Genomic DNA, 103807 nt, shown 5'->3' with positions numbered 1-103807 from the left:
AACACTTCAATTTCACGTCCAAATAATGTACACTGACATGCATTGTGCAAGATTTTTGGGAAAACTGCTATTGTCAAAAATATGGCATGTATTGAAAACAAAATTGTCACTGCTCTTTGACTAATGCAAAGCTCTAATTAGGCAATAAGAAATATTCACCCATAAATGTTTCCTAATGCATATACAGTTTAGTTACCGTAGTGTTCTTTATAGTCATATGTACTATCTTAGGAAGCAGGCGGCAGAATAAAAATAAAATAAGAAATATATGTGTATGGATAGGTCTGATGCCAGTTAACATTTGGAGAGGTTGGAAGTTAAAAAAAAAAATTAAAACTAAACCTGACATGATCCAAACCGTAATTAAGGACCAAACCGGAAATGAAGACGCAAGGAACAAAGTAACAATCGAAAATGTGGACACCAAATAACTATCAAAATGTCTCACCAAGAAACCAGAACCAAACATAAAAACAAAATCAGGTGACAATGGTAGTGGAAACGAAAATGACTTAACAATGTGTCTTCCCAAAACGTTCTTGAAAAGGTGATGATAATTAGAGACAAGTGCGTGGTAATTGGAAACACCAGTGCGCAGTTTCAAATCCGGTTGGCGCCCTCTGGTGGAAAAATGCGTAGCAGATCCTAACAACAAAAATCAGAACTTAAATAATAAGACTATTAATGAAATAAATGATAACCATATAACCCTCTCTGGATTCTCCACAATGCAAAAGTCAAAAAACAAATAATACAACTATTCACAAGATAAATTATAACCTTATAACACTCTTCTCGTGCATGAAACATAAACTTTCTGTTGTCAGCTTAGTTGTTAAGAGTACTGGACCACGAGTGGTAAAGAAGACTTGTGAAAAAGCAGTCGATTTTACCTCATTATCACATTATTTTGGCCACTGTACCAAAGTCTGACATGTTACAATCACAATAAGTTCTATACTATTCAATATGCATTGTTTTTTAGGCAAGCATGACGTCTGCTTTGTGTGTGTGCTGGGCAGTGGGGGTCATTGTGACATTCCTTTTCTTGCCTTGAGCCCTCAGATGTTTATGAACGCCTTTGGTGAACAATTTATAACCAGAGGAAAATATATTAGTGGGATAAAACTTGTTTCCCCCCCAGCTGGAGCCATTTGAAAAAGGGCGCTTTATCAATAGTCTTAAAGTAAAGGACCGAACGTAAACAGGGAGTCTCCCCGGCTCTACTTCGCCTTGCGTCTCCATTCTGTTTCTTTCCTTTTCGACTGCACCTCACACGCCGGTGTGACATTTTCCGAGCGCCTTAAAAGAGTCGAGAAGCAAGCGCAAAGACATGACTGACTCCAATGTACCGGACTCGCCTGCCCCGGTAGCCGCCCACGACTCGGCACCGCTAGCAGCCAACAAGCCCACCCGGGAAAACGGTCCATGCCAGCAGGTGGACCCTCGCAAGCAGCCAAGAGAAGAGGCAGAGTTGAGCGAAATGGACCAGGAGATGAGGATTACCGAAAGCATCCAGGACGGAGGTAACGTTGACATGGGGCGGTCACACACTTACGTGTGTCAACTTTTGACACTTCAAATTCAAGCGAGAAACGTAGCGAGATAAATGACTTCTCATTTCACTCGGGGGCCATACGGTAGAAATTGTATCTTTACGTTGGGCAGAAGAGTAAATTATTGGCATAATAAGTGTGTCTCGACCAATGTTCCCTCCAATCTTCCACGGGTCTGAGCGTTAACACAAAGTTGATGAGCAACGCTTGAAACAACAGTGAGCAACAGCAATCCCAAGTGTGGCAACTAAGTCGATATCAAACATGTTCAAAACTTGACATCAAGTTACATTTTGCAGAGTTTCTGGCAATGCAAAAACATTTTTCACTTTGGAATGAATTGACTAATGGAGTATTGCAAAGGTTGTACGGCCTACAAATGTCATTTTTTTTCCTGGTATCTTTTGTCACATAATACTAACATTTTTGGGGGCTTATTTAGTCGGTTGCACGATACGGAACTGTATTTAATCACATTTTTTAGTGGAAGTACAATGTTGGCAACAAGATTCACTTGATATAATAGGAAATGATTTGAATGCTACACAAACTTTTTCTTCTTTTCCCTGTTTTTTCTATTTTTTTTAATTCCTTTAAAAAAATCTTGTGTTTATTTTTTCCTCACTGTTACTTTTTTTTCTTGTTTTTTTTGTTCTCTATTACCCGTTTTCCTTTATTTGTTTCTTTTTCTTTTTTTCTGAAAATTTCTTGCTCTTTTTTTCTTTTTCTCTCCTTTTTGTTTCTTTTTTTCTCAGCTTTTCACTACTTTTTCATTTTGGTATTTTTTTATTCTTTGCTCTATTTTCCCCCCTTCTTTTAAGTAATTTTGTGCATAATTTCACATAGTATTTGGTCACGTTGGGATTAAAGAAGCAAAAACAACCTGAAGAGCCGTTTTGGACCCGGAAGAGACGGTTCTTTTTAGTGAGCCGAGTTGAAGAAGCCGGTTCTAGAAAAAACTCTACAGACTTTACTCAACTTCGTTCTACTTCGACATTGACTTCAAAATACTGCATTTAGAACATAGCGTCAGGGTAACCCGTGTTTATTTTTACCTTCATGAACTTCAACTTTGACTTAATTCACTTCTTTATTAGCAAGTTCGAGTCCTGCTTTTTGTGAGCTGACTAGATTTTCTTGTGCGCAGAAAAGCTCTGGGTAGTGCGCAATTGCGCACACACGCAGCTTAGAGGGAACATTGGTCTCGACTGGAGGGCTGGGTTGTCTTTTCAGAGGCTCACATTTAATTTTTGATTCAGCGATGTACCATTTCAATATTTTTTCTTTAATCTAATTTTCTTTCAGTAAGATTTAATCCCTTGTAGTGTTTATCAACTGTGCAGTTGTTCCACTATTCATTTGAAGGTAGGGTGTGTTGTTTGAAGCGTTATAAAAAAGCTGAAAGTAAAAAAATTTCTCTACTATGTGTTGAAAATGCCCAATTGAGTTCAAAGAGCCCCTTGCAATTTTTTCTTCTGGCAATTTCTGCTTTTATCTTTTAGCCTAGCTGATGGGGCCACGGAAGGAGGAAAATGTGCGGGTTGTGGGAGGATTGTTCAGTGTCCTAATGCTGGTCGCCACAGTTATTTGTTCGTGTAGCATGAAAATGGTGCAAGTAAGAAAAGGCCTGTTTCAAATACAGTTCAAACGCCAACCCGATGAGAAAAGAAGAGTTTATTTGAGCGAGTCTAAGAAATGCAAATACTTGCACGTGCCTCATGAACGTGCTGACATGGGCTGCAGTGATGACACAAGCCATAGGATGGCGTCATAGAGTATAAAAGTTGAAAAAAATCGTACAGTTTCTTTACAATTGCATTTACTCAAGAGTGGTGCGATAAAACTTTGTAACCCTTCCCCCTCTACCCCCATCTCCTGACTTAAAGTCATGATAATTGCCTCAGTCAGCTCATTCCTCAAGGACGTGCATATTAGAGGTACATTGATTTAATTATCTAGCAGATACTGGGTGAATGTGGGTTGGTAATTTTTTTCACATGTGCACATCAAAGGTCGCAGTGCCAACTCTCCCAGTTTGGAAGAAGCCAGCGAGCTGACAACGGGTATAGTCAAACAAGCAGCATAGGACTAAATCCTGGCCCACACTTAACCAAAAAGGTTCTGACCCAGGCCCAACTTAACAAGCAACCAGAGAACCTTGCTGAACTTGCGCCCAAGCCTGATCGAGCCAACGATCTAAAAAAAAGAAGGCCTTCAGCCACCCACAGCCAACAACGGCTTCAACACACCTTAAGGGTTTTTCACCACTCATCTCATGGTGCTAGGTGTGACGTTAAAGGGGAATTCTATTAAAATACAGTAACGTCAACGTTGTTTCCTATCTAAATGGTGCCAGTTAAGATTGCAGCTTCGATCTTTCTTTATTTTATTTTATTTTATTATTTTTATTTTCCTCATGCTGAGGTTTTTGAGTTTTCCCTTGTCCTCATGTAAGTTTTAGATCAGGGGATGGTGTAATAATAGTCTGTAGTTTGCAATAGTCTGTGATCTGTGCAGCCCTTTAAGACTTCTTGTGATTTAAGGCAATACAAATAAACATGACTTGACTTGACTTATTTTTGTTTTGTTTTCTATTCAACTTTCTTCTTTAGATGATTAGTAAAAGAAAGCTACATACATCTGATTGTCTGTGTCTTGATTAAAGTTTTTTTTAAACTATCAAAAACAGTAAAAAAATAATTCATTTTAAAGTTGCATGGAGCCACCCATCAGAATAACTAAGAAAGGTTTTTCATGCGTTTTCCTGATATAGCGATGTAAAAATGTATTTGGTGTTCCAAAAAAGGCAAGACGAGTTTGAAAATAAACTTGCCTTGTTTATTTAATTGGTTGATAAAGTATTGGTTAAGATAACTTATTCACCACCCAAATTTTGCTTCAACACTAAGCAAAGTAATCTCATCTCATTAGCTGCACTGCTCATCCTCAGTAGGGTCGCGGGGGTGCCGGAGCCCATCCCAGCAAGCAGTGGGCAGGGGACACCCTGAACTGGCTGCCAGCCAATCGCAGGGCGCAAAGTAATCATTACTGGAAAATACACTGTGTTTCAGGAACGTGCTCCTCCGTAATGTATAAGTCCTAACACTGTCCCAATGTGTGAATTAGTCGTGTGTGAATAGTTGTCCGTCTTTGATGGCTGGCAACCAGTCCAGGGTGTCCCCTGTCAACTGCCTGAAATCAGTTGGGATGGGCTCCAGTACCCCTGTGATCCTTGCAAGGATGAGCAATTGGGAACTAGATGAATCTGGAAAGTTGATTTGGTTCCTTGAGACATAAAGTGAAATTTACGAGCATTATATGCCGCTGTATTGTGTTGTGCTACGAAGCACTTGAAGATTATAAACTACCGAGACTTAGAGTAACCAAACCGTTTTTCTTATGGTTTTGCCCAGCCTTTCATAAGGTTTTTGTTTTTTGGAGGTTACCCTAGCAGGAGAATTGCGGACAATCATGTCAGCTCCCTTTTGGTGCGCCTCTTGCTATGGTAAATAATTACAAATTTCTTGACCTATTTTAAACAAATGTACGCTTATATTATATAGTGGCAGGTTTTAATTTAGACCGTATTAGGAAATTTTCCTGGAGATATGAGCATTTCTAGATACGAGTACGGTCCGGGAACAAATCAATGTCATAGGTAGAGCTATAACTGTATAACAAAATCTTCTTGGAAAGTTTTAATTTCAGTTATTTCTCAATTGCACTCATCGATACGGATATCTGGCGTGTAGTGGCGCTGAGCCACCACTTGGCAGATATCGCAGCTGACAGGCATTGTGAGAAACCCCTTTATTTTCGGACATTCGGACACTCGGACATTTTAATCTCTCGCCGCCCCCATAAAGTGATGTGGCAGGCCACATTTGGCCCACAGGCCAAATTATCAACAGTGTTAATGTCAACTTTGCAATATTTAAAACAACATAAGCATCTGCTTCTGGCTACCCGTTTTAGAACATGTTATGTGACATTATTTTGTTGTTGACTCATTGTTTTTGTCCTGTTTTATTTTAATGTTTGAAATAAAGTTTTCATTCATTCACATTTGAAGGTTAAAAACTAGTTCGGCCCTAAAGTATGTCCCTGCCTCATTCTTGTGCCTGCAGGTCTTTTGGAAAGCAGCACACGCCTGAAACCGCACGAAGCCCAAAGCTACCGCAAAAAGGCCTTATGGGTATCGTGGGCCTCCATCTGCGCCACCATCATTCTTGCCATCGCTGCCTTCAGTGAGTTCAAATGTCTTTAGAAAACTTAAAAACAGTGAGATTGTTTAATTAATTACACCATTATTCAACAGCGATAAAAAAATATGCAGATCACAGCATACAAACAAATGAATAGCCACAAACCGAAGCAAAGCTTTTATAGGCCTGGCCACTACTTATTGTTATTCCCTCTTTTTTTTCTTCTTCTTGCTTTGTTGTTTTCTGAATATGGAACTTCCACTCAAATATCTCCAGCATATATACATTCTAAACGTGACAAAAGAAAAAAGACTGAATAAAACATATCCGAACAAAACAAAGAAAAACAAATAAATGACAAATCACAACAAGGTCAACGGAAATCCATGCTAACCAAGTATAATAGTTCGTTAAATGCAGTTTATTATTAGCGATGGTCCAACATGTGTTTTCAGACAAGTGCTTTAAAAGTGGAAAATTAGAAAAAAAAAAAAATATAAATTCTATTTGCCTAATTCCAATTTTTAATACCAACAACAGAAAAACATCTGAGTTTAGTTCCTTTAGCAGCTTTCTGTACCTTAACCGTGGAAACTCATAAACCCTTTTCTTCTTTGGAAAATGATGAGCCGTGGGTTCTTCAGGGTTAAACGGACGGTGTGTATTATTTGACCAATATAATGTATGTCGCATTGTATTATAAAATACGAACCACAGAGACTAAAAGTAACCACAACGCACTATTTTACTTCTCATTTTTTTGCCAAGCCTTTTCGAAATGTTTGGGTACCCATTGTAGCAAGATGGCGGACAATTACGCCAGTTACCGTTAGGTGACCCCCCTTCATGATATAAAAAAGCAAATTAACATTTTTTTGACCGACTAGTATTTAAGAAATGTACGTTTTTATGATAGTTCATGTATTTTCGTTAATTGTTTTAATAAATCTTGTATTTTTTTTACTTTTTCACTTAAAGGATGAGTGCTACTGCTTGATTAGGGCACTGACAAAATGTTATTAAAATCCAGTTGTATAAGATGCCATGTTGGTTGTTCTGTGACAAGTTTTCATCCTCCATGAATTGGTAAATTCATGACACACCTGTCATTGTTGTTTCTTTTTCTCTGTGGACAGTCCGCACGGTTCATTCAGTGTCTTGCACCCTAAGCGCATACGGAGTTGGACAAAATCACCCTTCCTCCTAAAATCGGTGTTTGCTTCGGGTTTGGTCCCGGTTATATTGACAAACGTGAGTGATGCAGGTGTTTTAGTAAGTCTGAGGACACTGCTAAATTTTATAGTTCTAAATTATAAACGTTAGTGAGAATATCTCCATGAGGAGAAATTAATTGTTCTTGCACTCTTCTTGACATGGCGCCACCATAACTGTGTTCTATTGTACTTTATAGGTTTATACAAACATGTCCACCCTTTTTTATTAGTGCTGGCAGAGTGAGGGTAGTATTGTACATTGTGACTAATGGAGGAGTTGGCAATAAGAGGGCGCTTTAATTCATGATCTGCTTTTAATAAGCAGTTGGGTAACGACCGTTGAGTAATAATATCGCGTTACAGTACTCATTACTGAGAAAAGTAATTGCGTTCCAGGAATGCGTTCCCTTGTACCGTGTTCGTCTCAGCTCTGGTTATTTGACATTTCTGTGTGGTTTCTCCTTGCAGTTTGTGGTTCAGAATGGAAGTGAATTGAGGTCATGTTGTTGAAAAAGAAAATACACCGTTTGCTTCCTGACTTGATACGGTTGCTGAAGTAGCAAGCTTGTCGGTCACAGTTGGCCTCTGTGTCATGTGAATATTAAATGTAGCTGTAGCACAGCTTACTCTAAACATCAACAAATGTGTTGTTGTCTTCAAGGAAAAGTTGGAACCATTCCGCAGCTGCCGTTTTTCCTTGACCCGTCCATTTTTTTTGGTCAATATTAGCATAGCTCTGCTGGCGTGTGTGAAACCTAACATGTGTGGCAGAGTCGTGTTATGAGAGGCCGTTCAAGGCCGTGTAAATCATACTTGTTTTTACATACAGTGGTACCTCTACCTACGAATTTAATAAGTTCTGGGAGAAGCTTCGTCACTGGAAACATTTGTAAGTAGAGACGCCTTTTGAATGTAAATGTGCTAATCCGTTCCATATATATATATATATATATATATATATATATATATATATATATACTGTATATATATCCATCCATCATCTGCACCGCTTATCCTCAGTAGTGTCGTGGGGGTGCTAAAGCCCATCCCAGTTATCTTTGGGCAGTCGGCAGGGGACACAATGAACTGGTTGCCAGCTAGTTGTAGGGCACACAGAGACAAACAACGCTCTCGCTCATTCATACCTAGGGACAATTTGGACCGTCCAGTTCACCTGACATGCATGTTTTTGGAATGTGGGAAGATTCCGGGGTGCCCGGAGGAAACTCACCCAAGCACGGGGAGAACATGAAAACTTCACACAGGAAGATTCGACCTCTTGACCTCAGAAATGTGCCGCACACGCGCTAACCACTGCGCCGCCATATTGCCCCATATATATATATAAATATATATTTATAAATATATAGCTCAGTAGCCTAGATGGTAAGGCGCCCGCTTTGAGACTGGGAGGTCGGTGGTTCGCGCCCCGGCCGAGTCATTCCTAAGACTTAAAAAGTGGTCGGCGGCGCCCTCTGTTGGCTGCGGCTGCATCGGCTCGCTACAACGGGTCAGGTGCAATCGACATTTCGTTCTGTGTACATTGTTACACAGAATGACAATACAAGGAAATTATTATTATTATTATTATTATTATATAAATATATATCTCATCTCATCTCATTAGCTACACCGCTTATCCTCAGTAGGGTCGCGGGGGTGCTGGAGCCCATCCCAGCAATCATCGGGCAGTGGGCAGGGGACACCCTGAACTGGTTGCCGGCCAATCGCAGGGCACACGGGGACAGACAACTCACTCGCTCAATCACACCTAGGGACAATTTGGACCGGCCAATTCACCTGACATGCATGTTTTTGGAATGTGGGAGGAAACCGGAGTGCCCGGAGGAAACCCACGCAAGCACGGGGAGAACATACAAACTCCGCACAGGAAGTCTGGAGCTGGATTTGAACCCATGACAGGTTCCCATGACATGAACTGTGCCGCACAAGCGCTAACCACTGCGCCGCCGTGCTGCCTAAAAATATATATATATATATATATATATATATATATTTTTACATAAATCATAAAGAACACCAGAACATGAAACAAATACAAATTAAGATGTCACGGTTGCCATGGCAACCAAATGGCCCCTGCCTTGTGGCGCCAGCTTCTGTCACGGTTGCCAGGGTGCCCAATTGGCCCCGCCCATGGACACCAGCTGAAACTCGTTGACAGATTGCTCCCTGTCACTACTTAAACGCTGTCCTGTGAGTCCCCTTTCATCGGAGCGTCTGCGAAACTCTGTTTTGACACGTCAAGCCCTGAGAATCTCAGTTTTTCCTTTGTTTTTGCTCCTGTTTTGCTCTCGCCATGATCTGCTTAATTGTGACCACTTCAGCGTTCCGAGAAATCTACTTCCCTCACTCACTTCTACTCTATAGCATACGAATAACCTAAACTTCTTATATGTAATAACTTGTGAAGCCCTTTGAGACTATTTGTGATTAAGGGCTATACAAATAAAAATGACTTGACTTGACTTGACTTCCCGCGACCAACGATCTCCGGATCGAGTGTGCGCTCCTTTCTCTTCTCCCCAATAAACTAGTAACGTTACGTGAGTGGGTTCTGCTTCCTGTTTTCTGTGCTGGTACCTGACATAAGATTAGATTACCACTCAATAAACATAAAAGGAGAGGCACTTAATAAAATTAAAAAACAACAAAGAATAAAGGAAATTATAAAAAATATTAATTTATCATTTAAGTAGCCTACTTGTGTACTGGTCCTCACCACTGTTTTTTGCCCCGTGTTTCTGGAAAAATGATCCAATGACATCTGCTTTTTTTCCCAGCTTTTGACAATCCTTTGGAAATGTGCGAGGCAGACATCATCATAATGAGTGATAGTTCGACCTGACAACACATTTTCTGGGTGGTTCCTTTCCACAAATTTTGGGACTTCATGGAATTTTGCCAAAAAGTCTTTAATTTAGGCTGATGGAACGATAGCTGCCTCCTCATCATTGTCACCTCTAAACTCCTCCTGCACAGCAGTGTGTTTTCATACTTTTCTATTATCTCTTGTTTCATTTCGATGGCCAGAAAAAGTCTCTTCCTCTTCTTTTCTTCTTGTCCCCTTTTTTGCTTGTCTTTTGTGGCGTTCATTGTGAATAATAACTCTTTGTAGCGGTACCATACAGTAGACTGTTCACAGAGCAGTAAGGGGACACAAAAAGCATGCTGGGTTCATGCATACGCACTGGGTTGCCAGGTAAAACTCTGGGAACAGCAAATGGCAGCGCGTACTGTACTGTATTTTTTACTTTGTATCCTAAAACACCTTTATAACAAGAGGCAATATTTTTCCCATTCAGGCACTTTGTAACCTGAAACTTTTGTATGTAGAGACATTTGAAGGTAGAGGTGCCACTATATAACTTCTCTCTACTCTCACACATGCACAACTATAATCTCATACCCCAACACTTTCTCACAAAAACTGTTAAACTCTCATACACACACACACACTACTATACTCTTTCACACAAACTACTATACTCCGACACATACACTACTATAGACTCTCACACACAGTATTAAACTCTCCCAAACACACTACTATACTGTAGTCCCATACACACCACGATAGACTCACACACACACACACACACACACACTAGTATACTATCACACACATACTATTATAGTATCTCACATATGCTACTATACTCTCACAAAAGCTACTATACTCTCTCACATATACCACAATACTTTCACAAATACTACTATACTGTCATACACACACTACTATACTTTCTAATAAAACTGTTTAACTCTCATACACACACTAGTTTAGTCTCACACACACCACTATACTCACACACACCACCAGGGACTCTCACACATGCACAACTATCACTCATAAGACAAAGTCATACCCTTGCGCAAATACAACTATACTCTCTTACACAACTATTTAACTCTCATACACACTACTATGCTCTCTCACACATTCTACTATATTCCCTCACACACACACAACTATATATATCCTCTGACAAACACTTTTATACTCTCTCACACACACTGCTATGCTTTCTCACTTACACCATTGCATTGCTATTACTATAGGTTTTTTTTACACCTAGTGTGATGATCACCTCGGTGTTATTTTATTTTGGGTGCGCTTGGTCACCATATGTGTATATGCTGTACAGTTTTCTTTGGTATCTGGATGAGATAGTATAGTTGTGTGTGTGTGAGAGAGTATAGCAATCTGTGTGAGAGAGTATAGTGTTGTGTTTATGAAAGTGTAGTGGAATTCCTGAGAGAGTATAGTAGTGCTTATGAGAGTAAAGTAGTCTATGTATGAGAGTATAATACCATGCATGAGAATGTATAGTAGTGTTTTTGCATGGGCATGACTTTGTATGAGAGTGTAGTTGTGAATAATGGAGAAAATGGGCTGTGGGCTTGTCAGATGTGACAACTGAAGCATGGAGTTAAAGGAAGCTGAGTTTGTATAGATTTTCTTGGAGCTTGACCTTCTTTCAGAGCCTATCAACATGTCTGAATTTGATCCGCCACTAATAACATTTCAGGCCATTGAATTTAATATCAAATGCTTCAGTCATGTGGAGGCTTGAGTCTTGTGGGGATCACATTGGATTTTTCTTGTCCTTCTTATCATCATATTGCAAATTTAGTTAAGAAAAAAAAAATCACTTGTATTGATATTATTTAGAAAATAGTTACTGGCACTAGTTTTGTGTATTTTAATCTAAAAAAATGTTCAAATCTTAAATTATATGATAAATGATATCAATTAACAGTACGTTTTTCTTATCATGCAGGGTTACTTCAGGTCATACTGGTTATTATTATGATCAACCGTTTTTCTGTAATTCGGGATTTTTACTATATTTTAACCTGTTTTGCCATACTTTTTCTATAATTTCTAAAAAAAAAAAAACAATCAAAATAATAATTAAACTGAGTAAAAATATCTGGAAGTGGATTTCTTTTTACCATAGTCTCCATATAATAATAATGATAGTAATAATATCCATTCATCCATCCATTATCTGCACTGCTTAGTAGGGTCGCGGGGGTGCTGGAGCCCATCGCAGCTATCTTCAGGCAGTGGGCAGGGGACACCCTGAACTGGTTGCCAACCAATCGCAGGGTACACAGGGACAGACAATTTGCTTGCTCATTCACACCTTGGGACAATTTGGACCGGCCAATTAATCTGACATGCATGTTTTTGGAATGTGGAAGGAAACCGGAGTGCCCGGAGAGAACCCACGAAAGCACGGGGAGAACATGCAAACTCCACACAGGAGGTTCGATCTCATGACCTCAGAACTGTGCCGTACACGCGCTAGCCACTGCGCCGCCGTGCTGCCCATATATATATTAAATATATCATATAATATATATATATATATATATAATATATATATATATATATATATATATATCATATAATAATAATAATTATTATTGAATATGATGATTGAGTAGATATGTGTTTTATAAATAGAACGAGCCAACAATCTTTCTAAATAAAGATATCTTATTCTGTTGTTGAATAGTTTTCATAATTTTACATATTACTTTTCTCATTTGACTTTTTTTCAAAACACATAGAAAATTGTTGACTAGAATTTCAGGAAAAATATAGGAAAATCCACCACTTAAAATGTTTAAAAATTAACTCCTGGCACTACTTCCATGTTTTATAATTTAATTTCTCAACACATTGCAAATAGTTTGTTAAAAGTTCTTTAAAAATATAGGGAAATAGTGAAAGTAAGCATATTAGCAAGAAGATTGTTTTCAGGTTATTTTTCAAAGGTATTTTTCTCTTTTTATCTTAGTTCATTTTTATCGCCTTTGCTTACATCTATACCTCCTTTTTGTCATCCTTCCTTCCTTCCATCCATCTATCCCCTTAAGCGGAAATGTAACCATAGACTGGAATAAGAAAAAAAAAGAAATATCTTAAAACAAGAATAACACTACTCATAGCAAAATCATCTGCCACCTTTTTTTGCAATGAATTTAGAATTTACTCTACACAATTTGTGAAGTATTATTAAGAGCTTAAAATAAAATGACCATTTATTCAACCACTTATGTTCACAAAGGTTGCCAGCCAACCACAGGGCTCATTTTAATCAACTCATTTTGATGGTAAATCAACAGAAGCTCAAGAGATTAATTCAACAAACACTACACTACTGTTTTTCTGCTGGTTTGAATTTAGATAATGGGTGGCCAACAGTTTGTAATTTGCTAGCCTGCTCCCTCTTCAGCCAATGTTCATAGTGTCCCTTACATGCAAAAGCCTCATGAGCGTGAGACATTCTACCCGTTTGAGTCTAATAAGTGTGGCCAGATCGATCTAAATATTGATATTATCGATACTGAGCAAGTACTGGGATCAGTTCGATACTGTCTTGGGATTGATACTACGCTTCTTCCACCAATGTCTTCAAAGCGCTGATTTTCTCCACAAAATTGTATTATTTACACTATTTGCACTTACTGATTTTATTTTTAAAATATTGCGCAGTGGAAGGGATTGTTCTCATATTTGTATTTTTGTTATATTGCTGATTTTTGTTTTTGTCTTGACTTGTTTGTTCTGAAGCAGTTGTGCATTTTAGCCATCGTGGCATGCATTTTTTTGTGACACAATGCATGACAGTCTACATAATTTGGATGTGAACTTATGGTGTGAAAATATTTTTTGACTTTCAATCACACAAAATGTTCAGGGGCATCAGACCTATCCAAACTAATATAATTTTTTTTTATTTAGCATTATTTAAAACTATAATTACATGCGTTCAGTGACATTTAGGAAATATTATTGATATTATTTTTTGTGTATTTTGCAGTTAACTGGTGTTCAAAATCAATAAACAATTACTCTATTGTTATAATGTGATAATTTTTACTTAGCTTAATAAATCTGAACATGGGTAAGAGGTTTGGTATCTCCACTTCAAACGAGTAAACTTGAACTTGGACACAAGAAATCCCAGAATTGGTTGGAAATTTAGAAGGCGAACACTTTGTGTATTTAAAACAATATTGGGTTGTTAATATCCTCTTAATGTAAACTAAAACAGAGAACATCTTGTCTGTCATGTGAAAGAGAAAGTTTTTTTATACAAAATGGTTAAAATGTAAGCACTATTTTGTAGGACTGCAAGCAACTACTTGACCTCTGTTTCCTCCAAATCTTTTCAAGGTAACATTCCTTATTTATCTTAAACAAACGTTAGTAATTTTATTGATTTTATGTTTATTTTGTTTTTTATAGCATTATGGAATTGGAGTAATGAAAAGTGATCAAGTTACATTACTGCAATATTGAGGTATTTGGATTACGTTGCTGATTACATTTTTCAACAAGTAATTAGTAACTGTATCGGATTACATTTTTAAAGTAACCCTCCAAGCCCTGGAAACAGCTTACAACTCGGGCCTGGCCACTCAGACAACACGCACATTGATTGCTAACATTTAAATAACTTTATTTTCACAGTCACAACAAGGAAGGAGTGTCCAGTAAAGTCTGGGGATAGAAAATTAATCCAGAACAAGATTTTCAGCAAAAAGATAAATGTACACAAAGGTGCTCTAGGTGTGATACAAATGTGACCCCACTGCGGCCATATAACGTGAAAGATGACTTGAAGGAGAAGGAAATGGATGATTTTGTTGTAGAACACAGACAGCATGGAAGGGAAGCAAACTCTTTGTGTGCACTGCTGAGGAAGGGGCTTGTAAACCCCCCGAAGGATTTCTTGCTAAAAATAAACCAGGGAGGAGAGGAACCCTCCCCACTTGGTATTTTCTGCTATTGGTATATGTATCTTTCTCTTCCCTCTTGCTAGGTGTGGAAGATGACATATTCCGTGTGGCCTCGTCCTCAACCTTTAATGAGCGAAGGCACACTTTGTCCGTTGAAAGAATATTGTGGTACATTGCTTGCAGAAAATGTAAAAAAATGAAATCCTCAGCTTCAGTTTTTTTCAATATGTAAAGGGACAGTGTGTATTATTCGACCACACGATGTTGCTATATGGTGTATAACTAATGTTAACAAATGCCATGAAGCTGACTAGTACGGGGTCATTGGTCGTTTCCTACAGGCTGCACAAAAAAACTTATTTTTGTATTGTACTGTATTAAGTAATGTACACACACATTTTTTTCCTACCATTAAAAACAACTAAGTTTTGGTGCACATTATGAGGTTTTGCAAAGTATATTACCGTAATTGTGCAATGATGGCTAAGTCAGCAAATACTGCGCACCCCATTTGCTCAGTATTGAATGAAACTGGAGTGGAACCCGGATTGCGGCGGTGAGAGCACCAAATCCCGACCATTAGGCTACTGGGATCGCAGATGACAAAGAAAAAGTCATTTTATCTTATCTCATCATCATCACACTTTTTACTCACTGTCACATGTTGTATAACGTTGTCGTGGACCATTGTGGGAAAGAGTTCAGCCAAACCAACTCGGTACAAAGTGTTACCACTTATTTTATTCTATTCTATGCATGTAATGTCATTCATCAAGATGCGTCTTTACTAAGAACGTTTGGAATTAAGCCCGTGGGCTTCTGATTTGTGACTTATTCGAATCCCCGCTTTAGCTCTATTGTATGATACAGCCACCGCTAACAGTGAATTATAACACTGTCTCTTTCACTTTTTTTAGTTTTCCTTTATTTTTAACTTATGTTTCTTTTTTTAAATAAAGAAATATCAAAGAACTGCTTTTGTTGCAGTGAAACATCAAATGTCATCTTCATACTGTATAAAAATAGTAACAAAGAGAATTTAGCTCCACAACCCTATGAGCAGATACAATTTAATTTTCATCCACCTATTGATACAAAACTTTACCACAGAAACTCTGCTCATCCCCGGAAGACAACACCGATAAGTCACAACAACACGCTTTGCTTTTTGTGAATAATGATCCACTTGTTGTGACAAATTATACAAAATTGGACTATTTCTTTCGGCATGCCAGACAAGGTCTCATCGCACATGAGTCTGTCTGATTGAGAAACACTGGCCTAGTCAACGTGTAGACTAAAAAAAATAATACTTTAAAGGCATCCCCACACGAAAAACTGTACTTCACATCCCGACCGACATCTTTTGCGCGTTTGAGTGAGTTTGCAGGTTGCATGCACCCGATCAGGCTCTTTAATCTGGTCTGCCAAGTGGAAATGCTATGGAATTTGAGGCTCACCTAAAAGGAGCTGACATGATTGTCTTTTGTAGAAAAACATCTGTTGAATATTTGTTGGGAGTTGATGCTTACTTGCTTTAATTACTACTTACAAATTTAAGTTTAATGATATCTTTAATTCTTAACATTTTTGATTTTAAAAACGGCTTGTAAGTTCTGTATGTTCAGCTACTTATTCTGTAGTCAAATAAGTCAAATCATTATTATTTGTTAAAGCCTTAATCTCAAGAAGTCTCGAAGGGTTGTACAGACTACAGACTATGTTTACACAATCTTCTAATCTAAATGAGAACAATATGCATAACAGATGAACTATCACACAATTTTGGTATTGATCGATACTGATCCATTTTGATTGGAAATGTCATGATCATTGAATAATTAACTCCTCCCCCCTTGAGTTAGGTTGTAATTATTATAAACACAGTACAAAAGATTTTCATGGCTCACGGATCCCGCCTGTGTCGTCGGTGCACAAAAAAAGTTTTCTTTTTGTTTTTGTGTTTATTTATTAAATAACTACAATTCCAGCTTTACCAGTATAGGATATGAATAGAAATATTTATACGACAACAGTTTCAAAATGAAAGCCAAAAGAGTCAAAGAAAAAAAGCAGCAATGTAACAACCCCAAGGCCACCGAACTGGTGTAACAAAAATAGAAATACTGTATAACAATGTCAACTAGAAAACAAAAATGCTTTCCATGAGCAATATCTTGAAAATAAAGTTGATTAAGCAAATTGAGTGTCAAATGTCTTTATTGGCTCCGATGGCAAAGTGACAACGGATTTACAGGTTTTTGTTTAGGAACAGTAACATGTTTACATTTTTGGTTGCAGCTTATTGTTCTCTTTAGAGGGCTTTTCATGATTTAAATATCTGGTGTTGCAACAGTAGCCAGCCTCTTTACCACACAAATTACACTTGGAATTGTCCTTTTCTCTAGTTGGAAAGCAAAAGTCCATATTGTGTTGTGCCTCCTGGTTGCCTCTGTCATTTTTAGTTTTTAATAGGGGTGTCTGCACAAATTTGGCCATCCTACTCTTCAGAGATTAGCTGGATCTTGGCATTGACGGGCAGTGGTATATGTGTGACAAGGGATCCGTAAACCGTGAACATTTTTGTTTGTTTATAAAATGTATGTCTGTATGGACTCATCACTGCAATATTCTTGACTAGTTTGGATTGTTTACTCTTTACATGAGCTATCCAACTATGGCTAAGAATCACTTCGAGAAACGTATTCTCTTTAAAGCTGGGATGCGTAGTTTGAGTGTGTCCCTAAAAAGGTCAAATATTTTCCCTACTAAGTATGTGTTAACATTGCCCAACATAGTTTAAATAGCCTTTACATGTATTTTCCCACTGCGCTTGTCTCCTGTTATCTTGGTTTTGTCAGACCTGTTTGTGGGGAAACACATCAGGTTTAAGGACAGGGGACTGGGGAGAGTGCTGGAGAGAGACGTAGTGCTCGTTCCTGCAGGTTTTAAAAATATGTATATATATATATATATATATATTATATATTTGTCCGTGGAGCATAAAAATGATAAAAGTAAGAAAAATACTGCCTCTATAAAGTCCAAACGCTTTCCCAAACCCCCAAAAAGATGTTAAAAGAAGAGTTTATTCGAGTGTGTCTAAGAAATTATGTACAGTACTTGAACACAAGCAAACAATCCGCTTAAGGCTGCAATTGTGATTTAAAGCCAGGGTATCGTGGCATAGAGTGACAGACTTTTCCAATCCCACACCCCACCTTTAACATTACCTGTCTTTATTTGTATTTAACTGTCTTTTTTTTTTTAATACCCTCGCACTTTTGTTGTGCTGTTCTTCAGCTGTCTCCATCATGCGACACAGCGCTTCTGCATTTGGATTTGCTGTAAGTAGAATTGGCACGGTTGAATGAGTCTGGAATGCTCACAGACGTTGCTCACTCTAATTTGTTCATCATCAGTTTGATGCTACGCTCGACGTCTTGTCCTCCGTCATTGTGTTATGGCGCTACAGCAATGCCGCAGCCGTCCACTCGGCTCATCGGGAATACATGTGAGTTCACGCCAGTAAACTTTTTCTTGCTATGGCTCCTGTTATTTTACACAACTCCGTTTAGTTGTACATGTCGTTATATACAGTGCAGTGAAAGGGTATTTGCCCTCTTCTTGAGTTGTTTTTTTTTTTTTTTTTTTTTGCGAAAATATCACTCATTAAGGTTTCAGATCATTAAACCAATTTTAATGTTACACAGAGACAACCCAAGGAAATACAAAATGTAGTTTTGAAATGTTGATTCCATTTGTTAAGGCACACAAAAATAATCAAAACTTATTTGGCCCTATGTGAAAAAGTAATTACCCCCTGAATTTAATTGTCAATTATAATAAAATCCCTATACTTTATTTCTTTCAACTTACAGTTATGTGCTGAAGCATAAAATGATAAAAATGTTTTTTAAAAAAACATAAATCGCGAAAAGTATATACTAGAAAAACTAAAAAACAATAACTGCTTTCTTGAAATTATCATTATTATAGTGTGGAGCTGTAAAAAATGAGGAGAAAACCTAGTACAAAAACTAATAAAATGAATAAAAAAGAACCATAGCAAAAGACAAAAATACTTTTTATTTGCCAACTGTTCCAAAAATGTTTTTGTTGGAAAGTTTCACTTTTGATTTATATAATATAGAATTTTTTCTAGCATATTTTTTTCAGAATGTTTTAACAAGGTTTTGCATAGGTTTTAGATAAGGGGATGGTGTAATAATGGTCTGTAATAATAGTCTGTGGTTTGCAATCACCTGTGCAGCCCTTTGAGACTCTTTGTGATTAAGGGCTATACAAATAAACATGACTTGACTTGCATTGTGGAGCTATACGATTTGACGGGAAACATGTAAAATAAGCAGAATGGAAAAAGTAGAGTTGCGGTTAACAATACTATTATTGGTGCAAAGAACAAGAATATTTGTCCTTATTAATATTGATAAATGTATAGTTTAGTAGACAAAATAAGAAGACATCAATAGATTTTGAACTTCCAAAGAGAACAGAGGAGCCCGAACCTCAGATAAGCAATTCTAACCTGTTCTTAAAGCCCTCTCCTGAATCCTTTGTTGTCATTAAATCTCCTAGGTTACAAAAGCAGATCCACCCTTAAGGGCGTGGAACAAGACTTACCAAAAGTAAACAGTTCAAAATAGTCAAAATAACCAACAAGAGTTTGCAATAATAGTCAAAATAATGAACTGGCATCCTATGCGATACCTTTTGCAGGCGTCCAATATTCAAAACAGAATAAACTTATAAAATATATATCAATAAAAAAAAACAAAGTGCTATTAAGATTTCTTTTGGGAGTATTTAAATAAGGAGTTTCACAAATTGTGGTAAATAAAATTACCACTGCAGTCTGTTCTTCCATGTGCAAGTGTGTCCCTGCTGCCTGAGACCACCGGGACTAATTATAGACGAGCAACTTGGATCTTATCATGCTACCGTTTGTTTACTCGAGAGTGCACGTGTGAAAGTGAGTAAAGTGCTTTCCACCAAATTAGAAGCAGGTGTCTTTGGAACAACAATTTTACTTTTGGGAGCAGGTGTGGGCAAACTTCGGCTTGCGGGCTGTACTAGGCTTTTTAAGCCGGCCCACCGAACAAAAAGTTTAAAAAAGTACTACTATTTGTTCTAGCGCTCCCTCCTTCTCTCTCCCTCTCTCTGTCTTTCTCTCTCTTTCTCTAGCTCTCAGTTGGTAAGTCGTCAACGTCGCTCAAAAAAAAAGAGAAAAAAATAAGTGTGACACTACGTCACGGATTTTCACTTTTCAAGGGTGGTTCTGGTCCCTATTAACTGCGAAAACCGAGGGATCTCTGAATTGTCTTTAACATGAAACCACACTGGACGTCAGCTATTTTACACCTTTACTGCCTTCTAGTGGCAGGAAAGAGCATTTGGTTTGTACTGTATTTGTTGAAATAAATCATAACTTTTGAGATAAATAAGCTAGATCCTTTTTTTACACATACTCAGAAATTTACGGTGGGCTGAATTAAGTCATGTTTGACATGCCTGATATATTCATTTTATTTATCCAGATATTCATCAAATGTCATACAAAAACACTTACGCATTTTGAGATTTTCAATACACATGAGTAAATTTAGTGCTTAACAAAAGGTGCCTAAATATTGCTTTGCTTTCATTCTAAGTGCTTCGAAGCTGTTTTGATTAAATGATCCGTTAATGAATAAAAATGAAAAATATAACTTCCCCATTTAAATGTTTGCATGTGTATTCGTTCATAAATGCATTTACAGGAAAAATTGGATGTTTTTTTTTCTCATGCATTTCAGAGGTATCCGATTAATACTCTGTATGAGTAGATAAAGAAATAAAGAAAAGCAACCTTTATTTTTTTCTTCTGCAAAACATTTGAACCCAATACGGCCGACGACTCGAAAACTTTGCCCAGCCCTGTTTTAGAGTAACTACGCACAAACCTGACGGAAGAAAAACTTGCAGGTCAATATACGCTTGTGAATTTCCATATGTGGTGTATTTTGTCTTTGGTCCGGTGATGTCACATGTCAATAGCTGCTTGAATGACTCATTTCAACATTTTAGTTTACTGAACTAAATCAAATGTGTTAATTTTTTGAAAATCATTATTGTCTAAAAACTCGTGGCTCTGGGGCCACTATTTACCCCAGAGATGAAAATTTTAGGCCCCTGCCTTAATATGAAAGGTTCACGTTAGCCCATGCAAATTATGTTTTTTTTTTTTGTGACTGGGTGATTTATTTTCACATAACTCTTAATATTTTATTATTCAACTTTGTATTGAATGAAAATATTTATTTAAGAACATTGTAAATATCTTATTAGAGCTTTTTTTTGTAGAAAATCTGATTTGGCCCAACTCTGGGAATCCTTGATTTAGTGCCTCCCAGTGCTAAAATAAATTTAATCCATTAAAAAAAAACCATTGATTTGAATAATAAGCAAAAATACTTTATAATGAAGTGCATGTTTTTAAATACTCATAGGGCGAGAAATATGTATTTTCTTTACATAACTTCAGACTCTCCTAGAAGGAGCTGACATGGTTGTGTATTATCTACAGGTACCCCCAAAACCCTTGTGAAAGGCTGGTCACAAGAAATGAGAAGAACATGGTTCAGTTTGGTCAGTTTGAGTGTCTGTAGTTTGTGTTCTTCCTTGTGCTTTGTAGCACTTGTTTTCGGTAGCACTAGATCAGTGGTTTGCCAAACTTTTTGGAGCTACTTTTTTATTGTTTGGCGCGAATGGCTACCAGTTTGACAATCCGTTCTTAAAAACATATTATTACTATTTTATTACTGTTACTACAAGGTTGAAGTTAAAGGTTAATTTAGGCTTAGTCAACCACTCAACATCACGCCAGTTAAGGATCAAACTTCCTAGAAAATCACAATATTAAAACATTTTCAGAACCAGCTCGTGGGTTACCCTAGTGGTGTTAGTGGGCAGGTGGCCGCGGGCACCACGTTGCAGACCCATGTACTAGTCAATAGAATGACATCCAGGTTCCTAGCTTTGATGAATGTAGCAGAAATGAACTTTAAGAAGGTATGATTTAGCAAATAATACGTTTTCAATTGAAGGTACAATTCTGCTGCAAATAATGTGCATCTTTTGTGCCCTAGAGCCTGCGTAATCCTGGGTGTGATTTTCATCTTGTCTTCCTTGTGCATTATGGGCAAAGCCGTTCATGACTTGGCCACCAAGCTGCTGCCTGAAGTGGTAAGAAAATGTTATAACACCAGTGTTGGGCACGTTACTTTAAAAAAGTACGTTTTAGTTACTTTCTGGAAGAAGTAGTGAGTAACTGAGTTAGTACCTGAGTTACTCTATAGTAAAACTAACTAGTTACCAGGAAAAATAACTACTCCCGTTACTTTGAAAATAATAGGGCGAGAATTTTTAGATAGCATTTTTAGCATTTTAGATACATAGAATCAATGTTATTTGTAGAATTGAGATAGCGACTAGAAAAACGATTTGCTGTGAGACTGAGGTAAAAATTAAGAGAAGAAACAGGTAGCTGTGTCATAAAATCTGGTAATATTTATTGCACCTCACTAGCAAAAGATTTATCCTACACTTGAAGTGCAGCAAATACAAACAGTAAACAATATAATAAAATAACAATAAGCAGAAAACAATATAAAGTGAATTTAATAAATCAAATCCAACTCTAATGATCCGTTGTAAAGATGGGAATTCTGACTCTTTTTAGAGAACTGAACCGCTAAAATGAGCCCTGCTTTTTGTAATCCCAATTGGCTCTTCAGGTTGTTTTTGTTGTTTAATCCATATATGACCATTTATTATGCATTATTATGAATACTTTAAAGGGGTGGGGGGGTTAACAAAGCAAAATTAACACTTAAACGTTAACACAGAAAAATATAGAAAACATAAATTCAAGTATTTATAAATCTACCAAAAAAGCGATACTATAGAAAACAAAAGCTCAGCATCCCTGAAAAAAGGCATTTTGGCCAATCACAAGAAAAATAGCATCTTGAAAGGAACCTGGTCTCGATTGGTGGGTAGCCGGCTCCCACTACCAAAAGACATTTCGCTCGCAAACGACATGAGCCGGTTGCCGCACCGGCCGTCATTTGCCTTTTCTTTCGGTAAATTAGTAAATACTAAATTTGGAATTGCTATCTTACTATATAGAAGACTCCATTTTAAATGATGACATGATCGTTACGCAACAAACTCGGAAGAAAGCGTAACTGATTTTTTTCAAAGTAACAAACCGCTTTTGATCTTTTGTAACGATAACGGCGTTGTAACGGTGGAAAAAGTAATGAGTTAGATTACCCCGTTACTGAAAAAATAATTACCGTATTTTCCTCACTATAAGGTGCATCTAAAAGCCTTTATTTTTTTCAAAAACTGACCATGCGCCTTATAATACAGTGCGCCTTATATATGGATCAATATTAAGTCGCAAGGTCTCGCAACAAAGGCAAGCAGCCGCCGACTAGATTTTTCCTCGTAGCAGCGGTGTATGCTGGGATACATATGCCGGCGTTTCATTTCCCAGCCAATGTGTCAATCATCATTTGAATCGATCACTATTGGCTAAGGTCATTTGGAGGTAAAGGGGGCGGATCCTTTTTATCATTTACAGGCTCGCATAGGCTAAAGGGGCAAAACAAAGCCTGCAATTGGCCGAAAAAGATGAATGTGAATAGCAAGTTTGGTTGTCTACGGCATAGAGGAAACATGTTTTACCATTCTGTATTTGTAAATATTTTACTCTCCTGGATTTACTACACTCACGGATATAAGAGGACCATGGTTGCACATTATTATTGAACGCAACGACTCTAGTGAGCTACTCCGGCTATATATTTTCCCAGTATCTTATTTCTCGATGTTTCTGTGATGGGTCTTTTTTTAAATTAAACTCAATTCCAGGTGTTTATTGTCATATGCACAGTAAAGTTGCGAGCGAAAAAGAAAATAGAAACTAAAGAATGGTTGGCATTTCTTGAATCCCAAGACTTTCTTCCTTGACTGCACGTGAACGCACCGCACCGCGATTGACGCTAGCGTAGCCGCTAATGTGCTATGGCCACTTGAATGCCACGATTTTTGCGTCTGTGGGTTTTCGAAAAGAAAATAAAGCACAGATTCGACGTTGTCGTTGACTCGGCGGATTTCTTTCAAAAACCAGTGCAGGAAGGAGGCCGATTCGCCTGCTTTCCGAGATCGGCCATTGTTGACGCTGGAAAACATGGCGGCGCTGCTTTGTAAAGCGACCAAAAGCCGGAGAAACTACCGTATTTTCCGCACTATAAGGCGCACCGGGTTATAGGGCGCACCCCGAAAAAATAGTTTTTGGTCCTATTTTTGACATACATAAGACGCACCGGATTATAAGGCGCTACAATGGGAACGTCGACAAAACAGTCAGATTGTTCAGTCAAACTTATTACCCCCTTAACATTCCCAAAGCTTGCAAAGACGCAAATACGTGTCGAGAACACGTGCGGATGCGGTGTCCGTACTATGTCACTCAAATGCATCGTTCCATCATTCGGAAGGTTAAAGTCTTGGGATTCAAGAAATTCCAACCATTCCTTAGTTTCTATTTTCTTTTTCGCTCGCAACTTTACTGTGCATATGACAATAAACCAGACATGGGACCAAGTCACACATGTGCAAGTCTCAAGTAAGTCTCAAGTCTTCACCTTCAAGTCCCAAGTAAGTCCCAAGTATTTTTTTCTTGGGCAAGTCATGTCACAAGTCAAGTCCCGAGTCTTAGATTGCCAAGTCCAAGTCAAGTCACAAGTCATAAAAACAGCGACTCGAGTCGACTCGAGTCCAAGTCACTAAGTCTCAAGTCCCCATGTCTGCAATAAACACTTGGAATTGAGTTTAATTTAAAAAAAGACACTCCATTCCATCCATTATCTGCACCGCTTATCACAGAAACATCGAGTTCAGTCTGAAACAAGATACAGGGACAATATAAAACCCGGAGTAGCTCACCGAAGTCGTTGTGTTCATAATAATGTGCAGCCAATGACCTCTTATATCCGTGAGGGTAGTAAATCCAGGAGAATAAAATATTTACAAATACAGAATAGAAAAAAATGCTTTCTCTATGCCGTCAGCCACGTGTTATACACATTAATCTTTTTCGGCCAATTGCAGGCTTTGTTTTGCCGTTTAAGCCAATGCCAGCCTGTAAATGATAAAAAGGATCCGCCCCCTGACCTCCAAATAACTTTAGCCAATAGTGATTGATTCAACTGATGATTGACACATCTTTTTCGGCCAATTGCAGGCTTTGTTTTGCCGTTTAAGCCAATGCCAGCCTGTAAATGATAAAAAGGATCCGCCCCTTGACCTCCGAATAACTTAAGCCATTAGTGATCGATTCAAATGATGATTGACACATTGGTTAGCCAATGAAACGCCGGTAAATAAGTCCCAGCATACACCACGTACTACTTGGCGTTCGGGGGAAAATCTAGTCGGCGGGTGCAAGTTAGTTGGAAAACATTGCGATTTAATATTGATCCATAAATAAGGCGCACTGTATTATAAGGCGCAAGGTCAGCTTTTGAAAAAAATAAAGGCTTTTAGGTGCACCTTATAGTGCGGAAAATACGGTAAGTCCGGCGAAATAAAAACTTGAGAATCAGAGGGCGATCGGGTGAGGCGATCAGCGGACGGTGCAGTAAGAGAAGCGTGAAGTTTTCAAGATGCCGAGCAGAGATAAAGAACTCGAGGAAATTAAAAAGTCACTCGGCTTTTTAATGGACAAAATGGATATAGTCTCTAAACAACAAGACCCAATCTTTAATAGTTTAATGGCTGAAATCAAAGACCTAAAAAACGAAAACATGGAGAAAGACAAGAGGATTATTGCGCTAGAAGGATGCGTAGCAGATCTGGAACAGTACACCAGGATAAATGACATTATTATCACCGGTCCGGACATTAAACTTCGGACCTATGCCAAGGCTGTGGCAAATAAAAATATTGCAACGGATGCTGATGAAGATTCTGCTGAGCAACAGGTCATTGCTTTTATGAGCAAAAAAGGCATATCCATCAATGCTGAGGACATAGAAGCATGCCATCAATTAACAAGAGGTGAGAACCGACGTAAGGCGACCATCGTGAGATTTGTCAACAGAAAACGGAAACATGAAATCCTTAAGCAAGGAAAAAAACTAAGAGGGACAAATGTTTATTTAAATGAACACTTAAGCAAAAAAACCTCTGACATTGCAAGACAGGCTCGATTTTTGAGGAAAACGAACAAGATACAAGGAACTTGGACTTCAAACTGTAGAGTATACATAAAGTTAAACGGCACTCCAGAAGAAGCAAAAATACTTTGGGTCCGAGAAATGCAGGAGCTGGACAGATTTGCCTGAAGTGTAACAATGGCATCCTGGACTGACAATATGGACACCTTTATTACAGATCACAATAAAAAAATCCATCATAATATATTACGCCATGATCTACCGGAACTGAGCATTGTTGATCACACTGACTCCAAAAATTCAAAATTAGATGACTTCGATCCTGACCACAAATTCCTATCAGCCAGCTCAGAGAATTGCAAATATTATACTGGAAATGAATATAATACTTTTGTTAAATCTGAAGGGAAATTCTTAATAATACACTTTAACAGTAGAAGCATGTACACAAATTTTGATGACATCACTGAATACTTTTCAGTATTTGCTTCTTTACAAGCTTTCGGAATGTTAAGGGGGTAATAAGTTTGACTGAACTATCTGACTGTTTTGTCGACGTTCCCATTGTAGCACCTTATAATCCGGTGCGCCTTATGTATGGAAGATATAGGACCAAAAACTATTTTTTGGGGGTGCGCCCTATAACCCGGTGCGCCCTATAGTGCGGAAAATACGGTACAAAAAAATTCCCAATACTGTGTAACAACACAAGCAGCACTTTCAAATTTGGCAGCAGGGTAAATATTTAATCCCACTTTCAGAAATGTTAGCCAATTAAACCATCCAAAAGATACTGCTCCGGCTGACTCCACAGCTCAATATTTAAATGCTTGAATCACATCGAGGACACTTAAATAGAGGCCGCTCATTCCTCGCATCTGGCACAGAAGCGCTAAATCTCGGAAACAAGTACTGCTCGTCTTTGTTCGACATTTCTAGAGCGGGTCCCAAGAAGAAGACTTCTGTTAATTCACGGGAGTTACCTCTGTGTCATGAAAAAAACTAACTGTGGACCTTTGGCTTTTTAAATGTGTGTGTTCGTGGTACCAGCAGTTTTTTAAAAGAAACCGTGCTGAAAAACGGTAATTCGTTACACTTACTAGTTACTTCACTTAAAAAGTAATTCAGTTAACCCTCCGATTATTGACACCAAAAAGTAATGCTTCGCGATGAACGTAATTATCAAGTTACAACTTACCATATGTACTTGCATAGAAGCCTGCCGCCTAAAACCCCTTAAAATAGCCACATACTAAGAGAAATATGAGAAATCGTGTACACCAACTTGTGGCTTGTGCAATCTTGAGAGCTTGCACACGAACACTTTGCCGAGACACTCTTTATCTATTTTGTCTTTAGCCTTCGAACTACTCATTGGCCTCCTTTTTCATTTCTGGGTACTGTTCAATATGTTTTCTTATTTCAACTGAGCATAATGTATTGCTAAAATAATTTTACAAATAAAAAGACTAAATTTCAGCACACTTTTAACAGAATTTCTGTGCTCACGTTTGTCCCATTGATTGCCTGTTGGTGTGTTGTCCATGTATATGAAACACCCCTTCCCTAAACGCTGCCTACCTTTCACTACTCGTTACACACAACCAAATATGTCAAGTCAAGTCAAGTCATATTTATTTGTATAGCCCTTAATCACAAGGAGTCTCAAAGGGCTGCACAGAAAAGAGATTATTGCAAACCACAGAATATTATTACACCATCCCCTGATCTAAAACCTACAAGACGACAAGGAAAAACTCCAAAACCTCAACATTAGGAAAATGAAAAAGCCTTGAAAAGACCGCACATCAGGTAATCCCTCTTCCAGGATGGCCAGGCTGCAATGATGTTGCAATAACAAATAATACACAGATATCGTCAACAGGAAATATAGGTCAATTATAAGCTATAGAATGCAAGTGTGTTTTAAGCCTGGCTTTAAATAGTTTCACTGAGGTTACAGATCGAATCTCTGGGGGCAGAGCATTCTACGAGATCGGGGCCCGAATGGAGAACGCTCTTGAACCTGCGGTTCTCTTCTTGGCTCTTGGGATCACTAGTAGACCAACTTTTTCAGAGTGAAGGCTCCAGACCGGAACATAGCGCAAAATTAAATCTGAAAGATATGAGGGAGCAAGTCCATGCATGATTTTGTACACTACCAACAGAGCCTTAAAGTCACATCTTAAGGTAACAGGGGGCCAATGCAGGTTAGCTAAAGTCGGGGTAATGTGATCAAAATGTCTTGTCTTAGTAAAAAGCCTCGCTGCAGCATTTTGTACAAACTGCAGGCTCCTGATTTTGGACTTCGGGAGACCGGAGAGTAGTGCATTACATTAATCGAGACGGGAGGTAACAAACGCATGAATTATAATCTCAGCATCAGACTGGAACAGCATAGGGTGAATTTTAGCAATGTTGCAAAGATGGAAAAAAGCTGTTCTAGTAATATTCTTACCAAGTGTTTGGAAGGACAGGTTGGGGTCAAATGTGACACCTAAATTTTTGACTGAGTCACTCTTGGTGATCTTACATTCGTCAATGTGCCAATATAAGCAGAAACCCTGACTTCAGTATTTTATTTTATAGTTTATAGTAATTTTGGCGTATATGCGGGTATCTACGGAGGGGATAATATCGCTGTGAGGAGAAATTCTTACTATAATGCAACAGTCCCACCATTGGTTAACACTAAATAATAATAATTCCGGGTGGGAAGACCGATAGCTTACAAAAAAAAGAGAAATTTGGATGGATTTCATGTGGAACGCCGGTATTTTGGATCACGGGGTGCCAAAATCTTCAGCTAAATTCGATTCCCACTTCGAAACGCTTCTTGGATTTTGCTTTTCCAATTCCATCAAATGGCTTTTAGGTGTCATGCGTAAATGTCAAAGCATGATTATATTATATATAGATATTATATTTATTGCGCGTTTTCTATATCCCACTGTCAGTTTTTCCTTTTTTCTTTGAGTGAGTATTCTTCTGCCTCCCTTGGGCCAAGTGCCAACGCTAGCCAATGTTGAGTCAGTGTGTTAAATTCGAATGAGCTATTGGTCAAGCTTTGTTTGCCTACATGTTCCAACTGCGAACAGAAAGAAGATATCTGGGTACAGTTAGCGGGTTTGGGTTTGTACACCAGCGACTTGGGTAAGGTCGGGCTGAATTCTTTAGGCCGGATCTTACTTCTCCTGCGTCATACAAATGTCGCTCTTGTTTTGCAAATAACTTTAACAGCAACTCCTTTTAAGAACAACGTTACAAATTTGTCTGCAAGGCTATCAAAAGTAACAAATTTACACATGACAGGTATGATCAACCACAGGATAAAAATCAGACACAAATTCTGGACTACAGAGTGCACCTGATTGAAAGATGCATGATTAAAATCTAAGAACGAAATTCATTTTGTCTTTGTACAAGTTGCACTGGATTTCAAGCCGCAGGGTAAAGCTTAGCACCAACCATCTGTGAAATTTAGCGTTGACACCTTTGGCTGCAGAGCACCAAGAGCGCTGTGCCCCCCACTGCAAATTTTTACTCGCATGTTTTCAGATAGGGTGACTGTTCAAGATCAAGACTACTGGAGGGATCACTAAAACAAGTACAAATTAACTACTAAGCCAAAAAAAATTCAAATGAGGGCTCTGTTGGGTAAAATGTAAGCCCTGTATATCTAGATGACACCGCCAGGGCAACCATACTGTGGTAACTAGTACCAGATTGCAACACATACAAAGTTTTGATGCTGTTGTCATAGGTCATTTCCGCAGTGACTGACCAAACTGCGTTCACTTTTCATTATTCCTAAAGGATTAAAGGAAACTCCAACAACCTGACTATGCTTCTGATGATACAGAAGGAGAACAGAAGCATATTTAAAAGATAATTTCCACTGCTGTTCGAATGTATATATTGAGGGCTTGATTTGTGGTTGAAAAGTTAAAGAATCGTGACTATGTGGTCAATATTGAATAAGGTACCGTCAAACCCCGTTTTGCTTCTGTTAGGTATTATATGACTAATAGTTCTTCCTGCTTGCACCTTCACCGTCTCAACATTCATCGTTGTCAATTTTATGGGCTGCAACATATGCTTTTTTCCTAGTATTTTCTATGTTGGAGGGAGAGTACTAAGCGACTGATATACAATAATGGAGGTGATTAACCATACAATTTAATTGGACCTCTTTGAACAACCCATTCATTTAATTGGTCTACTGTCTGGGCAGGGGGCAGCACGGCGGCTGAGTGGTTAGGGAATCCACGGCACAGTTCTGAGGTCATGGGATCAAATCCAGCTACCAGCCTTCCTGTGCGGAATTTGCATGTTCTCCCCGTGCTTGAGTGGGTTTCCTCTGGGCATTCCGGTTTCCTCCCACATTCCAAAACACATACATGTTAGGTTAATTGGCCTGTCCAAATTGTCCCTATGCGTGAATGAGCGAGTAAATTATCCGTCTCTGTGTGCCCTGCAACTCACTGGCAACCAGTTCAGGGTGTCCCATGCCCTCTGCCCAAAGATAGCTGGGATGGGCTCCTGCACCCTTGCGACCCCACTGAGGATACGCAGTGCAAATAATGGATGGATGGATGGATGTTTCTAGGCAAAAAAAAAAATCCCGGCTCGAAAAAAAAAGAAGAATAAGCTGCACTGTAAGTCAAGGGACAGTGTTTAATACTTAGTGGAATCCCTACCTAGAAGTCGTCGCCATGTTTGTCCAGCACCTTGTTGCTACGCTGTGCTCTTGGCACTGGTTTTCGTTCGTATTAGACAATACTGCGCAAATAAGTGATCAAATACTAAACACCGGGGCTTTAAGGCTGTTGCTTTTAAAATTTAACACAAAAATTGTGGCTCGTAGTCCAGAATTTACGTTTTGTCAATGAACCTTTGATAAGAGGAAAGTTAAGAGATAAGAACCATAAAGGTTGCCATTGCCATCATAACATTTTTCCTTTGTAACTAGGACGACTTCCTCTTCAGCGTCTCGGTAGTCAGCGGCGTTGTCTGCATCTTCCTGGCTGTCATCAAGTTCATGTTGGGAAAGGTTCTCACCAGTCGGGCCCTCATCACGGACGGTACGACATTCACTCAAAGGGGCCTGAAGGGTTCATTGCGCAGGAAAATTAAACAAGAGTCTTGCTCCTTTTCACAGGCTTTAACTCTCTGGTGGGGGGCATCATGGGCTTCTCCATCCTAATCAGTGCCGAGGTGTTTAAACATGAGCCCATGGTGTGGTACCTCGATGGGACAATAGGTGTCCTTATTGGCCTTATAATCTTTGCCTATGGAGTCAAGTGAGTCGATGGTCTTGCACGGTTTGTTTGTGGCTTTTTACTTAGCACAAAAAAACAACATCAAATATTAGCGCTGTGGTCGGCAACCGGACCGCAAATGGTGAAAGAACAAAAAGAAAAGAAAAACACAAATATGAGATGAGATGCAAAAAGCCCAATATAAACCAAAAACGGATTAAATAAAAGTTAGTCATTCAATATTATTTGCTATTTTTAAAGCATCGGATAACGTTCAAGCCCCACTCTGTAATATTTGAAGACTGGATGGCACTGTTGTCTAATGCAAACAAAAAACAGTGCCACAGCAAGCAACAACACGGGAGATATACATGGCGGCGAATTAAGTATGGATTCCACTCTGTAAAAGAAATACAAATTTCTCGACCTATGATTTTTTTTTAAATGATATTTCACATTGGTATGTCAGTTCATGTATTATTGCCTAGTATTCAAATCAAAGTAGTTTTTTTTTTACTAAATGAAATATTTTTTGTACCACTAGGAGGCACTAAATATTACAATGTCCGTTTAGAATGTTTGTTACATTACAGAAAACCAAACACAACCATAACATATATATATATATATATATATATATATATATATATATATATATATATACGCACACATAAAGATATATAAAGAGGCACACGTGGCACTAGGTGCCGCGGGCTGCCGACCAACAGGTTAGCTGTAGGGGTGGGCGGGTCTCTGTACACAGTGCAGTCCCCGAGATAGATTTATATCCATCTCATTTGCATAAATGTGACATTTCTACAAAATAACTCCTTGCATCTTGTTTTGGAAGCATTATTTATGATCAAAACGAGCCTCAATGATGTTAAGTAACTGCAGGAGAGACATATTTTAGTGGTATATTTGTTGATATGGGACCCAGGCTCTGGCATTATTATTATTTCATAGTTTTTATAAAATCATCAAATGTCACAGAGTGAACAAAGAACAAACTTTTGTCTGGAGAGAGGGTTTGGCGCTTTTGTTGAATTTTGACTTAAAATATATGGTGTACCCAAAGAAACTCATGATATATTAATTTTCTTTAGTATAATTATCTAAAATACGTATAGTTACGGTACTGTATACGATTTTTGTCTTGCATGGTTCCTGTCTAGCTTTTTAAAAACATTCTGACATTGTTGATTTACCTACAGGCTGCTGCTGGACATGATCCCACGAGTGAGACAAACCAGGAACTACGAGCGCTTCGAGTAAAGTTATGCCGTCTGTATAGGCAATGTGAAGGAGTGACAGGCTGCAAAAAGGAAGGGATTGTGTTGAAATTGACAACAACTCTTTCAAGCCACCCTCCCGACATAGACTCTCTGGTATCTGTTTACAGATACCAAAATCCTCTTCACTCCATTTTTTGAACAGGAATAGAATGATCTAGAATGTAGTGTTTATCAAGTACCTTGGCGTGGTTCATCAAAAGGCCCTCTTACTTGATAATGGGACTTTCCCCGAAATGCTTGGATGACTATACACAAGCTGCTCTGCCAAATTGCCACATATCAATCTCCCCTCAGAGTTCTGCCTTGTAGGTGGCAGAATAGCAGGCCGTGGAGTCGGCACTGAGTGGGAATTAGACCACACCAGATGAGAACCGTAAACAGAATTGGCCTATGGGAGGCCGTTTGAAAAGTCAATCATATTTGCTCTCACATATAACATTATACTCTCACACAGACACAGTCATACCCATGCACAACGACTACCATATTCCCTCACACATATTATTCTTATACACTATTATATACTCTCTCACACATACGACTATACTCTCAGACACACACTACTATGCTTATGTACACATACTACTTTAATTCCCACTCCCACAATCGCCTAAAACTGTAGACTCACTAACACGATTAGTCTTTTTCTCACACACAATTAAAATTACGATTACTATGGTTTTTTTCCACACCTAGTCTAATGATCACCTCACCTCTCAGTGTTGTTTTAATTTGGGTACCTTAGGTAAATTTGGCGACACATACTTAACTGTGTACACATGTTGTACAGTTTGATGTCAAACTAGAGTTGCTCCCAGTATAGTGGTATGTGAGAGAGTATGGTAGTATGTGTGAGACAACATAGTGTGTGTATGAAAGTATGGTAAAAATGTGGAAAAATAGTGGTATATGTGAGAAAGTATAGCAGTGTGTGTATGAGTATAGAGGAAGGTAGTAGAGTATAGTATATGTGAGGGTATAATAGAATGAATGAGAGTGTAATAGTATGTGCAAGAGTCTAGTAGTATACACAAGTATAGCAATATAGTATGAGAGTAGTGTTTGTGCATCGTGTATAACTGTAGTTGTGCATAGTGTGAGAGTATTTGAGCTCAAGTATAATATACTTCTCAAATGGCCTATCATAATAGCCTGCTGCTTTCAAATACTTATATTCCTCTGGTGGTATCAGTGACGGCATCTGATTGTTAATCTCATTTTATCAGCTTTAAGAACTTTTATCAAATGTGTGCAAATGTGTATTTTGGTTTCAAAATATATCAATAAGAAAAGTTGTGTGTCCAGTATGTCATGTTCTTCTGTGACTATGTTAGTAGAGTGGATTCAAGTTACTTTGGTATGACAACCTGTCAAATGATTAATCAGTCAGAGCCCCTTTCACAAGAAAAACAGTTTATTGAAAAATAAAATTATATCCCTCTTGAAAATTATGAATACACGAAATGTTTTATCTGGTCAGCCAATGGAAAGCACTGCCACCCGAAATGAAACATGACACCGTCCGAAAAACAAACGAAACATTGAGCATACCAATACACACTTCACCTCTTTGCAACATTCAAATTTGTATTTGCTGCTCCCTCAATGAAAGTACATCGCCGTTCTTTTAGAATGGAAAGGCCAATGCAAAAGTCATCCTAAAACAGTGACATGAAATGAACATATGCTGCCTTTAATCTATTGTATATTTAAGCCACAATGGTAAATGTAGAATGACATATATACATGAGTTTGTTGATAGGTATGGCCAAAAGTATAAGGCAAACAGTAACATCAGTCTAGAGCGCATTGCGGTGTATACAACCAATAAACTCAGATGAGACCCTAAAATGAGCAAAGATATGCAATGAGCAGGCTGTTCCACTAGTACTAGAAAAGTGTAAAGGTTGATGTCATCCTGTGCTGCTGCACCAACAAATCTATTCTAGTCAATACAAGCAAACCAATGCAATCAAATTTACTTTTAACAGGGTTCGTGCACTTTTTTCATGGCCACATTTTAGCACTTTTCAAGCCCAATTACCAATTTCTCCAGTACCATTAAAATAGGAAATTTGATGTAAATTATGTATTTTGCAGAGACACAAATATATCTGTGATTTGCATATGTGATTTTTAATCTTGCACGTGCATTTATTAAGACTTATGATCTTGAGTATCGTAAAATTCGGACTATAAGCCACTTTCCCCCCAAGCTTTCAACCCTGCGGCTTATGCAATGATGCGACCGATTTATGCATTTTTTTTCCTAATGGGCGCCAGAGAGACACGTGCAATATATGTGCATGAATAAAACTAGCATGAACAGACCCTTATGAAAAGGTATCAATTGAAAGGGAAGTGCTAACTACCAAATTGGGAATAATTTTACAGGTGTTTATTTGTAAACTGAAATAATGAGGGGAAACAAACGGATTTTGGAGTAAATATTTTACACGTTTGGAGTTGATGGATTGTCCTTGATGTAACAAAGCCATCTTCGCGGACATTCAGAAAAGTTGAAGACGGCCCAGGGGACTTGCTGGTGAGTTTTGTTGGCTTTATAGTTTTCAAGTGTCTTGTGTCAGACTGGTCATGTTTCTTTGATGAGTATATTTTGAAAGAGTTTATGCTTTCCAATGATATGTTGCATGACACATTTCAGTGACTGGTGACACTGTACCCAACGGTGGGCCGTCGGAACGTTAAGGTAATGTATATAATTAAAACTCTTTTTACAGTCTTTGTGAATATCTCATGTCACATTGTGGGTACAAGCAGCTTATAGTCAGATGCGGTTTACGTATGCACATAATGGTTTTTCCTTTAAAATGTACTGGGTCAGAATTTTACGGTAAAACGCAAATACATTTTTGGATCTGAACAACAGTTGTATATTTTTGAGACAAATCTCTTCCAAAATGGGTGTTGGGTAAAAATGAACAGTAATATGTAGCTTACATTTTAAGGTGCAGGAAGTGCTTCCTGTTAAAATTTACCAATGGGAAACGCTACCTTAATTTTTGGCATGGACCATAATTGATATGTAATTCTTGCACTAATACAAACATTATAGTTGTTCTGCTTGGGTGTAGGTACCTGTCCTCTTGGGCATGACCCTTAGGGGTTGATATTTACTCTTGTTAGCTGCTGTTAATACCTACAAAAGAATAAAAAAATAACGGCAAAGTGAAGCCACCAGAGATCAAAGTCGGTGTCATTTTGAAGCAGACTTGTTAAGAAACATGCCAACAATTTCAAGCATTTACAATTCTCGAAAACACATTTAAATCCAAGCACTTTCAAGGATTACAATCCCCCATACAAACCCTGTTTAAGTAATTAACCTTACTTTTGGAAAAACGTGGTGATTGTTGTCATAACATGAAATTCATTTAGTTGGTTGGTGCAGATCACTGGAGCTCACTTGGAGCAAATTAAGATTTCACAAATCTTCCAAAACACAAGAAAGTTAACTATACACCAATTATATTTCAGATTTAAAAAAACTTTAAAAATAATATCAACAATAGGATATCAGAACACAAGATTCTGACTGATGCGTGCAGAGAATGTTTGGACTTTTCGGGGGCCAGGTGACAAAGCCTAGCACAGTATCCTAAAGGCACATCATTCTCTTTGAAACACTGACTTAATACATGCTATTTGAGATCTTGTCTATGCTAGCTGTATAATGTATCATGAGGCACATTTGCTGTTCCCAGAGCTGGGAGGAATGAAAGTTTTTCATCTGCCTCTATCGTCAAAGAAGACTGATCGCAAATGTAGAGTGAGTTTTTACTTTCCTAGAATCTATGAACTTAGCCTGTTATTACTGTTCAGGCCAAAAAAAAAGAAAAACTCCCACTGCATCTTTATATTTTTCTATAAATTAATGACACCACTCTCATAAATAAAAAAACAAAGCTCAAGCGCAAAGACACAGATGAAAGTCAGTTTGCAAAATAAATAAAAACTCAAAACCCATAAAAAAATGTACAGTGTTCCTTAGAGTTAGTTACAATTATGCATAAACGTAGTGCACTTTAATAAAAAATGCTTTGGCATTTTACCTGTTCTTTGAAACCACGTTTATGAGCGATTTTGTATGTTTTGTTGCCAAAGTTAAGTCTCCGTTTTGTTCTGATTTGAGGTGGACCCAAACATAGGGAAGCAGGAACCATGGCAAGGCGCTCAGAAAAAGATTGTATTTAATAACAAAATTATCAATAAAAGTAACAAATAGTCAACAAACAACCTATATAAACAGGAAAACACAAACCAAACCTCACTAACCAGCAAGAAACTGAAAAACAGTGATGGCAGTATGGATGGGGATAATTGATGATAAGCCAATCATCAAAGGACCTAAAGGGAAACTTCCTTGGGAAAAAAGCCTCAGATCACCTCTGCTCCCTGCCCTGGGCTGCGAGGAGAAAAATATGTTTACCTTTATAATCTGTCTGGCATCCAGGCCTTGAGTGGGAGGTTATGTCATGATCCAGCACGCCACTGTGTGCCAGAGGGTAACAACGGACGATGGGACTGTATAATCCCCACACCTGACTCTCTCATTAATAAGGGGCCCGTGTAAAAGTACTGCACTGACAGCTTCCTTTGTAGGGTCATCGTTAATTATTGCCATCTTTATCACCATCATACTGTTCTCAGGGTCATCCTGGTTTTCTGCTTCATACAATTTTGTTAATTTTTCATTGTCCATTTGTTTTGTTACTTTGTTGATTGTTTAATCATTAAATACCATCCTTTTGAGCACCTTGCCATGGTTCCGGTTTCTCTGTGTTTGGGTCCACCAGAAATCATAACACGTTTCATGTCTCTCAGTGTGACATTATTCATTTTGTTTCTCTCGTAAGCCTTCCCAGGAAGGCATCATCTCGCTAATCTATTAGTTATGTGTCATCATGATGAGGTACAAATCCGCCCATGGCATACCATGTCCTAAATCCTTCAAGATAAATTCTAGCTTCCGTGTGAACCAGAACAGGATAAGCGGCAAGAAGGGAAAACATATAAAAATGACAATAATCATAATCCTGCCACATGGATACACCATAGCAGTTTTAGCTAGCGACCTTGGTGTTCCTCTGACTAAATACAATGTGCAAGACAATTCCTCTACAGTCAGCCTATTCAGCATACACCTTTACTCAGCTTGACAATTTTACATAGTATAAATTAAAGTGTGCAATTTATAAAAGGAAAACAATTTCCATGGCAAAATAACTGCAAAAGACATTTTAAAAAATGATTTTACCTCCAGGATAAAAATGTAGATCTCTATACTATCGTTCACTTTTGAAGTGTGTGACAGTGTAAAACTAGCAATCTGTTTTGTTTGTGTGTTTAGGGAGCATATTCAGTCCAGTGTAAACCTACTTAAAGAAACAAGAAATTCAGATCAGAGGTAAGATCTCAAGCTCGAGTCAAAGCATGACCGTGATTTTGGGGTGGGCCGGGTCTAAAATGTCAATTTTTATGTTGGCGTTGGGCTGGCCTTCATTTTCGCTGACGTATTAAAAAAAAAAAAAAAAGGTTTATAAAAACAAAAAAACTAATTCCTTGAAAAATATCAAAAAAGGAAAATTTGTCTTATCCACCTGTCATTGTTCTTCTTAGTCTACCTGTCTCTCTCAGATTGCCTCGCTAGATTCTTCAGGACGTACTGCTACTGTGGTCTATGGCCACATTTTGAACCTGTCTAAGTGACGTAGGCGCTTAAAATGTTCCTGTCAATGGAAAGTTGTCGGTTAATGTAACCCTTGCAGACACAGAAAAATAAAAGATGTGACTGTTCATACAGTCTTGTTTGACTTAAATGTTTTTACAAAAGACAGGCTTTTATTTATCATTAATCACCTTCTCCTTCCGAGTCTTCAAAAATAAAATTTGAAATGATATGTTTACTTTGGGCTTAGTCCAGCAAGTCAAGTTAATTGGTCAGGTTCGGCTTTGATACCCGTCGGCTCGGGCTGGATTTTTTTAGCCTGATCTTACCTCGGATAAGGAAGGGAAAGGGGAAGAAGGTGGCAAGAACGGGTTAAGTCAGCTCACTTGCATTTCTGCTGAATTTGAAGAAAGATAGGACGCCACACTGATATGTGCTAAAGTTTTTCAACAGTCCAAGATGACTCCCTTTGTTGATTCAAGTAAAATTGCAACCTCATCGGTTCATTCCTGCAGAGGTGCTTCTCTTTAAGCAGTCGACAAACAAATAAATATGATGAACACACAAACAGCGTGTCTTATTCTCAGAGGAGGTGGGTCGGCTTCCACCAGACGAAGCAGCTTGTCCTTTTCTGAAACTGCTGCTGCTGCTATAGGCAGCTTTTGCAGAGCGCCACCTGGCCCTTCATGTAGTCACGGCAGGGGCAAACACGCTTGAGAGATTGGTGAGCGCCAGCACAGCTAAAGAGCAGCAGGTCAGACTGAAAGATGCAGTGGCGGTGGCTCTCGCTGTAGGCCGGGACCATCGTGTCAGCGCTCGATTCCACCGTCCGGCAGTCCACGCCGAACCTGTCGGATCAACACAAGTCGTTCATTTCTCTGCTGAGACCCAAACCACAGTGATGAGTTTAGCCTGTTTTTAATGTTGGACAAATGCAAACGAGATTTCATAGGCTGCCTGTTTCCTTGGTTAGACTGTTATTGCGCTCTGTGGTTTTGATATAATTGTCGGTATCAGCCAAACATGCAGTTCTTCTATTTCCACACCCTTTAGGGCAAATCTGGTTTTGTAACCTTGAAGCAATTATAATTCATGCGTTTGTTACCCCCCGTCTCGATTACTGTAATGTACTACTCTCCGGTTTGCCAAAGTCTAGCATCAAAAGCCTGCAGCTGGTACAAAATGCAACAGCGAAGCTTTGAACTAAGACATAAAGGTTTGATCACATTACGCCAATTTAAGCTGACATGCACTGGCTCCCTATCAGTTTAAGATGTGATTTTAAGGCATGGACTTGCTCCCTCATATTTTACTGATTTAATTTCACCCCATGCTCCTGCTAGGAGCCTTCGTTCGGAAAATGCTGGTCTACTAGTGATCCCGGACACCAAGAAGATCTTCATAGGTTCAAGAGCGTTCTCTATTCGGGGCCTGGTGCTGTGGAACGCTCTGCCCTCTGAAATTTGATCTGAAACCCCAGTGCAAGTGTTTAAAACTAGGCTTAAGATACACTCATATTCAACAGCTTATGTGCAATGTTAACCTAATACTTTTGTCGTCTTAGCCTTGAGGGAGAAGGATGAGCCTGGTAGTTGTGGGGGTGCATGTATTTCGAGCCATCATACCAGCACTTGGACATGATGTACGCCATCATCTGAAAGAGGGGTCCTCAACCATTTTCAAGCTGAGGGCTATATTTTGTTACAGAATAGCGCAAAAGCCAGCCAGTTTGATATACATCTAAATAACACAACTTGTTATTGTCATGCTGTTACTATGTTATTATCTGGTTAATTATTAGAAGGAGGGTTGGATAGACTTAGATAAACACGATGACCTAGCACTGGTAAGCTATTTTTAGAACCGGTCTGCGGGGACCTGAGCGGTCTTCAGCGGGCACTCACGTTGGAGATCTATGATCTAGAACCTGCTGAATTGGTCAAAGGACAGGAACCTATCAACAGGACATTCTAATGCTTTTGCAACATTCATTGCCGTCTGGTAATTCTGAAAGGGGGATTCACTCATGTGCGGTCCCTTTTCAAAGTTTCTTCATTAGCCTCAAGCTGAGATTTTCGAGTTGTTTCTTGCCTTCATGTAGGTTTTTAGATCGGGGGATGGTGTAATGTTGGTTTGTGCGGCCTTTAAGACTTTTGTGATTAAGGGCTGTACTAATAAACATGACTTGACAAGATTTAATAAAAAGAGAAGGCTGGAGAGGGGGGATGCAGGAAAAGGGAATGGAATTCTCTTATATCAAGGCTCCTCTCCCTGCAAGTTAGAAATCAATTAATGTCTTCCCTCCTTTTTTTGAGTGTCTACAAAAGTTTAAACTTAACATTTGGTCCTTCAACTGCACTTTGTGTTATGCCAGAGCCCTCCAGCTACGACTTTGTCGCTGTGTCTAAGGGTTGGAGGATGTGTGGTACCAGTGTGTGGGAGCAAAGGCATCTGCTGAATTGTTTGTGAGTATCAATAAGGGCGGCAATGTCCTGTCTGGTTCTTCACAGACCTAAATTTAACAGGATGTGATTAATGATGTGCGACACTCGGAATAGTAGTCGATGACCGGTTGTGGCAGTTGGTCTCTCTGCAGCGTTTTGTTACGCTATCAAAAATTTTCCAATAATAAAACAGAAGAAACTTGTCAGACAGCCAACAATGATCAATGAGCACCTGGCCAGGTCCTTGTCCTTGTTGAGATGTTGGAAGAAGGACGGCTCGCAGATGAGGTGCTGTTCTTGACACACCTGCTTGCAAGAGCGTCCTGGTTCCGCCATTTTCACCTGCAGCGCGCTGAGCGGAGGCCACATCACCTGACCGTGACAAAAGTCCTGCCCGGATAGCGTGACATGGTAAGCCCAGTCAACCGTTGACAAATCTCATTTCGGATTTGCTCCCTCGCATTTTCGTGAACTAACGTACCTGGTTTTCAATGAAGGCATTGACTCTCTGCAGCATCCCCTCGCAGGTGAACTCAAATGGCAAATAAGGTTCAATCTGCTCAGACAAAGACACAAATAAAATCATCATCCAATTCATGATTAATAGATCTGCAAAGGAGATTGCATAGGATTCAAGTTTGCTATTTTGACTATTATTGACGGTTTTTACAAGATGTCACGTTGCAGTCCATGGATGTATGAGTGCCATGACATACAGCAAAAGCACCCTAATGGACAATAGTTGAATAAACAGTTGAGTTGAAAGAAATATCAATATAACCACTACTTTTTACAATGGGGATTTCTTGCTGGCCGGTGGGCTGTGTGAACCGGCAATGTTCTTAGCCCAGTAAGCTCAGTGTTTCCTGTAACAGTCAATTGGAGATTTGATGGCACCTGTAAGGGAATTATGGTCTAAATGTGCCTTTTGTACTATATTCTATACTCTTATACCCAATATATACTCTTATACTCTTGTGTTTTTATATCGTCATATGTTTATTGTTCTATAGTATACTCAATAAGTGTGTGGTTACAATTTTGAGTTGTTTTCGGGGGCAAACACCTTCAGGGTCAGAAGAATAGGTTCTCGGGCATCAAAAATGTGCCTCTGATCATAAAGCTACAACTTGAAGGTCACTGGCAAGCTTCTCAGGCTACTCTTATCTGTTATCAAACAATAAACTACTATGGTGTACAAAACTCCACTTGCTAAACCAACACATACATGCTGTACTCCTCATTCTCCTCTTTGAGGCCAGCTAAGATCATAATCAAGATAGCCTTGCCTCCCACATTCCAAGTCGAGAGCTACATTACAGAGACGCATTGTGTTATAAAGTTTCACTATCCTTATTGCTCATTTATTATACTCACATGCCATCTAGCGACCAACATTATACACTGCATTTAAATAAATGATTCCTATCTAAACCAATCAGAATGCCTCCTACGTTCACATGATTCAGAATCAGAATCCTTGTACCAGTATAAAAAACGTGCTCACGTTTCAGTTGGTGGGATTTATTTCATGGTAATCTAAGAGTGTGGACGCCTTATGGTTGGCCCTTGCTTTTCTTTAATAAAAACGTTTGTAACTCAAAGAGTCTCTTATTTCATCCTGACATCGTTTAGAACCTGACAGCAACCTGGATAAATCATAATAGTATACACAGCTAACGTGCTGAAAAATGAACCCCCGGCGTGAAATGTACTCTGTTGCACAAAACGTTACTAAAATTACTTTGTATCTATTTTTTAGAGAATGTAATAACAGTAAAGCACACAGCATTTGCACATTATATAGAAATCCCTTTGAAGCATGTTGAAAATATTTACTTTGGCGAAATGACGCCTTATCTTTTAAATGTTTGTCTTCCATTTTATCCGTTGAGAATTTGACAGTTCATTTCAGCTAAATAAGCATTTTGGTAGTTTTCAATACATGCCATCCTCAGTTTTTCTAAACAGCGCTCTTTGTGCTTTCTCACACAAGAAAATACTGAAAGAATCAAAAGAGAATAATGAGCCGCATCGTGTCAATGACTTGCAGTGTTAAATATGTCCACTCAATGTCACCAAAGCCAGGAGCCAATCGCAAATCACCCACCAAAGCAGACTACTGTATTCACTGACTAACATTCATCAACCTGAGAACATTGAGGAAACCCATACCGATGTTGATTTGCTTAAAAGTCACAGACTTGCTGTTCGATGCAAAATGACTACAAAATGAAAAAAAGGCAGCATTTGAGTGTCTTTGCAGAAGTTTAATAATGCTTTAGTTCCTTACTATAATAGTTTAAATCTGACACCGAAATTCTCATATTGAGGTAAAAACTTTGATATCAAATAAAAAAAAAAATCAGAAATACTTCATACTCACATCATTAATTCAAATATTTAAATTGGTGTTTGTATGCTATTTTTTTCACTTCCCAGTCTGCATAGATTTGCTCGAGTTAAATGAACAGTAGCGCAATAGTTCATATGTTTTGCTTCTTTATCCATTATTATTATTTATTTATTACAAATGCAGTGGATACTACAAGCGATTTAATCTCAGTAGAGAAAAAGGCTGAAGAAAAACCCCCCTAAATAATCATTTTACAATCAAATCTTATATCACTTAATACTAACTAGTTTGTGATCCTCGAAAAAGACCCGTGTAAAACAGCCGAAGGTCACTTTCTAATGCAATTAATTTACTCCAGAGCAACCTGGAACAGAGGCTGCTGGTGTCCTCCAACAAAGCAATAGTGGAGAGCATTCTGGCCTATGGCCTCACAGTGAGGTACGCTGTGAGCATGGTAGCAGGCAGAAATGACATACAGAGAGTCATCAACACCTCCCAGAAAATTGTTGGCTTCCCAGTCTAGAGGACATTGCCGGCTTGTGACACCGCAACAGAGCCAACATTATATGGGACTTCTCACCCCAGCCACTGCCTCTTTTAGCTGTTGCCAACTAGTAGGCACTACAGGTTCCTTAAAGCAATGACTAACAAGCTCAGAGACAATCTCTTTCCCAGAGACATCTCTACCCTGAACAAGTGAGCATGACTAAAAAATATATATCTTGCCAGATGTATTGAAATATTGTTATTGTATAGAAAAATGGGCAGTTTTTTTTCAACTTATTTGGGAATATGTTGCTGCTTAATGGAATTGCCCTCCTTTTATTGCATTATTGTTACAATGCAGGATTTTTCATTGCACAAATATTACAAAATACATTTGGACTTACAACTTAGGTCAGTCTCCTCACACTACCCCGAAAATATTTGTGGCTATATATCCCGACATGTTTATATCTATTTTTTCTCTTTTGTCTTAATGGCATGTAAAACCTGGAGTTTCACCTCTAATCTCTTTGCAAACAATGTTCACTACGTCGTTATGATGACAATTCTGTTCTGTACAACAGCTTGATTAAAATTTTGAGTAAAGACACGTTGGCAATGAGTTAACCCAAGCTTACATTTTGTGATGGATACAGATGAAGTTTAGTGTGCAGCAGAACACAAGTAAGGCTTTTTCTTACTGCACCAAATCACCTATAAAACATTCAATGTCCTTGGTGGTGAATGGAACAGATGACAAGGGAGGGATATGAGGAGGCAAGCTGGAGCCTGGCAGGCTTTAGGATCACAAAGCATATGAGGCCATGTCAAATAAATAAAGCCATTGTTCTTAATCTCACAAAGCACAATGCATCTGCAGCAGCAGACTGCAGGCTCGATGTATTTCCATCTCGACATGGTCTGTTGAATATTAAATTAAAAATCTGTCAATCGGTTTATGCGTTTACCTTCTGGCTGAGGATGGAACGGATCGCTCTTTCAACCTCCGCTGCATTCTCAATATCAACAGTCCACACATGGGGTTGGCCAATATAAACCTCGGCGTAGGGATGCTGAGAGGTCAGCTGCATACGTCGGGGAAGATAATCGTGTAAGAAGTATGCACACATTTGCCAGGCAGTGTTTCCCATAGAATTTTGTGAGACCTTAGGGTAGGGGCCGGCAACTTGCGGCTCTTTAGCGCTAATGAGTGGCTTCCTGGCGATATTATCCAAAAATGTTTACAACTTAAAAAAGATTGGGCGGAAAATATATATTTCTTTTAATCTGGTTTATGTAAGAGGACAAACATGAAACAATCACTTAACATTTTCCAATGCTGTAATAATTTGTAAAATAAATATAACACTACTCTGGCAAACCTATCCTCTGCTTGCTTTCCCTTCTCTCCTGTGTTTCAGCCTAGTTGTGTGGGGCAACGGATGTGCCCTTTTAAAAGGGCAGCGTCACCATTTGACTTGCTACACCCCAATTTAACCACAGAATTCACAATAAACAGATAAGCACCAAATCCTTTCATCTGCCTTTTTTCCCAGTAACAAAGTATCTGTTTTCTGATTTATGTCTGTCTATACTTTGAATGACACTTAGGGATATTACATTTATTTATATTTAGAAAGATTATTATATTTTTTAATACTAATAATATCTTTATGAGACAATGGCGAGACCAATTGAACCCTGGCGGCCCGTCAGAATCTTCCTGTGGTATGGGAAACACTGCGAAAGGCTTGTGTGAAATGCTCAATTTTTAGTGTCACCTCTCTCAAGGTGGGCTTTCCCTTGAAGAAGCTGGTGTTCTTGCTGCTTTTGGGTGGGTTGAACTTAGGGTTGAGGAATGCACACCCATTAGCGATGGCCTCCAGGGGGGCAGGACCCTCGTAGGGAAACGACAGGCCCACAAACAACTGCAAAAAGAGCAAAAATAATGATAGTATTTATCGTCATATACAGATAGAACAGTTGAGATGGAAAAGCTTTCACAGCCACAGTGCTACTGTGGGTCTGAAAATGTGTTTGCTCTCCATAAACATTTATATTGCTGCTATTTAATTATAAATCTTTGTTTGCTCCCTCTGGTTTCACTCCCACGCTGGAATTTTAAATTCAAGAGTAGGATAAATAAGCAATAAAAGTAATGCTTCATAAAGTGGTCTAGAGTCTTGTGGAAAAACACCGGCTGGGCCAAGGTTGACACCAATTTAACAATTAGAATGCTACACACACAAACACACACAAACAGGGAGGCAGTGTAATGCAGCAGCCAGCTCACATCTACTAAAACGGCTGGCACGAACAATCATTGAGCGTATGTGAGAAGCCTTTTGTACTTGCGGATAGCAACAGTTAGCAGGCCTCTAATTGTAACTAGGGCTGCAACAATGAATCAATAAAATCAATGGAAGTTTATGATTAAAAGCGTTGGCATTGGATTTCATCATTGATTCATTGGGTCACGCGATTTATGCGCCACTCAGCATGTTAAATCAATACAGATGAGAGCGCAATGAATTTTGTTGTAATGTTGAGGGGAAATGCTCGTAGTACCACTTGAATAAAGAAGAGGGCGACTCAAGACCAAAATTTACTGTGCAATGTTCTCTTGGTCCAGCGACAAACTAAGGGTGCCTTGAGACCATGTTTTAATGTATGAATGGCCTTAATCGTCATATAAAGTTAGAATGAAATCGGAGGGCTTCTGCTTTTTGAATGGTTCTACATTGTCTTTCAATGTTGACTCTTTTTTTGCACTTAATAAAAAAGATTTCTTAATTATTCTGAGATGTATAGCATACTTTTTTGTGTTTTTGTCTATTGTTCAGCTTTTTGACAAACACTTTTCTATTATTATTATTATTCTATTCTAATTTCCCCCTATGTTCCGGTCCGGATTCTTCACTCTGAAAACGCTGGTCTACTAGTGATCCCAAGAGCCAAGTAGAGATCCACAGGTTCAGAGCGTTCTCCATTCGGGCCCCGGTGCTGTGAAATGCTCTTCCCCCTGAGATACGATCTGCAACCTCAGTGGAACTGTTTGAATCTAGGCTTAAACACACTTCTATTCCATAGCATATGAATAACCTATATTTTATGTTGACAATATCTGTGTATGATTTGTTATTGCAAAATCCATTGCAGCCTGGTCATCCTGAAAGGGGGATAACTCCTGTGCGGTTTCTTCATTTTCTTCATGTTAAGGTTTTTGAGTTTTTCCTTGCCCTCATGTAGGTTTTAGATCGGGGGATGGTGTAATAATAGTCTGTGGTTTGCAATAATCGGTGGTCTGTGTAGCCCATTGAGACTCATTGTGATTAAAGGCTATACAAATAAATATGACTTGACTTGTTGTATATTTTAGAAGATTCTGGCCATCTATCCAAAACATCAATATTTGAATAAAAAGGAGCAATTAAAAATATGTTTAAAAAAAAATCTGATTTCTTGGTTAATCGAAAAAAAACAAATGATTCATTACTGAGCAAAATAATTTTTAGTTGCAGCCCCAATAATTACAAAAGAAAAATCAGGATGCAAAGCAATTTCTTGATAACAGGCAAAAGATGGGTGCTACATTGACATAAAGAGAGCACGTACATTTGACATTTAAATAAAATGTTTAATCCTGCTTTGGACGCTGGCTATATTTTGTGATATTGATATGGCACTTGGAAACTTTAGGAACCCTATAAAGTATTTTTAGGATTTATAATTAAAACTCAACAAAAAACATAAAAAATGAAATGTTCTCAAAGTCATATTACAATTTACAGTATTTTACGGTTATGAAATGAGTTACAGGAAACCCGTGTTTAAGGAAACACAACCAATCTCAACAAATGAAACCCTTCAGCACGAAAAGACAACAAAGTAATATTAGTAAACTCCCAAATACAGCGATCCCTTGTTTTTTTGCTGGTGTAACGTCCCAAAAAACATTGGACTACAAATCTTTATTATTGTCTTTATTTTTGAACAAGTATAGAATTGAATAAAATACCTTGACACCAAAATCAAGTCGTGTTTATTTGTATAGCCCTTAAGAGTATTATCTTTTATTAAATTATTATTAACTTCAATATAGACTACTTCATCAAGTAAAATCTTAAAACATTTCTAATGTATTTGAACAAACAAAAAGAGCAGGCACAAAATGTTCAAAAAACTGTGCTAACTAAATGTGTTGTGAATTCCAAAACCTTTGGGGCGGTTTTGTTTTTGTAACTTAGGAGATTTAATAAAAAAGGGGGCTCAGAACAGGGCCTATAGAACAGGTTAAAATTTCTTACCCCACTTTTGACCATGATGCACCGTTTTCATTAGTGCCACTATAATGATAATGATAATGATAATTTCCTTATATTGTCATTCTGTGTAACAATGTACACAGAACGAAATGTCGATTGCACCTGACCCGTTGTAGCGAGCCGATGCAGCCGCAGCCAACAGAGGGCGCCGCCGACCACTTTTTAAGTCTTAGGAATGAGCCAATATTATTGTTGTTCTTCATTTCCACACCTTTTAATGCAGACCTGCTTTTTTTAACCTAGATTTTTTATTTTTTAAAAAGGGTTAAGGGGAGGACCTTTATGACTGCTTAGAATTTTCTTATCTTGAATATTGTACCATCCTCTCCTGTTTTCCTTGCAAGTTCAAAATTCATTAGTGTATCCTCTTTATTCTGTCTACTAAACTTTAAATTTAGCTGTGATCCACCAGTAAGGCGAAAAACTAATCAGTTTATAGCGATGGAACACTGCAATATGATTTCTTCTGCCAACATGCGTTTTTCTTAGGTTGGCCCAGAATGTAGAGTTAATGGGTACCAATAGTTTGGTCCAGACTCAAACGCTGCACAGATAACACACTTCAAGTGGCATAATATTACAACATGTAGCATTTTTTTAAATCACACAAGTTACTAGTGTGATTCCAGACACCTGCTTCATTGCATTTTACTCTCAACAGGTGGCAGTAAAGCAAAGCACTTCTCTCCATGCACACTGTGTTAAGTGCAGGCAAAAGCATCTCAACCTTGAGGAACACTCAACCTCTATTTTTAGGTACAAAGGAGGAAAAGAGAACAAAGACAGTCACCTAGAGAAATAGAGAGCGGAATTGTAAGGGAGAGGAGGGCTTGTGCGCATGCTGATATATTCAAAGGCAGGTGAGATGGAGCAGGCATGATTAGGTTTTGCCACTGGACGATGAATGACAGCAAGTGTTTAGTGATTGCAGAACAACGAACCTGACCTTTTGGCTAAAAAATGCCACCACTTTCTGATCCTATTGTGACATTTCTGTAAAATGTTAAGATGAATGCCACTGAATTCCCCAATTAGGACCAAAGACATGTTTTGTGAATTCACAGTGGTCTTGACCTTTAACTGAATTTGAATTGCTCTCCTCATACGGCGGATTTCAATTGGGCCTGATTTAAACAGTCTTTGTGTATCCGTACTAGTTAAAAATCAGATAAAGACTACTGTCTCAAGTACCCTATTTATTTTGAGTATAACCCACATTTCTTAAACCCCAAAAAAGAACTCGAAGTTTGGGTGCGTAAAAACAAGAGCTAGGGTGACATGGGTAACCCCCGTTAAAAACGAGATATAAAATAAATTGATAAAATGCTAATTCAAAATTTAAATGAATATTAAAATTTGATAGGAAACAAATTGTAATAAATATTTGATCATACAACTAATTAATTACATAAGATGATTTTTTTTAATGAGCAAACAATGATTTGTTATTCCGTTTCAACAAAGTTTCATAAGAAAATACATCAAAGAGATAATGGCACAAACAGTCTTTTGTCATTGCTTGCTGCGGGCAGAACAGGCATGTGAGCGTAGACGCCTGACAAGGCCTGAGATTATCGATAGCAATTGTTAACCGACAGTGTAATATTTAACGTCTCTTAGTGGTACAAATAAACGTTCATTAACTTTATTTATGATTGTGTGACTAACTTCTGACACAAAATATATTTAGGTTGATCCCTAGGTGATGTGTACCCGGTGGCTGGATTCAGGTCCTGAGGGTCCCTTTATGCTCCAGGTGACCGACAGGCATCAGGTGTTGCGGGGCAGGTCGCAGCGGTTGGACAGCATGAGAACCATAGCGTAATCTCTGAACTCTCGCCTGTGCGACATGACGTCACACACCATTACACTGCCGCTGGGGCATAACATTGCACAAAGGAGGGTTCACACTTTCTTTAACACCTTGTCTTTTTGCCTTAACGTTTGTCAATTAAAATACCTGAGCCGAGAAAAAGTAAAAAAAAAACTATTGAATACAGACATTTAATCTAGAATTAGGTCTGTGCATTATATTCGAATAAGTAACATGTACTGCACTGATAATTTGAAAATAATGACAAAATACTGCTGGGACAGAACCTGAAGTCTTATCCTGAAGGGAAAATCTATGTGAACATCACAGGATATTCCCACAGGAAATTTGGCCAAATAGCTCAAATGGTGAGTTTGTTGATGGGGCAAAGATAACACCAGGATTACAAATAGACCAAATCAAGTGCATTTACTTCTTTTGCACATTCAAATATTGAGGTAATGTAGTAAACCCTCGCTACAACCTGGTTTACCTTTAGTGGTCTCACAGCTTCACGGCTTTTCATCATGCATTGTGTTCGGCATAGTTCTCGAGAATAAATATTGTCAAGTCATGTTTATTTGTATAGCCCTTAATTACAAAAAGTCTCAAAGGGCTGTACATTCTACAGAATACTATTACACATCTCCTGATATATAAACTACATGAGGGCAAGGAAAAACTCAACAATCTGAGCATGAGGTAATAAAGAAACCTTGAGGTAATCCCCCTTCCGGGATGACATGAATGCAATGGATGTTGCAGGGGCATTGACAATACACTGTAAATCGGTTTGTTCTTTGGTTTTAATGAATAATACGGTATTTAAATGTATATTTGTAAAAGAAGAAAAAAAGGGTTTCTACTTCATGAAATCGCCTATCACGGGTTATTCTTAACCCCAACAATAAACATAATTTTACTGTACTCAGTAGTGTCAGTTTGTTTTGATTTCTTTAGGACAGACTACTGTATGAGCTCACCTTGGTTTCCCGGAGGAGAAACTGCAAGTCACGCCCACTCAGGATACCGTGGTTCCTCACGTAGCTCGGGAGGTGGACCGTGCTGGTGCCATGCACTGTGCCGTGTACTTCCATGTAACTGTGTATGATGTCCAGATATTTTTTCTTGTCCTATGACAGAGGGAGAAATGGTTCAGTGTATTGTCCATTAATTTTGGCCATTGGTACATTGTTACTATATATGACAGAGTGAGAGGCAGAATGCAGAACAAAACGAAATCACATTTATACAAACAACTAAGGTTGCAATTAATACACGTAATTAACATTTATATAATTCAGGACTACTTAGCATTGTAGAATGAGAGGTTTGTCCTGATCATGACTGTTGTCGAGAGGAGTGATGCAGGTTTTATTATTGTTTGCAGAGTTTTCCATTAGTTTGGAAAAGAAAATTGGAAAAAAACTACTATACTTGTGTGAATTGTAGAACTCAAGATATTGTCAAAACTGCTATCAAGAGTTTGTGTGTGGGTAGCGGTACTCAAGGTGGCCAAGTAGAGAAAATAAGGTGTGGTCTTGCCAAGGAGAGTGTAAACAGACTAGTGAATTAGTCAGCATGACTTAGAAGAGTGAGACAGAACTTGGGAGGAAAGTTCATAGAGGTGTGTCCTAAGTGAACAACGCAAGTTTTATGTATTACTGGTGACTTTATTTGTACTTGAAGCTGTGACACTACTGTAGCTCAAATTACTTGAGACAAAATGCTTGTTTGTTTTTACATATTTGGCCAAGAATGGTGACTCACGATTCCTAAAACGGGCCAAAGACCCACCCAACATCAACAACCAATGCTGACGTACAAGGATTGAGTGCTCACACTGGCTATGAGATTTGAGTTTTTTTAATAGTGACCATACATGGATTTTTTTTTTCTTGAACTTACAGTTGTTATTAAGTTTTCAACAATTTTCCATACAAAATTAAATTAAGATCCCCTCCAAACAAACTCAAAAAAGACAGGCGAAAGAGCAGTTAAACATCATATCAGGGAAAAAGACTGCTTAATGGATACATCAAGTGAGAAAGAGTCTGGTGACTTATTTTTACAACAGGATGGGCTGCCACAACACTGGAGCCTCATGGTTAGATAGTTTCTGAACACAACCCTGCCAGACCTCTCGATTGGACAGTCTAGGCAGAGTAAGTACGATCTGTCCTGGGCACCCAGATCTCAAGATCTCATACCATACGATTTCTTTTAGTGGGGATTTGCAAAAGGATTAGTCAATGTGCCCCGTATTCCAAGAGACATAAATGAAATGAACGCACGAATAACAGAAGCTGTTGCAACCATTGATAATGAAATGATGGGACAGGTTTGGAAAGAATTTGAATATCGGCTTAAAGTGTGTCATGTGACCATTTGTGCTCACAACGAACATCTTTGAACATTCAATGTAAATATTGTGATTGAAAGCTTTCTGAATTTACCAGATGTTTTTCTATCTTTCATAGATTCCGAGATGTCAAAATGTGCCATGGACTTTTAGAACACTCAGTATTTTAAAAGAGTATGTGTCCCAGTGGGGCACTGCCGTTCTGTCACTAAAGAGACACAGTTTTGCTGATTTTAGGAGAGTACATTTGAACCATTTTCCCATGAGGGAACAATTCTGGAACATTCCCACAAAACATATATTAGAGTATCGCTCTCATTGCTACAGTTCCAACATTAATCATCCTTAAGCAGTCATATTCTGAAAGGTTTTGATGGAGTGAAATCATAGCTATTGATTATTTTATATTGGATGGATTTCAATCGAGCTTTTCTTACGTAATCTTCTCAACGGGAAAGAATCCCCTCCCATGCTTTATGACCCACTTTACATGAATCGTCATTTTCCAAATCCAGTTTGAGGTTATCTCATGAATTCTTATTTTACCAGGAGCACATCTCATCCCATCTGGAAGCTTTGCTATGTATTTGAGGTAAATGGGAATTAATTTCGGTTGTATTTTCATGTCGAAAGTGCTGTAAAAAACATGTAGTGTACAATAAGAGAATGAAATCCCCTCCTTTATCCCCCCCAACAACCTGAAACACGCAACACAATAAAAACAAATTTAACAATAATAGAAATTAGAGATAGAAAAGGAGAGGGACCTGGGGCAGGGTTATACGCAGTGATCGGGATGGCATGTATATAACAAAAAAATCAAATCACAAAAGACTATTTTTGAGGGTGCGCCTTATAGTGTGGGAAACACAGTAACTCGCTTCTCGGCTGGTGAGGCCACACTTTTGCACAAAGATGACAGGCTTAAAGTTTGTATACAGTCAAATCCGATAAAAAGTAAACAAGGTCTGGGACCATCAGAAAATACTGCCTCCAACACTCTTTATGATCTCTGATGTGTGTGGCTTCTGGTTTGAATTTTAGGTAGCCACTCGTCAGATTCCCAGAGGCTCAAGCTATCAGATGCCTCGAGCCGACCTGCTGTAACAAAAGCGGGCAGGTGTGTGTGCATGTGTATGTGAGCAAGAGCGAGAACTATTTGACAAGAAGAAAACATCTAGGAAAGAGAACAAGACACTTTATTTTTAAAAACATACACATTAGTGCACTAGTTAGGCACGAGCAACCCAGTTAATCATTTAAGCATTTGTAAGTTATGATTTAAAATTAATAGAGGGAATGAGTGGGCAAACTTTTTGAGTGTCAGGCTGCATTAGGTTAAATAATTATCAGAGGGGCTGGGCCAGGGGGAAAAAACGATTGATTAGATTTTTTAAATCTGCCTATACAATCTCAAATCTTATACTCGTAGGCCTCTTCAATTTTCCTCACATGAATTTAAGACTAAATATACATGCAGACATCTAACAGTTGCATCTTATATTTATCACCCACAAGCGAGGGAGTGATGATGTTTTTGTTTGGGATCAAAGTATGTACACTATATCTGTTTTTCTGTTTGTTTGTTGTCTGTTTATCTAAGAAAACGGGGAAAGAGTTTAGATATGACCATCTTCCATAGGCAGTCAGAAAGGTTACCCCAGATGAGAAAAATGCCCCAAGAATCTGACTCAGAAAGTTTGGTTCTGTTAACTCATCCCCAGAAATCTGACTCTGAGGCCAAAACAACATTGAATATCAACCCTATCTTTTACAAGAAGTCAGATAGGTTACCCTATACACCCTTTCATAGCCTACGTCACGTTTGGCGTCAAAGTCGAAGCTGGAGGCAAAATAATACTGGTCAAAACACTGAAGAAACCAAGCAGTCGTTCTGCAGCTAGCGGCAACGACAGCTTTCTTTTCATTTGTCTTCTGACCTACGCACGTATTTTTGGTCTTCAGGCTAAGCCTCGCCCACTAGATATGTCAAAATGGTTACAGACAAATGAAAGAGTCTATAAGTGAAAAATACCCCCCAAAAAGGTACACTTGTGGTTTTGTTGACATAGCATTTGCCCCAGAAAGACATTCCACTCTTCCAATCAACACCATCTTTTACGGGATGTCAGGTAGTTCACCCCAGATGTGAAAACTTCCAAATGAGATGAATGGCATTTTTGGTTTTGCAGACTCATCAACTTTCCCAGAAATACGTTACACTGTCCCAGACCAGAGCGATATGGAACATTTTCACCATCTTTTACAGGCAGTCTGGTAGGTTAACCCAGATGTGAAAACTGACGAAAAAAGTTGCTTTGGCATTTTTGGTTCATCTGACTCAAAAACTTTCCCTAAAAGAAGTTTGGCCAGGATCACAATCTTTTACAAACAATCAGCTAGGACAGTCTAGAGGTGAAAACGTGAGAATATGGTAGTAGGTATCGGCTCTTTGTGATTAGGATCTCAAAATATGATATAAAGTGCCCAAATTTGCCTGCCATCAATGGCATGCCCTCGACTCTCTATGACACCATAACAGACTATGTAACTGTGTGTCAAATACAAAGTGTCATGTTATTCCAACGAGCCCAGGCACCGAAAAACCAAGAGCAACAGAAGTAAAAAAGAAAAGAAAAGAGAAATCTCTAATGCAAATAAAAGAAGCAGGTTCTTCTTCTTCAGTATTTTGAGTTCAGTGGTTGATTTACTTCTAAGTACATACTTTACACACTGTACATATGTACAATACCTTGAGCTCAGGGGCGTGGTCACGGTTTTAACCTTGGTATTTGAGATGTTGTTTTTTGTCCTACATTTAGTCTTAAAGGTCTCATTCTACAACAGCCTTTTTATCCACAAAGAATCGTCATAAAAGTGTGAAGATAGTACGTCAGTACTGTAATAGCAAAAATATTGTTTAGACCTAATGTAGCTATAGTGCCTCCAATAGTCACTCTGCTACCGAGTAAGTTCGATTCAACTTTTTTGGTTTGTTTTTGCTTGGGTAAACACAATGGACTAGTAAAATATTCACATTCAATAAAAGCATCAAAAATATATGTATAGCGACATCATAAATCATTATTCCTAAGTTATGAAAGCAAAATCAAGTTTTTAAATAGTGACGACAAGTTAATATCCTCAACGGTCATAAATGCTTGAGCGATGCACACATACAGTATAGAGGTGGTCGTACTCCTTTTTCATGGCTGAATTCAAGCACCTTTTAAGGACCTCTAGAGTCAAATTTTCCAATTTCTCCAATTCCATTAAAAGAAAAGATGGTGTGAATCGTGTATTTTGCAGAGCCACAAATTATATCTGGGATTTACATATGTGATCTTTAATCTTGTGTGTGCATTCATCAAAAAGTATGATTTTTAGATCTTGAGTACATTGTGTATAGCTTACATTTTCAGTTGCAGGAAGTTTTGCTCATTACAATTTACAACAGGGAAACACTACATTTTTTCATGCCCCATAATAAATGTCCATCTTTGACACATAATCCTTGCACTAACACACTTTTCATAGTGGGGTTTAGGGGTTTTTAAGGGTTATTGATCTATCTTCGTTATTCATTATCCATTATCCGTTATCGGTCAGTTCATTATACGCTACAAAGCCTAGGAGCCGGGACACTTACTCTCAGCCAAAAGGCTAAGCTAAGGTCCTAGCCCTATAGCCTTGTTGCGATCATTGCGAATGCACCGTTCCCGGAGGTACTGCAATACCGGGCCGATGTGCCCTGTTTAGTGGTAGCATGCACCTGTCCTCTTTGGCGTGATCTATAGGGGGGCGATGACGCTTTATAGAATAATGCCATACAAATTAATGCCAGGTGCAGTAAACTACAGAAGATGAAATCTGATGGCAAAGCAAAGCCACCAGGGGGCAGCATCTGCTTTATTTTTAAGCAGAGTTGTTAAGAAACAAGTCAACAATTTTCAAGGCATTAACAAGCACTTCACCCAGAATTCTAGCACTTTGCAGTCCTAAAAACACAAAATTAAATTTCAAGCATTTTCAACCATTTCAAGCACCTGATACAGGCATAAGGAAAAACATCTCCATGACATGTTTTCTGTGTTAAGAACAAAATGTTTCAACCAAAAAATTGGATACATGAAACACCGCAGGGGTAATTGAAGGAAAAACAGGACTCTTTGAAACAATAATATATATCTTTTTCTGTCACCTCTTCCCACTTTGTGCATTACAATGGCATGGGAGCCTTCAAGCAAGTCCTTTCGTAAATCTTCACGGTCAATGGACATCACTCGCCAGATGCTATTTGAAGCATCACTTGCACTCAGTATGCACAATGACAAGAAGAAAACTTTAAGGGATGCAGAAAAATTAAAGTAATGATAGGAAAATACTGGGATACTAGATATACACACAGACAATATGAGACCAGGAAGTGGATCGATCAAGGGAGAAAGGAAAACAATTAAATTAGCCGAAGAGGTGGACAGAAGGGGAGTAAATGGAGAAAGAGAAGGTGAGTTGAATGATCTTTTCTCTCACACGTATCCCCGGTTCGGAAATGGAAAAAACAAAAGTGCCATATGCTTTCTGTTTGCAAAAGCCAAGAACAGATCAAGCCAGGAAAAATTGCAACCTTAACTAGATGGAGCAGATACTGTGCAAGATGTATTGCAAGTAATAGAGAATCACTTGAATTCCAGATGAACATTGAAAGCCTATCTATCAATTTTACGATTTGCACTAAGATAAAAAAAAAAGAGATTCATTCTGGAGTTAATAATAGAGACAAACACGTTTGAGTACTTCAACACCTGGCTAGCGGTAACACTAATGCATTACACAGGGTGTGATCAAATTCACTTCCCAGGTCACTTTTGCATTAACATTTTGTCGCTTTATCATCAGGCAAAGAGGGAAGTGCCCAACTCTGGCCATTCCCAAACCATGCTCAATAACAAATCACCATCGAGCAGCTAGCAAAACTTTACGACATATCCCTTGATAAGACTGATTTATTTTCACTATAGTGACATAAAACAAAATGAAATGTATTAACTGAATTAGCCAGAGTTAGCATGTATAATTTGTTTCTGCAAGGAAGAATGCATAAAATGCCTGTTCGTTATTTTGGTTACTATTCCTAATGGTTGTTTGTTATTTTGACTATTATCCTCTGTGTAAATCACTGGCACTATTACCCAAGAATGCTGCTGTTCTTTGATTCCCACACCTTTTGCGGCCGATCTGCTTATGTAAACTAGGAGATTAAAATAGAATGAAAAGGCGCAGGGGATGAGTAATAGAATAGAATGTAATTTTCCTATCTTGAGTATTTCTGTACAATTCTCTCCAGTTATCCCTGTCATTTCAAAAGCAATTGATGGGGGCGGCAGTAGCTAGGGAGGTAGAGCGCTCGTCTTGGGATCAAGGGATCCCAGTTCGAATCCCGGCTTGTCCGTATTAAATGTCGAAGTGTCCTTGGGTAAGACACTGAACCCCTAATACCCCCAATAAGCAGGTTAGCGTCTTACATGGCTGCAATACAAGGCCGCTATTGGGAAATGTGAAGCACACTGTAAAGCGCTTTGGGAAGTCATTGACTTGAAAAGCGCGATATGAATGCAGATCATTTCACGTCTTCTCTCCTTATTTTGAGTGTCTACTAAACCAATAACATCAAATAGTAGCTAAAGAAGAAATTGAGCATGCACAGGCATCAGTTGAGTTGAATATATTTTCCATGAATGAGTAATCAGACTACGAACAATCCTCTAACCCAATCCTCCTAGTCTTCGGAAACCTGTACAAAGTATTTCAATCAGCAGCTTTTATTGTAATCAAGAATTAACAGTAAATGACCGGATACATTTACTTTTAGTTTAAGCAGTCCTTTACAATGATGAAATTGAAGAAACACTTGACATGCAGCAATATTTCAAAAACCTGAAGACTGGCCAGCTGCATTTGTATGAAACACTATATTTGAGGTAGCAACTAGTAAGAGTTCTTCATAGTGCTTGCTAATAGGTTCAAACCGAAACCTCCTTAATCTGCTACAATATCGTGGTGGAGGAGTTTGTGTGTCCCAATGATCCTAGGAGCTATGTTGTCGGGGGCTTTAAGCCCCTGGTAGGGTCACCCATGGCAAACAGGTCCTAGGTGAGTGGCCAGACAAAACGCAGATCAGAAGACCCCTTATGATGACAAAACTTTGGTCCTCGATTTCCCTCGCCCGGACGCGGGTTGCCGGGGCCTCCTTCTGGAGCCAGGCCTGGAGGTGGGGTCCGCTGGCGAGCGCCTGAGGGCCGGACCCTTACCCATGGGGGCCGGCCGGGCACAGCCCGAAGGGACGACGTGGGACCCTCTTCCCATGGGCTCACCACATGTAGGTGGGGCCAAAGGGGTCGGGTGCGCAGAGAGCTCGGTAGCAGCCAAGGGAAGGGTCCTTGGCGCGACGATCCCCGGCTACAGAAACTGGCTTTTGGGACATGGAACGTTACCTCTCTGGCAGGGAAGGAGACCGAGTTGGTGCGTGAGGTTGAGAAATTCCGACTAGATATAGTCGGACTCACCTCTACGCACGGCTTGGGCTCTGGTACCAGTCCTCTCGAGAGGGGTTGGACTCTCTTCCACTCTGGAGTTGCCCGTGGTGAGAGGCGCAGAGCCCGTGTGGGCATATTAATTGCTCCACGGCTCGGCGCCTGTACGCTGGGGTTCACCCCAGTAGACGAGAGGGTAGCCTCCCTCCGCCTTCGGGTGGGGGGACGGGTCCTGACTGTTGTTTGTGCTTATGCACCAAATAGCAGTTCGGAGTACCCACCCCTTCTTGGAGTCCTTAGATGGTGTGCTTGAGAGCGCGCCCCCTAGGGACTCCCTCGTACTGCTGGGAGACTTCAATGCTCACGTGGGCAATGACAGTGAGACCTGGAGGGGCGTGATTGGGAAGAATGGCCCCCCTGACCTGAACCCGAGTGGTGTTTCGTTATTGGACTTCTGTGCCCATCATGGTTTGTCCATAATGAACACCATGTTTAGACATAAGGGTGTCCATATGTGCACTTGGCACAAGGACACCCTAAGCCGTAGTTCGATGATCGACTTTGTCGTCGTTTTGTCGGACCTGCGGCCGCATGTTCTGGACACTCGGGTGAAGAGAGGGGCGGAGCTGTCAACTGATCACCACCTGGTGGTGAGTTGGCTTCGATGGTGGGGGAAGATGCCGGCCCGACCCGGCAGACCCAAGCGTGTTGTGAGGGTCTGTTGGGAACGGCTGGCAGAATCTCCTGTCAGAAGAAGTTTCAATTCACACCTCCGGCAGAACTTTGCCCATGTCCCGAGGGAGGCGGGGGACATTGAGTCCGAGTGGACCATGTTACGCGCCTCCATTGTCGAAGCGGCTGATCGGAGCTGTGGCCGTAAGGTCGTCGGTGCCTGCCACGGCAGCAACCCTCAGACCCGTTGGTGGTCACCGGCGGTGAGGGATGCCGTCAAGCTGAAGAAGGAGTCTTATCGGGCCTTCTTGACCTGTGGGACTCTGGAAACAGCTGGCAGGTATCGGCTGGCCAAGCGGAGTGCGGCTTTGGCGGTTGCCGAGGCAAAAACTCGGGCATGGGAGGAGTTTGGCGAGGCCATGGAAGCCGACTTCCGAACGGCTTCGAGGAAATTTTGGTCCACCATCCGGCGTCTTAGGGGGGGAAGCGGTGTGCCATTGACACTGTGTATAGTGCCGATGGGGCGCTGCTGACCTCGAATCACTGAGGTTGAAGTCACCGAGGTGGTCAAAAAACTCCTCGGTGGCAGGGCCCAGGGGGTCGATGAGATCCGCCCGGATTTCACTAAGGCTCTGGATGTTGTGGGCGTGTCATGGTTGACACGCCTCTGCAACATCGCGTGGACATCGGGGACAGTGCCTCTGGACTGGCAGACTGGGGTGGTGGTTCCCGTCTTTAAGAAGGGGGACCGGAGAGTGTGTTCCAACTACAGGGGAATCACACTTCTCAGCCTCCCTGGTAAGGTCTATTTAGGGGTACTGGAGAGGAGGGTCCACCAGGAAGTCGAATCTCGGATTCAGGAGGAACAGTGTGGTTTTCGTGCTGGCCGTGGAACACTGGACCAGCTCTATACACTCTGCAGGGTCTTTGAGGGTGCATGGGAGTTTGCCTGTTTGGTCTACATGTGTTTTGTGGACTTGGAGAAGGCATTCGACTGTGTTCCTCGGGAGGCCCTGTGGGGGGTGCTTCGGGAGTATGGGGTACCGCACAGTCTTATCCGGGCTGTGCGGTCCCTGTATGCCCGGTGCCAGAGTCTAGTCCGCATTGCCGGCAGTAAGTCGGATTCGTTCCCGGTGAGGGTTGGGCTCCGCCAGGGCTGCCCTTTGTCACCGATTCTGTTTATAATTTTTATGGACAGAGTTTCTAGGCGCAGCCTTGGCGGGGATGGAGTCCGGTTTGGGGAACTCAGCATTGCGTCACTGCTTTTTGCAGATGACGTGGTGCTGTTGGCTACCTCAGGCCGTGATCTTCAGCTCTCGCTGAAGCGATTCGCAGCCGAGTATGAAGCGGCCGGGATGAGGATCAGCACCTCCAAGTCCGAGGCCATGGTTCTCAGTCGGAAAAGGGTGGTATGCTCCCTCCGGGTCGGGAAGGAGGTCTTGCCCCAAGTGGAGGAGTTCAAGTATCTTGGGGTCTTGTTCACGAGTGAGGGTAGGATGGAACGGGAGATCGACAGACGGCTCGGTGCAGCGTCTGCCGTCATTCGGACCCTGTACTGGTCCGTCATGGTGAAGAGGGAGCTGAGCCGAAAGGCAAAGCTCTCGATCTATGTCTCCTGGACGCCTCCCTCGGGAGGTGTACCGGGCATGTCCCACCGGCAGGAGGCCCTGGGGCGACCCAGGACACGTTGGAGAGACTATGTCTCTCGGCTGGCTTGGGAACGCCTCGGGGTCCCGTCGGATGGGCTGGAGGCGGTGGCTGGGGATAGGGACGTCTGGGCTTCCCTTTTAACGCTGCTGCCCCCGCGACCCGACCTCGGATAAGCGGAAGACAATGGATGGATGGAGAAACCACATACTTACAATGTAGTAAATTGATGCAGTCATTATATAATAATGCAATATATATTAATTGTACGCAAATTCAGATTGCAAAAAATCTATTTACAAGTAAGATAATTTACATCAAAGAGGGATTAGAAAAATCATTTTTGCCAATACTGTTATAACTGTGTGGGCTGACTGTCTTTGCAGGTTTATACAGATGACAACTCTATTGATACAATATATTTTACTGGAATCTCAGTGTGAATTGTCTTTCTCCACCATGTCCTCTGATCTGCCGTCAAAGGCCCGAAGCTATCCAACATGCTCCTCTTGCCCACTATTTACGCCTCATAAGAGGGTTAATTAGAGATTAAAATTAGTCTCATCTCAGTCACTACTATGATAGGAGGAGGTGGTACAAACGATGTATAGGACATGACATTACCATGACCGTTAAAAAATATAAAATGCATATACACAGATTTCGAATACCTATTAAAAACTCACAATAATGTATAACAATTGTAAAAGTAATAGTTAATGAAGCAAAGCTGCCAAAGATTGAAAATTCTCCTCTACCATTTTGAAAAATTATATTCAGATTTTTAAAATGTTTAGGTCGTAGCTTTTGAGAGCGCCATTTTCAATTCGAAAGAAGTTCTTTTACATTAAGAAACCACATATCAAACCTGCTGTTACTACATGTGTCAAGCAAATAGCACTAATACAGTGGTCAAATAATACACGCTGTCCCTTTAAGTTCACTGATGCTGGTCCAATTGGCAAGCGGGTAGTCATTAAGACGATTAAATCAGCATGTTCATGATATTATAAGCATTCTACATACGTTTTTTGTGCTTAAGGTTCAACCCTTTCATTTGGAATGTCTTAAACATAAATGCCAATGAAGAATTTATTAACATGTATGACCAATGTTTATTTTGTCTGTTTCCCCTCCTCAAGGTCATAATAATTCACACTCATTTGTAAATACTATACATTTTTAAAATATTGCCGGATTTTTTTTTCTCCTCCAAGCAAAAAAAACAAAATTAAAAAAAAAACCCTGTACTGTGGATTTTTCCGTTTATATATATATATATATATATATATATATATATATATAAATGAAATATATAAATGAAAATTCTCCTACACAGACTTTCAGAAGACGAACAGAAGGTAGGAGCAGAATTTAAGAGTCACCGGGAGGGAAAACGAAAAAAAAAAGAAGCTACCTGCTATCTTTTTGTCGGACCAAAATGGCCCTCTAATTAAAAGCAGGAGGTAATGAACACGCTGGGGGGATTGATGAAAAGTTAATGCTTTTTGCTGCGAAATGATCAGACTCCCTGGATGGCCTTTGGAAAGTGGCAGAAAATGCAACAATGCAGTAAGAAAGTAAAGGAAAAAAGGCTACTTAGCCCCATGACCCCATAAACAGATGATTTGTACAAACATTTTACATGTAAAAAGTAGGGCTGCAACGATTATCTCACGTAAATTAATAATTTAACTATTGTCACCAAACACGTTTTCCTAAAAGAGTATCATCTCTACATAAATATAATCCCTGCTGAGAGTCGCTCATGCGCTATAGCGCCTCTGTCTCGAGCCGTAAACAAACAAATGTAGGCGTCAACAGCATTTTGGCTTGGATACAGCAGATAAAAAGGGTACTGTACTTAACAAGTTTGCGTATCATAGCAGTAGCTTAGTAACAAAGGAACATTTAAAGAGCACGTCAGACATGAAAGGAGTCTGACTCGCCTCTGGAAGATTCAAGTAACGTTTCTGCCAATACGGAATTGTACAAATTTTCACATGCATAGCCGCTACAAAAGAAAAATTGAGTGTTATGCCAGGCTGTGCCTGACAAACATAATAGAAATAAAATGCAATGCAGATTAAAACTTTAAAAATGACAAACGGCAGTTGGTAAATCTGTTTCATTTCAAACTGTTGAGAATTGTTATAATTACTTTTGTTACAGACTTTGCAGTTGGCCATGGAGTGAACATCACAAACTGCACATAATTGTTATTTACTGTTCTACTGCTGCAAAAATGATAATTATCCGATTACTCGACTAATGGTTTCAATAGTCCGTGACTAGTCGACAATTAGAATAGTCAGTTGTTGCAGCCCTCGTACAAATCGGTTCACGCAGCCCTTAACCGCATGGGTCGTCGGTGCACCCATAAGGATGCAACTCTAGACAGCCGTCGCTACTGTTGACGGTCCTGGCCTGTTTTTAGGTCGTGGCAAAGTTGGCACCAGTCCATTCCTTAATGTTGTCCGCCTTTCTCTGTCTTCCTCTCCTCCTGCCCCCTTGGAGTGTGCCCCGGAGAATTATCTTGGTCAGTCCTGATAATCTTGTGACATGACAATACCACTGAAGTTTCCGTCTGCTCACAGTTCTTCGTAGGGTCCAATGTGCCCTCTGATGGTGTTGCGGACAGTTTTGTTTCTCACATGGGCCGAGTAGCTTAGAATTTTCCTGTAGGATCGCATCTCCAAGGCCTGGATTTTCTTTCCTGTTTTGCTGTGAGAGTCAATGTCTCGCAAGCGTACAGAAAGTTGAAGTAACCAGCCCTTGCATTAGTCTCATTTTTGATTACAAATATTAGATTTTTTATTAGATTAATCCGCTTGGGTTTCCAACACTAGAGTCTTGTTTTTTTCCCCCATCCCATTTTAGCACATAAATTACACTTTCCTGGGAAGTGATTGAAGAACACATTGCAAAGGCAGTTTCTTTGGCACTTTCAAAATCAAAATTCCTACATGTTCCAGCTGTCAAAAGATTTCCATTCTGGTAAGGTGCAAAAACATCAGTGCGTGTACCAATGCATCTGACCATTTTGACAGATTGAATACAAACATGTCAAAGTTGATGCATAACCCCCACCGCCCAAAAAACAATCTATACAGAGGTAACTAGGGACCAGAACCCATTATTCAATCTGTTTAAAATCTACACTATGTAATTGTAGTGAAGATCAGTTATAAAATACAATCAACAATCAAAACTAAATAAGGGTAAACCATCTATGTATAATTAACAATATTAATGAAAATAAACAATCTTCAAGTGGAAAACACAGTTGTTTGCAATATCTGCAGCTTATCTACAATGTTCTTCCAAGCAGACATCTACATTGTTTGTAAATTTTCGTAGGTGTGCAGTGTGGAAAGCAGGAGCCTTGAGGACGGACATGGTCGCTGAAACTGTATAGTTTTGCCATGTAGACCTCGCAGAGATGTGACCCATGAACACCAATTAAGGGAGACAAGGCCAAAGTCTTTCTAAATAAAAAAATCTCAACTTGATTAAACTGGTAAATCATCTTATTAAAGGTGATTCTACCTCAGCTTCTGAATAATGTCCATCTATCCATGACGTTACGTTTAGAGTAGGGGTTGTCATTTTTTCTAAAGCATCCTTACTTTTGTTTGAACAGTACATTCTTCAACCCGTGAATAAAGGGATCAGCTGTACTGTGATCTGACGTTGGGTATGTAACTTAGAAAGCCATTGTCCTGTGGTGAACTAACATACTTTTCTGCCTGGCAGTGATCTTGAACGACTGCATTTAATTGGGTAGGACTCACATTGCCCCTGTAAACTCGAATTTTGAATTTTATTGTCTGGATTATCATTGTTAAAAATGTAGCGAACATTGTTACCGGAAAATTTTGACGATATGGCGCACCTGATTATAAGCCGCACAAAGCACATTTTTAGAGGAAAAAACATTTTGTACACACATACCTGCCTATAGACTTCATGTGTTCATATTGAAACATGACAAATTTTCAAAGAAAGACGGTACACAGAAAGAATTTTAATAATACACGGGACCTAAACCCCTTAACGTTCCGACGGGCTTTTTTTTAACAAATACATGTCTGTGCGATACCACCACTCACTGAAATACATTGTACAACAAATCATTGGAAAGCATTAACTCTTGGGATACAACATATGATGACCATATACTCATCAGGCCAACATCACGATTAGTCTGAAACAAAATACCCTAAAACTATGAAGCTGTGGTAATTCACCTTTGAATGTCCGCGAAAATGGCTTTGTTAAATTAAGGACAATCCTTAGAATCCAAATTACAAATAAAAAAACTTGTAAAATTACCGTATTTTCCGCACTATAGGGCGCACCGGGTTATAGGGCGCACCCCCAAAAAATAGTTTTTGGTCCTATATCTTGTATCAGATACATAAGGCGCACCGGATTATAAGGCGCTACAATGGGAACGTCGACAAAACAGTCAGATAGTTCAGTCAAACTTATTACCCCCTTAACATTCCGAAAGCTTCCAAAGAAGCAAATACGTGTCGTAGACACGTGCGGATGCGGTGTTCGTACAATGTCACTCAAATGCATCGTTCCAAATATCATTCGGAAGGTTAAAGTCTTGGGATTCAAGAAATGCCAACCATTCCTTAGTTTCTTTTCTTTTTCGCTCGCAACTTTACTGTGCATATGACAATAATAATAATAATAATAATTTCCTTTGTATTGTCATTCTTTGTAACAATGTACACAGAACGAAATGTCGATACACCTGACCCGTTGTAGCAAGCCGAACACTTGGAATTGAGTTTAATTTAAAAAAAAGACCCATCACAGAAACATCGATATCACTCTGAAACAAGATACTGGGAAAATATATAGCCGGAGTAGCTCACCAAAGTCGTTGCGTTCAATAATAATGTGCAACCATGGTCCTCTTATATCCGTGAGTGTAGTAAATCCAGGAGAGTAAAATATTTACAAATACAGAATAGTAAAACATGTTTTCTCTATGCCGTAGACAACCAAACATGCTATTCACGTTCATATTTTTCGGCCAATTGCAGGCTTTGTTTTGCCCCTTTAGCCTATGCGAGCCTGTAAATGATTAAAAAGGATCCGCCCTCTTTACCTCCGAATAACTTTAGCCAATAGTGATCGATTCAACTGATGATTGACACATATTTTTGACCAATTGCAGGGTTTGTTTTGCCCCTTTAGCCTATGCGAGCCTGTAAATGATAAAAAGGATCCGCCCCCTTTACCTCCGAATAACTTTAGCCAATAGTGATCGATTCAAATGATGATTGACACATTGGTCAGCCAATGAAACGCCGATATATAAATCCCAGCATACACTGCGGACTACTTCGCGTTCGGGGGAAAATCTAGTCGGCGGCTGCTTGCATTAGTGGCAAGACTTATAAGGCGCACTGTAATATAAGGCGCATGGTCAGCTTTTGAAAAAAATTAAGACTTTTAGGTACGCCTTATAGTGCGGAAAATATGGTACTCCCAATATGGTAGTTGGTGCTCCCCTTTTGATTGACACCTTTTCCCGAATGAGGGTCTGTTCATGCTTGTTTTATTCATGCAAAAGAACGAAGTTTCATTGAACTTGCGACTTCCTTGACACATAGACTGGGAGGTCGCTGGCCGAGTCATACCTAAGACTTATAACATTGGTAAAATGGCGGCGCCCTCTGTTGGCTGCGGCTGCATCGGCTCGCTACAACGGGTCAGGTGTATCGACATTTCGTTCTTACAAAGAATGACAATACAAAGGAAATTATTATTATTATTATTATTATTATATTCCACCTGTCTCACTCTTACCTTAACTGTTCAGGCGCCCCTGCATAAATTAGATGCATCATTGCATAATCCACAGTGTTATGCAATGATGCACAGTGTTAAAAGGTTGGGGAAAAACTTTATAGTCCGAATTTTGCGGTAATTCAGAAAAGCGCCGTCAAAGTCAGCATCCTAGTGCAAACTTGATCTGCAAGTGCGTCTAGTGATGCAACTAATTCCAGGAGTGTACGTTCTTTCAGTATAGAAAAGTTAAAGAGCGTGTAGGGCTATTGGCGTGGAAAGAAACAGCACTTCTGCCTTTGCTATTAGGTGCTCTGGATTAAAGAGATTTGGTCAATTGATTAACAAGAGTATGAGTATGGATGTAAAGTGAGGACTGTATTAGAGTGTGATTGTGCTGACTGTGTTGTATGGTGCAGAGACTTGGAGCCTGAATGCAGATTTGAGAAGGAAACTAATTGTTTTTGAGATGAAGTGTTTGAGGACTATGTTGGGAATGACAAGATTGGATCGATTGAGAAATGAAATTCTGAGAGAGAGAACTGGAGTACTAGTGGAACTGAGCAAGTGTGTGGATATGACAGCACTCGGTTGGTTTGGACACATGGAGAGGATGGATGAAGAGCGAATGTTGAAGAGGATCTACAGAGCAGAAAGTAAATGGAAGGAGACCAAGAGGAATCCCGCGATTGACATGGATGAATGGTGTTATGAGTGCACTGGAGGAAAGAGGTCTAAATGTGGAAGCTAGAGCTTTTGTTGGTGATAGCAAAGAGTGGAGAGGTGCTGTGAAAGGATAATGGGATGTTTGGACGCGTTCTAAGGCATGGGCAGGACACCTGAATGATCCGGCAGGGATAAACCAGTGATAGCTGTCGGGCCCTGTTGAAAAGTGTGTTGTGTCACCCTGACTCGAGTGACATGGCCGCTTTCTTGTGTCCCATTTCATCTGGAGGGACGAAAGCATGGCCAACTAGAGTGCTGAGGTGCTTAACTTGTTTCGGTGTTTGGACATTTGGGTTGGCCATGGTCCCCCAAAGTTTTTTGGTGTTTTTTTTACTATTTTTTTCCCTTTTTTTTACTTTATTTGTTTCAGTGTATGTGTTTGTCTTGCTGTCGGTCACCCCTATAGAGTGATATGACCAGGGTAGATAGATAGATAGAATAATGAGAATGAGAATAATTGCGAGACATGGACTCTTCTCACAGCAGAGCTGGAAAGGAAAATCCAGGCCATGGAGATGTGAAGCTACAGAAAACCTCACGGTATCAGCTACATAGCCAATGTGACAAACAAAATGGTGCGCAACACCATCAGAGGGCAATTGGACCCCACAAAAAACTTCTCAACCGTGCACAAACGAAAAACACAATGGTATGATCACGTCACAAGATCACTGGCCAAGGACCGGCCAAGATCATTATGCACGGCAAGGTCCAGAGGGCAGAAGGAGAGGATGACAAAAAAAAAAGGAACTTGGCTGACAACATCAAGTAATGGACACGCACCAACTTTGCTACCACCCATATGCAGACCAGGAACCGTCAGCAGTGGAGATAGCTGTCCAAGGTGCGTCCTCCGTGGACAACCCAGGCGGTTGAGGAATCCGTGAACCATGAGTTAATCTACCCCAATTAATGACCAAATTGAAGTTAGAAACAAAGGTTTATCTTCTTACCTACACTGCAGCTTAAAGTTCCTTTGGATCTGGACATTTATTTTGTGTAGTTTATTGTTCTATGTACTTTTTTAAGTGGTTTGAGTACTAATGATGAGTTGCCATACCTTCCAGAAGTTGTCAACCTTGCCGTAGACCAAAGACTGGTTTTGCCTCTTGATGTCATCAATGTGTTTGATGTCGCTAGCATTCAGGTGCTGTTCCACTACAAAGCCCAGAAAGCTGTTGTCTGGAGTGTGAGCTGTCAAAAATAAAAGAGGAGAGCATTGTTTTATTAAGATCCACAAACTAAGGAGGACTTTATTCATTGCCAATTATTAGGTTGGTTGTCCCAAATAAGCAGACGAGAAAAATATTTCAAAACAAATCATTCCTGTTGTGCTGATTTTGTATATTTTTGTAAAATTAGAAAAATAGTAAGTAGTATTTTTATTCTAGTTACCTGCTATCGATAAAAACATTAAAACCCAAGTTAAAAAAAAGAGTATGTATGAATGCATTCCCACACTTTTCGTGATACACTTGTAAACTAACTAGACTTGACAGTGGTAAAAAGCTAAAAATACTGATCTAAAACGGCAAAACTTGAATATGTTGTCAGCAAAACAGAAACAAAACACATGAAACATTACTAAGAGTTGATTTATAATATCTAAAAAAAGGACATCATTAGGGTACACCAAAATCATGAGCAGAAAACTACTCCATCTATTTTCTATACTACTGTACTTGAGAGTGGTAGGTATGATGAGAAGTAACCTCTCTGTTTTACCACAAGTACTCAGTTAATAAAACCCTCACTTCTTGAAGGTAAGCAGACAATTCAAAAAGTCAGGGATTGTTTTGTCATACATTTCCAAAGTACTACCATTATTATTAAAGAGGACCCTCTACTTACGAATGTTATCGATTACTAAAAAAATACAGCTAACAAAAGGCATAAAAATATTTCAAAAATTCATGAAAGAAAATCCAGATTACAAAGGTGCCCTGTTACTGGCACCTCCCTAAATAAACATACTTGCTGGCATATTTTGAAAGCTCTATTCAAGAATTTTGCTGCATCCTGGTATTCCCCTGGCTAGGAAGGACGCAGAGGTAAGGCCAAAAATATGAGTAAATTGCAGAGTGAAGTACAGTTCAGAATATTCAAATTCAAACTCTGACACTTTTGTATGTGGCTGTTATGTGTTAGTTGACTAGTGATACAAATATCCCTGAATCCGGGAAGTTGCTTTGACAGACGGTGAGGAATAATAAACATGGATAAACACCCGCAGGTAGTTTTTGTGACAATCATTTAAGCAGATCTCAATATTAAATAAGTTGTAGCCCATCCTTTTTTGACTCTTTTCTCACAGTTTTTTGTTGTTGTTGTTGCATGCAATCGATCCATTATGAAACCCTTTAGGTGAAGGCTTTTTAGTGTGACATTCCTACTTACGAAACATGGTGTTAAACTGCTGTGGATTAAGGTTCCACTTCCCCCATGGTGTCTTGTGGCCTTTGGACTGGGCATAATGGGCGTGATTGAATTCTGGTTCTGTTCCAAAAGAATCTAGCACCCTTAACATGCACCTGTGAAGTGACACATTTTTTTTAAGAGTGCAGCCAAAACAAAACACACATTTCTAATCATAGTAGACTTGTACTCAGTGAAAAGTGTGTAAAAGAGGTCACATTTGGTTTTAGTCAAGATTTTGTAAAGTTGGATGAATGAATATATCATGGAAAATTGAATGTAGATGGTGCCCTACTTACGAACGGTCCCAGTCGGTCGTTTGGAAGTTTAATTTGTTTGTAAGTTGCTTCAGTGTTACATTTTGAATGTACACGTTTTATACAAGTATGTTTAAGGCTTGTATAAGTAAGCTGCATTGTTTTGTACTAAAAATTAAACGTTTAATAAAATAATATGCCTTATGAAGACAAATATAGTTTAGTTTAATTTACTTTTGGAAGATCCGCTTCAAGATGTCCTACTCTACGGTAAAAAGTGGCCGAAAAAAAAATTCCGACCGTGATCTCAACCGCATCAAACTTTCTTATTCTACTTGAATTTAAAAAGAAACGGCTCGCCTCTCCTTTATTAAACAATAAAAACGTCAAAGTTCTTAGCGCGCTGGGGATACAGTACAGTATGTTTGGAAGTAGAAGTCAGATTTCTTCTTTGGGGTGGATGCTGGGTGACCTCTCACAGAGCCACACGCCGGTAGCAGCAGTAAGTAGCACTACAGTAATGTCCTGCACTCGGATAAAGGTGCACACAATACAAAATTGAACTTGGAGCAATGTCCGAAAAATTTTCGACATCCCGAAAAAAATGTTCGGCTCTACAGTTTTACATAAGTGGAGAGCGTCTGTACCATATTTTCCACACTACAAGGCGCAACGGTTTATAAGGCGCATGGGGTTATGAGGCGTACACGAACAAAATAGTCTTTTGTCATACATTTTTCGTGCATAATAACTTCATAAATACCAGACTATAAGGCACATAAAATTAGGACTAAGATAAGAGCTACCGTGTGTACGATACATATACATGAAATGCATTAACATATGTGTTCTAGTGGTAATGTGTCCGCTCTCTCACTGCCACTACTCGGGTTCGCTTCCCTTTGCATACATATTTTGCTATTTTGGGCAGCGATGTCTGTTGATTTGCTCAATCATCACACAATAATTGCTCAAATACAGTAATAGAATGTAAAATCTTGGATAGTAACGCATAACTATAATAATTGTATGTATTTCCAATATTAACCACTGTAGTCTGTTTTATACAAGGCACACCGGGTTTTAAGGGGCGTTTTCAAATTTCTGGCTGGTTTTGATTTTTTAGGTGCGCTTCATTGTCTGGAGAATACCGCAAAAGAAAATAGTAAGTGAAGCAAAAAAGGCCTAATGTTGATTTTCTATGGTTTTTAACATATTAAAAGTTGCTGGACAATATTTGATTAAAAAAAATAAGCTGAGGGGCCACTTAAGTTCGTAAAAACAAGTTGCAGTCTTAATGCCTAAATGCTTAGAAGACATGGGTTTGCAGGATTATATTACTGGCTCAGGGCATTAAATTAATCAAAGCAGCAAAATTGACACTCAAAAATCACCAAGCATATACAAGCACCACTTATTATTTTAAGGGCTTCAGACAAAAAAAAAAACAAGACAGCAATAGGATTACAACATCTGGAATTTAGATTATGCTTAGCACAGGCAATGGGAGATTGTTGTGTTATCTCGGAGTGAAACACAACCTGGTGAGGAACCAGGGGGCCATAAGCGCCCTCTGATTTATTGTTCTCAGTAGAGCTGATGAGTGCCACTTCAAACAAAACCAACTTGACCAAGCGGGTAGAAAATAGAATTGACAGGAATACCAACGGCTAATTGCCGTGCTTAGTGACGCATGTGCAGAAATAGCCTATTGTCTTCACTACAGGCCATAGTACAGTAGGTAGCTAATAACTTTTGTCTACAATCTTAACTCAAGAAAAGGCGCAGAAAGTATTGTCTCACCCTGAGTCTATTGACAAAAAAAAGCCCTGAAGGAGTCAAATCCTCATTCTCAAACAGTTACTATAAGAGAACAAACATTATAACCAAACTGTGGAGTTAAACGTGTCATGTTTCCAAACATGCTTCATGCATGTAGCAAATTGCCGGTACGTTAGTCTATTATTATTGAATAAGTGCCAAAAGGCGCAGATTTGGCATGGACAGAGGTGACGTCTTAACATCAATATCGAGCAATCGTTTTTTTGGCCCCACCAATATCATGCACGACCCGGGTTTGGCCTAAAATATCAATCATTACATTTGGGTTCAGGCCGGGCTTCTTTGTCGCTGAATTTATACACACACACACATATATATATATATATATATATATATATATATATATATATATATATATATATATATGTATAATGATCAGTTAAAAAATACAAAAAGAGGATTTCTTCTTCTGAGGTGGGGGCGTGACAAAAATAATTGAGAAGCACAGACTTAAACAGAGACTTACTGACACTCATTGTTAGTCATTTAGGTCAGCATTGGATCATTCAGAAGTCCTCAGGGAACCTCAGTTAGTTGGCCAAGCTGAGAGGGAGCCGATATTTTTGCAACCCCTAGTTTTCAGTTTGTAAACATAATACAAAATATTGAAGTAATTTGGTTTCGCTTCACAATTGTGTCTCACATGTTGTTGATTCTTAGAAAATATTTTTTGTTTTTTGGCTTTAAGTTTAAAGTCTAAAATGTAGCAATAGGACAAAAGTTGGTGGGGCAATACTTTTGCTAGGCACTATATGTCGTTTGACCTCTTTAGAAAGCAATTGATTATGTTATGCTTTTCTAATAATGAAGCAAGGTCAATGTCTTACATAATAACGTGGTCAATGAGGACAACATTTGATGTTTCCATTAAAAATAAATCAAATTTTGTGTGTTTTTTTTTTTCTTTAAGTAGACTCAGGATAACCACCCTAGTCCTCACTGCATGGGACCCACAAACCATAACAGGGGGATGGAGCCTTGACCCCAACGCTCCTTTAAGACATTTAAAAAAGTACTTACTGATAGTGGACCCATGAAGGTCCAAGCGTTTTCTTAAACTGGGTGAGGCCCACGATATCAATGTATATGAGCTCAACGACTTTGTCCCCTTGAGTTGGGCAACTGGATTTATTTCCCATCACTCTTCGCATGATTCTAAAGGACAAAATATTTACAATCATTTTCTAGTCATGGAACATGAGGAATTAAAACAGAATAATACCAAAAATGCTTTCACTTTTGTGCACTATTATGTAGAGTACTTACTCTTTGAGCTCAGCAAGGGATGCAGAGATGCGGACATCGTGACCAAGCAAGTACAGAGTTGTGATGAGGTCACTCCACTGAACCAATTCGCCCAGCGGGCCACCACTAAATGCATTTTCTGCAATTTTGAAGCCTGACTCCTTGGTCAGCAGACCTAAGTGCACCAGGACCTGAAAGAGAAACGAGAGAGTCACATTTAAAGCAAAGATAAAAAGGTTTTGTGTCAGGATTGACTCTTGGTAATGACACACAAAACCTACCCAATTTGGCTCAACTGCATCCACAATTCCTTTAGGGATTCAAGTTAGCTAAGCCATTATTTTGGTTTCGTGAGTGTCTTGTTACATAAATCCCCAAGCACACTTAACTACATTAGCATGGGAAATTTGGCATTGACGCCTTTGGCTGCAGAATGCTAACGACGCTGTGCCCCTCCACACCTGAAGCTGTTATCAGCTTTACTCCAAGTTGTTTACGTCATATGTTTTCCAATAATGTGACCATTAAACATGGCAACCACAAGAAAGTCAGATAGCAATTACAACGCAAAACGCAAATGAAGGTTATGATCCGTAAAATGTGAGACCTACATTTCGAAACGACAGCACCAGGGCAACCATATTGCGGAGAATAGTGTCAGATTGCAACACAGACGTGACAAGTGATTAGTGGTTTCTGCGGTAGTAGACCAAATTGCATTTCCCATGTCACTGTTCCGCGAGGATTAAAAAACTCCAGTAGACTCACAATGTCTCCAATGATACTGGAAAAAAACTAACGTTTGATGGTTGACACCCTCTGCTGTTCAGTTCAGATGTGTAAATTGAGGACTTAATATGTGGGTGAACAAGCTAAGATATTAGGATTAATATTAAATACTGAGTAAAGTTTGACAAATGTAAAGTCTTATAAGAATATTTATGGAAAAACATCAACTAATTTCTCCTCTAGAAGGGCGACTCAAATGTTTTCTGAAGACACCACAGTGTTTTGTCGTTAGAATGCATGGGATGTGGAAAAGGGAACACCTTTGTTTGTTCCAGTAGAAAGAAACCTAAAAAGCAAAGACATACAGGTGATATTAAAAAATAATTGGAAGCTTCTCAAAAATGTTTTATTGAAAACCTCTATGTAAATTAATGTGCCGTGACACAGTCATGGAAAAGTAATGTGAGGGTGGGTTGGTGATCGAGGATGGCACATTGTATTTATTGACAAGGGCCTTCAGCATTTGAAGGCTGTAAATGTTACACTGCAAAGTCATCACATTAAATGATTGCATTTACATCTTTGTTTCCATTTTTGATTTCAGAGGGCACTAAAATCTGTTCTATAAAAAATACTTTCTGTCTACTGAAAGACTGTAAGTGAGAGCAGTAGAACTGAATTTCCTCAAAGCAGTAAAGATAATTCATTGTTTATATATTGACCAGTGTCCATTTATTGCCGATACACTGAAATTCAGACGATTAGGCTGCCTGGTAAGGAATTAATAAGGCTCTACTGAAAATATAAAACTGATAGACAGAAGCAAATGTAAGGCCATCAAAGCGATTTAACGAAAGGAACAGGGTTTTCTATTGATTTGATCAACAGCAGTGCGCTGCCTTGGGGCTCTGGGTAAAATAAAACCAAAAAGAGAAGCGAGGAGGTAATGACATCTGCCAGGCTACGCCATTCACTTTGCGTCACAACCGAGACATTGGGCCTACTTATTACTGATGGCATACCTCCTCAAAGAAATTTTGAAAAATTTAGCGATTCAGCATCAAGGTATGACTTTCATTAAAACCCATATTATGCATAACATGCATTTACCAAATAGATTAGTTTATTATAGTTGATCATAAAACGTTCATATTCCGTACTTCTCACAGATAAGAGCGCCTGGGGCCATTCCGGTTGCTTTACTGTATCAAATTAACAAGCTTCCAGAAAACAAGTCATCATTGCCCTAGAGCAAGGGTCTATGACCTTTTTCAAGCTAAGAACTACTGTTTGTTAATAATCAGCCCAGTTTGATATGCATTCCTTAAATAACAACTGATCGTGTTATTACTATGTCATTACAAGATTAATAATTGGAAGTAGCAGAGGTGGGCAAGCTACAGCCCGCGGGCCACAAGCGGAACGCCAGTTTTTTTTTGGGATCGGCCAGCTGTACAAAATGTTACAAATATGATGACAATATCTATAATAATGAATATAGTACTAACATTTTTTGGTGTGCCCACATTTCTACAAAACTTAGCACTTAAAAACAGGAACGCAATATCTTACTTTGTTTTTACTCTGAAGAGAAAATTATACTACAGAAATGTTAGAAACTACTACAGTAACGCTATATTACAAAAATTCCACTTCAGAAATACTACCACAGTAGTAGTACTAAGGTACTGTGACAGTAATACAGTACAATGAAATAAAACTATATTAATAGTACGGAAATATTACAAAAATTCCACCACATAAATAGCAGACAAACACGACAGAAATATTAAATATACTGTAAAATACAATCACAAATCTACCACAATATACTACAAAAATAAATATCAATACAAGTGCTTGAAAAAGGGACCATATATATTACTTTGCTTTAACTATGGGCGTTTCAAAAACATTTTGATGAAACTAATCTATTAAAAAAATCTAAAAAGAAATATGATAAAAATGTATATTCGATAGGTCTCCAGGCCACATTTTTGAAACAAATGCAGGCCCCGACTCAGAAAGTTTGCGGATCCTTAGGAAGTAGGATTCAATACACGCACTCAACCACTAAAAAAACAATTTACGAGAGCATCACAATGACCCAGTACCAGTAAGGTATTTTCAGAACAGGTCCGCTGGGACCTCAGTAGTCTTTAGGGGGCACCACGTTGGAGACCCCTGCCCTAGACTAACTCATTGCGTCTCCTCATACATTTGTGAATAATTATTCGTACGGTTAAAATCTGGGACCACACAGATTGTGCCAATGGTTACCTTTTTTCTCCTCCGTTTAGTCAGGTCCTGCTTTGCGGCCAACGATCGTATAGCAGAGACCCAAGGCTCAGCCATTCGTTTGATCCTTAGCATCATCCAGCGGAACTCCTCTCGCTGAGACATCACACGGTACAGCTCATCAAAACTGGTCCGGATCGCCGCCTAATAATGTAATCAAAAACATGTATGAATATACAGTAGCTACAGTATATTAGAAGTGATGTGCTAACTTCAAAGACATTCATATACATGATGTACTGTAAAGTAAGGTGACAAATTTGGGACATGAATGCATATCATAATGCTAAAGTATTGTATTTTTTGGATTATGAATTGCACTAGACAAAAAAATGCAAAATTAAGAAGGAAGAAAATATAGTCCTACCTGAGGTAAAAGTTGTTTTTGGGGAGACATATACAAATTAAAAACATACCGTATTTTTCGGAGTACAAGTTGTTTTTTTTCATAATTTGGCCGATTTAAACTCTGGAGTGATTTATATGCCAAGTTATTAACACAAATTATTGAATTTTAAATTTTTCTTCCCTGTATATAATTTCACATGTTGCAATTTAGCTAGGCCTGTATTAATAATTTCTCTTCATTTTCAATAGCGTTGATAACTTTCGCAAACATCACTAACTCATTTTTAGGGGAAATGTAATAGAAGGAGTAAAGCACAGAACATTTGAACCTTATATAGAAATCACTTTTGAGCAAGTTGAAAATATTTACTTTGGCGAAATGACATCCACCTTTTCTTACAAATTAGGATGCGCACAATCAGAAGATAAGGCGTAATTCCGCCAAAGTATATATTTTCAACTTACTCAAAAGTGATTTTTATTCTAGGGGCAAATGCTCTGTGTTTTACTGTTCTAATACAGTCCCGAAATATGAAATGCAGTCGTTTTAGTCACATTTGCGAGAGTGTGGTATGGTAAGGGGAGTGCGCTGCTCGTGGCATTACACGCAGAGTGAAATTTTTTTAATTGTTTTTTTAAATTGCGTTTCAAGATGACAATCTATGTTTTGGGTGTTGAATTTTAATAAGTAGCACAGATAGCAGTGCTGGGGGAACCTAAGAGGTGCATGCCATTACAGTTATCCATCCATCAATCAATTATCTGGACCGCTTATCCTCAGTAGGGTGGCGGGGGCGCTGGAGCCCATCCCAGCTATCTTCGGACAGTGGGCAGGGAACACCCTGAACTGGTTGCCAGACAGTCACAGGGCACACAGAGACAGACAACTCACTCGCTCATTCACACCTAGGGACAATTTGGACCGGCCAATTAACATTGACATGCATGTTTTTAGGATGTGGGAGGAAACCTGAGTGCTTGGAGGAAACCCACGCAAGCACGGGGAGAACATGCAAAGTCCACACAGTAAGGTTCGATCTCACGACCTTAGAGCTGTGCAGCACACGCGCTAACCACTGTGCTGCCGTGCTGCCCCATACATTTGTAATAGGCAGAGCAATGCCTTTGCTATCCCTGTTGCGAGAATCCAACCATTTTGTTACTGTAACCATCTAACTTTGGTCTGTAGTTGGCAGTGACGCCTCTTGTTTTGAGAAAATCAACTTCCATCAAAACAGGTGTCGAAAAAGAGACCAGTACCTTTAGAGTTGGAAATGTTTTCTAAGAAAGAAACATCTCTTTTTCTTGAACGATTAGAGTTGTATAAGAACAAACCTTGAGCTTTACATATTTTTACAAGGGGCTTGATTTTACATATTTGTTTTATTTTGCTGAAACCAACCTAATTGGCTGTGCAAATTACTGAAAAAAAGAATAAGCTAGAAAATAGCATTTCTGTGGTAAAAGATGAGGGTGAAATCTTTTGATTGTCTCACTATAAATGTAGCCCACACATCCAACTTTCTAGAGGTCTTAAAAAAAAATCCCCAGTAAAAATGTTTAAAACTGACTCGCATTGGTAGTACCATATCAGTCAACGTGTACAGTACACTACCCACTTATTTTATGTTTTGAGATTATTTCAAATTGTGTACAGAGAATAACAATTTTTGTACGGGACATTTTTAAACAAAAACAAACTGTTTTTTGTTAGACCTATCTGGTTTTTCCCATTTCAGCTATAATTCCAATCGTCCTGATCACTGGTTGCAGATGACAACGACATTGTAGATTGCTGATATTGTTACAACACATAGTCTTTCTTGCTGTGCGTAAATAGTTGCCGTGTTGAGTTTGTAAGGTTTGTTTTCACTCAAAAAGGGGAATTGCGATCATTAATGAGGGGAGCAATTGGCTGAAATTAACCGGTATGAGTATCTCTTTTCGGAAAAATGAAACAGTTAATGATATTTTCTCAAAAAGGAAATGTCTAGGTACATTACCTGCCCTCTCTTGTCTATGTCCTCATTCAAGCGCTTTGTTCTCCAAGGCAGATGAGGACACCAGTTCTCAACCTACGATAAAAAATTGTTTTAAGGAAGGTGAGTTACCGGGAGTAAATCACCGTCGATGAAGCTGCAACACTCGAACACAAATGCAAGGCAATAACCATTAACCATGTTTGTATTATGCACACTCACCTCACTGAGGTAAATGAAGAACGAGCATGTGGATCCATCAACTCCATATTTGATATAACAGGAGTCAGATCGCCACATCTCCTTCATCCACTAAAACGAAATTTAAAAGACAAGAGAGTGGAAAAACATTATGGACGTGCGTGAATCATTTTATACAAATTTTAGGACCAAGTCAAGTACCAAGTAAACAAGGTGAATAGAAAATGTCATAATACATATTCTAGTGCAGTCATAGCCCCCCGAGTCGAAATATTTGCCCATCAAACTTCGGTACAAGAAAAAATGCATTAAACTGGTGTTGAAATGTTGCTCACTGTTAAGCTACCTTAATCCCACTACTCCAGAACAAACAAAAATGTTTCACTTTTATCATTTATCCAATGAGACTCAGTAACAGGTGTAAACAAACAGTACATTGTGTTTGCATTTAATATACCTTAAGTTTGCCCTCACAATGAGGAAATCCATCCAATGATGGCAGCTCACACTTCTCCTGGGCTCCATTGAGTAGATCTGATGAGAATAAACCATGAGAAGGGAAAGAAAAATCAAAAAGGTCAAGGGAATTAGCTCGGAATTGTCAATAAGCACCTAAATCAAGGGGTGACAGAAAGAAGGCAATTTGTGGTGCATTCTGGAAGTCAAGGTCAAAGTTCGTAGGAACATTTGGATTGGAAATCATTCTTGATAATGCTTTGGCGCATGTTATCAATGCAGGGTTCATTGACTTTTTACATGCCAACATTCAAACACTTTTTAAAGACTTTAAAACTCATTTTTTTTCACTTTCTCCAGTACGATTAAACAAAAAAAATCTAGTGTGAATTATGTATTTTGAAAAACAAGAATCATTTATGTATTTTACAAATGCAATTTTTAACATGTGACTAATGTCTACCCATATAGGTATTGGGTATTTTCAGTTGCAGGAAGTTTCTTACAATTACAATTTACCACTGAGAAATGCTACCTTATTTATTTGCATGGCCCAAAATAAATGTCTATAACTGATATGTTATCCTTGCACTACAATACAGATTTTATAGTGCCCTGTTTAGATGTAACATGCACCTGTCCTCTTGGGGGCGACCAGTTCAAAAGGACAACGCCATACAAACAAACCAATGCCGTTAATCACAAAGGAAGAAATGCAATGGGTAAGCCAGGCCACCAGAGCAGTGTTGGCATCATTTTTAAGCAGACTAGTTGTGAAACGTGGCTAAAATTTCAAGCATTTACAAGAACATCACCCAAAATTCAAGCACTTTATAATACTTAAAAACACAACAATAAAATCTAGACATATTCAAGGTTTTAAGTAGCCGCAAGAACCCTGTCAATGGCTCCTAATGCACGTATGTTTCCATATGCCTAGAAGAACAAACATAAATAAAACATAAGTAAGATACTTGTTAGATAAAATGGTAAGTTCTGTAATATATTCCCTGTGTCTACAGTGGTAGCGTAGATTTTTAAGGGTGTGTGTGCAAACACGACCCCTGCTTCACATTTAGGGAGCGCAAATAAAGAAATTCTTAACTTCGGATTGGTGCTTGAAACAGCGAATATTCGCTGAACTTTAGCTATTTGCTGCTAAACTGAATTCAATTCACATTTATTTGAATAGCCCTTAGTCACAAAAAGTCTAAAAGGGCTGCACAGACCATCCTTACAGCATCCAAAACTTACAGTAACTGCGGGAGGGAGACACCTTTTAAGTGAGATAATACAGGACACAAGCACTGGCATTAATATTACTTTATATATTTTAGGAAATCATCAAATGTCACACAGTAAGATAAAATGCACGGAAGAAATGGCTTTTGTCTGGAGATGAAGATTGCTGGCTTTGTTTAATTTTGTCTTAAAATATATAATGTGGGTCTCACTGAAAGAATATCTAAATATTTTGCTTTCATGGCTCTAGATCAGGGGTCGGGAACCTATGGCTCGCGAGCCATATATGGCTCTTTCTATGAGTGGCTCAGAGACAAATTTGATTGCATGCAAATTTTCTCCATCTCATTCAAAACTTGAGCCATTAATCTTGTTCAGATACACGCAAAGCCAAACCAAAGCTGATTTATAAAGCAGCACTTCGCAGAATATATAGGGCACGCTTTTTCACTCTAATTTACAGTCAAGGTGTCACACCAAAAAAAAAAAAAAAAAAAAAAAACTCGTTTTGGGTGTGCAATGCTAAAGAATCCTTTATATAAAAGCTCACTATATAATCTGTGTTCAGGGTTCAGATACCTTATGATGAAATCCACAGAACAAACTGTAAATACGCAAAAACACTGGAAGAGAACTTAAAGTTAATTGATTGGGTGAGTGGGAGGGATGGGTGGAGCCATGCAAAAAGTGCAAGCACTCCCTCCCATCTGTCGCCATACGCCGTCAGCCCCAAAGGTAAGCACATCAGGCTCCCTGTTTGCAGAATGTTGTGACGTTTTTTACAAAATAACTGCTTGCATCTGGTTTTGAAACCAATATGTATAAAAAAAAACGGGTCAAAATGAGTTTAACCGATCTTGAGTAATTGCAAGAAAGAGACAAGTTTAAAGTGGTATGTTTGTTGATTTTGGGACACGGGCTCTGGCATTATTCTCTTTTCATAATTTTTATCAAATCATCAAAAATAAATGTGCTGAAAATTAAGCTTTTGTCTGGGGCGCGGGTTTAGCAATTTAGTAAATTCGTCTCGTAATATATGGTGTGGCTCTTTCCCAAAATAAAATTTATATATTTTGCTTTTATGGCTTTTTGAGTCAAAAAGGTTCCTGACCCCTGCTCTAGATCAATAATGTTCCCGACCCCGTGGACTAACCAAACTATTTCAATTGGACACAGTAAAAAATGAATCGAATTCTGTACTCATTAACATGGCTTTACCTAGCTGGAATACCTGCAATTTCAATTTCAATGCATGTAAATGTACCCAGTGTTATACTTTCCCGTTGCTTGAATCATGCAGATGGGCTCATGGCCGTAAAAGAGGTATAACTCTCTTCAAATTCTAATATGAAGATGTCAGTTTGAATAAACCGAAAATAGGCGACCTCTCTTAGCTTGAATGGTTGATTGACTGCTTAAGAAGTTCACGGATCCCTTAACTGCTGGGGTGGTAGGGGTAACACTTCCTGTTGTGTGTATTGGGAAAAGCTCTAAATACTCAATTAAGGATCTCAAGCTGCTTTAACTCTTGAGCTCAGATGTCATTTTAAAAAGTATCATCATCACAAGCAAGCAAGCTTCAAACAAGGCCAAGAAAAGCTTTGTTAAAAGTTATGGTATAGCCGGACTGCACAACACGCCTTTGTGAAAAGGAGACTTGAATGGAATGGATGAAATGAAACAAAAAATACAATAAAAATAAAATACATTAATAAATTAAATAAAAACATATATTTATGTTATGTATATATGTAATGCAATTTATATATCATACTACACATGAATATGCTGATTTATTTTTTTCTCCTTTTTATAAAGTGTTCATGTTTATTTATCTTGTGCAATGATGAGATGAGATTCATGGTAAATAAAATGCATTATTAGAAAAATCAGATTACATGACATGATTAATGTGAAACGGGTTTTGATTGTCAAGGGAACGGGACAGAGTTAGTTTGAGTCTTTTTCCCTTCAGCCCTTTTTGTTTATAAAGCTATTGATCCTAAATGCGAATATATGATCATCAATGGAAAGGAATAAAAATGTCAATCAATTCATGGAACTTTGGGTGTTACATAGATAGATAGATAGATACTTTGTTCATCCCCGAAGGGAAATTCACATTTCCAGCAGCATCCCTGAGCTGAGAACAATCGAGAACAATCGAAAATAACACGGGAGCTGCTGGAGTGGCTGCCATTCGTGACACGGGCAGTTATGTAAGAATTAAAAACAAAGAAGATTGAATGGTTACAGGATTATGTAAACGTCCAGAAAAAAGCACAAAATGAGATCATTATTTCAGGTTTATGAGGTCATCTGATATTTGTCAAACCAAAAATTGGTTTAAGAACATCTGGATTGTGTTACATTGGGTTTGCTTTTTATTATCTTGTGTTCTTCTTACTCAGAACAGCTGCTGTACAGAACTGAAGCCTTCCCCTCCAATTTCCTAATGTATCAATTTAAAAGGTTAGGGCAGCAGTCCTTCTCTGATTAGTCACACACCCAATGATTTTAAACAAAACACAAAAACACCAATTTTTTTTTCCTTTCTTCCTTTGCAGAATTTCAGCAGTCAACACACATCTGCTTGCTAGATTAAAGACATTACAGCAAAAGTCAGGAACTTCAACGGTTGTGAGGCACTTGGGGATAAAAGCGGAAGGAAAGGAGAGGAGTTCTGTTGCTGATCCTATCTAACTAACCATAGAGGCGATAGAATCTTATAGGCCCAAAAAAACTTCATGGTACTTGTAGAAAACTATCAATCATCACGCTTATTTTTCATATAGCAGTAGGACTTTCCAGAATTTAGGAAGGGAGATAGGGAGAAAAAAGGCTCAATTTGCAGTCAAAATGTTCTTATACCTGACCAAAAGCAATCCTTTTCCCCCCTGATTTGTACATTCAAATTGTGTCCAAACTTCCTCTACGCTTGCGAGACATGGACCCTCACAGAAAAACTGGAAACTTCAGTGGTATGGTTATGTCACAAGATCACTAAGACTTCAGGGCACAGTTCAAGGGGGCAGAAGGAGAGGAAGACTGAAATATAACTGGGCCGACAACATTGAGAAATGGACTGGTGCCAACTTTGCCGCGACCCAAGAACAAGCCAGGGACCATCAACAGTAGAGAAAGCTGTCCCGACTTGCGTCCTCATTCATGCCCCGACGACTCCTGCAGTTAAGGGGTCCATGAACCGTGAACCAAAACCAATCAGGATTTTCTGCAACTGTACAATGACATTTACAGAGTCTAGCAGAAGTAGTGCATCCCTGAACCCAAATTTTAAGTGGTCAATTTATATCGATATAGGACACAAGCTCTGGCATTATTGATGTTATTTCATTGATTTTATCAAATCATCAAACGTCACACAGTAAAATAAAATGTGCTTAAAAATTGGCTTTTGCCCGGTTTGGCAGTATTGTTAAATCTTGTCTTTAAATATATGGTGGGGCTCTCTAAATTCCCATCAACTCTAACGCTCTTACCAGTTGAAAGAAAGCATCCCCAGAGCATGATGCTGCAACCACCATGTTTGACAGTGGGGATGGTGTTTGCAGGGTGGTGTACAGTGTTATTCTTATGCCAAGCGCTCTTACCAGTTGAAAGAAAGCATCCCCAGAGCATGATGCTGCTACCACCATGTTTGACAGTGGGGATGGTGTTTGCAGGGTGGTGTACAGTGTTATTCTTATGCCAAGCATTCAGCCCAACAAGTTCAATGTTGGTCTCATCTGACCAGAACACTTTATTCCACGTGTTATCAGTGTCCCCCAAGTGGCTTCTTGCTTACATCAAATGGGTCGTTTTATATATTCTTTCAGAAAGGGCTTTCTTCTTGCCACTCTTCCATAGCGGGCAGATTTATTTAGAGTAGGACTAATAATTGTCTTATGCACAGAATGTCCCACCTCAGTGGAGTATGCCTGCAGGTCATTCAATGTGATCATGGGCCTCTTGGTTGCTACTCTTATTAGTTTTCTCCTTGGTTGGGTCGAAAGTTCAGAGGGACTGCCAGCTATTAGTAGGTTTGCAGTAGTTTTATGATCTCTCCATCTTGATATTAATGCTCGCACAGTGCTCCGAAGATGTGTAAATGTTGCGAAATCTTCAAGTATCCTATTCCAGCTTTGGACATTTCCACAACCTTATCCTTAAGATCAAAGCAGCGGCACCGCAAGCGGCACCTTTCCAGCAGCTCCCTGTTATCTCGCACTTCTTGTGATTTATTGTTTTTATTGTCTGCTTCTATCTTCGGTGTTTTTCGTCCCTTTCGACAACTACACTTTGGATTTCTTTATATCCTATGGACATGGGTTTTAACGCACAAAAATGCGTTTATTCTAGGAATCAACTCCTTGCCCTCAAGAATTCTCGTGCCGGCGTGGATGGAGAGAGCCGGAGCTAGCTAAGCGGCTAGCGGCATAATAAGTCTTCGGTACTGTCCGTAATCATGGTAAATGTGAACTCTACCAAAAAAGACCGATGAACTAGCTGTGCTGGTGAAAAACATCAAAGCGCACAGGGAGTGCAGTTTGCTGTGTTTAACGGAAACGTGGCTCACGTTTAGCATCCCCGACACTAACGTGGAGCCACCTGGAGCTACCCGGACCGGAGCTATCCGGAGCCAACTGGCTTTAGCGCTGTTAGAGACACGAAAGCCTGCGGGAAGCGGAGAGGAGGTGGACTCGCTAACACGAGGTGGTGTATCCCTGGGCACAAAGATTTCCAACTGCCGCAGAGAAGTTGAACTTTCGGACTAGCGACGTCATCCACTTTGCTGTGGCTAAGCTACAACAAATCACCTTGAGTGCATCTTGTTAATCTGTTAATAAACAACAAGGGAGACTGCTGGAAGTGTGAATTTCCCTACGGGGATGAATAAAGTATCTATCTATCTATCTTATTCCTGCCTAATGTGTTATTTGGTCTTCATTATGCTGTCTGTTCTCCAGTAACTTGTTTCACAGACCTCTGAGCCCATTACAGAGCAGGTGCAGTTAATCTGAAACCTTAATGATACGCAGGTGCACTCTGTCATTGTTAGTCATTTAGGTGAACAGTTGATCATTCAGAAGTCATCAGGGAACTTCTGGAGTTTGTGGAGTGGGCTGAGAGAACAGGGGGCACTTTTAATTTTTTTCGTTTTAAATAAATTAAATAATATGGTTCCACTTTACGATTGTCTCTCACAAGTTGTGGTTTCTTAGAAAACATTTTCAGTTTTATAACTTTAAGTTTGAAGTCTGAATTGTGGCAATATGACAGAAGGTTTTTAGAGGGTTCAATACCTTTGTAAGGCACAGTGCATACACTTTCTACCAACTTTTTAAAGTATGTAACAATAATTTAAGCTTACACCATTTCTCTTCTTAACATTGTTTTTAGAATCCAAAATATTTTCTTTTACCTGCGTTGAAGCTTTCTCAATCATTGTACAAATTATCGCATAATCCGTTATATGTTTTCATAAATAGTTTAAGGCAGTGTTGGGCAAACTGAGTCGCGGGCTGCAATGGTTTAAAATTGGTTCCCTCATTTCTGGCATTAAAGACATTCGCCACAAGGATTGTGAATTTGAAAAACAAGACAAGCTCAGCCGTTGCTGAGCTATGAATCACATTTTTGTCCTTACTGAAACAACTGTATTTTTAAATTCCTCCTGTGAGCCTGCACTGAGGAAACATACTTTTGCTGTCGTGTAAACGGTGCAAAATAAACACAGTGAAGGAGAACATTGTGTCATTTTTATAAAGCCAAAAGACTTGCACTATGAACGCAACATGGTTAGTTAAGCTCATTCTTTGCACTTAAAAGTCTATTGGCGAGTTTATGGCACAATTGAAAACACTTGAAAACAACAGCTTTCATACAGACGATTGCTTAGCGTGTTAATATTAGGGTTCGAACAACTTTTCCATAGCCGAATTCAAGATTTTTTTCAGGAATTTCAAAACCAATTTTTCAATTTCTCCAGGACCATTAAAAAAAGAGATCCAGCGGGAATCATGTATTTTGCAGATCCAAAAATATATCTGTGATTTACATTTGCAATTATTAATTTTGTGTGTGGATTTATTGCGACATATGACTTTTAGATCTTGAATAGATTAAGAATATATTTGTGGATCTGAACAATACGTGTGGAAATACTTTTTAGACAAATCTTTCCCCATTTAGGTGTTGTGTAAAATGACGGGTAACATGTAGCTTACATTTTCAGTTGCAGGAAGTTCGTCCCATTACAATTTATCAATGGGAAACGCTGCAATAATATTTGCATAAATCTCCATAGCTGATAGGTAATCCTTGCACCAATACATTTTATGCACAATGCCATACAAACTAAATCAGCAGCAGTTGATCACGAGGAAAGAAATGCAATGGTAAAGTGAAGCCACCAGAGAGCAATGTTTGCGTCATTTTATTTAGCAGACTTGTTGTAAAACATGGTAACAATTTAAAGTATTTACAAGCATTTCACCCAAAATTCAAGCACTTTTCAATCCCTGAAAACACAACATTAAAATTCAAGCATTTTCAAGGATTTTAAGCAGCTATTTGAACTCAGATAATTTAATATGCTAGTCAATTATTAACCATTTTAGATTGAAACTTTTTTTAAAATTTTACTTATTTTGGTACAATTTGTTTCAATTCTTCATTTTCATTTTTTAGCAAAGCTTTTTACATTTTTGTTTTAAGCCCAAAATGTTTGTTTTAGTGTATCTATAGTGAACTCTCTCAGTGCCATAATGCATAAGAACGTTTTCAGAAGCATTGTCTCTTAGTGCCAACATGTAAAGATATGTTTTGGTTTTATTTTAAAAAAATATTGGAAAGGGTTTGGCGCAGCTCATGAGTAAGTATCAAGATTCTGGGAATGATTTCAGTGTGGAAAAAAAATTAGATGGCAGGAGTGGGTTTGATCAGATCTTTGTCCAAATGTTGAGTAAGCCCCCACTTCTTAGTTTTGCTTCCTGTATCCAGCGATTGAAAGTGTGCAGGCGCAGTGAAACAATTTGGTGAGAAAAGCGAATATATGGATAAGGACAGATGCTTCAACAGTGCTTTTTTCTTTTTAAAAAAAGATGACAAAGTCCCTTAGTCATTGTCAACGCATAGGGGGATGACGTTTCCTGCACATCCACAGGAACACAATCGCTATTGTGACCGAAATTGCGTAATTAAGTCACTGGAATCATTGGGCGCTGAAAAATTTTGTTAAGTTCATGCTAAATTCAGTGTTCTTGCAATAAAATGTTATTCTGCAAGCAACGTGCCCTTTGTGTTTATGGAAAGCATTGTTGGAAGTATCACAAATGGGGAAAAAAAAGGTGAGTTTTTTCACAAAAACCCATATAATTCTCAGTTTTCTTGGGAAACGAGTATGTTTAAGAAACTTAGCAATATTCAACTGTTGTTTACCTAACAATGGTAAAAGCTATAATATCGTTTTTTTCTAATGAAAAATGAGTGCTAAATGTTTTCTTTTGATATGTACTATGCCTCTGGCGCCACAGACCTAAATGTTCTGTAGGCCTTTAGTAATGTGTCAAAATGGCAAAACTTGGCTGGCACCAGCTCATTTGAGAGGACCATCTGGCATCGAATGAGTTAAGAGTCATAATCTGTGCAAAAAAACATTGCGCATTGCTTGTGACTAATTTGATTAAATGCCAAAAATGAAAAATTGGAGTAGTTATTTTCATTTATTTTCTAATTACAGAATTTTTGAGTAATTAAAAAGACATTCTTATATTCCTTCCCGTTATTGCACGATCTTCAAATGGGAAATTTTCAATATGGTTCTTGGTATTCCAGTATGCCAGGTGTTAGCAGCACAGTCAGAATAGTTTTGGAATTGTGCGCTTTGATGATGGGAAAATAGAACTAAAGATTGCTGAAAATATCAATTGAGACATACCTGCTACGTTGACTTTTTCTGGATTGTTGGAGTTAGGTGTGGAGGTACTGGAGCCGTTAGTCAGATTATTTCCAGTGCTATTGTAGATGTTGTTCTCCACCTTAGACTCCAGCTTAGCCAGCCTTAGCATGATGTTGTCTAGTAGCACTGCGAGTGTTTTCTTTAAATCTAGAAAAAAAGGCATCATTACTAGTACAGTATGATAAAAACATCATTGTTTTTGTTTGTCTTGTAAAAACATTGGTAACCACCATGCCGCGGCCCGGAACCGTGCGGCAAACAAAAAAAGGTGCCTCCTGTCTGCTTATACGGTATATATGTTTTTGACCCGCTAAAAAAGATAAAGTTTGGGTGCGTGTTATACATAAGGCTTTACAGTAGTGTCAAGTATTTAACGTTTTGTCAGAATTCCATTTTGCAATGTCAGAAAATGATCAAACAATGTCAGCACATGTGAAGTGAATACTGCGTTTTGAGAGGGGCAGCAGGGCGGCATTGGCTCAGGAGGTAGAGCGCTCGTCTTGGGATCAAGAGGTCGCAAGTTCGATTGTTATATGTCGAAGTGTCCTTGGGCAAGACACTGAATCCCTAATGCCTCCAATAAGCAGGTAGGCGCCTTGCATGGCTGACTCCCTATTGATGTGTGAGTGTGGGTGTGAATGGGTAAGTGTAAAGCTTTGGGAGGTCTTCATTGACTTAAAAAGCGCTATATAAAAGCAGACCATTTACCATTTAAGTCAATCAAATAGATATGTATCTGACTGATACTGGTAAAATGTGAGGTTAGGGAGGGGATGTTATTTGCGCATCAGAGTTGCCGTGACAACTACACCACAGGGGGTCGGCCCCTCCCAGGAGACCGGAACTGAGAGCTGGTACACGTCTCACCTTGCAAGGGGAGTCTGAATTTGGCCAGCAACAAGGAAAGAGAGCTTATCCTAACAAGAAGAACTGGATCAAAATCTTGGCCGGTCCTGACCAAGTCTCAGCTCAACAAGCAGCCAGAAAACTTTGTCAAGTCAGCAGGCAAACCGGTAGGACAAAGCCAGTGACCTCAGAGAAGCCTTAGGCCACCAGCAGTCAACCTCTCCTTCAACACTCTGCATCCTGCGGTCCTCGTCCCAACCGGTCCTCAAGCCTACCAGTATTCCTCATCGCTCTACAGCTGAGGACATAAAGGCTGGACCGTCATTAACGCAGAACATCTCGTTACTGCTAGGTATTGGTATTGGGGTGACGTAAAAGGGGGAACTCTTATCAAAATACAATAACGTAATAATCAAGCCAATGTTGTTGTTGTCTATGAAAATGGTGCCAGTTTAAGTTCTCAACTTCTAGTTTTATTATGTTTTATTGTCTTCTTATTGTTTTGTGTTCTATTTAAGCTTCTTCAGTAGATGATTAGTAAAAGTCCATAAATCCAAGAGTGTGTGTGTCTTCATTAAAGTATATTGAACGATCAAAACGGTAAAAAGAATTCACCTCAAGTGTGTGTAGCCACCCTTCAGAATAACTAAGAAAGGTTTTTCATCCATTTTTCTGACAAAATTATCTAAAAACGTATGTGGTGCTCCAAAAAAGCGAGATGAGTCTTGAAAAGAATAAACTAAGCTCTTTAATTCAATTGGTCAATAAATTGTTTGTTAGAATAATTGATTTACCATCAATTTTCGCTGCAAGTTTTTTAGCATATTTGAGCAATGATTAAACAGTTGACAAATACCGCTGTCCACTTTAGCTCAGTATTGAATGCTACAGGAATCAAACCTGGATTGCGGAATTGTGAGGGGTTTTGGGGTTTTTAAGGGTTATTGTTCTATCTTCGTTATTCATTATCCATTATCCGTTATCGGTCAGTTCATAATACGCTACAAAGCCTAGGAGCCGGGACACTTACTCTCAGCCAAAAGGCCAAGCTAAGGTCCTAGCCCTAAAGCCTTGCTGCGATCATTGCGAATGCACCGTTCCCGGAGGTACTGCAATACCGGGCCGATGCGTGGAGTGGACAGAGCAAGCTCTTATTCCATCTCCGAAATGCAAAAATCAAAGATCATGGCAAGAGGTACGGCCAAAAGGCCAAGCTAGCCCTAAAGCCTGGCCAAGCTAAGGAACTAGCATCATGTGCTTAATGCACTGCGTGAAGGCCAAGCTAAGGACCTAGCATCAAAGCCTTGCGGAATTGTGAACACCGAATCCTAAACACTAGGCCATTAGGATTGTAGACCGCATAGAAACAAGGCATTAGGTCTTAAATAATCATCGCACCATCTTTACTCACTGTGCCAAGTTGTACAACATTGTAATTGAGCATTATGGGAAAGAGTTCAGCCAAAACACCGTTGTACAATCTGGTAACGTGAGTACTATTAGGTTGATGATAAAATCCAATGCCTTTTCCTATGCTTTTTAGATCCATGGTCGTAAAATGCAGTGTTTCTCGACACGTGGGTCGTGGGCCTTTGCTTTGGCAAAGTAATGCCAAGAATGAACAGTAACTGAGAGTCAATTCATACCTGTCAACCTGTACGGTTTTGCCGTACAAAGTACGTTTTTTTATGCATTTTAAGACAACTACGACATACAAGGAAATCTGTACGGGAAAACGCAAATTTGTCAATGATGGGTACCATCCGGTATACACCGACTATCACGAAACGGCAAATCAATCAAGTCAAAGGAGTTCGCCACGGAAACCTCTATCTCAGTATTGTTTTTTCGTTGCAAACGAAGCGAGCGGTTTGATGCTACTGTGCGTATGCGTCTGCTGCCTGGGGATTTCCCATCATGCATCATTCTGAAAAAAAAAAAAAATATATATGGTGTACGCTTATTTTGACAGTTTGTACGGGCATGGAGCCGTGGAGGTTGACAGGTATGTCAGTTACACTCCTTAACAGTAGACCCGTCATTTCACACCACAGAAAAAGTATGGAAAAGTTTGTTTATGCAAGTTGAGCATGGCCAAATTGGAGAATATATGAAAGATGCCACTGAGGTGAAAAGCTTTGGATTTCATTGAAAATGCATCTGATTGTGCATTGAAAGAAATATTATGTGAAGTTGTTTTGTTTTTCTGTTCATTTTGTCTCATTTCTTTGTAAAAATGTGAATATTTTCTACTACATTTAGTTTCAACTGCAGAATCCTTTTATTCAATCATTTTAAAAAGTTGAATTTTTTTCTGAATTTGGGTCACAACTTGTTATTTGGGTGTGGTGGTGGGTCCTGAACACAGACCAGTTGAGAAACAATTGTCTAGTGAGTACAGTGTATTTAGTTTTTTATTATTATTATTATTATTATTCTTGTCACTATTATTACTAGTGTTAATATTGGGCCGGGTTGCAAGAATATTGTCAGACAGTAAAACAGAGAAGGGTGCAGACCACTGTTGTAAACCACCCAAACATTAAATGCATACATATGCGGTTAAAATGATGGACAATTCATTCAATAAGTAACTTAAATTCAATGACGCCACCAGATGAAATAATAAATTCAAACAAAATGATGAATTTACTCAATTGGTCAGCTATTTTTCAATTCAAAGTTGAATGTCCTTTGATTAGACGAATTTCTACCGATGTTTGGCAACAAAAGAGATCATATTTCACGATAGCAAGCTCAAAGGCCATGTTTACTCAGTGCAGTAGACACCTGTGCTGTGGCTCATACTTTCCATATTTCCTACCGGTAAGCAAATGCCCAACAGAAATGAGTCAAACCTGAGCTCTGCAGAATAATTTGGCCTTGACCCCCCAAAAACAGATATTATTATGAGACACAACATTTTTAGTTTTGTCGTAATTAATCCATGCTTGCGGGTTACTTCAACAACACATTCAACAACACAACAGATTCACACTGTAGATAGGCTGAGGGTGCATTTAGTTTGTATTGTGAATTGATTACTTTTTTTTTTTAAAACATCCCTCAAGTAATCTGCATTGTTCATAAAACAGCACATATTTTGCAACCGAAACTACGTTTTAGCAATTTATTGTTCTATAATGTGTTTTGTACAGTGGTGGACCAGCAGGGCCTGCAAGGCCTTCCTGCTGGCCTAAAAAATATCTGAATCAAGATGTAATTATACTCTGACCATGAATTAACGAATCCCAAATTGTCTTTTTTCAATGCTTTTTCCTGGCTGTGCTGCCTCTAGATGTGTGCTCTCATATTTAAGCATTTAACCAATCATATTTCAGCCATGACTTGTTTCCAGTGTGAGAAATCTGCCCAGAGGCGTTCACAAATACTTCTGAATGCTGTGAGACATAACATCAGTGATAAATATAGCTGTTGGTTTAGCCATTTAGATTTCAAGTTGGTGACATCAAGGTCTTATATCAGGCAGAAAGAAACGCCGGCTAGGGGGCAGTAATGTCCAAATGTCTAAAATCTGTTACTGTAATAACTTATAATATGATGTATTTTTTCACTCCACTGTGATCTTTTATTTATTGGAAGGTTTTTCTTAACACTTTGTACAACGTTGTTCTGGCTGAACTCTTCCTTATAATACTCTATTACAACATTGTACAAGGTGGCACCCTGAGTAAAAATAGTGTGTTGAGGAGATAAAATCCAATGCCTTTTATACAATCCTAGTGGACTAGTTAGGATTTAGTGGTCTCACTGCTGCGATTTGGGTTCGATTCCCACTGCATCCAATGCTGAGAAGATGATCGACTATTCAATCATTAATCAATTATGGTGATATACTACCGTAAAACCTTAGTAAAATGCTCCCAAACTTGAGTATTTTTTCTTTCTGTGTGGCCCAGGACTAAATGAGCCATGGCCCAGTACCAGTCAACAACCAGTTGGATGCCGAGCACTGCTTCAGAATATAATTGTACCCACCATAAGCAGTCATGGTTCCAACATAAGGCCCATCCATGACACTTTGATTTTCCTCAGCCAGTGCCTTGATGTAGCGTTTGCTCAGGTCCAGAATCTGTTGCCGGAGCATGGCACTGTCCTCGTGGCTGGCTCGCTGCTGTATGGTGAAGTGTAAGAGCATCATACCCCAAATAAACCCAAAGCTGACCAGGAAAAAGCCCAGTTTTTGGGACGAGAGCTTCCATAAGAAAGGCGTAGCCATGCTCGCTAGACAGCAAGTGATGAGTCTATTGTATAACTGAAACCGATGGAACGGCGCAGGTGTGGATCAGCAGGGGCAGCAAGGCATGGCTGTTTTGGGGATTTTCTTGTGTGGGACTGCGATGTTTGGAGATCTCGAGTCCTCACAAACGGAATTTCTTTCTGTGGCCCATGATGATGGCAACAGGACAACCATTCTACAAAGAGACAAGACAAAAGGGCAACAAGGTTAGTTGAATGTTCATAAAAGTAATATTAGGTACCATGGAAATGTGCGTCAGTTAAACCCTGTGAAAATCTTAAGATAGTTAGTAAATACCCCAAGAAAGAAAAGGTCTCGCAAAGACCTCAAGCATGCATAATTAGCTAAAACATCTTTCAGGAGCTTTTTGCCATTTTAAAATGACAATTCCTTTATGTCTGTGGGGTTTTTTCCCCACAAATATTTGTGGTCTCATCTCTTGAAAACGTCTAAAACCGTGTACATTTGGGTACATTGTTGGGATCTTTAATTGAACATTCATTTCCCCAGACATGCTCGTTATAGTGATACAATTATCATTCATCTAGTGAAGCTCATTTTGAAAAAGTAACTCTGAGGAAGTATTTTGAAATCAAAGAACTGTAACTGGAATGAACATTTTTCTTTTAATATTTTAAAATCCCGAAGATGAGTTGAATCTTTGACAGTAACTGTGTATGCAGTGGAAAACACAACAGGTTGTTCTGGGAGAGGTTTGGTTTCCTTTAACAGATTGTCTCACTTCTGGGTGAGAATCATCTCCAATAAAGTAATGCTTATTCTATGAGTAAAATCATCACCATGTTAATTAAGGTAATATAGATCGTTTTATTGCCTATAATTTAATGTGAAAGGGGAAAAAATAGCCTAACTCTTGAAGCCCATCTTCCAAAAGTTAAACTTCTCTTTATAGAGCATATCATTTTAATAAATGTGATTTTTTAGGACAAAACCATACAGGTCACTTATACAAGCCTTAAACATACATTCCATACAAAGTATAGGACTCAAGCCACTTAAGAACAAATTCAACTAACGATCGTCCGGAACGTATTTCGTTCGTAAGAAGGGGAGCGTCTACTCTGTGCCGATTTGAATTAAGAACAGGAAGGAACGACACAGGTGACTTTTGAAAGTAAGGATGCAATACATTTTAAAACGTAGAAACTTTGCTGTGAGAATTAAAGGAATGTGTATAATTGACCTCAAGGTTAATTGAATTTCAAAATTTGAACTTTAGATGGGATTAAGTTGTTCAGTGTCCGATTGGAAATTATATTTTAGTGTTGGTGAAAAATATTTCATGATGTAAAACCCTTGTAGAAGAATAAGAAAAATAATGACAACATCCTACAATGGCTTAAAATATTGAAGAGATACTGGTGATTTTTCAGCACTTTGTGTTATTACAATAGTACAACAATTGTAATAAACACGTTCAATCTTATCGGTATTGGTTTGCAAACTAATATGAAGTTTCATTGTGTATTTTCAGTTTTTGTCTTGTTTTGATTTTCAGCGGTCTCACGTGTGCTGCAGCTGCTCATATAAAATCAAAGTGTTGATGAGCATATTTAGGATAACTTTTGAAAACACATGAAAAAATTAGAACAATGCTGGTGTGAGGAAAGGTGCTAAATAACAATAATTCGGTCATTTTGCCAATGTGCCATGGCATCTTTTTCATCCAATTAAAGGCAGAGCCTTGTCAAAAGCTCATCTGCAAAGAAATAACGGTTGATTGAGATATTATTTTGTCAAAGGTTTTGCTTATACAACAAAGATCTTAATTTCTGTCATCAGCAAAACTACTTAGTAGCCCTGATTCAGCCCATTACATTTCAAATTATTGGAATGCATTTTGACCACTGTGAAAATGAGGATCTTCTTTTCAATTAAGATAGATTAAGGGCAAAAAAAAGGCCATTGTTAAAATAGAAAGGCACCATTTCTAAAACAATCAGGGTATTCTATTTTTACATGTAAGTTTCAATCGGATTGTTCTTTGTCACGCCATTGTCAAGACAGGGCCAGGAAGATAAGTAAGGTAAAAGCTCAAAACAATTTCCATGGCTGAGAAAAACGCTTTAGAACTGCTCACTCGAGCCCGAAGAGTGCAGTTCTTTACTCAAAGCAAAAACACCTGAATTAGATCCTATGAACGAAAATAGCATGCATTAAGAGCTTGTTGCAGAACAACCTTGCATGGTCGCCTAAAGTGTTCTCAATGGAGGGTCTGTCATTAACTATGCAGCAGCAGCAGCAGCAGCAGCAGCAGCAGCAGCTATGAAGAAGGCTGATCTATACTTTACCTCCATTTAAATAAGCTTTCTGTCACAAAAGTTGATCATATGAATTAAAAATACTTGCTTACGGAGAATTGAGTTAATGTAACAGGGCACTTTTAGAAATAAACCAAGCATTAGTCAAGGCTTGATGGTGTATTTTGCAACCAGAAACATAAAGAAACAGCACAATAGGTTTTTTTGCAAGGTTGGCTATCTTTTCTCACACAGTTGAGACTTTTTTTCGGACAATGGCTATTGAGCAATCATGGTTGTGCCTAAAAAAGCAGGTCAACTGTGATTGGTCATTAGCAGAGCAATGGGTAACTTCAATGTCATCTTCGCTGGACACAAAGTCTCGAAATGAAGTCCCCGGGAAAAGAATACAGACTGATGGATTTACCTTAATTCATACTCAACAAACACAATAATAATTACCCTATCATACCACGTTTAGTTTGGTGTGGATTTAAACCGCATGTGGTTGTTACAAAATCATTTGGATAGACTTTTGTTTTAAAGTAACACCAAAGATGATTTTAGTTTACGTTTTTCAACTGATGAAAAATCCTACCGGTTTTATGTATCCTTCTCAAAAGCATGCACACTAAGCGATCATTTTCGTCATAGCCCTGCTACAAAGCCACCAAAAAAACAAAAGACGAGAAGAAAAAGCCTACTCGGATACAAAGACAGTCGAGGCCCTGCTTTCACTCACTAGCGTGATCTCAAAGAGGTGGAGAATTATCTAGGTAATGCTGCATTCATGGAGATTAAAGTGTCGTTCTATGTTTATATCCCAAAGACAGTTATAATGCCAGCTAACGCAAATTGATAGTATGTAGTTCTGCACTACGGTCATCGACAACTGTATGTCCTGCATGTTTCAAAGGTTTCTTTTCTCCTCACAGGCGACATGAATGATACGCTTGTTAGCAAACTCTGCAGGAGTTCTATTGGAGTTTATAACGATCTTGGTCATTTTAATCGCCAGTTTTGTAGCAAATAAACTTCAAAACGTGCAAAAAGATTGCCATCGGGTTGCCCGTCACCACTATTACCCTGATAATGCCTGCCCTGCAACAAAATCAAAAGTACTCAAAATAAAGCCAACAGTCTCATGTTGTAATGGTGCATTGTGGGAAAAGGTTCACCCAAAACAATGTGGTGCAACGTAGTACATTAAGAATAAATAGTGTGATGATTGGATAGAATCTAATGCCTTTTTCTATGTCATCTAAATCGGTAGTGATCAAGTGGATTTAGGCTCACCATTAAGTATTATCTTTACTAATGTTATTATTCGGCCATGCAGCGAGGATATGGCCAGACTATTAATAGTCTGTGGTAAGACACTGGCGTAAAATTAAAATATGATGATTTATTTGGGGGGGAATGGCTGAATATCTGACAAAAGTAACAGGAGCTTTCAATGAAAGAACAAGCAAATGTTCCCTAGCATCAAAAGGATTCTCATCACGCCTCTCATTTTACCATCTCCTTACTGCTCTTCCGGCTTCTTTAGTATAGTACACGCTACACTCATGCACACCATGCTATGATTTCTTGCCAGTGAGCCAAGCCTGTACAGCAAAGCTCCTTTTCCCCAGGATTTTAATCCCATGGGCTCGAGCAAAAATGCTGCTGAAAAAGCACTTTGTAAAGCCAGGAGTGCTGGTGATGGCAGCTCACCTCTGGATGTCCATTCATTACTGTCTGTATTAGTTTCCCGCCTGCAGCTTATAATTTCTTCTGGGTCACCCTGGTTTAAACCCAAATCATGTAAGCTATACATGTGCAAAACAAAATGTATCTCATTGTGTTTAGGGCCCCAGAAAAGCCGCTCTAACAAAACTATAATTAATTGAAAGATGACATCCAAAGAAAAGCACAATGGAACCCATGTAAAAAAAGAACTGAATTGAACAATCATACATGTCAAGTCAAATTTATTTATATAGCCCTTAACCACAAAAATGTCTCAAAGGACTGCACAGGATTATAATGACACAATTACCTGATCTTAAACCAACATGCGGGCAAGGAACAACTCAAAACCTCAGCGTGAGGAAAAAGAGAAACCTTAAGAAGGGACATCACAAATGGTAATCCCCCTTTCAGGATGACCAGGGTGAAAGTGCATAACAGCGATGACGCCCCAAGCCTGCAAACTAGTCCAGAAAGTCTATGAAACCCAACATAATATAATTCAATATAATATAATTCAATATAATATAATATAATATAATATAACATAATATAACATAATATAATATAATATAACATAATATAACATAATATAATATAATACTATCCGATACAAATATTTTGCAGTTTTTACAAGATCCATCCAGTATCTGCACCGCTTATCCTCAGTGGGGTCGCGGGTGTGCTGGACCCAACTCCAGCTCTCTTCGGGCAGTGGCCATGGAAGATCCTGAACCGGTTGCCGGCCAGTCCCAGGGCCGATAGAGAAAGACAACAATTAACCTATGGAATGTGGGCCGAAACCCACAGGGAGAACATGCAAACCCCGCACAGGAAGGCTTGTACCTGGATTTAAACACATGTCCTCAGTACTGTGCCACTGATGCGCTAACCACTCAGCTGCTATGCCACCCACTTTACAAGATCACAATCTTGTTAACTGTGTGATTACTCTAATGTTATCATATGCCCCCCCTAGATGAAAGAAAATTGGCAAACATATATTGATTCGTTGCAAAAATACTGAGAAATCAAAATTTCAAATTCAAATTGATGAGATAGTGATTCCCGAATGGTTAAGATAGTGATTCATTTGGAAATAAATTAACTGTCGCAGCCCTAATTGTTCCACATTTTTTGATAAAATAGTATGCACAGTGTAGGAAACTGGTTACATATTTACTCAGTCTAATACCAGCTGGGACAGGCTCTAGCACCCCTGCATCAACTAAAACAATGTATGCATGAAAAAAAAAAAAAACACTGCTAGCAGAAAGAAATTCCAGGTATTCAGGCACCTGCCTTATCAAGTTTATAGGCTCTATATAAGTTGTGTTTTGCTGGGCTTGCAGGTTCTCAAAAACCCGATATACTTTACACACCAGACGCAAAAAGGACAAAAGATAGGGTGCTAACCCTCAAAACAATATATTTACAAATAAATCAAGAACTCGCCACCCTCAGCACTAAATGAGAAATTCTGAGCTAAATATAGTCCAGTCTGTTTAAGATGTGATTTAAGTGTAAAAATAGAGGTTTTAAACTGGGTTGTGTGAACCAAAATAGTCCAAAAATAGTAGTCGTTGCATTGACCTCATTCAATAGGGTCCAAATTTCACACCAAAGGAAGTTTTTTTGAAAAGTGGGTTTACATTTTAGATATATATTTTTGTGGAAAAAAAATGCTTCATACAAAATAATCCAATAATATTGTGGTTTAATATGTACTCATATATATATATATGCCAAATTAGGTTTTTGTAACGTAACCCCCGCGACAAACAAGGCTTCACTGTGTTCATTATAGGTGGGTAATGAACAGCCCCTGACAGCAGGTAGTTGCCTTGCATGGCTGACGCTGCTATCGGTTAGTTAGTGTGTAAAAGGGAAAAGTGTGAAGCACATTGTGAAGCGTTTTGGGAGGTCTTCATTTACTTGAAAAGCGCTATAGAAATGCAGATTTACATCACATTACAAATGTAATATGCTCTTTTTGATAGGGTGGATATATTTGTCTGTATTTTTGTTTATTGTCAAGTTAATTAACTAACACTTGGATTTTCTTAAATTTTTTTCATATTATAGTATAGAAGCTGCCCAAATTACGAACGAGATTTCGGACGTTTGTAATTGAATTTGTTCGCAAGTTGCTTCAGTGCGATATTTTGTATGTTTAAGGTTTATATAAGTATGTTTAAGGCTTGTATAAGTAACCTGCAACGTTTTGTACTAAAGAATAAACATTTCATAAAATAATATGCTCTATAAACATAAATAAAGTTGAGTTTAACTTACTTTTGGAAGATAAGCTTCAAAAGGTCCTCCTCCATGGTAAAAAGTGGCCCCAAAAAAGCGATTCAACCATTTTCCCAACCGCATCGAGGTTTCTTATTCCACTTTTGTTTGAAAAGAAGCGGATCGCCTCTTCTTTACATCTTACACCAACCATATTAAATGGATGCACAAGATATTAAACAACAGAAATGTCAAAGTTCTTAGCGCGCTGGAGATACAGCATAGAATGTTTACACACGAACTCGGATTTTTTTCTTTGGGGTGGATGCTAGGTGAGCTTTCACAGCGCCACACGCCGGTAGCCGCGGAAAAAAGCATTACAGTGATGTCCTGTTCTCGAATGGTCGTAAGTAGTACAGCCTCTGTATACTGTATTCTATTTTGAGAAAAAAACCTAATTGTGATTTTTTTCAGACCAATATTGCAATTGCGATGCGATTTTCGATTTTAAAAGAAAGGTGCATTTTCTGTGCTATTTTGTTATTTTCTTTAGTACTTAACCTTTGGATGCATGACCTACCGATAAATACATTCCTTCATAAGTGGAGTAGGTAATTAGTGGGGAAAAAAATAAAAATACTCATGGCCTCATATCATACACGTGTTTTATGAAGAATACTTATAAAGAATAACCACCCATGGAGTCATTTTAGACTACTCAATGTTAGTAGCACTTGCAGTGATTATTTCATTTCGGACCAGATTCTCCAAGTGTTCTCCAAAAACAGCATTCAATTGATGTTGGAAACGCCTTGGATTTTAGGTGAATTTTACAGGGGTTAAATTTAATTAAACAGTGCCCTCCTCTGGGGACCTTTGTTAGTGTTGTTTTACATAAATCCTTGAAAAAACGGGGTGACATACAATTACACAATAGCACTACGTCGCATCGCAAGGTCAGTTCATCATGCAGCCCTATTCTGTTGTTTAGTGAATTCTGTTGTTTCTATCCGTCCAAAACTTCAATATCTGAATAAATAGGAGTGAAGAGGAATGTCTTTAAGAAATCAGATTCATGGATGAATCAAAAAAAAATAATGGACCGATTCATTCATTATGAAAATAATCGTTTGTACGAACTATGGCTGCCACTTCTTTCCCATGGCCAAATTCAAGCCCTTTTTAATGATTTTCACAGCCAAATTTTCCAATTTATCCAGTACCATTCAAAGCGCGTGCTCATTTAACAGGACAAATGATGATTTAGTTTGAGTAAATCACAAATATATTTGTGGATATGAACAATTCGAGTGAAAATTTTTGGAGGGGAAAAATCCCCCATATAGGTTTTGGGTGAACATGACAGTAATATGTCGGCAATTTTCAGTTACAGGAAGTTCTTCCCATTACAGGTTAGCACTGGAAAACTCAACATTATTTTGCAAATGTCCACAATTGATACGTAATCCTTGCACTGATAAACATGTCACAGTGCCCTGGTTAGGTATAGCATGCACCTGTCTGTTTTGTTGTGACCTGTAGAGGGCCCTTACAAACTAATACCAGGTGCTGTTAATCAAGAGGGAAAAAATTTAAAGTAAAGACAACAAAAAAGCAGTGTCAGTATCATTTTTGAGCAGACTTGTCGAGAAACAGAGCAACTATTTCGAGCATTAACAAGCACTTCATCCAAAATTCAAGCACCCGTACAAACCCTGTAATTTGAATGTAATTTTTATGTATTTCAAAGCAGTATGACGATTGAGGCAAGCAAATTTTTAGTCATATCCCTACTTAAGTTTGTTTATATTTGTGGTGAGTTGTTTTGGTTGTAAAGCAACATTTACTAAATTGTTAAAATAAACAATTTGGTTACACATTCAACGCTAAACATGAAGATCGTTTTTTTAAATGTTTGTGAATAAATGTGTTGTTCTTATTAAAGATCCCTTAATAACCAGTGATTATCATTTGTAGGGGAGGCTACAAATGTAGACTGAATGAGGCATGATACTGAAAAAAGAAGGTTAATATTGAGCGTTGATATTTTTTTTTTGTAATCCTGAGAACACCGAACTGAATTTGACATGCCTGTCATAGATGAATTTGAGTACTCTTATTTCCCCCATCCTTTATGGGGTTCGGGTTGGGGTTTGGGATGTAGTTGAAGCGGGTCATTTCTTACTTTTACTATTTTCTTGCTACACTTTCAAAGAACTACCATGACAAGCATAAATTCACTCTCCAGCCTCAACCTCTCCACCTCTACCTAATGTGTTGCAAGTTCTGGAACAGTGTTGGAAAAAGTTAGGCAAAGTACAAAAACATGATGAAGGCTCTATGAATTAAGCAGGGCATACTTGGCATACTAGAGAAAATATTCCATTCCATCTATTATCTGCACCGCTTATCCTCAGTAGGGTCGCGGGGGTGCTGGACACCCTGCCCACTGGTTGCCAGCTAGTGGCAGGGCACACAGAAACAGAAAACCATTCACTCGCTCATTCACACCTCGGGACAATTTGGACTGGCCAATTAACCTGACATGCTTGTATTTGAAATGTGGGAGGAAATCAAGGTGCCCGGAGGAAACCCACTCAAGCACGGGGAGAACATGCAAACTCCACACAGGAAGGTTTGATTTAACGCCGCCGTGCTACTCTAGAGAAAATGTTCTACTTTCATTTTTTCAAGGACACCTCAAACGCTCCACCCCTTTAAGTTTGCGATTTGTGCACCTGAACACACAACAGTTAAGCACGTTGTTTTTGTACATTGTGACTCTAAAAACACAATTCAACATATAAATCTACTCTCGCTCCATGCAAACTCGTACTACTCCCGCTGTTTTAGGCCAACAACGCGCACGCATCTTGTGCTGATCCGGTGATGACGTAGGCTGGAAAGGGGTCTACGGCAAACGCAAGGACAAGTCAGAACTTTGTTCAGAGTTGTAAAATGATCTCAATCGTAATCGAAGGTAGCACGTAACCCGGGATATGTTGCAGCAAAAGTGGGGGTTTTGAGGGTTGAAACACAGACCCTCGTGTGACAAATGCGCATTCTTGGGGGCTCCCTGCGACAAGATGCTACTGTGGGCCAAAGCGGAAAAACACGCAACATTAGCTCATCCACCTGCTCTGCAAAAAAAAGAACAATAAGAGCCCTTCTTTACGCGCCAGCCCAAACAGATAGAGTGAATGTTTTTCCCGGTGACATGACCTCCACAATGTCTCCCCGTTATGGTAAAGGCGTGCCAAGGGGGCTACAATGCAAAAAGCTGCGAGGCGTCTGGAACCGAAAGTGGCCTTGTTCGATCACTAAAAGAAAACCCACCCCCAGCAAAAAAAACAGCTCGCGTGGCGCAGGCTTACCCAGCGTGTCGATTTGGAGACAAAGTGCTCAATCGGGAAAAGACTTCACCTCCATTTGTCGAAAGCGGTCGTGAATCGGTTGCCTGCTTTCTAATTCCAGCTACGGCGCACAAGCTTCCCTTTGCTTGTAGTGATATGTCGTTCGCGAACGAGAGGTGTCTAAGAGCTGACTCTTTGAACGAAGGGCGGGTTTGGAAGGGTTACTTTCAAAATATAACTCGATACAAATGTAACCCGTAACGTAATTCAAATACTGATTCATTTCTATTACTTTTTGATTACTCCGATTCCAAACAGGCTAATATAAGACTAAATAACCAGTACACATGCAATTATTTATTTTATTATGAAATACCATTTTTGTTTAACATAAATAAACAATGCAACCTTAAAAAATACTTCGAGAAAACTAAGGTTAGCTTGTTTTTCGTAGCCCTACAAAAATGCTCAAATGTTAACCACGAAGTAAAAATGATTAAGCAAAAATAAAACATTCTTCTTTACGTGGCGGACAAGATATGCTCTTTTTTATTTAACATCGAGAGGAAATTAATAACCCAATACTGTTTTGAAAACAGCAATTGTTCTCTCTCTAACTTTCCAACAAATATTTTTAATTGTTTGCCAAACCTCTTTGAAGTATTCAGATGTACTAGGCTGAGTAAGTAAAACGCAGATATCTAATAGTGGATTTAGAACAA

The 103807-nt window shown here is 39.0% G+C and overlaps 2 protein-coding genes and 1 pseudogene across 2 annotated transcripts; 1 reads left to right on the top strand and 2 right to left on the bottom strand.

The window, feature by feature from the left end:
* The first annotated feature begins 951 nt into the window (after positions 1–951).
* On the top strand, positions 952–33899 carry LOC148369378 (transmembrane protein 163a). Its single transcript, XM_088331356.1, has 8 exons — positions 952–1526; positions 5684–5803; positions 18061–18104; positions 18180–18271; positions 21906–22002; positions 30979–31090; positions 31168–31309; positions 32482–33899. Exons 1-8 carry the CDS (start codon positions 1334–1336, stop codon positions 32540–32542), a joined length of 861 nt encoding a protein of 286 aa, XP_088187482.1. The 5' UTR covers positions 952–1333; the 3' UTR covers positions 32543–33899.
* A 59-nt stretch (positions 33900–33958) lies between these two features.
* Positions 33959–103245, bottom strand: mgat5 (alpha-1,6-mannosylglycoprotein 6-beta-N-acetylglucosaminyltransferase). The gene is made up of 17 exons (XM_088331355.1): positions 103107–103245; positions 93244–93680; positions 88378–88545; positions 79198–79274; positions 78762–78851; positions 78564–78635; positions 76195–76356; positions 73207–73376; positions 72961–73095; positions 69824–69957; positions 68487–68620; positions 50659–50808; positions 45319–45465; positions 44506–44622; positions 41177–41251; positions 40928–41085; positions 33959–39099 (listed from the first exon to the last, which is right to left on the bottom strand). Exons 2-17 carry the CDS (start codon positions 93482–93484, stop codon positions 38901–38903), a joined length of 2229 nt encoding a protein of 742 aa, XP_088187481.1. The 5' UTR covers positions 93485–93680; positions 103107–103245; the 3' UTR covers positions 33959–38900.
* Positions 90329–90462, bottom strand: LOC148369377 (U2 spliceosomal RNA; annotated as a pseudogene).
* Positions 103246–103807: the final 562 nt, after the last annotated feature.

This window comes from Urocampus carinirostris, chromosome 3 (assembly GCF_059441175.1).
Source record: "Urocampus carinirostris isolate Australia breed hairy pipefish chromosome 3, RoL_Ucar_1.0, whole genome shotgun sequence".
NCBI lineage: Eukaryota > Metazoa > Chordata > Actinopteri > Syngnathiformes > Syngnathidae > Urocampus > Urocampus carinirostris.
The sequence above is the reverse complement of the archived record's forward strand: the minus strand, read 5'-3'. Positions and strand labels throughout refer to the sequence as shown.

What these genes read in the sequence shown, in the direction of transcription:
- LOC148369378 (XM_088331356.1), top strand. Translation starts at nt 1,334, where the DNA reads ATGACTGACTCCAATGTACCGGACTCGCCTGCCCCGGTAGCCGCCCAC. An exon ending in TCTTGCCATCGCTGCCTTCA is followed by an intron (nt 5,804 to 18,060) that starts GTGAGTTCAAAT and finishes GCTGTTCTTCAG; the next exon opens with CTGTCTCCATCATGCGACAC. An exon ending in TCGGGCCCTCATCACGGACG is followed by an intron (nt 31,091 to 31,167) that starts GTACGACATTCA and finishes TCCTTTTCACAG; the next exon opens with GCTTTAACTCTCTGGTGGGG.
- mgat5 (XM_088331355.1), bottom strand. Translation starts at nt 93,484, where the DNA reads ATGGCTACGCCTTTCTTATGGAAGCTCTCGTCCCAAAAACTGGGCTTT. An exon ending in TCTTCATTTACCTCAGTGAG is followed by an intron (nt 78,636 to 78,761) that starts GTGAGTGTGCAT and finishes TTTTTATCGTAG; the next exon opens with GTTGAGAACTGGTGTCCTCA. An exon ending in AGGTTGACAACTTCTGGAAG is followed by an intron (nt 50,809 to 68,486) that starts GTATGGCAACTC and finishes CCTCTGTCATAG; the next exon opens with GACAAGAAAAAATATCTGGA.